Here is a 121,896-nt window from a genome sequence, read left to right on the forward strand (position 1 = left end):
GGGGTGGATGAGTGCACCTTGCAGTTTTACTTCTCAGTGACCCCAGGTCTTACTTAGGTCCTCAAGACATAGGGCAAATGACAGCTTATAAATATGTACCCACATATTTATAGGCTAAGATTTAGCAAAGAGCCCCAAACTATTTTGGTTGATTCTGCAGAGTTTGCATTGTGTCAAAGTTATGAAATTAAAGAAAAGCAAATTTTCATAGCTTTTAGCACATTCTAGCTTAATGTTATGATTAATTAAATATGCTGCATCTTTTCTGATCAGTGAGTTCAAAATATCTAATTGCTATCAGGCGATGCATGCTAACCACAACACTCTTTAGTGTGGATCCTACTAATGAGCGAATCATTGTTATTTTCATTCATTTTCAGTGTGGTGACCCTGAGCTTAGCTAAATCACAGACAATAAAACACTGTGTTTTCTATGTCATGTTGAGGCAGGCCTGCAGTCCATTCAGGTTGCAAAAGAGCGAGAGTGAGCAGCAGATGCTAAGGAGATAAGTGTAGGGCTGAGTGAGAGATTTTTTTGCTCTCCAAAGAAATCTTAAGACTAAGATGAAATATCTCAAATGCTAAAAACAGTAAAAGAAGTCTTCTCTGTAGCCATTTGATTTCTTTTTTTTATATAATCTGATTTTACAGTGACTGCTTTGTCAGATTCAAAATGTCATCTCTACTCCTAATATAAATAAATAAGTGCCCCCATCAGTAAGGCAAAACTTACTGATGACAGAGTACGTCTAATCAAATTTATATGTCTAACATGTATTCAGGCCCTTCAAGCAACTCTTGCAGAAAGGTGACTAGAGATAAATGAAGCTATTTTTTGTGTTTGAGAACTTCTAGAGATTTGTGAAAGCATTCATTCTTTCGCTTTCTTGATGAGCAGTGGGTGATACGAGGGGTTCCTTCACAGGCAACCCAGGCCTCCCTGAACAGCAGATAGAGCAACACGCCATAGTCTGGGAGCTGCCACTGGCTGGGTTGTTGTCTATATCGAACCAAATGATTAAAAGAAAGAGGAAAAACCCATCAACTTTCAACAGATTATTACTGGTCTCAAACCTGGAAGAGTTAATTTTTTCAAATATTTTTCCCCATTTACCAACATGGGAAGTACTTCAAGATCAATGCTTCTGTTAATTTTTTGTGAGCTTGCTCTGTATTCATACTAGATGGCTGCTGAGACAGAGTCAGGTTCTGCTGTAGTTTCCATTCTGCCAAAGGGGAGTTTTTCTCTCAACTGTCGCAACATGCATGCTTGGTATGAAGAACTGTCAGACACAGTGTAACAAATGCCCACAGTCACTCCATGTTTGTCCAGGAGGAGGGAGCGAATGCTTCAAGTCAATGAATTGATGCAATCTATTGGATTTATTTGAATAGGATTTATTTATTTATTTATTTTACCAATTTGAATATTAAACTGAACTGTATTGTTTGATAACTAAGATCAATTGGAACACATGTGTGATTGAATTGGATTGTTTTGTAAATTGGCACTATATAAATAAACTGAAATAAAATTGAATTGAATTACTTTCCTCTTCTACAGTATGCATTAGATGTACCTTACTATTAGTAATAACATTACATGTACACAGGCATTTATGCTAATTACTTAATATAATTCTGTAACTTTTGGGACAGTGACTTACTTCTTTCTTTATTAAAGAGTTAGTAACAGCTGAACTGGCCCAGTGAGAGTTTTTGGAGAACTAACAGTTTTATGTTGCTGTCCTAACAGTAAATGTAGCAAAAATGTTTGTTTTCTATTAAGACATGACTCCCATTAAATTCCAGATCATCTTAGTTTTTTTATGTACTTGCTCCCACTTTGATATTAAAAATACTGCCTGCTACTAATGTCAAGATGGGTACACATTAAACACCCAAACCTTACCTTGATTTACTTCTTATTACAAACTGAACAGTCACAACTTTAGGCCTTTTTCAGACAACATTGTCTGAGAAGTTTATGAAATAAGTTTTTTGAACATTATGGGGTTCAGTACAAAATACTTTTTAATAACTTTTGCACAATACCCTTGCTTTTAAGGTCTAGCCAAGGTTCTCTATTTGACCTACAAACAGCTGCAGCTCTGGTGTGGCATTGCTCTCCAAAGGCATAGAAGGCAGTTACCTCCAGCCCCGCTTACTGTGGGGTCTAATAGGCTGCAGCTGTGTCAGATTGAGATCAGGTGATTGATGCTGTAAATATTTCACCTCTAGATCACGAAAAGCTTTCTGCTTGCTTTAACCATGTGCCTCATAACGTGTCTAGTGGCTTGATTCATTTGGCTGAATATGCTTTTAAACCTTTGCCTCCATGTTGTTGCTTTTGTCAGATGTAAAATCTATATTGTGTCAGTTATCATCTGCACACACCGAGGAAACTGAAGAAATTGCATAATTTCTCACAGATAAGACTGTGTTTTGGGTCATAAGCTGCTTTTACTCGGTAATGCTTTTTTATTTTGTCCTGGGGGGAAATTAAGCTTTTTTTTTTTTTTCAGTTTCCTTCATCCATGGAACTTTGTTATAGTTTCGTTTTGCATGTTGTGTAATGCAACCTGACCTTTATGTCTCTATGGACTCAAGAGATTCCAGTGTTCTTGTAAATGCCCTCACACTTTAGTCACAAACTTCTCCTTTAGCTGCTGACAAAAGACATGAGTTCAGATCTTGGAACCCATTGTAGGAAACTTCTACCAGAAGTGGCAGGTGCAACTGATTGGAAAATAACAGCTAAGGTTTACCAAAAGAAAAAAAAATGTGTTTAGGAAAGCATTAGTTTTGATCAATCTTGTACAACAATGACAGATTTGGCTTATATATATATATAAACCTGCTAAAAATATATCCATAATGTTTTCATATTTGAATAGACCACCTACCTTTAGTTATATGTCTTGGTTCTGTCAAATTTTCAAAAACATTGCCTCCGTTTTTCCTAGGTATGTTTCCTTGACTTCATTTTGAAATGTTGAAGGAAAGATCGCTGGAGTAATGAATTAAGATACAGAAATAAAAGCAACACAATTCTGGAACTGTGCTTGTTAAACAGTAGTTTCATATTCACATCATTGTTTAGTCAACATTTGGCTGAGAAACTGCATCGAGTAAAATCACTACTTTACCACTAAGGTCTTAAAACTATTTGAGAATCATTTTTCATTAAAGTTTCAGTCCCTATCTTTAAAGTTAAATGCGAGCAGCTACTATATTTTTCACTAACAAATAATTCACTTGATTGTCTTTTTTTTGTATATACTATTCCAAAGTCTAGGTGCCAAATTCAAAATATGAACTACATTTTAGAACTGTTATGTCACTATTTTAGTTTAGCAGCAGTGGGAATGGCTGTTACTTTTCTGTTTTATGTTAAAACAATGAGATCATTTGTTGAAAATAATATCTTCAGAATATGTGTGTAGCAGTACATAGCGAACACTTTGTACATTTTAATGTGCAACCTTTAGCCTGTCATCTGATCCAAGATTGTTGTCAGTATCAGGCCTGATACCAATACTGGAACATTTCATCCAAGCTGCATGGAAAATAAAAGAGAATTTTTTATTTATTAGCTCTGACAGTCAAATAAATTGACACATTACCTGAATATATTAACTTACTCAAATTTTAAAATATTTATTTATATATTTGTTAACTTTTTGTTTCTTTAGTTTGTTGGCTTTTTCAGTATTTTTCTGAAATTCCAGAGGGTAATTCACATTAAGAGAAACATACTCTGGGCAAAATAATCACTTGGTCACTTGTACCAACTTTGAAGCATTATGCTGATGTTGCAAAGTCTGGCTGCACCTCTAGTTAGTCCTGCCAAAATATACAGTTAATTATTTAACAGCTGTGTTTTCTGTAAAGTAACCTATGACATTTAAGAAAAAAGTACATATGAGCCTCATTCCACGATTAGTAATGAGTTGAGTCCTGCTAAGGGTGCACAGCTGTCTAGAGCTGTGGGAGTTAACTGCTCCAGGTTGATGTTACTCTAGACTGGGAGAACTTCCTCGTCTCTGTAATAGAGGTTAGATGGTCTTTATTTTAAAAAATTGTGTCGCAAATGTTGTTTTCTTAAACTTAAAGCTGCTTTGTGATGCAAATGACTTTCCTTAAGTGATGGAAGCATGAATTCTAGCTCTTAACCAGAAAGAAAAATATCCGATCATCAGTTTCTCATTTTTGTGTTTAAACACTTTTGGGTTATGCAGAAGGACAGTGATCCAAATCAAACCTACTGGTCCACTTCAAAATGGTAATATAAAGTTTTGGAGACCCTCAGTCAAAGTCTAAACTTAAATCTAGTAGAGATGCCATGGCCCGACCTTAAATCCTCCAATACGACTGAATTGAAAAACAGCCTACGAAGAGTTGACCAACATTCCTCCACAGAAATGGAAAGACTCGTCACCAGTTATTATAAACACTTGATGGCCCTCATTACCATCAAGTGTTTACCTGTTTATTTCAGATCATTTGCACCACATGAGCAAAAGCAAACATGAGCCATCCTCAATAATGTTTAAAAGTAGTGGTTATCAAAATATGGTCATGCTGTTCAAACTGTGATTGCTTTTCAGTTTGTACCCTGCTCTGAATTGTAGCCACAGGCAATAATGACATCACTGCGCGGCTGGTCTAGAAAGTGGCTGGCGAAGACCGGGACTGTGTGGACTGCTTCCAGAAAACACTGTAACCTTCCACTGAAGCAGTGTGGAGGTGTTCGATTTCATCCAAGTTGACAATGCCCCTGCCAGAACGGCAAAACTAATGTGAAGCGGATATGCCACCTTCCTGGTTCTCCCCTGGAGCCCCAAACCACACACTTTGTGACAAACGTTAGTTGGTTATAGGCTGACCTGAAAGTGCTTGCCTCTGCAAGACAGGTTGTGGCGAATGATCTAAAGATCAGATGGGGAAAAAGTGAAGTAATCAGATGTTGTCTTGTTAAATAGGAATATCCGACAGCAGAGACAATTACAGTCTAATGTGCAGCAGGTGCTGGGTGTCTAGACAAGCGCTGCAAAGTTGAGCAATTTGCAGCACAGGTGGATCTTGGAGTATAACTAGGGCATTGGCGTACTGCAGTGTTTTTAGACACTGACATGTCACATTCAGGAGTCTTTACATAAAATGTCTTTGATTAAAGCACTGTGCTGAGAGAAGGACAGATTTGCTTGCAAATAATCTCTCGACTCTAACAGACTTGTTTATTTTTCATTGACAGCTAATAATGCAATTTGAACAGTTCAGTTTTTGGCTTGTCAAAGTAACATAAAATGACTTGGCAAGCATTCTGGAATCAAACCCTCCAGACTTTGTGTACTTAATCATAAAAACCTGGTGGGTTTGGCTTCCTCTGTTGATTCAGAGTGGCCTGATCCAAGAAACATAATCAAATGTTCTTGAAAAAGCCAGTCGTGGTGGGCAACACCGACAGAATAGTGTCACCTGATAGTCAGTGATATTGGGATAATGGTTTAATGTTACTCTTTCATAAATGGTCATGTTAGTGTAACCTTACAACAGGGCTATTTTGGCAGCATATGTCCATTTTGAATTTATAGTCCGATCAGACAATGTTTTAAATATTTACAACCTTTTAAAAATATAAAAGCAATTATTTAAGATTTATATTCCAAGTTTAGTGCCTATTGATGTATGAAGTTACGTGAAATGGAGAAAAGTGCGTGAGCAACCCTTTGTACTGTGCAACAGCTCAACAGATCAACAAGTGAGCAATATCTGATCTGTGTTAAATTTACTGTTGCGGTAACTGCAATGCCAGTTTTATTCCCTGACCTGTGCGACTGCTGCTGGCTCGGAGCCCTCACTGGCTATCATTCTCCAGGGCTAAGAGGATAATGTGTTAGCTGATATCTTAGCTCGGTGTGGTGCTGAAATGGGAAAAGGGGGGGGTGAGGAGGAGGTAATGATGGACCACTCTGGTTTCTCCTTAGAATTAAGAATATCGGCCCAATCTCAGTTGGTCTTGTTTTATTGGCAGGGAAAAATGCACTCGTTTCTTTGAAACACAAAATTGACATTTGTCTGCAGCAATAAATGTGGGATCTGCTTTGCTTTAAAATAGCTAAAAATGTAAATTGTGAGATTCAAATGAGACGTTTGATAAAGAAGATCTGCATTCACTCTCTCAAAACATGACTTCAGCTCACAAACTGAAGGGTGAATGGACTCAGGATGCAGTGCCAAGCGAGGGTCCTCTTTCTCTCCACAAAATGAGCCTCTGCAGTCATGGATCACAGAGCTGGAGAAGCAGCTAATAGCTCTCTCTAGCTGAGCCCGTGCTAAATACTCCCTCCTCTAAAATTATTCCTCAGAGAATCAATGGGCCCATTCTTTTGTGAGCTATAGTTTGCTTGATGGTCCCAACCTCAATGTGAAACATTAGACAGCAATGGGGAAAACATAAAACATAATACTTGTGTGACCAGCTTGTCATTGGCTGCGTTAAGAATTTTGCCCAAGATAGTCAGGGAGAGGCTAACGAGGGTAATAGGCTTTCGGAAGATTGAATCACAGTGCTGGTGCAGAAGGAGGAGCTTTTGATAGCCATCATTATAAATATTTTGATAGCTTTTTAGCAGAAACAGAAACCTGCAACAATTAATTGCTACTTGTGATTTGTTCCCATTAATCCGAGTCAAATTTTCCAAATTTTTAAACTGAAATTCTTCCACAGAGGAACTTGCAATAATTATTTTTTTGTCATGTTACAACCACAAACTTCACTATGTACTTTATTAGTATTTAATGTGTTGGATGTCCAAAGTGCAGTCAGGTCATTTCCTGCCCTTAGAAAAATTTTGTGTGGCACCAACCTCAGTTTATGAATGGTACAAATTTAGCATGCCAATAGTTGAAATGAACACTTTCAGAATTTTTTTAGGGGATGAGTTTCTTTTCTTTTTATGGAAAGTTAAAATATTCTTAAATTGGTAAATTTTGGCTCAAATGAATTGTCTTTTTTCAACCATTTAAACTAAAAAAACACAAACAAAACAAAACATGAATTTCCTTTGATCTAAGTCCTGTAATTTTTAGATACATCCCTGCTCCAACACACCTGACTCAAAAAGCCTGAATTCCCTCACCAGCTGTATCTCAACTCTGCAAAGGCCTGGTAATGAGATGTTCATTTGATCCAGGTATGTTAGAGAAGGGCTGCATTAAAAATTACTGGGTTGCATCTCTTGAGGACTGGACTTGGGCACTCCTGATATAAATGATCCATTGTAGCTCAGAATGTTTATGATGTTAATTATCCATAAATCTCCATACCAGTTTCCAGTCTAATACAGCTGTCCTCATGTCTGACTAGCTTCCCTGTTTCTGCTAAAGTAAGGCATCCCCACAGCATGATGGTGCCACCACTATGTTTCATTGAAGAGAATTTATATTTTGTGATGTGTAGTGTTATTTTTCTGCCACACAACTTTTCATGAAAGCCAAGGAGTTTTATTTTGGTCTCATCTGATGTGAGACCATCAATCTGAGTGTTTTACTCCAAGCATTTTAATTAGACTGAAACCCATCCACTTAATTTGAAATTATGAGTAAATATTCATTCCATGGACTCTAGACTTATAATGATTTTGGTCATTTTTCCTTCTTCAGTACCAAAGCAGGAACAAGTTGTCACTTACCGTGTAAAGTTTCAACATTAGTTGTAATTGATGGTAAGGTCTTAATAGGAAACACACACACACGCACCCCTTTTGGTCTGTTTTAAAGAAGAATCAGATTTCCTTCTCACAGCATGCTTCAAGCAGCACCTTAAGAGCAGGGTCAGAGATGAATCCCAGACTTCTGCTTGGCATTCTAAACTCCACAAAAATGTCTAAAATCCAAAGTGGCGGAGAGCATTTGGTGGAAAAACAAATATCTCTATTTCTTGCTCGTAATAATGATGATCGTGTTTGTTCTCAAAGCATTTTTAATCTTCCTGTAATTGTTCTTTCAGCCAGCCACAGGGATCACTATGCTTCACCGTGAGAGTTTAGCCTATTTCTTGACCACAATATCTCCGCTTGTCTCGCCACAATAACCTGGTCCTGGATACTTCACCACCCATAACTCACATCTGCCAGGATTTTGAGGGTCTTTCCTTCCCAAATCAATTATCACAGATTTGCAGAGATTTTCCCAGCTGATGAGGGAAGTCTTTTTTTATATCCAGAGGTTTAAAACACACCCGACCAAATTCAAATAAACCGTCTTCTGCGGTGAAGTGAAAAACCCCACATTACAACCTTAAATTATTTGTTAAACGAGACAAAATTCATGATGACTTAACTGCGAATTCACACAATGATAATATCTTGGGGGAATTGCAAAGCTTGCGCAGAGTGGCACAGAACAAATTAAGCTGATTTACACTCAAGTGTTCACAGCAGACCAGCAGAGTAAAGTACCAAAATCAGCTTAATGTGGCTAAGCCTGAATATTTATAAAATCAGTAGTAATGGGGTGCTCTCCTGGCAGTACCATCGCCTCCTGTGTCAATGTGAATATAAGTTGAAAAACTTTGACTTTTAATGTTTTTTATTGTTTTGACTTAAGTGCATAAAAATACATGCTTTTTATAAAAAAAAAAACAATTATTGGTGCATCAAAAAAAAAACATTTCCCTTTTTACTGATTTACAGTCTGCATTTGGATTGCGTTCACATTTCCCAGCAGATGTCAGACTGCTCAGCTTGTCTATTTAGTTACTATTTCTGAGCCTTGTTTGTACTTCACTGCAAGCTGATATGAGCTGTAAGAGGAGCCTGTTGCTACAAGAGTCTCTGCAAAGGTCAAACATGGTGGTTTGTTTTCCTAGGATCCCCTTGGGATGCAGAGGGGATAACTTTAAGGCCTTTTACCTGTAGGCAATAAAAAGGAACAGCACCCCTGCCGTTAGTCAGTTAGTGACATACATTTCCTTTTCTACCTCATGGATTGCAAGGTGTAGGCATTAAATTATTGCTGATAATGATGATCATTTCAGAATAGGTGTTAACTTATCATAGGCCTTTACTTCATTAATTAATAAAGGTAATAGAAGTGCTAGAGCAAATGGAACAATAAAGTTTGTATGTTCCTTTAAGGGCATTTAAATTTATTTAAATGCCTTTAAATTGAAAAGAAAAAGACAGAGAGGCCACATAAAGTTAACAGTTGAAAAACCAGCAAATAATGCAAATCTGAGTTCAGTGAATGAGGAAAAAGCTGTCAGTTTGTCCTTTGAAAGTCTGAGCCAATAGCATTGTGATGAGAAAGCAAGCTCAACATAACTATGTCCCTTAGTTGCAGAGGCGGAGGCAGAAGTTGAGTTTGTAGATTTAATGAATAAATAGAAAATACTAAGTCCAAAGTCACAGGTGAGTAATGGCACAAGTCTCAAAAACTGGTAGAACCGGTGAGAAACAATGACATAACATAAGACGAGGATCTGGCAAGTTGTGGGTGAAAATGAGAAGGTTAAATACTGTGAAGTTGAGAGTGGACACAAAGAAGCTGGCTTAATGAGATAACTGATTGCAAGTGGGAGCAGTTGGAGCAGGAGCTAGCTCAGGGGCTGGGAGGAAATGGCACAGGGAAACTATCAGGCTCTACACAAAAGAGTGAGGGAGGTAACATACGGGATCTAGGAATATTATAAATATAATGTAAATAAGGCTGATCTAAAGATAGGAATTCTAGAACACAGAGCTAGAGTAACTAGAAGGACTAAACAAAGAAATAACCTAGCTAGAATCACTAAAGAAAGATGGACAGATTCAGACAACAAAGACTAACATAAACATAAAGTGACAAAGTCAAAAAGCTAGAAACGCTATGGGAGGAGCTTGAAGGACATAAGAAATAACCTTAAGTCACTCAAATGTAGTCTAATTGAGTGACTTACTCAATTAGACATTAGACGTTAGGATTAAAATCTTTTCTCATACATTTACAACATTTTGCTGGTCTGGCTGTAAGTGGATAAACTAACTTGGAATTATGTTATCAGTGACATTACAAAATGCAGAACAAATACAGACCAAGAATGAGGCCTTCTTGCTTTACTCAGCATCTTAATAACAATGCAATGAGTGCGACAACTTATTGGTCAGACATTTCAGGTTTAGGACTAAACAGAAATACATGTGGAATGTTAAGTGCTTTGTATCAGAAACGGACAAAGAAGTCCATGGCCATTAAAATTAATGATCTGGATTGACTTCTATGTAAAACAAAGAACACAGAAAATAGGCCACTGTATGGTAAAGGTCACAGTTCAAGTTTCTGTGTGTTTTATGGTCTGCTGAACCATAACATTTCACCTATTTCAAAGCGGCTAGGATTTTACATCCTGGATGGGGAGATGGATTCATAGAAGAGCCAAGAGAACAGAGATGACTTTGATTTTATATTGGCTTACCAAGTTAATTATTAAAAGACTTGAAATCCATTTTGTCCTGCTATTTTAAATCTCTTCATCTTTTCTGAGGACAGTGGAAATAGTTAGTCTTTTAATGGGTAACTTTTTAATATTCACTGAAGTTTATTTTACAAGTGTCAATGTTATCTTAACAACCTTTACACTGTAAATCCTTGTAGTTATTAAGAATAACTACAAGGAATAAAGTATATATGCAGTTTCACACCATGTTTGAGGTGGGAATGTCTGCTTGACCTTTTTTTATATATATTTTTTTTTACATTTTTTAAATTTTCTATATTGGCTTTTTTTTCTTGCTGTAGTTGATTTTCTTAATTTTAATTATAATGTAAATAATTAAATTAAATTTCTTGCGGCTTACACATAAGAAATATAAAAAATGAACAAAGTCAAAATGCAGTCAAATTTATTTAGAAAGCATTTTAAATGGCTGATGTGTGTTTTATATAGTCATCTATCTTCAGAAAACCAGAAATTTGTGACTTCCATATCCTGTTTTTTTTAAACGCTTTTTAAGACTTCTTTAATAGAAAATCATGTAAATTGAATGATAAATTATTGAGACTCTTTGCAACTTTTTAGTATTACTTTTGTATTGTGCAGTTATCTTTGTCAACAAACATACAATGCATACTTAATCATAAAAACTCAATCAGACTGGATGGAAGGTGTCTGTTAACATTAGCTTTAATTCTAGTGTTGCTCTGCATGACTCCATCTGTCTTCCCAGTCCCGTCTGGAGAAAAGTGTCACAACAGGAATGGTGTGTTCAAGGTAAGGAGTATGAGTATGATCACCGGCCTGCCTGCTGTGTTCCATGCTATTTCTTAATGCTATTTTCTGAAGTCAATAATCAAAGCAGCTGTCTACAACAAAATTTTAGAGCACTTCATGCTTCCTTCAAAGCCATCAAAGAAATGTCAGCTTTTACTACTTCTCTGATCACCTCCTATGCTGCACTGAACATGCAACAGGAGACCTAATCAAGTGATAAGTGCATTGAAATTAACTCTTCAGATCAGTTCATATCTGTGAAACAAAAATGTTAAGAAAAATATTTTTTTCCAAGAAAGAGCTGAACTAAGCAATCTCTAACAGCAAGACTGTTTGTGACACTATCAATTACTAAAACTGCAGGTCGGTGTATCTGTTTGGGTTTCTGGTGCTGTGTTGCTCTCGTCCACAGTAGCACTCTCTTTCCAAAAGGCACGAGGGGGAAAAAAGCCAATCTGCTTTCATAAGGGAGCTGCTGCACCACAGGCGCCTGCATGAGAGTGATACAAATCCCTGCTGCTTTGAAAATAATTAATGGAGGGATCAAGAGTAGCAAGGCAGTCTCCCCAGCCTGGTGCTGACGAGGAGACAGGTGCCACCAGTGGCCTAAGCTACTTGAACTGGACCCATGTTCTACAAATCAGGTCCAAGCTGGGAGAAAAAAATCCCAGTCTTTTTTTTTTTTTCTTTTGCAAAAGTAAATAAATAACTCAAAATTGGAAGCTTCTGAGTTACACATTGGAAGCTTTGGTTCTGCTTGTTGTAGCTTCCCACCCCCCCATTACATGAAATCATAATCTGAAAACAGGAATTTTGTATATACTCCGCTAAGCTTTGTTTGGCAACTTTAAAATTTTCAGAGTGAGGGAAACACAAAAACAGAAGAAAATTGTCTGAGGGTGATTGCTTTTTCATTGCGCTTGTACTTAAATGTTTTCAAATGTTTTGGCTGCTCTTTTGTTTTTTACCACTGATCTAACATGATCACATCTAGCCATCATTGGTTTTGAGTGAAACAATTATGTTTATATCAAGCCTTATGGAAATTCCTTTTTCCCCCTCTAAGTTTCAGGGTATTCTGTGAGGCTGGAAGTTGTTGTCCAGAGAAACTGTAATTTTCCACTTTGAAGAATAGAGGGGAATCCTAACCGTGGTCACCCTGATCACGCAAATGGGAAAAAAAAGAATGAGTGGCAGTTTCCTCAACAAAGAGAAAACCCCTGGGTTCAAGGGTCCGCCTTGCTGGTTTGGCTTTTAGTGTGCAGAGATGGAAAACCAGACAAATGAGATATTTCCATGTCATATTTTTCATTTTCTTTTGTATTTTGATCTTGGATTATCTTTCATCCCGTGTTGGCACTCCTGCTGCCAGAGTTACTGTGGTCAGACGGCTTACACAACAAGTGATGGGATAGCTGTCTTTCAACTGGAAAATCCAGCCTTAAGCTCTGGCACTGGCTCACGATTGAGTTTTAAATTGCTTTTTGTTTAAAGCTATTGTGTATTGGAGTGATTTCATACGATTTAAATGTTTACCTTTAATTGTGCTTTAAAGCTGGTTTTAAACTACAAATAATTACAAAGTTGTTGCCCTTCCGTCCAAGCCATCTACTTACATCTTGCACTTAATCATAAAAATCTTGTTTATCAGGTTTCAGTATTAGTCTAGATTGGAACTACTTTTATATTAAAAGACTAAAATGTAATCTTATTATAGGGTCACAAATATTCTTAAATTGTTTCTCTTCCATATACTGTGTTGCAGATTTCCTCAGGTTTGGTGTTCTGTTTAATTGTCCTATTTCATTGGATGTTTAACCTTAAGTACTGTAGTTTATAACCACACTCTTTGCCCTGTATATTCTAGGGGTTGTATAGTGAAACTCTTGTTCTGGACCATTGTAGCCATTCATCATCAGCAGTGTAAAAGTAACCTGTCCCATCTCCTGTTCCTATTAGCAAGGGAACAATTCATAGTTGTGTGATCTCTGCTTCACAATGAAAGGACATAAGCAAACAACTATGCTTCTGCACCAAGAGTTGTATTTTCATCAACTGCATAATCAAGCACTTTCACTTGCCGTTAGTTATTGTCCCTTTAGCTAGATCTCTGTTTCATAGCTGGTAATCACATTGGTTTCACTCAGGACTGGCCTAGTTCTAAACATTTTTGACTTCATAATTCATTTGGGAGAAGGGCTCAAATTTTACAAGAGGTGCAATGCTTTGCACCTTTTGATGTACTTTGAATACTTGAAGCTGTCCTATGGTGTTTGTCTCACTTTAGGGAGCAGTTGACAGCTTAATCTTTCAGCTCACTTGCACGTGTAACCAGATCCAGGGTGGTTTTATTTAGCCTGCGGAGGTGACATCAGTCAGGGCAAAGTGAAAGGTATTCTAGTCCCCGATTCCAAAAGGGCTTCATATACCTTTGACAGTGTCAGAGCTACATGGGGCTTGACATTATTTATGTGTGTTTTTATTTTTAGTTACAGATGTTTACCTCATGTTCAAATATTAAGTCACCAGCTTTTGAGTGATGACTATCAGGTCAGGTCCTTTTATAACCAAATCTAATAAAAATCAATCATTGCCCTGCAAATATTCAGTTAAAATTATGGTTCCCATGTTTTTCATAGGATATCAGTGCCTAGTGTTTCATTGTTACATGCATGTGCCAAACACACTTTTCTGTCATTAGCTGTTTAAAGATTGTAGTACATTTTGTTTATTAAAATAATGAACTGCGATTTATTGTTTCCTCTAACAAAGGAAATGTCTACACTTATTAAACACCCCATGGTCATAGAGGCACTTGGACCACCAGGGGAAAAAAAAGACGGAAAAGCAATAAAAATGGGAACCCAGAGAAGAACAGGGAAAGCAAGGGCGCTGGGTTTTACGGAAGTTTTATCTGGAGAAAACACCCGCTGAAGGTCAAAGACTTCATACAAGGCCATGGAGCAGAAATGATGAAATGCTCAGGCAATGAAGCAGCAAATCTGTTTTTGATATAAATTTAGTCATAACAAATTTTATCAAAGTTTCAGAGTCCACGTCACAAACATCCCCTCAAATTAATGTACATATTGATTGATTTATTTTCATTAATATGTCCTTCACTTATCTTGTAAACATGTCATTCACCTTTTTTTCACTAAATCTGTTCTGGGTCTAAGTCTAGCCCACAGGAATGGCTGATATTATCAAAAGCAAAACATACCTACCTAAAATGTTAAAATCAAAGCATCAAGACAAAAATAAAGTGATGTAAACCAACCTTTACACAGTCTTATGTGTAATGAATTTGTTCCTTTCATTCTTAAAAAAAAAAAAAAAAAGAACGTGTATTTCTTCTTGTCTTGCTAGTTTTCATCCTTCATTTTTCTTTACCAGCTTTTTGCTTTACTTCCCTGGGATTTTTTTCTTTCATCTTTCTTTATCTTCCACCCATCCTTCCTTATTTTTTTCTGCTTTAGTTTTTCCTCCTGCTTTCATTTTCCTTGGTTCCTTTTCCATTTCCCTTTTTCATATTTCTTCATTGTTATCTTGGTTCCTTCCATTTTTCTTTTCTTCTCCCTTCTTCCAGTCTTTCTTTCCTTTTTTCCTTTCTTCATTATTTTCTTCTTCAACTCAATTCATTTTTCTGCCTTCTCTTTCTCCCTTCTTCAGAATTTTTTTTTTCGGAGAACTAATTTGCGTCTTCAAAAGTGCAAACAGAGATCAGGATTCTATGTGATTTCCACATCTAACAACAAAATGAAACGCAACAACAGCTCATGGCAACCAGTATGATTTGACAACAGTATACCACCACTGTATTTATACATATCAGATAACCACACCACAACAAAAACAAGGTGATTGAGGAAGTTGAATGTTTTCTCACAGGGAGTGAAAAATTAGACTTATTACTAAGAATGATCCAAAATTTAAGATTTGACTAAAAACAACCCTTTCATTGTGTTTTTATTGTGTTTTAAGAATTTGCAATTTCAATGTTGCCCCTGGAATAGTTTTGATCATTTATTGTTTAGACAATTTTTCAGAACTTCCTGTCTTTTCAGCTTAACACCAAATTAAGTTGTGCTAATTTTCAGAAAACAGCAACAAAGGCAAACTGAAGAAATTTGAGCATTTGGAACATCTGGGTAATTGTCATCTGCAAAGAAATGTAATTCAGCTTTTCACAAACTACGACAAATATTATATGGTAAAGGAAGTGAAAAGTATAGGTCCTAATATGGAGCCTTGATGAACTCATTTGGATGCTGGGAAAAAAGAGGAATAGGATTCTAAATGGTGGCACACAGTATGTTTGAATAGACAAGAAATTTAAAAGCCATGTTATAGAAACAGTTTTATTTATAAAGCTGCTTCTTTTGGATTTTATAGCAGATATAAAAAGTTTTTTAAATTATTTTATTTTTCATTATCTTGCAAATAATTAACCTAGGGGTAAACAAAACACTGAATAGTTCTCAAGGAAAAATCTATTTCCAGGTTTGGTAAATACTTTGGTAAAAAATGCTCATGGATAGTTTCCCCCCAATTGGTCAGGGACCACAATTTGTCAGGACAAATCATCAGACTGAGATACTTCCTTTCAAAACAGTGTTTAAGGAACCACGGGCATATAAAAATCAGCCCTTATTTTTAAATGAAAGGGCAGGTCCGTTTACAGTTCACATAACAAAAATTCCTGATCAATTTGTAGCTTTCCATCAATTTTAGATCTTTGCAACCACAAATGTTTGATTTTACATCTGCTTAAACTGCTCCAGGTTTTGCATAATGACCAATTATTATAAAAAATGGAAGTGTTTAGCATTTTTTTTGTTTTGTGGGATATCTGCCGGAGCAGACTTCCATTGGTTTTCCTTGGTGGATTTTAGAGCAGGAAAGAAGATTGAGTTAACTTTGTGCATGCACTGACATCAGCCACTGACCAAGGCTGTCATGCAGACATCAAAACATGCACTTAAGAAAACTGCACACTCCCTTTTCCCACATCCCATCCCAGCGCCCTTTATATTGTCCACACAATGGAAATCCAAACACACAAGAAAGATTTTTCCATGCAAATGTGAAATCCATACAGGAAAAAGAGAAAGCAGCAGTCTGAGATTCACTGTGCTCCCAAGGAAAACAACGTTCTCTAAAGTGCCTGTGCCGCCAGTTTGACAACCTCATGCCTTTCAATTATCCTGCCAGCAATATTTCAACTTGACAAATACTGAAGGATATGACCCCTTGATCTGTGCTGAACCCAGCCTCACCTCATAACCATGGTCGAGCTGGATTGACAAACAATACTGTAATGACTATAAAGAGAGTTTATAAATTAGAGCTAAAGTCATGGGTTTTATAAGACATGCATAGATACTGCTTTACACTTTTTGGTTGTAAAAAGTGATGCAAAACCTTCTTGAGTGAATAAGATGTCAGGAAGGCCACAAGTAATTAAATTCAATCACAGGGTGGGCCAGTGTTTGGATTAGCTCCACTTGTATCAGTTTTAGATATGAACTTTTGAGGGGGATTTGCTGTCTCCTGTGACTTTGGAAAACCCAAAAATACAAATAATATTTTCCAAATAACATGACAATGGTGGCATAGTTGATGGTTTCTGTTTCATGTGGTTAACATCACTTTATTTTCTTCAAGATATTTTGCTTTTAACATGTTAGGTAAACACATTTGGACGTTGATAAGATCAGCTGTCCCTGTGGACTTGGGACAGGCTGTGGGAAAGTATATAAAAGTGGCACTGAAATGATGATCCCTCTTCAGATGGGACTCTTAATTGTTGCTGTCTGAACACCTCCTCCCAGTTTTACAGACGCTGTCGGCTGAAACCTCCTGACGCTAGTAGCAGTCTGCTGATGTGCTGTGTCGACTCCAGATATTAGAAAGCTGACAGACTGCAGAGTATCACCCGTACGTCATAGATGTGATTAGGGTCATGAAGTGCAAAAGGGCCTTTGTTCTGAAAGAGAAATTACTGAGAGCCCTCAAGTACATCAGATCCAGACAGATAAAAGTGAATCAGTTCAGGAGCAGAAAATTAGATGAAATGATTTAAAAAATGGTAAGAAGCCTCTCATTTGTGTTCATTCATTTATCAGTGCACACATTCACACCCTGTTGGCGAGCTACTGGATTGTAGTCAAAGCTGTCCTGGAGCAGAAGCAAGACTGTCACCACCAGGCCCTTTGACCACCACCAGCAGACAAGGTAGATGATGTTTTTTGACTAAGGACTCAATGATAGAGACACGACTTGAATCAGCAACCCACCGATTATGGGACAAACGCCTTCCACTCTTGCTACCATCACCCCATAATAGCTGACATTAACATCCATCTTGTTCGGCTCAGCACTTCTCTCTGTAGTGGAGGATGGTTGTTTAGATCTCACGCAATTTCTGGTAAGCTTCATACGTATTGAACTGACACATTATATACGTCACAGCTAAACACTAGCAACTGGGTAAAATTTTAACCTTCTGCAGAGTCCAACCTATCAGTAAGAAATTGTTTTTCAATAGCTGAGAACCCAAACCTCTGTACAAAGTAAAACGTAAACCAGGGGGCTGGTTTCCCATGAAAATGTAAATCCTTAACTCTCCTATTTCCCAAAACCTGTCAAGTTTTCCAAGACCAGCTGTTCTATAACTTAGAAATGTTGAAAGCTCAAAAGAATAAAACAAAGCAAATTGACTTTACTCGATTTAGCCTTCTTGTTGTCTCCTGAAAGTCTTGCCTTCTCTCTTACTCTTTAACAGCTTAAATGAAGGCTTTGCATGTCAGAGAACAGGTTCCTTTTACAACACATTTTGCAGCATTGTGCCTTTTCTGGCCGTAGTTTTAGAAACCCTCCTTAATATAAGGACAGGTTGAATCTTTGAGTTTCCAAACAGCTGGCGATGGGTCTATTGAAGAATGATCCTGGAAACAGTCTTCAATTCCTGGAAGCATTATTAAAAATATTGCTGAATATTACTTTGTTTGATCTGTACTCAGTGCTAGCCGTTGAGGTTTGCTTGCCCAAGCATGCAAGAATGTATAATTACTAAACAAGAGAGTGAAAATCAAAGCATCTGGCTCTGATCATAAAAAAATAATAAACTTTTAAAAATACAGAGAAGATGAAGCAAAAGACAATTAAGAGTGTCTTAATATATTAAATAAGTCTATTACAATTTATTTAAGGGGATGTAAAAAAAGAAAAAGAGGAAGGCAGATAGGAGGTGTTGCCTCTTTAAAGCATACTGTTCAAACAATAGATCAGTCAACCCTATGAGTGTCTCACTGGAACTTTCTGCCTGCAATATGTTTGATACCTGATTTTGACATTTTTTCACCAATACGTGAACGATCTGCTTTCAATTACAGGACAAATTCATAAATAAAGGAAGACAACAATGTCCACTGACTCTTGTACAAAGTGTACAGCACAATAAATATTCTGTCAAGTGTTTTTACAATGCAGGAAGAAAAAAAAGAAAAAAGTATTGTAGTCACAGGAAAAACATAGAAAGTCCTGGAAAATTCCATATCTCATTCTGTATGTCTTTCTCTGTGTATGTTGTGTGATGAGAAAGCTTAAATGAAAAGATTTTTTCCGGCGAAAACACCAAGCCCATTTGATGTTGTGACACAGCCAAGAGATTGCCATGTCCAACCTACTCAATACCATGAAATAGAACATGAAAGGCACTCCAAAATAAATGCTACTTGTTATTTTAACACATTTCTTGTTGCTTTGTGTCAGATTTTGCTGTGTGACTGACACCTTTGCTCCATATTTTTACAATATACTCAATAAATTCCTGTCTCATTTAATTTAAAAATTGGTCTGTTTTCCAGATGGTTTTGCATATTTCTCACAGAGCTGAGCGATAACTTGGAGCTTACTGGGATGAACCCACTGTTTTGGAGCAAAGGGGGAACAAAGCCTGTCTGGTATTCATCTGTGACATGTCACAGACAAGCTCTGACATCTTGTCATTTCTGGGTTTTAAGATTGAGGAGCAAAAACAATGAAGAAAAAAAATCAACTTGTAACACAGATGAACGAGCACAAAGGCTCCAAAGGATAATTTCAGAGCTTTTATTATGAAGCTTCATGAACATATTGTGCAGATATTAAAAAGAAAATGACAGAAGATAACTGAATACAGTGCATCCACATGTTACATCCCACGACATGAAGTGACTGTGAAGCAGAACAGAAAAGGCCAGGGAAGGAACTCAAGCCACTTTCCCAACCAACAAAGGGAAGAGATTTAGAAACGTGGCCTCAGACTTGGCACAGATATTGAGGATAGTCACGAAGTTGAATGTGGGCAATAAACAGCAAGTCACGCAAATGTACACTTCACATGCAACACAGTTGGTGATTCACTTAAGCGTCTGGCTGAAATCGTATTCCGTTTGGCTTCACTCAGTTATGCCATCATTTCTTATTACAACAGAGAACAGACAAAACACACGAGTGAGGCTGAATGCAGGTTATCAATATAATGCTCACAAATTACAGCATGCAGTGAGAATCTAAGTAAACCATTTTTACTGCCAACTTAATTTGAGACAATGGAAAACCTTTTGGTTTCCCCTCCCTTTAGAGCCATCAGAACAGTGCTCCCTCCTTACGTCAGCTCTGCTCCCCTATTAAAATAATATACGAAAGGCTTGGTGTAAAATGCTATTAAAGTCTAAACTGGAATCATTTCTGAGTCAAGTCCTCATCTCACAGGAACATGTACACTTCCCACAGTATGAGAGTTTGCTGTACAGCCAGCCTTGATGACCACCAGCGTTGTCAGGAAAAATCTCCACATTACGACCTACATGTCTCCTCCTAATTGGATGCCTTTCATCCAACAGTTAGAAGTTGGCTTCTGCCAACCAGCTGGGAGGGGAAGGGCTCCACATAGATAACATGATTACAAACAGTGGGCGAAAGCAAGTAATATCAGAGATGCTGGAGGCCAGCAATAGAGATATGAACAGACAGAGCCAACTGAGTCTCAAATCACCGTTTTCCTAAACACATTACAGTTGGTTGTTAATCACTGGAGTAATTTATGAAAGGAACATTTCAAACTGTGCACTTGTCCAGTGTTTGGACTTACAATGTTTATTTTATGATATTGTTACTTTTGTGATACAAAAAAATAATTGACTTGTAATAAACAGAAAATCAGTTCTTAAGTGCCTGAACATATATTTGTTTATGTTGTCTGACATTTAGTACTAATTATATTAAACAGGCTGAACATTACTCGTAAATTTTATATACTACAACAGTTTGAGATTACTTAACAACATACTATGTCATCACATCTTAAAATAAGGTAACTATACGGTTATTAATCTGACTAAAAACAACAATAGAAACACATTATGTTTTTACTATTATTTTTTTGTAAATCGTAGATTTAGCTTTTTTTGTCTGAAGTTTAATTTCTTTTATAGAAATTAGGTGCTAATAAAAAGCGTTTTTCTGCAATTTACTGGTTTGGAACATTCATCTAAATGTTACAGTATGCAAAATGCATTAATAAAGCATTGACTTAAATAAGAAAGTGGCTACAGTTGGAACAAATGTTTGTTTTGGTTTTTTGTCATACTTCATTTGTTTGTTGTAGAGTGTTCATTGTCTTTGATTGTGTTTTGTTTTTCTTTTTGTTTTGTTTTTTGTCTTGCTTTTTATTCTCTTGTTATCCAAAGCTCTGTTTTAATAATAATTTTGTCAAAATTTTCACTTTATAAAATTGTCTGGTGGTTGATCCAAACTGGCTTGGCTTATCATTTTAGTCTTTTTTGCCTGTCAGCTACATCCTTCCATCCATCCATTGTCTGGCAGCACCCTAAGCAGGGAGAACCAGACTTCCCTTTCAAAAGAAGTTTGGTAACATATGTCTTTAAAATATGTCTATTGGTTTTTTGTTACACCATATTGGTACCACAAATGTGGTGAGATACCACCATATTAAATTTGACATTATTTTCAGTCAAATTTAAGGCTGCACAAACGAGAAATCTGATCCATTGTTTCAACTAGTTCCCACTAGCTTTATTGTGACTTTCAAAAGTCCTCAAATCCATGTTAAAATGCCAATTTTTGTAAAACAAAATAAGGCCAAGATAAGTAATTTCACAACATATTCTTATTTCAGAAAAATGTATTTTCTACATCAGAAAAACAAACCAATTTCTTTTAATTCAGTTCAAGCATTTCATATTTTTTGTACACACCTGCCATCAATTATATAGAACCCTTAGCTAGAGTTAATGTTTGCAAGGAGGTCACAACGGGTCAACATGATCTTGTCAAACAAGCATATCCGCCAGCAGCAGGGTACAAGAACATCCTCTATAGCATTTTATGTTTTAAAATATAAAACCAAAACTAGCCAGGGAGATTGCAAAGATCCTAAAGAGAACATTGAAGAGTTGCAGGAATTTCTTTTTAGTGCTGGTGGTTTTCTACTTAGAACAACAATCTTTTGTATTCTACATTTCTTTGTACTCCAGAGTACTTTTTAAAGACAGTGACCTTTTCCTTTAAAGAAAACACCAAGGTCTAGCAAAAAACTTCCAAAGCCACGTGGAATTATTTATTTGGTCAGATGAAACTAAACTAAACCGTTTAAAACAATTTAACAAGTTAAATTTGGAACAAAAAAATATCCTGTGCCTCAGCAATACAACACCACAAGGATACCAAAAAGTAGTGATGACAGTATTAGTCTTTGCAGTTGCAAGAGGTTTCAGTTTCTGATCGTTAAAGAACTTCTGTAAGGTATATTAGGCAAACATCGCCAAATAAAGATGTAAGATGGTGGCAAACAACTACCAAAAATTCTGAATGCTGAATCAGAATCAGAATCTGAATGTTGTTTAAGTAAAGTAGTTTAAACGTTTGGACACTTTGGCAACCAAGTAGTAGCTCTTTCATTTCTTATGGTTTTCCCTCCAGTAGATGTGTTTGTTTTCCAGTAAAATTGTACACTAAGTACATCACATTAAAGATGAAATAAAAAAATATGAAAGATTTATGACAGGTATGTTTCTTACATCACAAAAAATCTGGCACTTTAACGGGTTTTAAAACTTTTCACATCCTCTGTGATTATTGTGTATAAACAGCTAAAACTGTAGCTATTTTTACATGCTGTATTAACATCTTTGAGCACTATAAATCTCAGAGTGTTAGTTGTGGTCACATACCGGAGAAGGCAGAAAGATTCATGTTGTGTTTATGATGGACTTAGCAGACTTCTGGCCTCAAGGTTCAAAGAAATATCCTGAAACAAACAGGGAAGGAGCCTGACCTGACCTGCCTCTGCAGTGTGAAATTGCTAGCAAGTTGCATGTGTTTTTGTTCATCCCCTTCACCTTGAGGTTTCAGAAGATCGAGCAGATAGCACGCAATGGTTCAGTGGACCTGCTAAGGGCCACCTTGCCAGTCCAGATGTGGTCTTTCATCTGTTTTCAGAAGTCTAGTTGTGGGAATAAGTCTCCACAGAAAGAACCCTGTGTATGATCACAGTTCGCTGTTGCTTCTCAAGCAAAAGAATTAGCCAAATCTGGAGAGGCTTTCATGGAAATATTTACTGGGTGAAAACCTTTCACACAAATACAGATTCTTTATAGCAAGCCAAGTGAGTCCTCAACCTTAAATCTGCATGCTGTTGTCATGGCTGAGCGTGCATGTTGCAAAATAATAATGGCGCAGTTAATCATCCTGGGGAGATGGTGAAATATCCTGGATATATAAAACTGATAAGGTCAGCAGTTGACAGTGGACAGTCCAACAACCAACTGAGATCAAATGAGTGCCTTTACAAACTGAATCTCCTCAAGTTTTTCATGATAAGAGCATCACAGTGAGGCTCTCCAGGCAAGCTCTGCAGTCCTCTCCGCAGATAAATGGTTTCCTCTTTTGAAAGGTCCCACTCCTCACTGGGATAAGAGACGCAATCAGTGAAACTCTTTCAAGCGCTGTGCTTTCATTAATGGCCTCTCAAACATTAAAGCAGTGTATTCTTGTTTGCACCATGGTTAATTTGGACATAGTCCATGCTCCAACTGGACTTTCAAGCAAGAAGCTGATAATACAGAAGAAAATGGGCTTCGATAGATATTTGTGATCTCAACAGTTGTTTTTGAGTGGCCATAATTAACAAAAAGTAAGAAAAAAATAAATTTGTCTAAGCCACATTTTTTTCAGCTTAGTCACAATATGTCATATTTTTTGAATTAAGAAAATAATCTTTTTAAATTGTCATTTTTTTAAGTCCCACAACAGATAATCCAAAGCAACAAGACGTAACGTTGATTGAAAGCAGAGTTTGATGGCTATTAAAAGCAGATGGCAAAGGAATGTCTTAAAACACTGAGCGAGTGACCAAATTTGGAGACCTCAGCTCCTCTTTCACTGATGGGAATCTTTAAATACTGATTTGTTTCCAAGCATTTTAAATTCATGAAGGATTTTGGTTTTGTAACTACATTAATGTCTCTCATTTTTCTTTACTGTCTCATCTCATTAGTTGTGGAAAACATCCAGAAAACTAAATTTAAAGAGATTAACATTTTTATCATTAGAAATCATCAGCTAGTGTAAAATGTATAGCACTTAACATGAGGACCCCGATTGTTTAAGTCAACCAAACTAAAAGTAGAACTTGCTTATCTGTGCACTGAATTAGAAAAACATTTTTCATCTTGCATTTTATAACCCAAATCTAAGATTTTGTCTGACATAAGAAATTCGTAGATCGCTAGAAAATGCACGCTAGATCCAATTTTAGTGTCAAGATCTGTAAAAAATAGTTCATGACTGACATGTCACAAAAAGCTGCAATTTTATTTCCCTCAAATGATGAAAATTTTAAACTCCCTTCATTCAACACAAAAACAACTTTGCAAAAGATTTGTCTTCTGTGAAAATATTGTGAATATTTGCTTTTGCATAACATTATTGAATATTATGCAGAAGCACTGTCCTTTTCTGACAGTGCACTCAGAACAACAAATAAGTGCACAGACCCAAGGTTCTCTAAATGTTGTAAAAGAGAAACTGCTTTCCGCCAAAGTGCAAAGACCATTTACATGTTAAATATCAAGCTAGCAACAGATGAGTATAATAAGCAGATTCAAGCAGACCACTTCTAACCATATAATAATTTGAAAGCTTCTATTTTAAATTCAAGCAAACAAGGATGAACCAACAGAATTTTTTAGTGTCTGTTTTCTTTCGATTGAACATAAACTCTGGCAATGGGATTGTACTCACTGTAAACCAGAAAGAAACAGCAACAGCAGCATCTTAGCCAAAGATTTTTCTCTTACTATAGGGGTCAATTCAAAATCAAATCAAATCAAATTTTATTTGTATATGTTACCCTGCAACCTCGGATGGCTGAGGGTAATGTAGTAGGTGATCTTCCCTCAACGTGTGATGCTGCGATATAGAAAAGACAAGACACACACGTTGAGCTCCTTTTACCTTCTACAGGAAGATTTATTCTTCTTATGATGACCGTACTTCATATACAACACTACATATGCAATACTTCATATCAAATACTTCAGGTATCACTGTATAACTTACACAAATAACCCTTCGATTCATTACATTACAAATGACTGCAATATCCCTTTAAACCGAACGAGAATTATTTTAACATGCTTCATCATGAATTTTATTGAATGGCAAAATATTTTAGATAGCTTTTAATTATCCAAACCAATTAGCTTTGTTTTAACTCAAATACCTTGTCCCTTTTCCTCAGACCTTTTATATTTTTAACTTTCAAAATAAAAACATATGGATTTGCTTTTAACTATTTTAATAGCTTTTACAATTTTTATTCTGCCCAACATATACTCATTGAGTTTGACAACATTGTTTCTGTGTTATTAAAATAACCCATAAAGAAAAGACACCAGAAAAATATATTTTACCGTTTCCAAAAGTGAAAAATACAATAGGTTCAAAATGAATTCAATCTCTAGTCCTTCAACTGTTTCTCAGCTAGCTGAACATGTACAATGTTCGCTCGCATTAGCATTAGTTAGCCTCCAGAAATACGTCCCGTTTTCTACACAATGTCCATCCAAAGCTGTACAAAGTGACCCACCAGTTGACTCTCGAGTCTATAACCTCTTAATTCTTGAAGGACACCACATTTACGCATCAAAATACATTTTTACTGACCTGCGATATAGAAAAGACTAGACACACACGTTGAGCTCCTTTTCTTCTTCTTCTTCTTTAGATTTTAACGGCAGCTTGCATCCAATTATGTTGCACTACTGCCCTCTATTGACTCCTACCACCTACTCCTCAAAGACTCTTAAAAATCCCAGTGTTTTTTAAAAAACGAAAAATCTTCTTTTTCCCCTCAATACTATTCAGCTGATCGATCACCTTCTCAAATTTCAATTCCCTACTAACACCTAGTTCTGTTTTTAATAATCTTCTTTGACTTGCGTATTTCCTACATTTAATCAAAACATGTTCCACTGTTTCTACTTCATCACACAATCTACATAAACCAGTAAGGTGTTTCCCCATCTTAAAAAGAGTTCCGTTTAGGAAACTATGCCCAGTTCGTATTCTATTTATAATTATCTCTTCCCTCCTGTTTAATCCTCTGATCCTTTCTACATCGACTGTTTTTTGTATTCTAAATAAATGTCTTCCTTTTATTTCATTTACCCACCTATCTTCCCATATCTTCTTGCTTTCTTTCCAAATTATACTTTTACCTTCAGATTTAGATAACTTTATTTGCATATCAATATCATCTTTTTTAATTGTCTCCTTAGCCAGCCTGTCCGCTCTTTCATTCCCCATAATACCTACATGAGCAGGAGTCCAGAATAATACAACTTTTTTATTTTGTTCACATATCCTATGATGAACCGCCATAATCTCATATAAAATATTTTGATGATTTTTTGTATGTCCCTTTCCTATACTCATCAACGCAGATAGAGAGTCACTACAAACTATTATTTACTATGTCTACATCTAAGCTCAAATCAGGACACTCAAAAAGACTTTATCAAATATTACTGGTGCTTCTCGACCCGTTGAGTCTTTCCTCAGGAAGATTATTCTTCTGGTGTGCTCACTCTTTCTTGGTCACTTAACGCGTCAGCGCCCCTAGCGGCCATGTGTAGAATTGCACGGACTAACTGAAATAACACTAAAGAACTTATTACGATGAGAAATTAAAGATACAAAATGAAAAATTATGTTGGGGTGCCTATTTTCTTACTTCTTGGTTTTGTTTACTAACTTGTTTTTCACTCCTCTACATATAGCACATTTCAGCAGCAAGGCATTTCAAAGTGCTTTACATCATTACAAACACAGAAACACAATGCAACATAGAATCAACAATCAAAACACCTGCATTAAGTCAAGTTCCATCAATAAATTTGTACTTGATTACATTTCAAATACAATTCTAAACAGGTGGGTTTTTATCAAAAATGGGAGAAATATTCATGAAGTCCAAGCTAGACTTAAACCATCTTCCCATATTAAGGTGTGCCACAAATCTAAAAAGTTATAGTTTCAAAATCATTACCATTTTCAGTCATATCGTAAGGTAGTCATTTTAAAAAGATGTGAAATAAAAGGCCAGTGTTTTCTCTGTCTGGAAATAAGACTTGGGCTGGTCTGTTGCTGCACACTGCTGGACGTCAGGCTGAAAATCCCACAATGATTTCCCTTTTTGCAAGAGAGAAAAGTTCAGGTGTTGGACAGCATTTCCAGTCACTAAAACTGAGGGTAGTGAAATTGTGGAAACTAAAAGAGAGACATTGATCACTGTTATTGAAGTAACACATTTTAAGATTGTTCATGCTGTGAAGCAGCTCACAGCAGGCGAGCTAATGTCATCTTGTTAAAGTTGTGCATCTTTTATTTATTTATTTATTTATTTATTTTTATTTCGAACAGACTTTAAAACAATCAAAAGAAAATAAAATAAAATGGAATGCATCTTTTAAAAGTGCAGAACAGCAAAGGCTATAATTATTTAACTAATTATTGCACACTGTTACAAATACAAAAATATATCATTTTAATGCAGTAAAGGAAAAAGGTTGTTTTCTGATTTAAGCTAAAGTTATTAAATAAACTTAAACCAGTACATGTCAAGTGAGACTGCAGTTTAATTGGCCAGAAAGAGTTAGACTGGGTCCATAAGGTCATAAAGTTCACCCTTCATGCTACACAAGTTGTCTACATTTTAAGAAGGCATTAATAATTATTATGAGAATCCTACAAGCTTTTTCTAATTACCTCTTTGTCTAAAACCCGCAGGTAGAGGCAAAAGCTTGAGAAAAGCTGAAGATGCCGTGCTTCCTATATGGAGAGAAAAAAAAAACTTTTTCTTTTTCTATCATCTAATTTGATTTTAATCTGCTTTGACACTGTTATGCAGAATACAAGTCAGTCATGACACAGTCTGGGAAAAGGGTGTAGACTCAACAGTAACAGATTAGATTCGTGGAAACAATGGTCTTAAACCAAGCCCTCCCCTCACTGTCAGAACTGGATGAGTTGAAGAGAAAAGGCTTGACGAGTTCATTGAGGAGCTCTTTATCAAGGACAGCTTTGTTGGGTCATCAGGTGTGTTTGGATGTACAGATGTCAACCTTTTTAGGCAGAAAGCAGGCATGAGTAGTTTTCTATTATTATGGCATGGAAAAGACATAAAAACAGCTTGGATGTTTGTAAAACACTTGTAAGCAATAAATCACTTACACGTGATTTATTGCTTGTAAGTACAACAAAGTAGTTAAGTAGTCTTTTTTTTTTCTTAAAGATTTTGTTGTTAAATTGTGTGTAAGTGGTGTCTAAGGAAATCTTGAAACAATTCCGAAAGGTTTTAAAGATAAAACTGCTCCATAGACTGTAAGATCAGGACAAAACAGATGAGCACTAGCTGTGGCAAAATTAGACTGACAAAATTGGACTGTTTAAACATGTTGGGGTACTCAATACATTTTTAACATGTTTATTTAACTGTTCTTTGTTTTAAACTTTCTTCTTATTGGAGCTGTCATAAATGAGAGCAGCAGAGTTTTGAAGCATCTGCATGTTTTCTTGATTGTTGACTAAAGTGGTCGAAGAGGCGCTGTCATGTCCCACAGCTGGAGGTTTCTGAATCTTGTGACACAGAAGATAAATGCTTCGGTTGTGGGTAGCGTCTTTATTAATGAAAAGTGACATCATCGCGTGGTCTGCTAAACAGCAATCAGGCCTTTTTCTGCAACACCCAATGCAATCCAGATGCCCTTTTGATTAAAGGCTTAAACAATATTGGAGAGGCAGGGAAAGGGGGCAGGCGCAGCAAAGGTCAACCACTGGATTCTAAATACAATTGTCTAAAAATAAAAACATCTGGATGGAAAATCACCTCCTCCTTAGAATGTCTTCTCTCTGCTTCTTCAAAGATGGTTGTCATTTGGTTTCCAGTAACAGCTCTCAATAACCTCAAGTCATTTTTCGGACTCCTTCGTGCATATTTCCTACAACTGTAGGAAATCAATTGTGGCAATATAGGAATGCTGTTATGCTGAGATCACTTGTTTGCAGATATACTGTTAGTGATAATTTACAATTTTAATCTTACTTACAGTGCAGCGACAATAATAATGTCAAAAGTTTGTTGATTTTTGCATTATGCACTTCTGAGCTTGAGAGAACGACAGTCCCCACAAGTAAATGGATTTCCCCAAATTTTTGTAAACATTTCCAGTACCCAGAGGATTATGTCACCAAATTGTTGATTTCCTTTACTTTACTGCAGTGCTCCGAGAAGCATAGCGCAAAAGCGTTGGGCAAAACAACAAACCATATAGCCCATTACAGCAACAATAATATATAAAGCCTCAAAAAGAAAAACAAAAAACAAATAAACTGCAATTTAGAAAATAGAACAGAAAAATAATACTGCATTCAGTGTTTATGAAGGCATTTATGAAGCAACCATGTGGTATTAATTCCCCAAAATATCAAAGATAAACTGATCTAGCATAATATTATTACAACCTTCCTTATGGTGTGCTAGTCACCCTTTTGCAAGTTAAGCTGTGATCAGATCTCTTCCACATGATTGTCGTTTGAGCTACATCAGAACATGCCCTAAAAAGGTATGAAGTGTGACTTGCCATTTGGTTCATATGTGGACCTGAGTCTAGACTTTGGTCTGGTCTGTGTCATAGGGTAAAAAGGCCTGGAAAGCACCTAAGTGGTGCATGCAGTCATTTGGCAGTGGTACTGCAGGCCTCCTGTCCTGCAAAAGACGGGTTTGTGTAAACTAAACAAATAAAAACAAAAAAACATACCTGCAAGAGACAAGGAGAAGTTTATTGCACCGGGATTTTTCCCTTCTCGCTCTCAACAACGTTTAACCTATAGTGACCATGAGAAGACGCGGGTGGTTCAGACCTACTGCAACCTGAAGTGACACATAAAATGACTCACCTGATGCTGGCTGCTGCCTCCTCAGCTCACATTTTCCCCCAACCAGCTTTTTCACAACCTCAAAGCCAAAGTTGAAACTGAAGAACAAACCCACCCAGTGCTCTCAGGCCCACCTGTTTTCTTTAGCATATATGTTGCTGATGCAAGGTGGATTGAGGGATGAAAAACGAGGATCAGTGACTCATTTTATTTGCTTTATTCTGACGTTGATGATGTTTATCGTGTTACCATGGCGACCTTGCAGTGATCCTATGTTCTGTGAGCTTTCCACCATTTTTTTTTCCATTTGTAAAGCTACTGTGTGTTTCTGGTTTGTTTTCATTGTGCAGGTACCAGACAAACATGCAGCTCTCTAGTGAAAACACCAGGGAAAGTCCCTCTGTCTGTTGGGCTCTCAAGTTCTCTGCTGCTGCAAAGTAATGCGGGATAAATAACATTCTTACGAGGCATCTTTTCAGGGTTAAATGATGCTATCTGCTCGTGTAAACTTGACAGGTGCCACTTTTGTAAACTACAGGTCCCTATGAGGGTGGATAAACACATTTTGAGGCAGTTGTACAAATTGTGCTGCAGGAGGTAAAATATGACTCAAAATAAAACCACAACCCACTGAATAAGGAGTTTATGGGCCCTGTCCATTAGCTGTTGGTTTGTTTTACTAATTTTGGCTTTTATGTGCTGTCTGAACTACAACCAATAATATGAAACTAAACGATGAATTCATCTACAGAGCGGATGCAATTTATTGTTTTCTTTTTGTCTGTAATCTTCTAAACAAATTAATTAATTTTGTATTTAGTATTTGCATTATTTGGTGTAGGGTAATGTTTACTGTGCTCAGTTAGTATCCATAAACTAACAGTGTTGATTTTTTTTTCCCTTTTGTTGGAGGCCAAGGAGTTATCATCTGTCAGTATCTTATCAGGTGGAGAAAGCAGTTTGAGTGACCTCAGATGGAACACTGTTTGTACAAATACTTCTATAAAATGTGCTTATTCTAATCTATTTGTTCAGAATTTAACACCAAAGTTTGGACAAATCAAAACCTTAATAATGTCATTCGCCGGTGTTGGCCTCCTGTATTTTCAGAACTCCACTATGATCAAGTAGAGTTCACTGGATCCCTAATACTACAACTTTCTGCTTTTTTTTCAGGTTAAAAAGATGCCTAACATTTGAAGGAAACATTTGTTGATCTGACTCCAAAATAGTTTCATTTGCAGAGATCTGACCTGAACTGTACCGAACAGAGAACTTTGTGAAAACAAAGCATTCCTGATATCAAAAGAGGAACCTTGGAACAATGTTGGATCATGCTGGGGAAACATGGATTCTCAGGTTTTGTTTGAACTTGTGAAGTACATGTAGCTCTGTGGGTGTCGTCTCAAAAGAAAACCAGAAATTTTTTCATGAATGCAGTCCTGCACTAAAGCTGCTGAATTTTTAGTTAACTAAAGTTGTACTCTGTGAAGCATGAAATGCTTCACTTTCTTGACTTCAAATGGTACTGAAACAATGCGAGTCTATTCATTTTACTTATTTATCAATTTGGTATAAAATAGATTGATAAGTTCGGTATATCAATTCAGAATCTGCTTAATTTTTACGAGAAAAAAATGATTGTATTCTTGTCTCTAACAAATTGCATATGGTTACCAGTTGAAACCACATACTGTATTGCTTTGTGAGAGCAAACATTTATGCATCCCCCTCAATGGCTGCCACAGGAAATTCACTTCAAGAATGTTTTTGATGAAGGAATAACATTATAACATGATATAAAGTACAAAAATGTAGGTTTTATATTACACTCCCCCTTTGAGAATTTACATGTACAGAAATATGGACTTTTCCCTGGGTGCGTTTTCAAACTGTAATCTGTTTTTTTTTTTGTAATCCTTTTCTAACTAATTGCTTTTTCCTCTCTGAGTGTCTACATGAAGATTGTTTTGAATTGTTGTTTCTTTTCTGGACTTTTGTTTATACACTCCTTAAAAAGCATAAAATTCCACATGAAATAGTTTCATAAATTAAAAAAAATACATTATAATTTTTTAGTGGCAACAACATAACTTGGCACACATTCTGAAACTTGAAAAACAACAACAACTAAGTCTTTGTAAGTGTATAAATAAACCTGAAAATGAGTGCAAATGTACCATGGTAAATATTTAAATTGCAACAGTGATTTTCAAAAGATGGAGAACTGTGCATCTTTCACAGTTGCAAAAAACAACAAATATGCTTATCTCTGTTTAGACATCTCACATCTATCTTATCCGGAGGGCCTTCTGATTTCTAAACACAGCCAAATCTCTCTTTCCTCTAGAGTCCAAAGAGACATGCAAAACAGCTCTACTCGGAGGATGTCTGTCCCTGTTTGAAGTTTATCTAACCACCATATGTATTTGTTTTCCCCAGGAGAGTAAATGATGATTCTCTCTGCTCACTTATCATCGTCCTCCCCCACTCAAGCACATGTTATTTATTATGAAATGACACCTCAGTGTCTGGAGAGCATACTGAGGTGGGCATGATTCATGACAACAGACCCTGAGACACAGGAAAACCATTAAAACTGCGAGCATCATCGTATCGCACTTGGTGCACAAACAGACGGAAACTAAAGAGCCACGAAGAAATGTCAGCTCAGCCTGAAGACAGGGAACAGGAAGAACTAGAAACCTAATAAATCTCAGAATCTGCTTAATAAACATCCAATGCTCAATGGAAATATTTTCAGATATAAAACAGCCACACTAATCTGTCAGTGTGGCAGTACCTACACACTGTATCTTTCAGTCATGTATGCCGCAGTGACAGTGCAATGTGGAACTTCAGATGATGTATATGAAACTGAGCATTTTCATATTATTTATAAGCAATTGTTCCATTTGACATGGCACAATGATAACATAAATTAAAATTGTACAATATAACAAAATTAAGCTTTGAGTGGATATTTGTTTTGTGATCTAACTTGGGACTATTTTCAGATTAAAAAAGAATATATTTTACATTCCAACTGTGGATGAGCTGAGTGTATATAGTAAAAAGTGTCACACCAAAATATAGACTATTGTTTAATAACCTGTCTCTCCTTAAAACCTGCTCACATGATTTATTGTGACGATGTTTTATGTGCTTGTCTGGTACTGTGCAGTGCATTGAAAAAGTGGTCACACTCCATTTATTCTGTCCCAAAGCAGTCACAAGCCTTAATGCATTTTCCTGGGATTTCTGTTGGACTTAGAAAAGTAATGCATATTTGTGAAATGGAAGGAAAATTATGTATAAATTTCAAAATATCCAATGTGCAGCTTTTGACATCTCTGTTTTGATATCCTCATTAATGCAGAATTCATCTAATTATAAATAGTCTGTCTGTGTATATTTTAATCTCCATAGAAAGCTAATCTGTGAAGACCTTAGAGATCATAAGTGAAGAAACAGCATCATAAAGACTAAGGAACACATCAAACAGGTCAGAAATCAAGTTGTAGAGGAGTTTAAAGCAGAGTTTGGTTATAAAATAACATATAATGCTCTGAACAAATAGCAAATCCATTTCTTTAGTCTGAAATCTGAACAAATGAACATTCAATATTTATGAAAGATGGATGAACACAATACATTATTTGTAACATAACGATTAAGAACAAAAGCAACTATTCCTTGTACCAGTCTTGTCATTGTTTTGTGGAACTTCTATACAGATTTTTCATGGGAAAACTTCAAAGTCACTGCTCAGTTCTATCATTTTTGACTACAATTATTAAAAGTGAACATGACGGGCCTAAGGAGTCGCAGGTTGCAGACTCCTCACAGGTTGACTGGGAGTTACAGTGTCTAGCACAGTTTGTCTTTCAATATCAACATCACTTTAAGGATGCATAACACCACAGATGTAAATACATTGACGTGGATCAACAGAAAAAATTGCACAGCTGTAATAGTTTTGCAAGTTGTACATGCACACGTGAAAGCTGTCAGCGACTTTTGAAAATCGTACTTTGATGAAAATAGCTTTACAGCTTACTGGGATGTATCTGACATAAAAACATACAAGTGGGACTACGACTGGGAATGGAGGCCGAGTTTAGTCAAGGAATGAATGAATGAGTTCATTCCATGGAGAAAAGTATTTTTTACTGATCATTTAAAAATACCATTGCCAGGACAGTGTATCCAACACATGGGACTAGATCAGAACGTTCCTGGACACTGAAAAGCACATTTAGTTTTGTTTTTTCATTATTATTATAGCTACTTAAATAATTTATGCAATGATGCTACTGAGTTTAAAATAATGAGTCAAAGATTTACTCAACATTTATGTGGCAGAGAAAAAGTGTTAAGAAATTTGATCTCCATGGACAACAGATGTTAAATTTGTATGAGGTCTTTTTTATAGATTAATTTAACAGCAGAAAAAAGAAAATGTGTATCTTTGCCATCGCTGTTAGGTCTTCACACCATGTTGCCGAAGCATGTCAGTTTTCAAGATTTCAGTACTCACTCCCTCTTTAACTCCTCCCCGCTGCTTAAACAGTACTACATCCTCTTTGACTTTTAGACACTTGAGAGGTTATAAGGCGTCGAAATGACAAAAACAACTGAAATCAATAATTTGAAGTGGTGAACAAATACTTTACACAATATAATATATATCTTTCAAACATCCAGTCTTTGCATAAAGTTCACACAAGAATTCTTCAAGGTTTTTCATCATAGATTTTTGATTCTGTTTTACTTTTGGTTTTATCTGCCATGGAATGTTGTTGACTTTTCATCTTGTTGTCGCTTGTTTGTTTGTTTTGTTGTACTGATAGTGTCATCAACAAGTTAGTATTTTAAAACCCTGATTGACAATTTAATGTCTGGACTCTGATTCCTCCACCACATTTGTAAACGGTTAAAGAAAAAATATTTGTTGTTCTTTAAAGAAAGAAAAATATATATTTTTTTCTTTTTCTTTAACCGTAAATATTATTTTTGCCAATTTTATCCTGTATATGTTCCCAGGCTTTTTAGCAGGCTATCACCCATCGAAATGCAAATGATTAAGATAAAAACTATTTCCCAAAATGTCAAAAAATCCCTTTAATGGTTTGGATGTACTCTTGTAGAGAAATAAATGAATGCCTGTGGGTTACAGTCTGCAAATGGGATATCCAGATCATTTTGGTGCACTTAAAGACAGATATGGTAAATACGGCCTGGCTGAAATCAATGCCGACACACATGAATGGTCTTGGCAAATGCACTCAAGATATCCTGTTAGTTCTATAAGTCTGTGCTCAAATGGCATCAGCTTGAACTCTAAAACATTAACAAGCAATGTTTATGAAAGTAAATCCTTAAAACCCCAGAAATTTAAGTTCAATGATAAATTTCCCTTTTGGGTTGCTTTTGTCTTTGAATGCACTTAGATACACATGGAAGCTGCTTTGAAAACTGAAGGTGGACATATGGCTTTCCCTTTCGTCCCTTCAGTTTACTGATCCATGCCAGGTGGTGTTATTTTCAAGTTGCCTTCAGAAGATAATGAGTTCATTCCAGAGAGAAAAGGGAAAAAAAAGCATATTGCTATACTACACAACAGACAACTTTCCTCTTAAAACTGAGCCAGACTATCCTTTGGCAAAAATACATTTTCATTTCTTTGTCTAAGAGGTGAAGAAGTCTGTTGCTTCCCATGAGGTCATCAGATGTTTTTGTTATTATCACAGAAAATTTATTATGATGGAGGTCCAGGACAACAAGAGAGGAAAAAAAGTATCATGAATCGGCCTGATTCATATTCTGTAACATGCTGGACAGGCAGACTGTGCATTAGACAAAATGAGGCAACAAGGCAAAGTATTTTCTGTCTGTACGTATAGTATGGTGAGCAGATAAGATGGAAGGAGTGAAAGGATGTTTTCACTCCCTGTCAGGTAGAACTGATGGTGTCTCTTTTAGAACCACAGAGTTGGGCAGCATCACTTGACAAAAATGCATGGAAAATGTGGGTCATTGTTCTGCTAGTCTGTTTTGAATTTGTCATGGCGGTATATTTAACACTGTCATAGTGATGGGTTTTGATGTTAACTGAAGAACAAATGTGGATTTTCTTTGTAGTTTTAAAATGCTCCAGCATGAGTTGATCAGGATTATGCTCATGTCTGTAGCAACATTTTGTAATCCAGTCAGTTAAGATCTTGCTTTCCTAATTTTTCTTAATTTTGCAAACAGATGCCAGCAAATGTAAAGACAGTAAAAGACACAAGAAGATACCTTGTGCAGAAGAACAAATAGAAAAAAAGAAGAGAAACTGGTGTGCCACAAAGACACTTTGTAAACTATAGATGTACAGTTACTCATAAAGACCAGAGATGGCCGTTATATGTTGAGACGGTCATAATCATTCACCACATCAGCTATTTGAAAACTCAAACTTAAACATTATTATAAGATAGCACATATTAACCAAAGAAAAGTTAATCTAGAAATGTATTTAAATATATTTTAAAAGAAAACAAACATTTAAAAAATAAATGTCATACTGAATCTTTTACCATAATTTTGTCTCTCTCATTTTGTACCAAATGTGCAGCTTTGTATGAGCAACACTTTTGGTTTGTCTTGGCGCAGTGGAGTTTAAATCCTCCCAGAAATGTCTGATAGGAGAGTTTTAGTCAAACAAAATGTCCCGTCTTGTTAAAAGTGACTGTACTAGCAAACCCGGTTTATGTCAGCATTCCTGTGAAGTATGTGTCACTCTTTTTCATAATCACATTTAAAGTTTTAATCTGATTATGCACGTACAATACAAGCATACCCCATGTGTGGTCTCCTGCTGCAAAACCCCGCCTAAATCCTATTATTACCCATTTTAATTACAGGATAATACCTGTGGGATATTGGATCATTATTGTTTCTAATATCATTAATAAGCAAATGATTTACATTAGAATCACATGCTTTTCTTTTGTGATGTGTTTTCCCCATGTTGTGGGATGGAACTGCTATTCCCCCCAATGAAGTTTCTTAAGAAAGTAATGCTAAATTTGAGCAGCTGATCCATTAAAGTTATGTGATGGACTTAAAAAAAATAAAAATCTATCAAACTCACTTGAGATATAATCTCCCCCCTGTAAGACATGTCATGATCACTTTTTCTATTTGTTTTGCTTTTTTGCAAAATAATTTTTTAAACAAGAAAAAAATGTACCATCTGAGAAACAGGCTTCAACATGTCTGCTGACATGACATAGAGCAGCTGATATGAGCTCTCTTAAATACATACATATTGTAATTTTATTTTTATTTAAATCAAATGCCTCAGTCAAAGTTCTTTATTCAGTTCTGTAAAACTCCAGCAAGACCTTCTAGGGATGAAATCTATTTAGTTTTCAGGTAATTTTGGCAATAATAAAACACATGGAAGCAGTTTGTTAAGAGCACAAAGACATACTAATAGCTGCATTTCCTTTTTAAATATCCTCATCCATGACAATTAGCTGAAGTGTTATTAAAACCAAATCATCCTGATGATGCAGTCAATCATTTTCATGTTGTTGCAATGTTTCCTGCAGCTCAGATGCATCACCGGCTACTTACTCTGAAAATTGATAGATTTACAAGCATATTAATTGAATCCTACCAGCAAACTCCACCATGCGTGCTTCTGTACTACCATTCCAAATATGTTGTTATTGCTTTGTTGCCTAGCCCTACACCAATTAACCCAAAACTCATGTGTTTGGGATGTGAGAGGAAGCCAGAATTCCCACAGAGAACCCATACAAGCCCAAGGAGAAAATGGAAACGCCATGCAAAAACACCTCAGGCCAGGATTTGAACCCTGGAACCTCTTGCTACAAAGTTCTTACTGCCACTGTGCAGCCATATGCAATTGTTTATACCACTTAAAATTTTGAAGACAATGAATGTCTATGTCATTGTTGCTTCAGCTTCCCCATCAGTTGGCAGTAAAACTCTGGCTCAAGCATGTAATGGTAAATGCCTTGCAACTTATGCCAAATGCTTGTGATGTTACCAATACCAGCATATACAATGCAGAATGAGCAGTTTCTTTCTTCTGTGTGCTCTTTAAAAATTGTATCTTTTTAAAAAAAATCATGTCTGGAAATTTTACATCTCATTATCCAATCAAGTTTTTTGTGTTGTCAGTGTGAATTTAATACCGGGAAAAAATGAACCACTGTATAGTGACTTTACGGACACTATTCCAAATTCTTCCCTGTTCCACTTCATTTGGCCGGAAATTCGGTCTTCTTTGATCCCATTATTGAATTAAAAGTGTTTCCAGTCAGAAGTCAGTAAGCGCAGGGAGGAGCAGGGAGGTCTGAGGAAACCCCACCACTGAAGGTGTCAAAAGAGGAGGACAGATGTTCTGCTTGTCTGCTAGTGAGGTCACTGTGATGGCTTTGACTTCATTCACACAAGTCAGCAGGGCTTCTGCAGCCAACGGGTCATAAATATGTGCCTGGGATCTGGAGGCAGACATTACCAACATAGCAGTGCATGACCTAATGATCTGGCAGGCTTTACGTGGTGTAGCGTGCTGTCTCGGTGTGCCCATATTACAGTTTCTTCATGCAAAATAGATTTAGTGTTTTAGTGCAATAGAAGAAATGTGATACCAATAAAAAAGGGCATGGTCATTTCCAGCTGAACTGAAAATATTGCTTTTAATGTTTTGTAAAATTTCCACCGAAGGACATTAAAAGAGAGTAGACATATATACTTTGTTTCTTAGAAAATAAATATTTCAAGTCTTTGCACTTAAGCTAAAACAGTCTTGACAGTGATAGCTCTACAAACTGGTGAATTGAATACTTGAGACTCATTAGGAGAAAAGGAGAGTTGTTCTCACCATGACTTTTGAGTTTGATAAACAGTCACATCTCAACCAATGGTAATACACTGCCCACTTTTGGCAGGAATCCCTTGTAACAGTATGGTGACCATTATAGAAACCATCTTACACCAATCACTTTAAGTTTTAGCATTTTACTCTATTAAAAATGAATCATGAATCTGATATTTTGCTCTAAAACTCATATCTTGTTGTTTTCCAAAATGATGGTGTTGATCTTCATGTCGCCTTACAGGTCAAGCAATTCCAGTTGCTAAGCTCCACAGAGGATTTATTAGAACCAGATGGGCTGTGTTGCCTTACAAGCTCAGCAGAGTCAAAAACACTGGGCTGGCTTCTCCCAGGCCTACTTCTGGGGAACAGAGAGCGGCCGGTCCACCCATTTCCTTTCCTTGCCCTTCCCAGGCATGTCAGTGAGGAGCCAAGCCAAAAACATCAAACCTGCAGTGGCTTTTGGACAGGCGAGGGCTCAAACAGTGTGGTAATTACGGATGGCAAGAGGGAAGGTGTGTGGTAGAGAGGAAGGGGTTGCCAGGCGGAATACCTTGGTGCCAAAGGCTTTAAAAGAGCCACAAATGAACTAAAAGAGAATAAACAAACAGATTACTAAAAAGCCTCAGCACTTTCTTTTTTCTCCTTCTGTCAATTTGTTGACTCTGACTGTTATAGTAGAAAGGACCTTCTTTGGTTTTCTTGATATCCTTTGATAAAAAACAGTGACACAACATAAGACCCATTAGGTCACTGAGTTGCGATTGCAGGGAGTGATGAATAATAGTGAGGATTAGTGGTATCTGATCCTTTCTTTTGCACTGTGGTTCAGAAGCTATGATCATGTGCTGAATATGTGGATCTAGGATATTCGTACAACCATTTATTAAATAGTAAATTTACTCAATTTACTAAAATACCTGTCATCATGTATTTCCCACAGCAAATAATACTTGTCTTTACAGATATTTTGCTGCTGTTCAATTACCTTTTGTTTGCCAATTGAATGCAAAATAATCCCAGTTATCAAACAGTTCAAGTACATCAAGCACCGTTAATTATTCAAATTAGTTTAAAAGTTTTCATCCAAGAAAACCCAGCAGATTGCAGCAGTCTTTGACTTGCAGCATTCATTCCTTCTGGATGAGTATGTAACAACAGTAGGCAATCACTTGCATTGTGTTACTGACTTTGCAGCAGTCCCTCAGCATTTTGTAGCAACAGTAGAGAGAAAAATGTCCCAGATAACAAAGCAATCTCCAGCAGAACCTGGCTCAGTACCAGTGACCATCTGCCACGACCGACTGGGGGTTTGAGAAGACAGAGCAGACAATAAAAGGAAACGACTGAACAGATGTAGGAATATCATGAAATGTAAACACTTAATAACAGAAGTCGAAGAACAATTAATTGATACCAGGATTATTTCAGCCAATGCCCAACTCCCAGAAGGTACCATAGCAAAATGGAACACGAGACTAAATGTAGCTTCTATGGAGAGACCAAATAAAAATAAAAATAAAAACATTAATTAATGATTGAAGTAACAACAAATAATGCTTGTAGTTATAACTTCAGCATAACTTCAGAGAGAGTTCAAGATAATCAAACCAGCCTAACTGTAAGCTTTATCAAAAAGGAGCTTTTATAGCCTAGTCTTAAAAGTAGACAAGGTGTTTGCCTCACAGACTAACGCTGGGAGCTGGTTGCATGTGCATACTCAGTCTGAACCTGTTCTAAGGACACATAACGGAACAAAGATGTGAATCAGAGCATGAAAAAAGATAATTCAGAGCTGAACAACAAAAATAAGGAGCTTGAGTGGCAGATCAGTTGAAACACTTGAAGATGAAGATGATTGCAAGTGAATGGCAAGAGTGATTACTGGTGAGCATCAATACAATAGAAGTGGGAGGGAGAGTAATGTGAGAGAAACTGAAGAGAAAGGCTAACAGTAAGCTAAGAAAACTAAATAGAATGCTTAAAGAACAAAATGCAAGAATAAACTTAGCAATTAAATGCAAAGGAGCAGACCAGGATGGGAGCTTTTGAGCAATAATTAATTCAGGCGCAAATAGCATATGACAAGACATAAACTGGAGCTGTGTGTCTGTATCTTGTGCATTTTTGGTAAAATGCATCTTTGTCCTTCAATTGGTGAAGGACAAAGATGTTTGTCCTTCACAAACATCTTTGTGAAGGATGTTTGTGTATCCAAAGCTGCAGCTTATCCAGAGAGTATCCAAATGTTTTAATCAAGCTAGAATGGCGATACTTCATAGTAACATTACTAAAGTAAAAAGTATGTTATAAATCTACTAATAATTTTTTTTTTCAATAAAGTTACTCAAGCTAATGTGAGTGAGTAAAAATAATTAGTTATTATGTGCTCCAAGACACTGAGTTGGACCCATGTGAATTTCACTTAGAACTAGCTTTGTTCTTTGTCATTTTTTGTGCAAAAACCTCCACTAATCTATTGATTGATAGATATTTATAAAAACATTACGTGTGTTTCTGTTCTATTTTATGACGGTAAGGGGAGTACATGTAATCATTATTTTTCCACTTAAAGCACTGCTGATAACTATAGACTATAGGAACTAAACTATAGGAATCACCATTAAAACTGCATTCTGAGTGAAGTGCTCTTTTAGGAATATATGGAACAATCAGATCTTGATGTATGTTGGAGTTTGATGATTAAGGGCTTCATATGTTAGAAGGAGAATCTTAAATTCTATTTAAGTTACATTCAGTGCTGAATGTAAATATAGAATTTCTTTGTCAATGTTTGGTAACCCTTTATTAAACCATTCCATATCAAGCATTTATTCCACTTGTTGTTGCGCAACACCCCCCCCCTCCTTTCTGTCTCTACTGTCTCACTCTCTACTTCCTCTTCTGAGAGGGGAGATGTGCTACCAGCTCTCCTTCTAACGGGTTAATTGAGTTTCCTAAATCTGCCGGGATTTACCCTGTCCAGAACTGAAGTAAACTCTGTTTAAGCTGGTTTCGAGAAACGATTCGCCTGGTTTTCTGACGGCCTACATCCAGGTGTCCCACCCTTCTTCCCCCTGTGAATTAGCCAGACTGAGCAGCCTACAGCCAACTAGTTTCACAGAGCACACCTGTTAACGGTCGCTCGTTCTCTATTTTACAACTTGCATTTGTTATTGAACCAGGTAGGTTTTAGTGACTCGGGCGAGTCCCAAGGATGACGTTTTAAATTTGGGCTACCAGCAACCTAAAAACATTTTAAACTTTTTCCTCTCCAGAATCAAACATCACAGCTATTTTACAACCATCAAAGAACTTTAAGGTGACTCATTAACTGAATGTCCACAACATCTTTTAGATTTTCTTTATGCTAAATATTTTTATTAGTAAGGCAGTTTTGCAAGGGTCAGTACAGCTTAATTCAGTAGCAGAAATAATCAAATAAGTAAAATCAATCATCTAGTCTATCTTTCCCTACTGCTGATACTGAGAACTAAAAAAAGGGAACCTTTGAGAGAGACGGACGGAGTTTGGCGTTTCGAACCCCAGACCTGGCCTGATGATGAAGAAGGTGTTGCAGCAGGAGGAAGATGTTGATCGGCGAAGGCAGGAATCTCTGTAGGTCTGATGATCTTCTTCTCCGCATGGATGGTGAGGTCACACAGGACTTGGTGCTGGCAGGAAAAAAGGCACCAGTTCTTCTTCTTTGTCTTTGCCTTTGTCTTTGTCTTCATCTTTGTCTTTGGGGTCTGAACCCAGCCGATGAGAGAAGTGCGATTTGAAGCCACAGGTTGTGGGCCTGACGGGTTGGTCTCCATGAGAAGGACAGTCTTCGGCTCTGTGGCCCCGGCTCTTCTTCAGCTGCAGAGTTCTTTGTCCATCTCTTGGCTCGAAGCTGCCCGGAGGATCCAACGAACGGTTCCTCTTTTGCACTCACCTTTTATAGGGTTTCTTTGGCTAGCACTGTTGCTGGGCTTGTTTCATTGGCTGTCTGCTTAGACAGATGATCTCATATCCATCACTGTCTTACAGACATTATGTCCTGATGTCTGTGCTAATGTCTCAGGGTTGCTCAACCTCCTATGTCCATTGCCTGCACAACCTTTTACCTAAATAAGGCGTTGATCATCTCTGCTCTCCTGTTAGTTCCTTGCCTTTCACCTTTCACCTACTCTCTACCTCCAACATATCAGTGATGTTTAATTGCAGTTACACCTTTTTACACCATTTCAAGTTCAATGTAAAAATCACATTTATATCACATTTATTTTCTTTAGCTTCTCTGATTTAGCATTCATTTATAATTTTATAACCATAACTTATATCACATTTATTTTCTTCAGCTTCTCTGATTTATCATTCATTTATGATTTTATAACCATAACTTATTAATTATCCTTATTATAATCCTAATGTGAGTTATTACAGATGTTTTTCTGAAAAGAAACCAAAAGAATAATACATGATTCTAATTATTTACTACTAAAGTTACAGTTACTTGTTTTCCTTGTAAGTGTTCCCACAAATATAAGTGTAAGTATTATTACAAGTAAACCAATATTAATATAAGTATTTTACTTTGAATCTTATCAAATTACCAAAATGTTTAGATTTAATTCTTTAAACTTTCATGCTTTAAAATAAGAAATAGTCTCATCTATTTTTATGAATCTGCAGGCTGGAAACTTCCTCTTTTTCCAGGAAACCTGCTTTTCCTGTTTCATGACTCTCTCTGTCTGACTATGATTTCTTATGATTAGATAGAAAAAAGTAGAATTAAAGCAAAGTTTGCATGAGACAAAAACAACACACACAACCAGATTTATTTTATTGACACTCAAGTCTACTGTTGGGCCTTGATGTCACTTGAGTGATTCATTTTAAAGATAACTTTATTTATTATTACTGTTAAACTAAAATCTCCAGCATGGGGAAGTGGGATGAGCTCGGATTTTCTTGACACCCCCTCCACGAGGTCAGACCTTTCACATGCTGGGAGTCCATCACCCTCCTGCAGTTCGCCGTCCTCATCCCCTGGAAAGAGAAGATGTTCGTCTGGGATGTGAAGATGCAGATTCTTCATCCTCAGTTGTCACAGAGGGCTCAGTGTAGTCATCAAAACTCCACTTCTCTTGACACCCCCTCCTTGGAGTTTTGATTTCCCCCATGAGGTGATGAATGTCGAAGAAAACTTGGATCGCTCTGAGTCTTCTACAGGAACCTTCGCTGGATGAACTGTCGGTTCTTCAGGATGTGGGATGGTTCTTTAGGGAAGGGAAGATGGGCTGAGACAGAAGGCCTCAAAAGAAAAAAAAATTCTGGCTGTTCAGCAGAGCAAAGCAAAAAGCATAAGCATCATGACGCTTTATCTGTAATCATGATCCTTTTCCATTTTAATCCATCAGGTTGTGACAGGAGTTCTTCTTTAGCATAATCCAATTTCTTCACGGCCCTCCCAGTCCAAAGCCTTGAAGTTGTTCTTTGAACGGCAACCTTCCTGTAATAGTGGCCAGTCTACTGTAGGATGGCATGGTGCTTGATTCTCTGGCCATCTTCTTGTAATGTTCTGGTTTGCTGTAGCTAAGAACTGGCTTGAGCACTGCTTCCTCATGGACCCCTTTCTTCATCAGTAGTACTGTGTTGAAGTTCAGTACTTGCTTTACAAAATCTCGGGCGTTGAATCTCAGCTTGATCACCGTAGTTGCAGGCCGATCTTGAGCTTTAATCCAAACTCTCTGCCCTGTTTTCAGTGACACTTCGAGCTGCAACTTCCCTTTTTCTTCTCTGAGCAAAAAGGAGAAGTGTCTTCGCCTCCCTGCTTTCTGTGACGTGAACGGAGTTCCTCTGCAGGGGAAGACCTGCTCTTCTAGCAGTTGTCACTGTGTCCATCAGCACCAAGAGGTACTTCTCACCTCTCTTTCCTGTTGTCCCCATTGGCTCTGCTACATCCATGCAGACTGAACCCCATGGGACTGTGCTCTTGATGAACAAACCTTCCATCCGCTGCCCTCGGCGACCTGCGTTGTATTGACCACACACTTCACAGTCCCTCAGCATGCGTTGGACTTGTTTCACTGGGATCCAAAGATCTTGCTCCTTCAGCTCCTTACGGGTAGGTCGCACGCCTGCATGTCCAAGGGCCTCATGCACGCTCCGCACGACCTCGACCACGTACTCTTCTGGGACCTCCCGTCCTCTGGGAGTACTGTCCCACTTCTCGGTATCGACAAAGACGATCTTCCTTTGTTGGACATAACAGTCCACTTCATCATTTCCACGCCAATGAGCTCCCTCATGCGTGTGTGCTCTTTGATGCTCAACTTCTAGCCCCACGTTGGGCGCCACTTGTTGTTGCGCAACACCCCCCCCCTCCTTTCTGTCTCTACTGTCTCACTCTCTACTTCCTCTTCTGAGAGGGGAGATGTGCTACCAGCTCTCCTTCTAACGGGTTAATTGAGTTTCCTAAATCTGCCGGGATTTACCCTGTCCAGAACTGAAGTAAACTCTGTTTAAGCTGGTTTCGAGAAACGATTCGCCTGGTTTTCTGACGGCCTACATCCAGGTGTCCCACCCTTCTTCCCCCTGTGAATTAGCCAGACTGAGCAGCCTACAGCCAACTAGTTTCACAGAGCACACCTGTTAACGGTCGCTCGTTCTCTATTTTACAACTTGCATTTGTTATTGAACCAGGTAGGTTTTAGTGACTCGGGCGAGTCCCAAGGATGACGTTTTAAATTTGGGCTACCAGCAACCTAAAAACATTTTAAACTTTTTCCTCTCCAGAATCAAACATCACAGCTATTTTACAACCATCAAAGAACTTTAAGGTGACTCATTAACTGAATGTCCACAACATCTTTTAGATTTTCTTTATGCTAAATATTTTTATTAGTAAGGCAGTTTTGCAAGGGTCAGTACAGCTTAATTCAGTAGCAGAAATAATCAAATAAGTAAAATCAATCATCTAGTCTATCTTTCCCTACTGCTGATACTGAGAACTAAAAAAAGGGAACCTTTGAGAGAGACGGACGGAGTTTGGCGTTTCGAACCCCAGACCTGGCCTGATGATGAAGAAGGTGTTGCAGCAGGAGGAAGATGTTGATCGGCGAAGGCAGGAATCTCTGTAGGTCTGATGATCTTCTTCTCCGCATGGATGGTGAGGTCACACAGGACTTGGTGCTGGCAGGAAAAAAGGCACCAGTTCTTCTTCTTTGTCTTTGCCTTTGTCTTTGTCTTCATCTTTGTCTTTGGGGTCTGAACCCAGCCGATGAGAGAAGTGCGATTTGAAGCCACAGGTTGTGGGCCTGACGGGTTGGTCTCCATGAGAAGGACAGTCTTCGGCTCTGTGGCCCCGGCTCTTCTTCAGCTGCAGAGTTCTTTGTCCATCTCTTGGCTCGAAGCTGCCCGGAGGATCCAACGAACGGTTCCTCTTTTGCACTCACCTTTTATAGGGTTTCTTTGGCTAGCACTGTTGCTGGGCTTGTTTCATTGGCTGTCTGCTTAGACAGATGATCTCATATCCATCACTGTCTTACAGACATTATGTCCTGATGTCTGTGCTAATGTCTCAGGGTTGCTCAACCTCCTATGTCCATTGCCTGCACAACCTTTTACCTAAATAAGGCGTTGATCATCTCTGCTCTCCTGTTAGTTCCTTGCCTTTCACCTTTCACCTACTCTCTACCTCCAACATATCAGTGATGTTTAATTGCAGTTACACCTTTTTACACCATTTCAAGTTCAATGTAAAAATCACATTTATATCACATTTATTTTCTTTAGCTTCTCTGATTTAGCATTCATTTATAATTTTATAACCATAACTTATATCACATTTATTTTCTTCAGCTTCTCTGATTTATCATTCATTTATGATTTTATAACCATAACTTATTAATTATCCTTATTATAATCCTAATGTGAGTTATTACAGATGTTTTTCTGAAAAGAAACCAAAAGAATAATACATGATTCTAATTATTTACTACTAAAGTTACAGTTACTTGTTTTCCTTGTAAGTGTTCCCACAAATATAAGTGTAAGTATTATTACAAGTAAACCAATATTAATATAAGTATTTTACTTTGAATCTTATCAAATTACCAAAATGTTTAGATTTAATTCTTTAAACTTTCATGCTTTAAAATAAGAAATAGTCTCATCTATTTTTATGAATCTGCAGGCTGGAAACTTCCTCTTTTTCCAGGAAACCTGCTTTTCCTGTTTCATGACTCTCTCTGTCTGACTATGATTTCTTATGATTAGATAGAAAAAAGTAGAATTAAAGCAAAGTTTGCATGAGACAAAAACAACACACACAACCAGATTTATTTTATTGACACTCAAGTCTACTGTTGGGCCTTGATGTCACTTGAGTGATTCATTTTAAAGATAACTTTATTTATTATTACTGTTAAACTAAAATCTCCAGCATGGGGAAGTGGGATGAGCTCGGATTTTCTTGACACACTTAAACTTTCAGAGACAGATCCCAAACCCAGTAAAAAAACAGTCCACCTTTTCATTGTTGAGAATCATAATCTCAGACTTAGAGGAGGTGACTCTCTTACTGACCACCATTACACTCTTCTCCAATGTATTCACAAGTAGCACATCATCTGAAATGCCAGTTGTTTTTCCCATGACAACTTGAGAGGCTTTACATGAACACCACCGACAAGATCAGTAAAAAGTAGCAGCTATGGTAAAGTCCAGCCGCCTCAATAAACAAGCCTGACTTTGTCAGAGGAATGCAGACAATGCACTTGCTTTGGGCAAACAAAGACAAAATAGGCATCCAAAGCATCCCTGGCTCCCCATAATCCAGCAACACCTGCCAAAAGATTAGTTGAGGGATAGTCATTAGGATTTCCCCAGATTCACAAACCATATATGCATTGAACAACCAAACCTCACATGGTCTTTGAGCAACTCTGCAAGGGTAAAGATCTTGTCCACTGTTGTACACCCACAATTAAGGCCCCACTATGAGAACCTCTTCTCAAACACCCTAGAATAAGCTTTTTCTGTCATGAGGTGCGGTGAGTGGTGGTGAGGCAGACGCTGTAGACCCAGGTAGTAGTGAGGTGAATGATGTTTAATAAAGACAAAAACAGTCCAAAATTCAAGACAGCACTGCTGAGCGGAGACCAGGGCTCATCACAGGTAGCAACAAGGTAAAAGACTGGACTGACTGAACACACATAAGACAGCAAAGACGCCAAATGAGACGAGGACCCGACAAAGACACAGAAACACAGGTGACACTAAATACACAGGAGGTAATCAGGGAACGAGACACACCTGGGAAACAATCAAGGGGAGACAGGACAACACGGAGACTCAGAAACAGAGGAAACTCACAATTAATACACAGAAAAACTCAAACCATGACATTTTCAAAAGAAGCTCAAAATTAAAAATCACTTTACCTGGAATGGGGAGTTTTTTTTAGATGACTTCATGGTTACCTTAATAAACATGATGCTTGCTGCTCTGTCTTCTTGCATAACTAGAAACAGTCAGATTTTTGCTTTTGTAAAAGTGAAGCAGATTTTTTGGGCCAACTGACCTGCGATGCCCAACAACAGCAAAGGGAGGGAAATACTATGTTAGCTTATGCTCCTGGACTTTTTCTGGCATCTCGTAAAATTGCTTTAAACTGTAAAAACAATATAATGGAAAATTTTAATGACTTTGGCACCATAACTTTTTAAAACCTTGGTATACTTTGACACTGGTAACAGGCCCATGCCTAGTGTTAACCATAACTTTAATTTATCTTGAGAGGAGGTATGTTTTAACAAGTCTAGTTTTACATATTTCATTCACTCATTGCCCTAAATTTTCTATTCAAACCTCTAACGTGCAAAAACTTGACTGTCACAACTACCAGATAAACAGTTTATCCCACTTTAAAGCAAGACTTATTGTCTGTTGAAAATAATAACTCTATGTTTGGAATTGTGTGTGTAACTGAAGATAACTTCTGTGAAATAGGTCCATTAATTCTAGACAGGTTTCCTCTGAATATTGCCAATATTAACAGTATTATCAGCACCAAGAACATTCCCTAGCTGTCAACAGCATGTAACTGCACATTTCAATATAAAAAGCTCAATTAGGTTTAATAAAGCTGGATCCAGCTCTGGGACATTTAGTTTAAGTTTCCAATTCTCCCACAGGTTCTTTTCTGACATGTCTACATGAATCACAAACAATATTAGGTGTTGCTGAGGATGAATCTGCAGGATGATTCACTCTCTCCAGTTTTGGGTGCGAGGCATTGCCAGACTTTATTTGCTCATTAAAGGCATTGCTTATGATCTGTTACAGTGACCAGAAACGATTCAAAAGATGTTTCCAAACAGGTGGGGAAACTTATGTATATGGGTGTATTTCCTGTGGAGGAGCAGAAAACACAGAAGAAAGCTGGAAAAATGGCACAGCCCGGTTACGGGGATCTGGTGTTTTCTCATGTAGTAACATGACACAATTTTATTTTGGGTGGCCTTGCGTATCCCCCCTATGAAAATATAAGCAGCAGCTGTTCAGGGAATTCCTAAACATAATTCATTGCTTTAAGAGAGGATTTTCCTTGCAGCCGTCATGTTTTGCCATCACAAGTACATGTCTCAGAAGGATCATATTAATGAAGCTTTGGCTAAAGGCAGAGTTGATTTACTCAGTGCACTCTTCAAAATGAGAGGCCTTTTTGTTAGGAAGCATAGATCGAGGAAACAGGTAAGAGTTAAAGCCAAACCCCAAACCAACCTGTTTCTTGACTACTGTTTTCTAGTGCCAGGGAAAGAAAATATATCTTCTGAGCACTAATTTATGATGACGGATACTGGAACACTAAAAAAATTAAAAGGTATTTGTTTGGGACTTATTTCAAATTTTCACCAAGGCCTATTGCGATATAAAGTTCAGATGAGATCATATGGCTAATTTACATGTTATATAAACACACTTTGCTGTGTTATACTGCAGTGCTCAGCAACAACCAGCAGCCTAGCAGAGTGTAAAATGTATCTCCATTAATCACAAATGCATTTAAGAGAGTACTTGTCTGTAATATGTCACTGAATGAGATGATGTCCATCAGTCAGCTACTTTGGAGACGTGGTTAATAGGTGTTTTTGAAAGTAAGGTTGAATTAGCAGTTTAATATGTTTGACTGAACAGTGCCCTTTTACTGGTTTGGCAAGAAGGTAAGGCAAAAAAATTCTTCAAAAATAATTTTCAAAACTCACCTAATCTTGCTAAGAGTTTCAAGGGGCATGAACCCTTTGCATTCAACAGGTGAGAAGCTCACTATGTGCATGTTGCCAATCCATCAACGCCTATCGACACTCCCTCTCACCTAAGGGTCATTTATTGTCACCAATTAATCTGTCATGCATGTTTGTCTTTGGAAATCGGAGGAACCAGAAACAAAACACTGAGGAGAACATTCAAAATCCACATTGAAAGGCTCCAGCCAAGATGTGAACCCTCTGTCTTCTTTCTGTGATACATCACTGCTTATTGCAAAACACCAGAAATTGAGAATTAAAGTTGACTGGAAACTCCTATCAAGTTTTTACTTCTGTTTTTAATTGCTTATAACAGTCACTGTTTGGTTAACCTTATGCTTGCTAGTTAGGTCAATAGAAAAAGCTTATGGTTTGTGATAAATGAGTTTTCTTTAGGTGTTATGGTTAGCATTAAGTATCTGTTCAAGAAATCCCTCTAATTTGTAATTGGACGGCCTTTCACTTTTCTTTATTACCACAACAATGACTATCCTACTTTTGATGAATCTTTTTAAAATTGCTCATTAAAACTATATTGGAGTAAGTGAATGGTTTATTTAATAAAGGTTACTTACTGTATATGTGTTTGGTGAAAACAGCAGGAAAACTGTAATTTAGTAACAAAACACGTCAGCAAAGGTTGTATTGTACCTAATCTCTTTGATTTGCAAAAGGTATCATTTTGCATATTTTGTTAAAAATATTACTTGTGGTTACCACAAAAACTGTTGGACAGAAAGTGCAAAGAACACAAATAGGAACCTAAGTGAACTAAATGTTGATTTGAATTTATAACATGGAGCATTTATGCAGGAAGATTAAGTGACAGTCTAATAATGAGAGAATGCTATTTTCATTTATTACAGAGTCAAGAATTGACTTGGAGTCATATCACTTTGACAAGGAGGGCAAAAAACTTGAGACTTGGCAAGGAATTGAGAACTACAAGCTTGAGATTTTTCTTGGACTTTTCCCTTAAAATATGAGTTGAAACTGTTCCTGTCAGACTTGAGACTTAGCTCAGGCTTACTCTTCAAATGCTTGAGACATGAGTTCAGATCTTGCCAAATACCAATATAAGAAAAGAATTTGTATTGCCGTAATAGCATTTTCTACTGAATTTCTTACAGTATTGTGTCTTTCACAGTTTATGAAAAAAAAAAACTACAATGTATATTTTTTTGGAGCTGCAATAAGAGATTTTATTCCACAAGAAAAAAACAAACCATCTCCCTCCTGTCCTGAAGGCCAGTACTAGACGTCATGCCAGAGCAGCAGCAAGCCTCTTGATGTGGTCTGTCATTTCCCCTGAGTTGGTCTTGCTTCAGCTCAACGGTGTGCCACAGTGTGGGAAAAACCAGTGTGAAAGGGACGGGAGGAAGTGTGCATTTATCTCTATTGGTGGGGCATGATTTCTACTTTGATCTGTCTGCAGGACAGCCCCTAGACTGCCTTGAAGGCAGTTCAACCACAGGGTCATTCTGTCAGCCGCAAAGTTTCGGACAGCACTTGTTTGGATAAAGACACATTCTCCATACAGTGAAATAATAGCAGGTGGAGAGTAGTCTTGCTGCACAGGTTATCCCAAAACATGTTACAGTAACATAGTTCCTCTGATGTTCAATGTCGTGACAACCTCTCTTTTCATTCAAACCAATTCGTGGTTCTCACTCAACAGCAATCAAAGGATTTAAATGGTCTTAATGACAAGACAGACCCTGTTCAGCACAAATGAATCGTGAACTAAGGTTCAGGGAGAAGATTTACATTCAGGGGCATGATATCATGGGGTTTGGTCTCCTTTGTAAGTATCCATCTCTGCTTGTCCAGATCTTTAGTCACTGAGCAAACAATCCTTTATTTGCCCTTCTCATTCAGCAAGGAGTGGCTGATTAAATGATCCATTATACATTGTCTGGAAAATAGTAGATTTAATTAAAGCATATGCTGCATGTCAACACCTCCCCCAGTTTAAGAATGAGCTAATACAGTTCTGTTCACATGTCATTGTCTCTTGAATCTGTGAACAGCCCACATATGTCTGCTTTCAGAGTGCCTCCTCTGAGGGGGAGTTGCTCGCTGGGATATGTGTTTCCCAGAATTTTGTTGTGTCTCATGTTTGGTAAATGTCTCCTCATGCATGTCTATCTACGCTCAGGATTTCCACCTGTGGGTACACCCAGACTCTCTTCTTCATTCAGAATGCACACGGAGGAAGTCAGTCAGCAAAAGCGCAAGTGGCACATGCAAGTAAGAGCTGGCCTGGGAGCAGATTAGCTGCTTCTGTGTCCATCTGGTGCTGACAGTTCACACAGGCCATTTTTTCCACTACCACAGGGCGTATCAACATGCTGCTTCCCTTCTCAGGGGGCTCTATCTTCTGGCCTTAGGGATAAAATTGTGAATTCACTTGTTGAACAAGTTTTTAAACATAAATATCTCAAAATTTAATGCACAATTTCTTTAGCTAGAGATCTCCTAATATTTTTTTGTACCTATGCCAATCTGAGTCTGAGAATTTACAGATACTGAGTGTCAACACAGAACCTATAAGTTGTGTCAGATCATAAAGTAATGAACTCTATTTATTTTTAGGCAAACCTAATGTCAGTCAGATCAAATACTATACAATATAATGCACAAAAGGTGGCAAATATATTTTATTAGTATCGACATGTGAGCATGCACAAGGGTTTCAGGTGATGCAAAAGCCAACACAAACCTGTATTATCCAACAGACCAATGGCTTTTATAGTGTTGCAGTTTTTGTACGTGTCGCCTCAAAAATGTACATATTCTTTGTAGTTTCCGTTATATGGCATGTTGCTTAACTTTACCTAGGAGTGAACTTTTATTCGGGCATATTGCACTTTCACTACAGCCTGTAATTTGTCTGTAGTGGCTAAAATGTGTTTAGTTTATGTTTCAAAATACTTCCAAACCACACATTCATGAGTAACAATATTTGGCAGATTCCATCACAGCATTTTACAGTAACTAATTACTTTTGCAAATAGTGGGGTGACAATCAGAAGCTCAGTGCACTCACTGCATCATTGACCAATGAAAAATACATGGTATTGGAGCGGAGCATATCTTACTGTATTGACCCGAATCACAGCAATTAAGAGCCCAACAGCAATACATCAGCTGTTAGCTTTTATAAGTTTTTCATCAACACAATGTTAGAAGAATAGTACTTTACACTGTTTAAAAAAATAAGGTGTCAGGGGGTGAGAATGTTAGATCAAACCTTCTATGGGAAGTGGTAAAGTGATGTTGCAGAACACTGCCATTTTTGCTTAAAGCATGAAAACCGAACAAAGATAAAGTCTTACACAGAACCATCTGGTAAATCATGTGTGGAAACTCTGAAAAGGACTGGCACATTCAAAAACACTTGGAAGTATAAACTGTCTATTACTGTCTATCATAAACAGACTTCACTCAAATACATCAGCTAAGTATGAACAGCGACGCCAGTTCAGTTTGTATTGAAGCCAGTTGGGATGAGAGCCCAAAGGCAGTAAGGTTTGTCCTCATAGTCTCTCAGAGGCCATGCTTTTGATCTTGTCATGTGAGAATGTATCACTTCTTGCACACAGAGAACATAATTTTAAACAGGATTGGTCTCCAAAAAGGTTTTTTCTGGGTAGAAATGTGTTTCTGAAGGACATTTGTTCAGCTTTTTCTCCCTTTAAACTATCCAGCATTTTATTATCATGAATATTGTTCGGCTCTATTAAGTATTTTTGATGAGATAGAGTGCTTGCAAAAATGTTTGCAACCAATTAAGGGTTTTCACATTTGTAAATTTGTTAATTATAGCCAAATATTTTCTGCAATAGCCTAACACAAAGTAGTTCATAAAATTGTCAAATGGAAGAAAAATGGTACAAATAAAAATCCAAAAAGCTTTTTTAGAAGCGCAGAAACCTGATGAAACTGAAATATTTACTCATGCACAGTCAGATTAAATGAGGAGCATCCTGCAGTCATCTTGGAGCTAGTTCTGGACTCTGACCGGGCCATTGTAACAAATGAATAATTATCAGAACAGTTTGAGTCTGGGCCTGGCTGCATGTCGGGGCTTCCTTTCCTGCTGGAAATTGAACCTCCACTCCAGCCTCAAATCATTTGCAGCTCAATCCACCTTCCTGTCATCTCTAGTGTTTTCACACAAGATTGTCTGGTAGACTTGATTCAATTAGAGACCAAAATTGCAACATTTGTTAAATCTTCAGCCGTGGTTCACTTTCACACTGCACAGTCAAACAATCCAAACCAATTGAAAAACCTTTTCCCACCTCCCACCAAATACACCTCTCCCCTCTGGCTTTCAAATTTTGTCGGTTGTAGGATTTCTCTTTTGTCTTTGGTAATTTTACTTGTGCTAGACTCTGATATGCAGTCGAACCGCGCCAGAGTTCACTTTAACAAACTGAGACCTAGGTTTTTAAGCGGGCCAGAGTTTGCTTTTTTGGTCTACATGAGAGGTTGATTACACATTAACCCCTTCCCATATGAAGTGGAGTTTTTAGACAAACGGACTAGAGCTTGATTAAAGTGGATTTAACAGGGCTGATGTGAATGCACCCTAAATGCTTACCTGACTTGGTAAGCTGGAAAGTATTCACTCAGAGTATAGAGGAAGCTGGAATCAAACCTATGATTGCAAGGCAGTGAAACAAACTCAAAAAGATCAACTAAAAACTAAAAAGGTTTTAATAGCATTGAATGGAAAGCATATCAAAACAATAAAGAAAACACTGAACAAATCTTGTGGTATGTATAACTTGTGACTTCAAATTTAAGCTTTCTTTCAAAGGTCTAAGTGTATATATAGCTTGGGAAAAGACACGGTAGATTTCTTTTTTCTGATTGCGATCACAAGACACATCAGCAGAGACGACTAAACAGAATCAAATTCCTCTGCGAACCTCGTAGGTGGAAGGTGTTGACAAGGAGAGGAATGTGTGTAAAAACAAAGACAACGTCTCTGTTTCTCCTGCTTCAGTTTCAGTTGTCAGTCCAAGCACTGGTGGAGGAATGCGGAGTTAAGTAATGTTGTTCTCTCTTAATTTATTTTCACTGCTTGTCATGTTGCAGGTGGGAAACTCTTTTTGTGGCCTCAAATTGTGATAAAACTCGTATTCACTTGCTGATCTCTGAGAAAGCTGGACTGGCATGTTTATTTTGCTCATTCAGTGTCATAAACACCATAGCATCCGGTTTCTACATCCGAGCCTCTCCCGATAAGGGAACCCAATGCCGTAACCTCTGACTGACTCTGCAGTGTGTACTCCAGCCACCCATTAGAGCACCCATCTGCCTCATTATGTTTATTAATGATGCTCCTTCCTTCTCTGTCACATCAGAGGTTTTCAGTTATGATTCTGGCAGTACCACTGGTTGTTAGGACAGCTCAAAGTGTAGGATCCCATCTGGAGAGTCTCACAGAAAAACACTGCCTGTCAAGCCTGGGAGGCTCTTGTGGCCCAAGCTAACTTTCAGCAGTTGTCTAAATCAAGTCCCCTTGTTGTGGAGAAGGGGTTTAGAGAGACAGAAAGTCTGTAAGTTGTTATTCCTCACACGAATGGCTCATTAAGTGCAGGAAAATGTGGTTAACTTTGAGAAAAAACAAGTCTTGAAGGGGAAAATTAATGAATATTAAGCATAGACAAAGGACTAAAGCAGGCGTTGAGAATTTGTTTCAATAGAATGAGCTTTTCTCTCAACAAAGAGAGAATTCCTAAGGACTCAAAAATCCATTGGTCTTTCCAGCTTTTTCATCCCTTGGCCATATCAATATAGCAAATCATCTAAAAACGAGAAACAGTCCCTGTTTTATTGATTAGAATAAATAAATAATTATTAACTGCTAGCATTTGGACTCCTATAACTGGTCTAAGGTAAAATTGTTTTCCATTTGTGGTTTTACATTTCAATATCGTCACTTCAGAGAATGTACATCTCTGTTGATAAGCTACAACTTCTGTAGAGCAGGTTCTAGCACCTGACGTCACAAGCTGGAGTGGTACTGGGGTCTTTTATATACTGCAGAGTGGCAAGGGTTTGGTGAGTCGAGCTCAGAGACCATTAAACTGTCACCACTCTATTTCTGTATGAGGAGTTGAAAAATGTTTTCTCTCATCCTGTGTAGTTCCAGTAACTGGGAGATTTGAGTCTTGTTGGCCACAATGCTACAGATAGAATCCTAACTAACAATTGTGTTGCAAGGTCTTGTTAATCTTAAACAAATTGCCAAAAGAGTTGTTTTACCTTTTTTATTTTTGTGGGTGTTCTTGTAGGTTTTGTTTGTAGTACAAAGAGCACACCTTAAGATACCTTAAGTTGAACAGTATATTTCAGTGTGATTTGCTTTTTGTTTTCTTAGATCATTACTGTGCATTCAAATCTGCTAATTTTGACATTTAAAATAAATAAAAGGTCCCATGAGTTCTATGGTATGAAAGGCCAAATTCTGCATTTTTTAAAATTATTCATGGAAAAAAAAAAATTCCTTTACAAATGTTTAAACTCGAGCAGTTTTGAAGGGATTCCACAAGTTGAAAGTCCACATCTTAGTCCACTTCTCTTTAATTTTTATTTGTCTAAGCCTTCATCGAAATAATTAAAACAATATATATATATATGTGTGTGTGTGTATGTATCATATTTCATGTGCACATAACCACACATTTCTCTTTGCTATGACAACCTGACTTCTGGATAAAAATTGGTCAACTCTATATCTGGAATAAATTGCTATAGACCATTAAACTGTCACCACTCTTATTTCTGTATGAGGAGACTCAGAATGTTTTCTCTCCCTAGTAGTTACCACTTCAGAAACTTTGAAAGACACATGGAGATAATACTAATACTTTTAGTTGTCTCAGATAGAAAATCAGTAAGATGTCACAGCTATCTCTATAACATAAAAAAGCAAGTTGTACCATTGGGATAAGTCATAGTAGTTATACAAGTTTTTATATTTCACCAAATTAAATATAAAAAATAAATAAATCTCCTTTTTCACTCTGATTCAGAAAAAGTGGTTGATGCCTTTGTATCTTTTAAACATTTATCAAAGCAGTTAGCAGGACACCAACTTTTTAAACCAGAAGAAATGTAAACATATTACTTCTTCAGTAAAGATAAATCTGCATTTCCCACAGCACAGTAGAAAAACCTTTGAAAACCTAATATATAAAACACAAAGAAATTATTGGATCAGCTCCCCAGTACATTTGAACATCGTTCACTGTCTATGGGCTAATCGGGTCTCAGGTTATCAGATGTCTTTCGGCTGTTACAAGAAGCAATTGCAAGTGTGATGGGTGTGCAACTTTAGAAAACTGTGGTTTTACTTTCTGGAACAAGCTGTCTGCTGACCTGAGGTCGATTACAGCTATCTACCATCAAAAACTTTCCAATTCTCAGAGGTTCATGATTTATAACTGTGAATGCAGGGGTGTACACACATGCACATGCACACATGGTACCTCTTTTTCTTTGCAAGGACTTTGCATTAACTTCCATTCATTTTCCAGTCATTTCTATAGCCTAACCATTACACGACTCACTCTAAAGCCAACCTGAAACTCAATCTGTACCTTAGTCCTAAAGCTAATACATAACCCAAAAACAGCACTTCTTCTTAAGGAGCCTGGACTTTAGGCCCTCCAAAGAAGCAGCAATGATGCAGCACAACAAAGTACCTTTTTGACAATGATTTTAATTTTTTTTTTTAAATTATTTTTATGCTAACAGAATAAACACAGCTCAAATCTATGTAATTATCTCTCAGTATAAATGCATTTCTGGAAAGTGAGTATCAGTAAACGAGCAGTATTATGTACACCAAGAGCAACATTTTAAAACACTATAAAGCACAGTTTGGGTTAAAATCATTTAACATTTCACAAAGCATAGCTCTGTCCATAATCTAAAATTGGAAATCATAAGGCACAGCTGCAAGCATAAAAAAATTTGGCCGTCCACCCCTAAACTGATGAAATGCAGTACAAATCAGAGAAGCATTGACTTGTACTTCCTGTAAAAGTCTGGAAAAATGTAACATTCTAGAAACGCAAAACTAGTGAAAACATACCCCAAAAGACTTGCACTTGTAATTGCAGAAGAGGAAAGTGTTTCTAGAAAGTTTTAACATTAGACATTCTTTGTAAAAAAAAATCAAAAACAAACACAATTGCTTATGATCAGCAAAAAGGACCAAAAAATGTCAGATTTTAATTTAATTTAGGTGTCTTTCCCCATAATAAGCTGAATCCACAGGTGCACCATTCTGTAACAAACACACAATTAACTGGTTTCAAATTCCACAGGACATCCCACGATGTCCAGTTTTTAATTCAACTTGGTTAGCAATTTACCAATTATCTGCTCAGATCTAAGTAGTTAGTTTTATAGCTGTGACTCATTGCAATGAAACAAAAAACAGAGTAAAGCAATGCAGACTTAAATATCAGGTATGCCATCTTAAAAAGGCATGTTACTATAGGAACCAATGTTTTTGTGTTGATCTCTGTTAACTTGGTGTTTACAGTTTACGCAAATAAAGGGTTTCAATGCAACGTGCTGTTTTACCCTTGTTACCTTCTTATTTTAAGCCTGGGATGCTGTTGATAAGCCTATCATTTTGTCACATGGAAGGAAATAGCTATTTAATTATGAGAGCAAAATAAGCAAAATCATACAGCTCTGTAATGTGAGAGTTGCTCTGTTTCCCCTTACATGACACATTGGCTCAAGCCTCACGTGGAGAACATGAAAATGAATATAAAAATTACAAAACAGTCAAGGCCTTAAACATATGTCTCTTACCTTGTTAGCAAACACCCAGCTACCTAACAACAGAGCAGAAAGATACAGTAGCACCACCTTGTGTTATGGCACAGCCAGAAATTAAACAGTCAGGAAGAGGCTGGAGTCGAAAAGATAACATTGTCGAGGAAATACAATGTCACTTTGAGTATAACCAAGAGAGAAGCAGCAAATCCTATTTAGTATCTTTCAAACCCACAAATTAAAACCTACTTTTTTCTCATTTTATGTAACAGACCAACACTATGTAGTTAAAAACTCATATAGGCCTATAGAAGGAAACAGAATGTTTTAAATACCTATGTAAATGTATGTACTTATGTACATTTACCTACTTATAGCTCTAATTCTGACCAGATTTCCCAATTGTTTGTAAAATAAGTCAAGCTCTATCAGACTGATGGAGCACCTCTGAAAACAGATCATTCTGACACATGAATATAATTTCATTTGAATTATTCCATTGTCGCTGTATGTTTGGGGTTGTTGTCCCATTGAACTTCCATTTCAGTCCAGGGATTTTCCCCCAGAATTTCACTGTATTCTGGGGGAAATACAGAATATGTCCATGTTCCCATTATCCCTGACAAGCTTTCTTTTCTCAGCTGCAGAAAAGCATCCTTATGATGCAACCGTTGTTTTTAACAGTGGTTTCACGGTCTATTCAAGATGATGTATTAGTTTTCTGCTACACATAGTGTTTTGCGAGTAGACTAAAAATTTAATTTCATCATCTGACCACAGCACCTTCTTCTTGATTTTTGAACTGTCTCCTACATAGCTTGTGGCAAACTAATAGTTGTTCTGTCAACATATGTTCCCACCCGAGCTTCCTCAGAGCTACCATTGGCCTCTAGCAATCTTTGTATGTATCCATTAATTTCTATTTTACAACTGTGAACATTGGAGTTTTGGGTTAAAATGTGAGTTTTGTAAGGCTTAAAAGGCAAAAAAAAAAAAACAACAACTGTGAGATAGCTGTTTCATCTTTCAAAATACAAAGACAGTAACAAAATTACACAACAGCCTCCATGTATAAACCAAGTAGAGAGAGGGCATCCTCTTGGCCTGCATGTCATATACCCAAAGAGTATGAGGGCTTGTGCTGGCTGTTCATCTTGCCAAAAAAGCAGCCAGACACCAAGCGGTTCTGGCATAATTAGAACCTCCTGCAGATGTCTGAAGTATTACCTCACTTGCAGACGGGAGAACATGGCTTCCCCAGCTAATTGCCCCAGCTGGCTGGATCTGGAATCTGTTGTACTACTGATCAATGAGGGGCTCCCTGAGCTTAGAGTCACTCTAGACTTACATGTTCATGGGTTTTGAGGGTAAGACTGGCACTGGGACTAAGTTTCTTGTTGGGTGGAAACAGTAAGGTGTGAAACTGCACTGTTTATCATTAAGAGTCTCATACTGTCCATTTGTTGATGTTCACATGTATTTAAGAGGGAAGCCATACAAAATGCATAAAGTTAATATTGCAACACTTCTGTAATTCGCAACCTTGTGTTATCCTGGTGCTTAATGTGGTCTTCTCCAGTGGCAGACTTTACATGCACAAACTCGTGCAGAACCATGTGAGGGAAAGCCTGGGGATACAGGCAGTCTCCAAGGTCTCCTAACTGCCTGAATCTAAACTTAAGGTCATTCCTCTGCTGCTCGACCAATTATCTACACACAGCTCTGTTGAATCTCAGCCAGGCGCTTTGGCTGAATTGTTCCAGCACATCCTCCTGCGGGCCCTCCACAGTGGAATAAATGTTCTGCCATTAACAAACATTTTTTCGTCAACCAGACAATCATGCCTGGTGTTTGACATTGCCATTTCCAGATAAATGTCGAACATCGTCTCATATAAGTAGCAATTTACTTTTAAGTACATTGTACATTTTGTAACCTTTTGGGGGGGACGAAACACCTTCAAAAAACAAAAGAGGCCCAGTTGCCTTTTATTTAAGCGCTGTACATCAATTTGACATTATTCTTGTTAAGACAGCATATTAGACGGTTAGATCCAGATGACATTTCATTATCCATATATGGTGCTTCTTTCCTCTTTTAAGAATGACATGGCAACAAACACTTTTGTTGTCAAAAGTACTTTGAAATAACCTATTTAGTGGTGAGGATATTTTTCATACTTTGAATTTGTATAGCTTTCATAGATACAAAAAGTGATCAGGTTTGCTATTTATCATTTTAAAATCTCTCAGTAACTGCTGGTATATCTCAAAATACATTTTCAGAATTTCCATATCTCAGAGGAAATGCTTAATCAGTGCCTGATATTTTCTCACGGATGTCTGCACTTTTAATGTTCGAGACATGGTGTCATTAACATTAGGCACATATTTGTTGATGCTGTTTGGTGGGGTGAGTCATGTCATGACTCGTCTGTAAGTGCGTTCTGTAACTCCCCTGGTCCCTGCAGAGAATCTCATTACAAGACAAATATTATTTAAAACTGTTGTTTGTTTTTTTTTCTTTCAGTGTGATGAAGAATGTAGATATGTCAAAGCAGACACACACCAAGTAAGAATGTTTGCACAGTGGAAGCTATGTTGATAGTCATCCACAACCGGGAGTCTTGGTGTGTTAATGGTGATGTCACTTCAGCTCAGCCATCCAAGGTGTTTTTCTGATTTTTCATACTTATGATAAAGTTTCTTGTAATGTCTAAAGGAAAAAGAACCACACAAGTTGAATGAGAATTTAGGAGTAAAAGAAGAGCAAAAATAAGAATTAGTTAAGTTTGGGAGAGACTGTTTAACCCCTTAACTGTCAACCCAGATAAGGGTTGACACTTACATGTCAGATAATGGGGTACTTTAAGACACCAGTGTCCTCATGACAACTGAGGAAACATGGTCCACATGAAGCATGTGTACTGTAAGGCCTTATCCATTGTTTCACAAAAATAATGGTTAATTTCAAACACTTCACTTTTTAAAATAGTCTGTTCCTTTTGAAAGTTTCTGGATAGACCATGTCTATTTTAGTTGGTGGAGAGGAAACACTTGTACTTACTTTACCGGTGGGCCTAGAACACCCACCTGAAAAGGTACTTCCAAACTCTGCCATGTCAGCTTTGCATAAACAGCAAAAATAAAAGCCCTAGCAAAAAGACCCAAGTTTCAAGTGTAATTTGCAAGTCATGCCTTGATAACTGTGGAGAAATGACCCCAGATGTAACTACAGTTTAATGAAAAGGGACTTCATCATTCAAACTGTTCAAAAGAAGCAGTCTTCTGTGCTTCTTTAAAAGCACATGGTGGAGTGGAATCCATGGATCATCAAGAGGGAAAAAAGAAGCTGGGTTGCATCCAAGTAGGAAAATCTACTCAAAGCATAAAATCTGATGGTCACAGTTACTTACAAAAATGTGCAAGAGAAAAAAAAGGGCTCTGGGTCTCAAATGGTTCTAAAAAGGCAAACTGACACATGAAGAAAATAACACAAATTGTCATGGTGACATTGTTATAAGATCATTTACTGCGTCAGAAGGGTAACAGGCTCTCAGAACCTTTTCAGTGGACCATAAAAATGCAGGATGTGTCCGAAGAATTCATTAAATCGATGGTGGTTATTACCTCCCCACAGACCTGAAGGAGAACATATCAACTGCAGGTGTGCGTGTATAAAAACCATAACAATTTCACAGCAAATGACTTTTTATTTGAAATCACTTCAAATAACACCTGGAAAAAATGTAATAATATTGCACAGTGGACCTATAAAACTAAAAGAATCATACAAGGAGGCTAATGTGGCCTATAGACATGAAGAAAAATGGTTTTTGGAGTCCAAAATGGTTTAACTGTCATTTGACTCCTTTTCTAATGGAATGTCTTATTTGCAGGTCACACAAAGTGGATGGAGAAGGAGATGAGTAGATGGATTTGGGCCTCACCTGGAATACCACGGGCATTCTGGTCACTTATAGGGAAGAAAGAACAAAACCGAAATAAAGAGTCTTGATCTACTGCCCTGTTTATGTACAAAGCCTCATCTACAATCCAGAAATATGGATAGTAATCAAAACTGAAATCCTTGTCTGAAATTAACTTATTTCAAAGGAAACAAATCTTACAATTTTACATTTAAATTCAAAATTCCAATAGATGTCAGTGGGATAATCCAGGTGTGTCTCTCATCTGGACATTAAAGGACATTTTGAATAGAGTGCAGGGATTTGAAAGTTTGTGTTTTACACCAAACTACCATCAAATGGAGTGAGTTATTTGCTGTAGAAACCATAAATCCAGTCCCTGGGCACAGTTGTACAGACACAACAGATGTCCACAAATAAAACAAATTTATAAGCCTAGGAAGTATGACTGTGATCTCTTACTTCATGTTTGAAAATAAAAGGTTAGTATCAGCCTGAGACTGTGGTTGCATGCTAAAATCTGTGTTCCTTTTTTGAATTTATGCAACCCTCACTCTGGCCAGAGAAAGAAACATCTGAACACATACCTGCAATTCTAATTCAGCTGTTAGATGCTTTACATCTCATCTCCAGGCACCACAAATCAGATTTTGTTTTTCTGACAGTTATCATCATCTGCCTTCTCTGTTAACAATTCTAGTAAAAATAAGTAACTCAACATATTTGCAAGCACATTATTGACTACTGTTTTGCAGTTTCCTGCTTCCTTAAACATGTTTTTCTCTGGATCCTCTGCTTTCAGGCATTTTATACCAATAATCTCATTTTTGAACTCTAAGTTTTATGACCAGTGGCAAACGATGCAAAGTTCACATCCTTAAAGACACTGTTGCGTGGTATAGTTACAACATGATCAATCCTCGTAATCAAGTATTAAAGTATTAAAAGATGAGCATGCAAGAGAAGCGGTTCTACAAATTACAGCTCAGTGTACCGTCAAGTAATTCTGAAGTTGTTTAAGAAGAAATCTGTGTTATGCTCCTTTATAGTAGGGACTTGAAGAGAAAATTTGACATGGTAATAAATTTACAAGTATATAAGAAATGAATGAGTAGATTATAATTGCTTGTTGAAGATATTTCTTCTACCAGTTATTGCTGAAAACCAGGTAATTCTAGGTTATGTGTGCATTCTTTTGTCACGACACAGGCAACTTTTTTTAATAAAAGGGAATCTGTCATTATATGTCTTCCTGTTTTCATACGCAAGCAATATTCAATCACGTACTCTCTAATCTCAACATCAAAGCTTACCACTAATGAAAGAAGACTACACATAATGCAGATCCCCTTCAAATCCTGAAAACCACAACGTAGGGTGGAGAAAACTCAATTTTTTGGTGTTTATATATAGACATGGTGATTCCATTTCTCGATCACCAGAATGGATGGAATGTAAAAGATCTGTCCGACATACATGGATACGCACAAAGAAACAACACGGACATATTGAGATAGGCAGTTTTCAGTTGCTATTCCTGTTCTAATTATAGTCACAAGTCACAAGTTTTTTTAAGTTAACATTAGTTATTCTTAAATTTATGAAGAAGAAAAAAACAATTATACAATTCAAAGTAGCAATTTTAAAGTGCCAACAGATTAAGCTTGACTTTATAGTTCTTGTTTTCTGTAGCCTGAAATGATTATATTCAAACAAGAATGTGTTTAAAACACAAAGATGTTGTGTTATTCCGTCAAAAAATAAAAGTCATTAGTTTTAGCTAATGACCAGGAGCAGCTGCACTTATTCTATATGATAGTGAACAATGTGGGAAAAAAACAATCTTGCTTAATTGTATTTGACATATTTTGAACCTCTCCATAGGTTTTACTTTGGATCTATGATTTTGAAAAGATCTGTAAAGTTGGACTGCTGTGTGGTCATTGTGAAACTCAATTTTTAAAGTCTGATGTTTGACATGAATTTAATGTTTCACATCAGGAAAAAAAAAAATTCTGATTCTATGCATGGTTACTATTTTTACCAAAGAATCTGCTGCTTTGTTATTGACGAGGCTAGTCAATAACGATGATTGATGACATAAATTATACACAGCAAGTCAAAGCTTACAATCTTACAAATACTGTGCAGACTTTTATTCCAGACAATCCCACAGGTCAGGCCCAGTCTGGAATTGTTCCTTGGATAAAGCCAGGCTCCCTCTCAGAAGAAAAGTATGCAAACAGTCAGTGTTTCTGACACTCAAAACATTGCTATACCACAGGTGCAAGTTTTCCATATCTATTAGCATGTGCTCCACCCACAAATTTCCAATCAAAATAAACCAGGAACCCATAAAAATTGCTCTTAAAAATGGGAGTGATTGTCTTTGATATTTAATATCCTTTAATTGAAACCAGACAGCTGAATTATGGCGCGCTTTTTTGGACGGCTCCATGGTTTCCATCAGTCGAAGGGGATTCCTGAGTAATATCCTGAGGAATACTAGATTTCCTTTTAGAGGAAAACCAAACAAGGTAACACGTCATTGTTTTGCACTGGTTTCAAACTCAAGCTGCATCGTAGCTTCTCTTACCAGTGGTAGTCTCTCATTCAGTCTGCCTCTTGCAGTCGGCGGGTAAGTTCATCTTTCCCTTCACATATGGAAGGGCAGGGTAAACATCTGGTAATCTTTGTTTCAGTTTCTCAAGAGCTCACCAGGCTATGGTTTTGCTGTGTGTACTCAATCTTCTCCAATTACATAGTTGCTGGCTGCTCAACTAGGGTTACAAGAACAAACCATTTGGGATTGCAGAAGGGCTTTACAAAATAGGTGTTGTTCAAAAAATCTGTGCAGTTATGGAAGCAAAGTAAGTAAAAGAGAAAATATAAAAAGAGCTGTAAGGATGAAAAAACTGAAATAAACTCCAGAACATGACACCTCGTATATATAGAAATATGTTTTTCTTTTGTTGCTAATTTCCTTTTTAAAAAATATGAAGACAACCTGAAAAAATATGTTTTTAGTTGCTCTGAAACTCGAGGACAGATTTCTGATCCAAGATCACACCAGAACTTTTACTTTGTTTTTCCTTTAAACCCACTCCCAAACCAAAAATGATTACAATTATTCTCTTGATTTGTGGTTTCACTGACTTCAAAAGTTCCAGCCCATGACATTAAGCTGCCGGCTTCACTTTGGAAGTTATTAAAAGAAAATGATTTCAGCCTGAAGCTGATGGTCCACACCCTCATTAGAGATGCAGTCTATTGTCCCAGCATAACTTTTGAACCACTTTTTGGAGAGATCATTCAAAACATGTAAAGAGCCTTTCAAAAGTACTCTTTGAACTTTTTCAAATGTTGTCGTGCTACAGCCACAAACCTAAATGGTTTAAATTTCTTTTTTTTTGATAGCCCAACTCAAAGTAGTACATACCTGTGAGTAGGAAAGAAAATAATGGATTGATTTTGATCCTTTATACAAATACGGACATGTGTTTGTATTCAGCTAAAACAAGTGAATAGTTTCTTACAACAACCTTTCACTCAAATTACAGTTGTGTTTTGGGAAATAGCTTTTCTGGCTTTGCCAACTTGGAGGTGTATCTCTACCAGTTTAAACCACATCTGGAAACTGAAAAGTTTCATAATTATTCTTTGCAAAGTAGGTAAGTCTCAGTCAAATTGTAAGGGAAGTATCTGAATGCATGCAGAGATTTTCAATTGGATTTAAGTCTGGTCTTTGATTGGACCATTCCACATATATGCTTTAATGAAAAGCATTCTGTAGCAATAAGGTCATTGTCCTATCTAAAGTGAACTTTCATGTGTCTTCTAGCAGGTGTATGTAGCTGGCTTCTTCCAGGATTGTTCTGCATTTAGCTCCATCCAGTTAATCTGCCCCATGTAAAATAGTGACTACCCACAATGTGATGATGCCACCACTATAATGTTTCAGCAAGGAGTGTGTGTGTATTCTGGTCAGTCTCCAGAGTTAGTTTTCCATATCTATAGAATTTTGGTTTTGCATCTTAGCTGACCAAAGCACCTTTCTTATAATTCACAAAAATGTTTTTCTTTGGTTTTGTTTTACACTTTGGAAGGCCCTGGTTAAATTTCTTCAGGAATTTTCTAGTATTTTTTTTTTCTTTTGCCATTCTTTGCCACAAAAAAATGGACACAAAATGGACACAAAAGTTTCACAAACTTGTGTATTCAGAAATTGGTGGATGTTTACATTAATCTCCAAGATCATAGTGACAAGTTTTTACCATAAAGGCAAAGAGCCAATGCATGCTGTCCATGGCTACTATCCTTTGTCCCACCCAGACTCTGCATGTGCCGCCATCCTGCTGAAACGCAAACCCCAAATTCAGCTGTGTTTGTTATTCTTGCGGCAGCTCTTGGTGAACAAACAACGCCGTCACATCGTACCTATAACAGCAGGGCAATATTTCAACAACAATCTGTTTGGTCAGCTGTGATTACATCACTCAGTGGTCAAATACATATGTTTGCTGGAATGATAATTAGGATTTTTTAACAGGCTCCCAGCTAGCAAGGAACCTAGATGAGGTCCTTATTTCCTAACAAGCGTCGACATCCAATACAGCGATTTAAGCGATTTAAGACAAGCTATGCTTTTCTGCATGTTTAAGTGGTGTCCAGACCTTGACCCCAAGGAGTTGTTATTACTGTTTTTGTTATGGATCCACTATTAAACAGCACAGGCAGTATGACTGTCCCTTTTAATTACCCTGCTACAGCATAAACAGTAGTTTAGACTTAATGCCGGTGTTGTCCTTGAGATCAATGGCCTGCCATACTAATGACTGTTTACTTACTACAGAAAATAAGTAACCAAGAAAGTGTATTTTTATCCTAAAATGACCCCAGTGTCAGCCAACAATGAGGTGACTGGGGAACACATCCTTAGCTTTAATCAGACATCCACCCCTGCTGGCCGGTGCAACAACCTTTACTTGACTCATTTATTTCTAGCCCTTTTATCAGTTAATTTCAACCAAAGTCATTACAACATAGCAGATTTAAATACACTCTAATGAAATATAAATCCATAGCTCCAAACGCTGGGGTTCTGCAGTGTGGCAACAGTCTGGTGGGTAATTTATTGTGGGAGTTAAGTGTTTCCATTTGCAGTAAGAGCCACTAAAAACACACTCGCTAAGGGTTTCTGGGGGGCCGACTTGTAAAAGTACCAATGCTATGTAAACTGGCCGATGCCCTGACAACCTGCTTGGGGGAGGTGTACATAGATGGGTTTTAGATGAGTGCACAATCTTGTCATCAAAAAGGGAACCAAATTCGATAAAGCCCAATTATGTTCAGAACTAGAACTAAACAAAACAGAAGGATTCAACATGTTTTTTAGAGGAAAAAAGCAAAACACCCATTACTTTTCACTTTAAGAAGCCACATTTGCTGTTTTGATTCATGTGAAATGGATAAAGTGAAGACATAATAGTTTACCTGCTGAAAACACTTATTTCAAGCACAATAGTGTTGCTACCTGAAAAAGCTTGGAATGTGTTCTAGGCATTACCATCAATGTTTGTTATGAAAAAAGAAGACTTGTTGCAGCATTGTTGCTGAATAATAAAAACTATAAATCTCTCCAGATTTTGGTGGCCAGGTTAGTGTATTTTCTATGTATCTGAAAATTGAATTAGTAATCATAAATTAAACTGAAATAAGAGATAAACTAAAACAATAAAGAGTAAATATATTTATATTTTAGAGCCATTAATTTTTTTCTGAAAATTAATTTTAAAATGTAATTTTTTCTTTATATTTCTCTTAAAAAGTGTCATGTCATCTGGAACAAGAGTTTCTAATGGACTGCTGTTTTAGATAAGTTTTCCCACCTCGTTAATTGATGCAGATAAAGGTGAAAAGGAACGGCTATCACTCAGGATTGTTCAATTTAAATCTTTGATTTAAGGTAACCAAGAACTCAAGTTTTGAGGGAAGAGTGCACAACATACTTATACTGTAGCTTTGACTAGCTTGATTAAAGAGTTAACACCCAGACCACCTGGGTATCTGTAGCTGTTGTTTGTCCATTTTATACTTTTTTTTACTTCTGAGTACAAAATGTCTGCTTATGTCCACAGATTGCAGTAAATCTAGCACAGCTCTTTCCATATGTTCCTTCTACGTGTTTAGCCACAAAAATCAGCTTCAGCTGTGTCTGTTTTTTTTCTCATCTGAGCCAAATTAAGAGAATCTGAATACAGCTGCAGTGTGATTGTATTTCAGTATTTTAATTTGCATCCATCCACCACACATAGCATCAAACTGAATTGACTTTTTGTGGATGAACTACCTACAGATGGACTTACAGAGTTTGGGTGGAGTGACAGACACTGTCCTCTAAATAACATTTTGATAGCTGTGTGATTGCTGTTAGTGCACATTTACCATCACAGGTAAGACACAAACTGAGTATTTAGAGAAAATGAAGACTTGCCTAAGCACTGCATAGAAGTACTGCAAAGAAGGCTAAGATATGCCTGTGCACATGAGTGTGGACCTTGATCAAATTTGAAGAAAACGTCCGTTTTGTTTTCAGAAGGTCCTCTAAATAACATTTTGATTGCTGTGTTGCAATAATGCAATTTTACCTTCACAAGTAAGGCAGAATCTGAGTATGTAGAGAAAAATACAATTTGTAAATTCATCACTATTGTCAGTTATTGTCATGTTCCGTGTTTTTCCTGTGTATTTTTTTCGAGTTTCTGTGTCCTTGAGTCTCTTCGTTGTCCTGTCTCCCCCCGATTACTCCCAGGTGTTTCTCATTCCCTGATTACCTCCTGTGTATTTAGTGTCACCTGTGTGTCTGTATCTTTGTCGGGTCCTCATCTCATTTGGCGTCTTTGCTGTCTTATGTGTGTTCAGTCCGTCATCAGTCCAGTCTTTTACCTAGTTGCTACCTGTGCTGCCTTGGATTTTGGACTGTTTTTGTCTTTATTAAACATCATTCACCTCACTACAACCTGGGTCTCAAGCGTCTGCCTCACCACCTACACCGCATTTCGTGACAGTTATGGGAAAAGGAAGCTCCTTTAAAAAGCCTTCATGGGTGCCAGTTTGGTAGGTCTCCAAGCTACTGTTCTAGTACAATATTTCTTCTAAATTTTTCCTCCAAGAGTTGTGGAATACAACACTATATGAGTACCAATACCTGTGGTGGAGGCATAACACCCTAAGCAACAGTAATAAAATCAGCAAACAGTACATTGTTCACATTTAAGTCAATAAACGGACATCGGGTTAGCTGTAATGTCAGATTTCACCTGGAGTGAATTTGAGACTGACACTGCTGTACAAAACAGCGGCCAAGTTTGGTTTGGCCCTGTCGATGTTATCCATGTTGCACAGAAATGGGAAAAGCCAGAAAACCAAGAATCAAGCCACTGAAAGATCAACAAAAACATTACAATGAGCAACAGCACATGATTTCAGCATGCAGCTCAGCATCTGGGAAAGTACCATAACAGCCATGCTGAGCAAATTCATGAGTAGATAGAAACCATAGATAGAATCAAATCCAAACAACATATTTGCTCGGATGAACATTAAATAAAATCAAGGTTAAATATAAATCCACATGCTAACCTCTATATGATGTATAACTTTGCCTAAAAAAAGAAGAAAAAATCATCTCATAGTAAGAGGAATACAGAAAGTGTCGATGTAAAGAGTCATACCACTTTTTATTTGAGAGAGCACATTGACCCCCTGGTATTGCTCAGGCACCTTCTTTCCAGGAATGTATTCTCCCAGTTCTAATGTTAAGCACAGGACCTTGTTTCCTGAAACCAGAAACTCCCACAGCAAAAGAAAACGTAGCAACACCTGCAATAGTGAGGGTCTGTCCAGGATATGAGTCAAGAATCAGGATGTTATACTCAGATAAAGCCAAACAGACTAAAACCAAGATTTTCTGTAGTAATTCACTCATGTGTCTGGGTCTGGCTTCATTAACACATAATTCATACTTTCAGATGTGTAATATTAACTTTCATAATTTATGTATTAAAACTGAATTGACTCTACAATGCTAAATGGAAATTGAGCAAAAGAGCAGATTTTTTTTTATAAACACTGAAAACCCCATTGAAGAGAAATATGACTTCATCATTTGGAGTGCAGTGCAACCCTCATGCCCTCGTTGCCCACAGTCTCGAGCTGTTTTTTTTTTTTTTTCCTTGTAAGCACTGAGTGATGTGCCTTCAGTAGAGACATGCCTCTTTGAATGAAAGCTCTTACCACAGGACTATCATGTAAACAGGCTTGGAAGTCAAGGCCAACAAAATCCCTTGTGTCTCCATACCATCCGTTCAGAAGGCAAAGCCGGATCTCATGTATCTGTGGTCAGACGAGACCGCCGCCACTTCCTCGTATTGCGAGTGCTGCTTCAAAACCACGCCAGCGTGTAGTCTGTTTCCCTCAGCTTTTTTTTTTTTTTTAAAGGGTTGGAATTCAAGAAACCATGTGCCGTGCTTCTGAAGTTCTGACCTTTCAAACATTTCACTGTTTATCAGTGGAATCAACAAAATAAATGGCCCACAATTAAATCACTCTCATCTGGGCAAGAATATTTATAGTGTCATACAAGAGTAAGAGCTCTGTGTTGTGCTAAGTGTTTTTCATGATCCAATTTTTCATGGCAGTGATAAGTTTACGCTCACTGGGACCAGACTGGAATGAGGCTGTCTGCCTTCTTTTGAATACCTCTCTTTTAATACCAAGTTCTACGGCACAAAATGTGGATCGTGTTTAGGTCAAAATGTCATTACAAAAATTTAACTGCTTTAATAGATTTTCATCACTTAAAAACTAAACAACAGCCACATAATGGAAGATGCCCAAGATCGCGATTTACACAAATCAAATCATACCTTTTATATGATGTCAACTCCCACTAAATGTTTTGTAATTAGCATGTTAACTTGTTGACAAAATCTGTTCACAGAGTAATGTAAACATCTTCCAAAGAAGTTAAAACCATGTTTATGGTAATTTCTCTGTGTAAATAGGACTTTTTGCTAACAAGTTTGAAACTTTATCATTAGTATTCCTGCAGCTGGTAGCAATAGCAAGCACAGACCATCTGGGTTAGTTTTCAGACCTCACTGCTCACGGAAAATACATGTTTACATACAAAATATGCATAGTTCATACTGTGATTTATAAATGTAAAATACTGTGACACAAATGTAAACTTTTAGAACACTTGGGCATTAGGGTATTGGCTACACTAATTTGGTGGGAATATATCAATTTGATGACTTTTTCTTTTTAATTGTGTTCCGATTTGTGACTCACAATAGTTATTTTTATTTTTTCAGATAAAAATAAAAATAACTATTTTTATTGACCAGGCAGTGGAAACTTGCAGAAGGAATGGCAATGACATAAAATGTTTCTTTTGGGCATCAGCGCTGAAGAAAATGGTGGCCCAAGGCATTGAAGTTTGAATGTGAGTTCATAAAGTGAAAACTTACATGGCAATTTACCCATGTAAACAAAGAGTACTCTAGTAACCTTATAAACCAGCAACTAGCCTCATATTTTTAAGCACTTTTTGGAGATCCATCTGCCAGTTATTCAACACAGCGGTGAATGCCAACTTATGACAAAAAAAAAAAAAAGTTCCCTCTCATCCCAGTCCTTTTCTTTGTTGCTAATCAGCAGGCTCACAGTCATTAATCATACCAGAAAAATTTGTTTTCTTAATATTTCTGATTCAAAATCAGAAATATTTGTGGTTTTTGCTGATCTCAACATATGTCTACTCCAAGCAATGAATCATGGGGTTTGAATTCAAAATCAATTTCAGTATAAAATATATTTGAGCAATATGTGCATGAAAAAACATGTATTGACTTTATCAAGACAAGATTGATCTGGAATAAATGTTTTTCTTATGGCTTGACAATATATTTTTTGTTGTTTAAATTGCTCTTTTAATGCGGTTGCTAAAAATTTAAAGCAATTAAGACCAGCTTACAGTAAGACATGTTAGTGGTATTACATAATAAAGTAATTAAAATGACATTAAGCAGTTTTATGTCAAAAGAAGTTCCATCCATCCAGTTTTACTGTCAAAAGAAGTTATTGACTCATATTGAGTTCCTACTTCTCTCAATGGAAGAAAGCAAAAGGAGTGAAGAAAAACAATGAGTAGTAGAAAAAAAAATAAAAGAGGAAAGTTCTGCAGACGGCAACTGCAATGAGTCATAACATAACTGACAGTTATTTTAACAAACCATTCAATATGCTAATTAGAGGTTCCACAAAAACTTAAAAGTTCAAAATATGCATATTTGCTGAGCTTATTTAAATTTTATTGCAAGTTATGCTACACAGACTCATTCAGTGCATACAATAGAAGGAAAAATTAGGTGAATCTTACCGATATTCGAAGCTAATTACTTACTTACATCCAATGACAAATTAAGTTTACAGTAGAAATAGATGTAGATCATTTCAGAAGTTGGTATAGATGCATCAAATGTACAGTAATACACCTAGTTACTTTGACATGCTCCAGTTTAGTCGCAAATCATCTGTAGGTCAAATCCTTACCTCATGACATACATAACCTGTACCTCTCTGGCATTTTCTTTCACAAAAACAAACAAACAAACAAACAAAAAAAAAACACTCAGAGTAAATAAAAGTTTAAAAGGTTAAAACTTAACAGTTCAGAGTTTAAAAAATGAACAAAGGATATATATATAATGTTAACATATGAGCTTGTAATGCACACTAGATAAATTAATCTTAAAGATAAATGTGTATTTCTCTCTTTTCATGGAATGTCCACAAAGTTTTATTAGTGTTCAACTATATATTGATTTTTTTTTCAAATAACATTTTCCCTTATTTCTGTAAAATAAGTCATACTGACACATGCATAAGAAAGAGACAGAGACGCTTTTCAAAAAGTGAAACATATAACCTGAGAAACATAAAATTGAATTGTTGCAATGCATTATCTAGAACAAAATGCATCACTGGGAAGAGAGAAATGAACTGTATCCTTTCAAATCATGAAAAAAAAAGAGATGACAAGGCTCGAGGTGATGTTTTTAAAATGCTAAACACTGATTTGGCAAACTGAAGCTCATACTTTAAAAGAAAATACATTTTAAACAGCTAAATAAATAAAGTTTAAAAACAGTATTTTCTGTTAAAGAAGTATTGCAAACTTTGGAAGGTATGTGTTGCCTAATTGCATTGAAGAACCAAAGTTCTATTTTCACAGCAAGTAATATTTAAACTAGACTTGTGGGAACACCTCAGAACTGCCCTACAAATTAGGAGATCCATCCAGTTACATCTTTAAGTAGCACTAAATCTTAAGAACTATCTAAAACATGTGTCAGTTTTTAATTTCTTTCTTTCTTCGAGCAGAAGGCCATCTAAGGCACATCATGAAGCGACATGCTTTTTTTTCTTCAACAGTCTTTCCTCTACATCAGTCTTTTCATGCGACATGTGTGCTTCCCAATGTGCATGGTGGCTCGGTCTGTTGAGCTCGTCAGGACGTCCAGGACCTCGTCCTGGCGTTCCAGCTCCGTCTCTGCCTCCAGTGCAAGGTTCTTTAGCTGCATCAGCATCTGCTTACAAACATAACACCACACAGGAGGATATATTCAGTTGGGTCAATATTTTCACAACATGTCAGCCTCCTGAGAGAGCATGGGTAACCACGTAACAACATAATGGGGATGACTATTTCAAAATCACTAACCAATAGAGCAGTCTTAAGGTGTTTTAGAGTCAGGGGCGCCAGATAGGGGGGAAATCCTGGTCCTCGAGGGCCAGTGTCCTGCAACTCTTAGATGTCTCCCTGGTCCAACACACTTGAATCCAACAGCTGAATCACCTCCTAAGTGCAGTCAAGTTCTCCAGAGTCCTGCTAATGACCTCATTATTTGACTCAGGTGTGTTGAAGTAGAGATACATCTAAAAGTTGCAGGAGACCGGCCACCGAGGCCTGGAGTTGCCCACCCCTGACCTAGACTGACTATTATTTAATAAAAAAAACCCCAGAAGGCCCAGGGCAAGGGCAAGCAGCAGATATGCACTCAAGTGCAAGAATCTCTGACTTCACATTAAGCCAGAGATAGAGTTGATTTGAATCACAGCATATTCTTTGGTCAATCTGACTGCGTTTTGGCTATTTTTTAAAAAGGAATGGGCAAAAACTGCAGTCCATAGACCCCATAAGAATTTCTTTCTGTTTCAGATTGTACACGTGTTTTGTGTTGGTCTATGAAATTCCAATAAAATCATTTGAAATTTGTGGTCATTATGGGAAACATATTTGAAAAACTTGTATGGGTATGAATACTTTTTTATAGGCATAACATTTTCATCTGGGTGTTAAAATGTCTGCAAATACATTGGGCATCAGTCTTAATTTAAAGCACTATCATGTTTTTTCTTTTGCTCTCAAGGAATATGTTTTGATGTTTAATGTCTGTGAATCTGTGATGCAATAAGTTAATGCTGAAGATATAAAGGGTATTCAGCTACCACAACTTGCCAATACAGCAAGAAAGAAGTGCTATCTTCTCTGAAGGGAGCGTTGCTAAACAATGTTGTTTATGTACTACTTTCTGTGAGTTTAGAGAATATTGTGACTACATGTCCATGGTCTAAAAATCATGTTTGTGATGATTAATGGGAGGACAGTTTAAATATACTGCACTCTGCCATGCAAAACCCAATAAACACTCACTTCAAACTCTACCAAACTCGTGTCTAAACTTGTATTACTTTATACACACTCACACAAACCATGCTCGTGTAGCAGCTGACATGTCAGGTTTCACCAGCTGCTTTCTGTGGACATTTCACATGGGCATGAAAACAGTCACAGGCAGCGGATTAGAAAGCAGATATTGTCAATACACTCCAAGAAACACGTGCATTCACTCACTCAGGTCTGTGACTTCACACTCTAAACTAAGATGACATGACGGCATCATACCTTGCAGTATTTTCAGTCATTGCTTACACAATAGCGAGAATATAAATCATGAAAAAACCTCCGAAATTAAACATTTAGGCTACAGCTCATAGAATATGAGCAAAAATTACAAAAACAGTACAGTGCTTTGTAGAGGTCATTTAGACATGAAAAGCAGAAAAATGAGTAAGAACTTCAACACATCACAGGTCTGCATGGCACAAAAGATTTTTGTCCCAAATAGTAAACAGTTTTTATGGTTCATCACATTTATTTCTTAGTAAATGTATTGATGATTATACTGATCTACGACAGGATTGCTAGTTTACTGACTTTTTGCAGATGAAGTGCAGAAGCAGGAAGGAAAAGGTGAAGAGAGTGGTGTTGTCCTTCTTGCAAAAGCAACAATTAAACAAATCCAACCTATTCCGATTTAAGTTTTACCATATCAGAGTGGCAACAATATTTATCTTCTTCCAGTCTAGTGTTAAAAAAATAGATATTCTTTATTCTTAATTCTACTTTTACTAATGTATTGTGATTCCACCTTTATGTATTTTCTTGTTCGCATTGTGTTTTCCTTTCAGCCTGGTAAAGAGGGTTTAATGATCTAAGTCATTGTATTAACTCTGGCTATAAACTCAGGGTCATTATTCTAGTCATGGCAGTGGACGGCGATGCAGTATAGGTATCTGCACTTAAATCAGGCCTTGGAACAGCGAATCTAAATACACTGTCCAAGGCAGTGTATCTAAGACTAGATTGTCATCTTGAATTATGTTAGGAGCGTGGTGTGTGCACTAGTACTGCATGGAGTCCTAGAACTGGCAGCCTGTGAACCCTTATCAGCAGAGGACAATAAAACATTTGAAAGCACAATGGCCACGCTGAGCTTTACGACCGGCCCAGTGCTGGTAAATGCTTTCAAACGTTTATTTAAGACATAGCTTTTACGCCAAAGCAGCAGTGAAAAGCGCTGTGTAATATTTAACTAAATTTATAGTGAAGGGTCATAACAGTGAATCACAGGGATAGGTGAATAGTCATGAAGTGTGTTCAAAGAATACTGTAGCACCATCAGGAACTCTTGCAGACTTGTCAAACCTAAGGCTTTGAGAAATGGGTGGCCCAGGGAGCTTTCTGGCTGCTCTGGAATCACACAAGCTATCATATGACTTTGGACTGAGTAGTAGAGTCTTTAACTGATCTGCCTTTTTATTAGGTACACTTTGCTAGTACATTGTTGATTCCCCTTTAGCATTCAGGACTGCCTTACTTTTTCATGGCATAGAATCAACAAGGTGTCAGAAACATTTCTCAGAGATTGTGATTTATATTGACATGATAGCACCCTCCAGTCGCTGCGGATTTATTGATTGCAAATCCATGATGCTAGAATGCCATTCCACAACATCCCAAAGTTGTTCTATATTACAGAATTGAGATCTGGTAACCAAGGAGACCATTAGAGTAGAGTAAAACTCACTGACTCTTTTGAGATAATCTGATACTTGTTATGCTGCTATTAGTAGCCATTAGAAGATACACTGTGGATCATAATGGGACGGAAATGGTTCGCAACAACACTATAAGTAGACTGTGGAGTTTAAAAAAAAAGAAGTTCAGTTGGTACTAATGGCAGAAATCTTGACAATTGAAATTTCCTACTCCAGCACATCACCAAGATCAGCCTAAACTACACTGCCTGGCCAAAAGAAAAGTCGCCACCTGGATATAACTAAGCAAATAGGTACAAGCCTCCTATTGGATAAGCACTGCATAGGCGATTATCTTTCAGCTGGCAACAAGTCATTTAACCCCAGCTGATGCAACGAGTAACTCCTCATTTCTTAAACAACCATGGCAAAAGACACATCCTGTGGTCGTGGAAAAGACGTTAGTCTGTTTAAGAAGGGTCAAATCATTGGCATGCATCAAGCAGAGAAAACATCTAAGGAGATTGCAGAAACTACTAGAATTGGGTTAAGAACTGTCCAGCGCATCATTAAAAACTGGAAGGATGGTGGGGAACCATCGTCTTCCAGGAAAAAATGTGGTCGGAAAAAAATCCTGAATGATCGTGATCGGCGATTACTTAAACGTTTGGTCAAATCAAATCGAAGAAAAACAACAGCAGAACTCAGGAGTATGTTTAATTTTGAACGCAAAAGCATTTCCACACGCACCATGCGAAGGGAACTCAAGGGGTTGGGATTGAACAGCTGTGTAGCCGTAAGAAAACCTCTAATCAGTAAGGCTAACCAGAAAAAAAGGCTTCAGTTTGCTAGGGAGCATAAAGATTGGACTCTGGAGGAATGGAAGAGGGTCATGTGGTCTGATGAGTCCAGATTTACCCTGTTCCAGAGTGATGGGCGCATCAGGGTAAGAAGAGAGGCAGGTGAAGTGATGCACCCATCATGCCTAGTGCCTACTGTACAAGCCTGTGGGGGCAGTGCTATGATCTGGGGTTGCTGCAGTTGGTCAGGTCTAGGTTCAGCAACATTGTGTGCCCATAGAATGAGGTCAGCTGACTACCTGAATATACTGAATGACCAGGTTATTCCATCAATGGATTTTGTCTTCCCAAATGGAACGGGCATATTCCAAGATGACAATGCCAGGATTCATCGGGCTCACATTGTGAAAGAGTGGTTCAGGGAGCATAAGACATCTTTTTCACACATGGATTGGCCACCACAGAGTCCAGACCTTAACCCCATTGAGAATCTTTGGGATGTGCTGGAGAAGGCTTTGCGCAGTGGTCAGACTCTCCCATCATCAATACAAGATCTTGGTGAAAGATTAATGCAACACTGGATGGAAATAAATCTTGTGACACTGCAGAAGCTTATTGAAACAATGCCACAGCGAATGCGGGCTGTAATGAAAGCTAAAGGCGGTCCAACAAAATATTAGAGTGTGACCATTTTTTGGTGGCGACTTTTTTTTTGGCCAGGCAGTGTATAAATAAAAGACAGGATTCAGTTTCATGCTTAAACTGAATCCTGTCTCTACTATGTCAAGGTCACAGCTGACATTAAAACTCATTAGATCAGGCAATATTATTGTCCAAGTTTGGTATGAGCCGTAGTCCATGTCTGCAATTTTTGGATAACAGGAGTGGCACATAATCCGTTCTCCTGCCAATATACCCCATCAGCTTCAAGGCTGGACACGTTGTGTTCAGAGACGGTGTTCTAAACAACTTTGTCCAAACAATTCTTACATTTGAACTGCTGTTGTCTTTCTATTATTTCAAACTAATCTGCCCATTCTTCTCGGCTACTATCAAGGCCTTTTTTGCTAACACACCTGGTCCTCCTTGAATACTTTGGGTTTTTTTTAGACAGTTTTCTATAAATCTCAGAGATGAATGCAGATCAACTGTTTCTGAAATACTCAGTACAATTCATCTGGCTCCAACATCAGTGCCATGTTAAAAGTGTCTTTGACCTCCTTTCTTCCACATTCTATTGCTTCCTTTAAACTTCCCTGTATGTAGATGCCTAGATGCACTAGATGGTTGCCACATACAGTAATTGACTGACTTCAAGCAACTGAACAAGTGTACCTAAAACAGCGGCCAGTGAGTGTATGCAGTAGGTAAATCTTACAGTCATTCATTTATTTTAGTCTTACATGGTTCAAACTTATGGAACAAAGCAAAAATGGGTTACTGTAAGTTTCACATGTAATTTCAAGATCTCAGCAACCTCAAGCAGTGAGTCACAAACATAAGAAAAAAATGTCAGCGTAATGCGCCTGAATTTGCGTCACTGTTTAGTTCTTGCCACCACAGACCATGTCTGTAACAGCTCTCAGCGCTGTGAGGTACTGAATGGAAAAGGCACTGACCAAATAACTGACCGTACTTCTTTTCCTCTCTTAAACCCAGGATGGACTTTTGGTTTGTGGGCTCACCAAATAACATTTAAATACATAGGATAAAAAATAAAAATCATAGCAGAAAATTGTGGCTTGGAATGGAAACATGAAAATACATGTTGCTGTAACTGTAAGACTATTTACAATAACAGCAAACGTCATTTTGAGACAGTATGCAGACTACATGTGGGCTTTTTCAGCTCAGTCACCTGTCTTGTTTATAAAAATATGAAACTGTTTAAGACCTCCATAGTGCAGCTATATTTTTTTTATAAAGGGAATGGAAATCCAGCTTTCTCACCTGCTTGAGTTCCTGGGCCTCAGCCTGACTGACAGACGGCTGGAGGGCTTGCACCTGCAGCTGGGACAGCTCTCCTGCCGGGACCTCCACTGGGAGCTCTGTGTCTTGGCACTTCTGCATCAAACCTGCTTCCATTGGGTGGAGGTGGTGAAAAAGTGCAGAGTGAATACAATATGTTGTTTATAAGAAAACCAGACAGCAAACTCTGAGTGCAGCAACTGAGGCAATCAGGGTGAATTGACTCATCCGAATATATTTTTGTCACAAAGAAACACCAATAACTGTGGTGAAATGTTTTTGAATGTGGATGCACTTCTGAATGCTTCAAGCTGAGAACATAGATCATTACTGCCACTCAGTGGTCAAATATATATCCAGCATGGCAAAAGAACAAAAAACATTTGCTTTACCGTCGTTCCAGATTGTCCCTTCTTTGTCGGGAGATGAAAGCGGAGTTGCTTTGAAGGCTACGTATTCACTTGTAAACTCTATCTTCTTTTTGTACTGCATCTCTAACACAGACATGGCCTCTGGCATCTTGGCTGAAAGGAACCTGTAACATATATCTGGTTTCCCTATGAACCGCTGCCTGATTGTGATCTCGTAGGGGCTGTGCACCCTAATTTCGTCGATTTCGTTGCGTTCAAATCGGTGGAGGAGGTGGCAGTTGGTGTCTCGCACCTCCAGCGAGGACACTAGCACCAGCAAACAACCAGGTTTCAAGTCCGAGTCTCCGCCTTTGGACACCACTGCCGGGATACTCGCGATCACTTTGCTTCTGCTGGACACTTTGCCCGTGGAGATGGCAGCTGCAGCCTTGGCGGCGTCCTCAGCCTTGGCCTCCTGCTGAGTCTTCCAGGGGAGTTTGCCGAAAGGCCACCAGGATGGAGACTCAAGTTCTGAAAGAAGTCTGAAGAGATACAAATAACATAAAGTGCCATGTAAAAGTACCTGTAACCTTTGTACTTTTTCATGCTCTATTATGTTACAGTCACAAACTTAGATATGTTTTATTGAGATCTGATACAACTACCAGTGATCAACTCAAAACAATGTATAACTGTGAAGTTATAGGGAGAAAATGTGTTTTCTATTAATAAACATTTTTACAAATACAAATCTTACAAGAAGTTGATTTCTTTTCAGACCCCTTTACTCTGACACCCTAAATGAAATCCAGCCTGACCAATTGCCTTCAGAAGTCCCCAAGTTTGAAAACAAGAACCAGACATTAGAGAGCAAACAACATTATGAAGACCAAACAACTCGCCAGATAGATAAGTCTAAGTGGTTACACGGTTCACTCCATCATTCAAAAACTCAAAGAGAAAGGGCAACTGCAAACTAAGAATAAACTGATATGAAAATGTGGGCTGATATTGATATCCATTATTAATACTGCTGATATGGGCAATAATCAATATTATATATTACATTTCCCTACAATTTCGACACCATGTAAAACCGTCCATATCACCCATATTGTTTCTCTGCTTAAGTTCAACAAACCACAATAATAATGGATGCAAAATATTAGGCATAACTATCACCTGTTAAGTGACCATACAAATATCACATGGCCAAACCCAGCCCTCTCCTGAAACACAAGCGGCAACCAGATTACTAGTCTTCCTCAACAGAAGAGCAGCAAGATTAAAGCCACTGTTAGAAAAAAAGTCATAAGAAATCATGCATGCAGCAGGACATCAAACCTAAACTGTTAGTGCAAGATAAAACTGCTTTGGAGCAAGCCAACTGGTCCAGGAACGGAGTGAATACATGTGCATCCAACACTTCTAAGATTATATTTGGGAGAAAAAAAAAAGATCTGCAAACCGTGTATTATTTTCCTTCCACATCATAGAGATGCGCTTATTTGTGCTAATTTTTTAGTGATCTGTATGTGACTATTACATTTTACATGTGACTATTACATTGTTACTGTTTTCAGCTTTGATAGAAAAAATGTAGTAAAAGTAGCTCAATTAAGAAAATCGATAATTACTTATCAGCAACACCCAGATCAGAGTCAATCTTCTCCAATCCTTGCATCATGTTGTCAAACTGCTCTCCCTGGTGGCTGAGGACTCTGCCAGTGTCCTCCAGTCTTCTCTGAGCTCCAGCCACAAGGCTGATCAGCTCCCTCCCCTTTGAAGGATGGCCCTCGGCCCCCCGAGCCTCTGAGGTGGGTGAAAGAAGCCGCTCTCTCCAGAAATGCTCAAGCACGTTAAAAACCACCACCCGATTGGGCTTAAGAGAACCAAACCAGTGCTTGATGTTTCCCTCCTCCAGCACTGTGAGGGTGCTGAAGATGAAACTAGATGACTCCATCTTCATCTCCATGACACTGGACAGGCGGAAGCTGGCGAGACACTCCTTGCTCTGGCTTGAGGTGAAGCGCACCATGGTCCTGGTGAGGGACAGGGTTCCGCTCTCCCACCTCTTCTCACTGTTGATGTAATAAGAGCCAGGCCAACTGTGGATGGGAGCATCCCGGCTCATCTTGAAGGCAGAGAAGGAAGTTCACCTAGGTGAAAGGCAGATAAGTTTCAGTGCCAACATACATACGTTGCTGCTAGGTTAATCTACACAGTTATATTATGAGTCTGCTTTGCTGGGTGATCTACGTGTGTCCTGGTTAGGAACATACTTTCCTCAAAGTAAAGCAGGCAAACCAATGAACTCGGATTAAGCGCCCGATCAGACAAATTCCGTTTTGTCATCCGCACCACAAAATGCCATTGTAATTAAATTACCCTGCTTCCTCTTGTATAAATGTCTTTTCAACGTAACATAAACAGCGAAAACACCAGCCTGGGCATGACGTTACCTCGTATTCTTCCCAGTAACGTTGTTTATCACGGAAGTGATGTCACATCGGGGTACGGACGCATTAACTTTCCGACTAGAAAGCACTTCTAGATTTTTGTCACCTATTAAACACGCGTGAGCGTGTCCGCCGTATTTCGAGTGGCAAGCTAAACTTGCAAAGCAGCACAAGTATAGGTGGGAACTTTTTCTAAGTGAAACTCTAAACTTTAAAAGTTTGCTCCAAATTCCTCAGATGGAAACAAAACTAATGACGACGCAACGTTCGGTACCAGAGAGACCTTCAGTCTGTGTGCAAAGGAGCATTAGAACGGATCATGTTAATGATCATCACATCAATTCAATAAGAATTTTCCATACAGCAACAATATCCTGGTTTGATTATAAAACTTATTCTTTGTTTTCCTCAAAGTCAATTTATGGTCATCTAATTTTGAATTATTCAGTTTAAGTTTAAACGACTAAAATAGTTATCAGGTACGTACAAAACAAACAAATAAACATTACAAAGGACAAATACCATTAAACAAAACAAAATTTAAACCACCAACCATGTTAATCAAAACAGACAAACATCTATAAACAATCTGCAACATTCATAATTTAGAAAATTCACTTTCAATAACTCATAAATTCACCTTGAATAGTTTACAATTTTAAATCATTTACACAATTTATTTTGAATAGTTTACTAACTGTTACAAAACGTCTAAGTAACTTAATGATTAAACAATTTTCCTTTGTCATATAATATTAAATGGCATTTATAAAATTCTTACTCGTATTCAAGTGGTAATCAATAACAAAAATGATCATTTAATGTTATTGCTATTGCAACTGCTTGTTAGGAATAACATTCCACAAGTAGGGTAAGCAATAAAAAAGCAAATTCCGTGTAACTGGTGAAGAGAAGTCAGCAATATTATTTTCAGTTTAAATATTTTAATATTCTTTGTCCTCCCCCCCCCCCCCCCCACACACACGCCCACACACACAAACAGACAGAGAGATAACCATAAGGGAATTGGCAGTTTGCATGACGTTATTTGTTTACATTAAATACAACATTTCCATAAAATATTAAATAAAATAGAGTGCAAATGTTAGAGTGACGCTGATTTCCCTACATGCCACCCACAACATGGCGGTACCGTTAACGTGAGGTCATGCACTCACATGCGGCGTTTGTTCTTCTATGCCTAGGTCCGCACTACACAGTGTTCTTGTGGTAGGGGGTTCAATAACGGGTAATGACTACGACGGTCATTTTAATGGATGCATTCGAGTTACGACAGCCTTAGCGATAAAGAAACTAAATGTCAATGTTACTGACATAAGCAGAAAAGGTGTCGGTGTTATGTTTGCGTCGTTAAGAAATATTAAGTCATATGGCGACCTTTGTAGTCAAAAAAAGAGATACAGAACCCGTTAAAATGGATTTAAATTTCCAATAAAACAGATGGCGGACGTATTCTAATTTATTCACTCGCTTTTCGGTGTAGCAGCTGGCTAATCTTGGTAGCCTGTTAGCCGGGATCTTGTTTACCACCATGGACAGAGACGCGTACCACAACTGCAGCAGCCTTGTCAAAATGCCACGACAGTCATATGAGCAGTTTTGGTCTTCGCATTTTGTTGACTACATTGACAAAGAGCTGAGCTACTCTAAGTTTTTCAGGAAGTACTTGCTGCCTAATCACCCGTGCATGTTCTCAAGAAGATTCACAGAAGACTGGAAATGTAGAAAACAATGGGTGACAGAAGAGGGCAAACCTAATTTTCAGAAACTGCTGCAAGAGTTTGGTAAATAACAAGACTATTTATTCGTCCACAGCTGTAACGAATATAGTCATATTAACTGACTATTATTATTGTATTTTCTTGCCCTTTTGTTATAGATGAGACTCCTGTCCCAGTTGCAAACTGCAATGCGAAGGAATACAATGCCAACCCCAAACAAGTAATGCCATTGAAGGAATTTATACATTATTGGAAGGAGTACATCCAGAATGGGCACTCATCACCCAAAGGATGCCTCTATCTTAAAGACTGGCATATGTCAAGGTACAAGGATTATTCAGAATACAATTTGTCTTGTATATGCATGTATGAGGTAGGAAACAAGATTGCATCTGATTAAAACTTCCACAATAAATTATAGCCATTTTGAAAAACTTAAGAAAGTGATCAGATAGAAATTGGGTTTTTTTTTGTCTGAAATTCTTTAAACTGCAACATTATAGCTACTGCTAAGCTATCAAGTAGCTACATTAAGTTACTGCTTAATTTAAGTCAAGTGCATCAAAATGAAAATAATAAAAAATAGTATTACAGTAGCATTGGTTTTTGTTTCTCTACTTGAAATAATAGCAATGTTTTGTTATATTTTTGAGTAAATATAACATGAAGCCTGTGCTGTTTTATGTTTAACTTAATTTGAGAATCTCATACTGTCCCACACCTATTCCAAGTTAGCTTGCTAATTTTGTTCACTAACAACTTTCATATGTATGCTATTCTACAGGGATTTTCCAGACCATAATGTTTACACTACACCAGTCTTCTTTTCTTCTGATTGGCTTAATGAATACTGGGATACACTTGAAGTGGATGACTACCGGTTTGTCTACATGGGACCCAAAGGCTCATGGTATAAAAATCTTAATGTATGATTCAACTATATTGACATCATAGCACAGGGGTTACCTTTTTAATCTTTTGGAGAAAACTCCATTGTACTTGTTGTCTCCAGGACCCCGTTCCATGCTGATGTGTTCCGCTCGTATAGCTGGTCTGCAAATATCTGTGGCAGGAAGAAATGGCTGCTGTATCCTCCGGGTCAGGAGGACTTTCTACGAGACACCCATGGAAACCTCCCTTATGATGTGACTTCAGCTGAACTGCAAGACAGAGGCCTTTTCCCACAGTTTGAAGAGGCTTGCCAACCTCTTGAAATTATTCAAGAAGCTGGTGAAATTATTTTTGTGCCAAGTGGCTGGCACCACCAAGTTTATAATCTGGTGAGAAGTGAAAAAAATATATACATTATTTGTATAAAGATGCATCTGAGTTAATTAGAATATAGTTAGAATATATTCAAAGAGTAATTTCATTCAAAAGTGAAACTGATCAGCTCATGACAGTCATGCATTTCTGCCCCTTTTGAGTAATTGCATCAATGCAGCTCTGCATGGAGATCAGCATGCGACTCTACTGAGGTGTTAAAAGAAGCACGGGTTGCTTTAATAGTTTCCTTCAACTCAACTGAGTTGCTTGGTCTGCTGCCTTTCATCATTTTCCTCCTCTTGACAATACTGATTAGATTCTTTGTGGGGTTGTGGTCTGGCCAGTGTTTAATAACCAGGTATTGATTCTTTTGGCCAGGCGCCTAGCTAAGCTTGACTGTAAAAATTTGCATCTACTGTATGTAAAGCTTGTCAGGAGAGGGAAACTTTTAGTTCTCCAAAATATCCTGGTATATTCCCCTGCTGGCATTTGAATTGATAGAAGCCAGTAGACTGACACCAGCAGACAACGTGGCTCCCCAAATCATCAGTGGCTGTAGAAGTGTGACACTGGATCTGAACCACCTTGAATTCTGCGATTCTTCACTCTGCCTCCAGACTCTGGGTCACCAGACAATGAATATAATTATTATCTGAACACCATATAAAATGCAATGCTCTTCTTTACCAAAATTATTTGTACTCCTTGAAGATTTTGGTATAAATTCATATTTTAACTTTATGAGCATGTTTCCTCAAAAAGTCAATAATGTTTTGGTGTGGGTTAACAAGTAATTTAATTTACTGCAAAACTTAACGTGAAGTCTTTCTTTAGCCTGTAACTTATAATCCTCAAAATTATCAGAAATGAACAGAAACCAACATTGGTAATATTTCACTAAGAACCTTAGTTTCACATCTTGAACCAAATTATGAAAATAAATGTACTTTTTTTATAATATCAAACATGAAACAAAGTATACAATTTATTTTTTGTTTATATGTGTTTGTTTTTTTTTTGAATAGGAGGACACCATCTCTATTAATCATAATTGGCTTAATGGCTGCAATATTGACATCATGTGGCAGTTCCTACAGAATGAGCTGTCTTCTGTTCAGAAAGAGATAGAGGAGTGGAAAAACACAATGGATTCATGGCATCAGCATTGCCAGGTAATGTGCATGAGATTATTCAATCATTCAGAAACATGCAAGAAATACTTAAAATGTGGTAGTGATTATTGGTTGATGTTTCCCTCAGGTCATTATGAAAGCCTGCTCTGGCATTGACTACAATGAATTTGCTTCCTTTCTGAAAATCATTGCTGAAAATCGGATGGCCTTTTTGAATGCCTGCTCCTCTGGCGATTCCTCTGATTACTCCCGTCCTCTCTCAGAGATCCTCACCGCTCTTGGACCTTACCACGCTGCCTTCGACCTACAGAGAGTGGCCCATATTATTGAATGCCTACTGTGCAATGAGGACTTTAAGCGGCTTGATCATTCAACCTCGACTTTGCAACCTGAAACCTTGTTACAGCAGATCAGAGACACTATACAGTCCACTAGAGGGCAGCATCTCCTTTATCAGGAATAATGTGCCCAACATCTAAACAAGTGCCACATTAAGTATGAAAAATGTTGTCATAAAGCAATGACGTTCATTGCTGTCTAAAGTTCTGCTTTTATCTGTCTGAATTTTGTTTTTGCACTGAAATATAAAAAGCAGAAATAATAGTGTTTGTGTTGCTTTTATTTTCATTTTTTTAATAGGCACCAATACAGCATCATCTTTTAGCTATAAAATTTTCTATAAATGATAAAGAATACATTTGAGATAAATAAGCAGGTTTTGGTTCAGACAAAACATGTTTAAAGCAATGGCAGTGTAACAAACTCTACTTGAGGGTTTTGTCGGTCATAAATCTGTCAAATGTGATCCATGTCACATTTCAAGGAGCAACAAAACGACCTCCTCTTCAGTTAATTTTCATGTCTTTAGGCCACCAGTCTGGCACGGAGACTTCAAGTGTCACTAAGGTGTCGTCGGAAGACTTCAGCGTCAACACTTCTTTGGCGTGAGCTGTGCGGATTAGGCTTAGACCCAGCTCCCCAACGCCCGATCGGTGTTTACCAGCTGGCTTGCCCGACTGCGTCTGGAGTGTGGTTCCTTCCTCAAGTTGTTGGGCCGGAGATGAGAAGCGCACTGGCATGAGGCGTTTCCGAATCACCCCAGTGTGATGAGTCCTGGCCGTGAGCTCCTGACCGATGTAGCAACCCTTGCTGAAGCTGATACCCTGCATGTATACGAGGTTAGACTCCAGTGGTAGTGCGACTCCAGGGGGAAGATCGTCTACTCCCTCAGGAAGTCCTGCATGGAAGCAGAGAAAAATAAAAGTTGTCACAGAATATCAAGGGCATACACTAAGACTACTCAAACTGTTTATTATCTGACAAAAACTATCTTCTTAGTCGTTGATCATACCTATTGAGTAGCGATGTTTGTGGTAGTCCACTATGTCTCCTTTTTGACAAGATGCAATGATTTCCAAGGGGTTAAACTGATTTTGCAACACCAGTCTCCATCCCATCTGCACAGCTCGAGGATCAGCCTCCCATATCACAGCTTTTTCAGGGGCAGACAGCTCAGGTTTCCTGGCCTCTTGATCTGGGTTGCTTTGCTGTGAAAGTACTGCCCACACAGACAGCTCCGGACAGTGGCTGATGCTCACCTTCCTCCGGATCTTGTACACCTTTAAGTGTTTCAGGATTGAGTTCTCCACTGTGCTGTCACACTCCAAGAAAACACCATGTCCTCCTTCTGCTTCTTTCAAACTGGAGGGAAATACAGCAAGTATGTGCAGGCTTTATATTGCAACAATCATAAATTATATGCCAACTGGCCTAGATGAGGATCTAAAAATTGTGACAGTTATGAGATTGCCTTTAAAAATATATATTTCTTTCTATGCTAATTGGACCTTGGGTCTCCCTCATTTCCTGCAACACTTATCTCCATTCACCAGTTGTGGCTTTGCAAGCATATCTACATACACCTATTTGAAGGTCCCACCATTTTAACCAGGTTAAGATCTGGAATTGATTCTTTTCTTGTTCAGCCATTATGATGAAGATTTGATGCTGCGTTTGGACCATTGTTTGGTTGATATGAACTATAAAATATTCTATGATGGAGAACTTAACATCACATGTTGATTATTTTTAGATCGCTGAATGATAACCTGGCTGTATAAGCTGTGTGTATGATAGGGATTAGTGGAAAAAGTCAACCAGGCCAAACAGATTGAAAGGTGTTTGCATAGTCTAGCTATGCTTGTGTGAAATATCACTTTGGTATGCAAGTTCTTTTTTTTTTTCTCTCGTGTTTCTGTGTGCAATTGATAAGCTTGTGCAGGGTGCACCCTGTGCCTTATCTAATGTCAGCTATAGCTCAGCCTGTATGTCTGTGACTGAAGACAATAGAGAATAGTGAGAAAAGATGCAAAATAACTTATAGGTTAAAATTGGAAAATTCTCAATGATTCTGATTTTTAAATTTAGATTTTATGTGTTGTATTTTGTTGTACCAAAGTATTTATCTATATCCTGTTAAGCCATAGATCAACAGAAAGTGAAGCATTTGTTAATAGAAGGGCTAACAATTGTTGGGTTATGGTTAAATGTTCACATAAATACAGGCAAAGCTGCAGTGGAATAGTTTAAATGAAAGCATATGAAGTGTTAAAATGGACCAGTCTGACCTATATTCAGTTAAGAACGAGATGTTAAGACGCTCTTCGTCCAGTGTGACTGAGCTTGAGCATCTTTAGAAAGAAGAATGGTGAAACATTTCAGAATCTACCCGGAGTGTTTACTTTTGCAGGACCCAGTTTACATGTTTTTGACTTTCTATACATGGCTGTTTCTCTCACTTACGACAAGCTTCAGAACTGTCAGCAAAGATGTGTCACTTTATAGTTAGTTAAAGGTGAACAAATAAGAAATATTGAGCACGGGCGCTGCGGCTTGGAGCGGTGGAGAACCGCTGGCCGAGAGTAGCGTTCATAAATCGGATCAACCTTGAGCTAAACGCCGCTTACTCCGCGGAGCTCGAATATCGAATATCCAACTTGAAACTAACTTCACTGCGGTCAAATAAGTGCAAAGCTTTCTCACCTGTACAACAGGATGTCATACAGGGTTCGTCCCTGCACATTCAGCATGTGTGAATACATGGCAGTGCACCCCGGCTCTTCTAGTAGCCTCATGTCATTGGTTATAATCCCCTGGAGAAACGGGCTTGTGTCCGGTCCTTGAATCTTCAGCAGGGTCCTATGCGGAAGCTGGTAACAAACAAACTGGCCGTGGTCATCTTTACCGGACTCTTGAGTGTACCTTCGGACCCGAATCCTTACTGGAGTTGCAGCTCCCCAGAGAAGCGTCTCGGACAAACCGTTGTGTTTTCCGATTTTAACACCGAGACTAGTGAACGCTCCCCGGATAAAATTAAAACCTACCATATTAAACGGTGACATAGCAGAGCAATAGTTATTAAACTCTTTTAATTATAACGGAATCAATCTGCATCATTGAGAACACAACACCCTACGTCAACACAGAGGACGCCATCTTGGTGTCCCAAAATGCATTGCTCCAAAATAGCGTAGCACGAGATCAGTGGGGTTTTTTTGTTTTTGTTTTTTGGGGGCGGGGGGGTCAGTTAGGTCTTACTAACGGGAATTCTGGTTGTCTTTTGGGATCCAGCTTATTTGGCTCAGATAATCAAAAACAACATTTTTTTTGTTTCTTAAACAGTTCTTTACTTAATTATAGTTTTTAAATGACAAGATATATGATATTTAGTCAGTGTGTGTGAAAACGTGCAGAGAATGCCACATTTTTGTAATACAAAAATGACGCCATGATAAATTATTTAATAACTTTTTCACCTTTATTGTATGTATGCTGTACAGTTCAACTTAAAAAACAAACAACTCTATTAATGGGTGAAATATAAAAAAGGCTCCAAAAACATGTTTGTGTCCCACAAGTACTTTTCTTGCCCTCCCCTTTTTTTTTAGCAAAAGCCATAATTTGCATGGAGATTATAACCTATACATTTAGACAGTGGGTAAAATAGATATTGAATATATTTGTGTGAATATTTTTCTGAAATTTCTATTGATGTGAAATTCACACCAGATGTCAGCAATAACCCCAAACAATCCACACATGTAAATAAATCAAAGCAGACTTGTCCACAAATAATGTTACCATAAAAATGTTGGAATGACACAGAGCATAATGAACACACCAATAGAGATTATTTGTTTGTGTCTTTGGAAATATTTTCCTACTTGATAATTCACTCTATTCTTTACATCTTCAGAGTCTTACCAAAAATATCCTGGTCCTTTTTTCTATTCATTATTGATTCAGTTATATAAAGCCTGCCAGTACCATATTCTCTAATATAGCACACATCATGATGTTCCTACCTGAAAACATCACTTTTCAGAAATCTTAAAAGGGGCGTGACTGTGGCTCTTTTATGGTGAAATGATGTCTTTCACACTTCCAGGTTATGGTTCCTTCCTTCCCACTTCCAGATTACATCTTGTTCCTTTCCACGTCCAGATTGTTGCTCCAACGATGATCACTAGAACATTCAGAAGTTTAGAAATGCATAGAATCAATGCAATAATAATGATTTAAAACAGAGTTTTGTGTGAAGTCTTCCTTGGTTTTATCAATCCTATCAATACTGTGGCAATGAATACCTTTTCATAGGCCAAACACATAACATTCATTTATGGACTAAATTGTTTAAAAAAATGTCTGTATGTGTGGCTTATTTGAGTGTTCATAGGTGTGAATCTCATATCAATGGAAAAAATAGAAATATTTGTACTGATAATAGATTGAATTGTTTAATACTTTCTTTTACCTGCTGTACTTTATTGAACCTGTTTTTGATACTGTTCTGATCTCAAGTCTTCTTGGATTTAGTCTGCAAGCAATCCACATTTTCACTTGGCAATATTTATCTCTGCCCCTTATAAGCTTTTTGTCAAAACTCTGATATTTATAATAACGTATTCACGATTTCCTCCACCTTGAGAAAAATTTGGTCCCATCTGAATAAAAGTAACCCCAGATTATGATGTGTAGCTACCACATTTCACTGTGTATGTAGCGTCCTTTCAGATGTGTGTTGTTTCTGTCATAAAACCTTACTTCTTATATAGAGATACAGATTGTTGTCACTCATAGACCACAAACAGTTGCAAACAGAAGCTAATGGCATCTGTTTCATTCTTGTCTTTTTTTTTTTTAAATAAAGAGAAATGTACACCTTTGGTTATATCACAGTTGATTCATGTTTTCTCCTAGTATTTATGACTGTTTTATTCTGTCTGCAAACTATAGATTAATTTACAGTAATCTGATTTGTTTTACGTATGTGTACACCCATGCAGACAGAAGACTAGAACTGAGTTAAAAGTTGTTTCAAAGGGGTTTTAGCTTAAGGATGTCCAGACTGTCAAACCAGGTTGTTGAAGATACTTTATTTGCTACTTTTTTTTTAGACAAAGAAGCCTGAAAACTGAGCTAATTCTTTCCTTAGCAATACAAGGCATAGCCTATCCATTGTTTTGTTGTGAAGAACTTTGCACTTTGGCTGTGGCTCTTAAGTTTTCTCTTTATTCTAAATTAAGTGTAATTTGAAAATTGTCAGGATACCTGTTGTTTGAACAAGAGTAGAATTATGTTCACAGCAGCCTTTTGAAGTTCCTGCTAACTTTGCACAGTTTTTGTTTTCTAGATTGTTCATTTAATGTAAACAAATGAAGACTGCATGCAGAAATACTAATAACAGTTAAATTTACCAAAGTAATAGCTTCTCAGAAACAATTTTGGCAAACCCATTTTATGTTGTATTTCCATTCTACTCCTTTAACATTAACTACATTTTGATTAAAGTGTGTTTTGTCTTCTGTTACATTTGACAGCATTTCATATACAGTGCCTTAACACATTTTTCACACCCATTCAAACGTTTCACACTTCATCACATTAATCACAAACCATCAATATCTTTCATTTATTTGATGTTATGTTAAAGGCATTTAAAAAAGCCTGTAACTGTCAAGTGTAGCAAAAATAATATCTAATTCTGAACATTTCTTCAAAATAATAATAAAAATAATGTGGTGTACATTTGGATTCAGCCAACTTTAATCCAACAGCACTAAATAAAATCAAGTACAACTCTTTGCCTTCAAAAATTGCCTAATTAGTAAATAGAGTTCAACTTGTTGTAATATGATTTTAGTTCAGATTTGAACATCTCAGAAGGCAAAACTCAATCTATTTCTGAAAATGAAAGCAATATGGGATAACTGCAGTTCTTAAAGACACAGTCTTCCAACTAAACTGACAGGTCAGGCAGTAAATAGAGACTTTAATCATGATTTCCTCCACCGTGAATAAAGTGGAGGAAATCCACTTTATTCACGGTGGACCATCCATAAGAGGTGGACCTTATGGATGGTCCTTTATTCACCTTTATTCCTTTATTCACGGTGGACCATCCATAAGGTCCACCTCTTATGGATAGACCTTCCATAAGAGGTCCATCATAATTATGGAAGAGTTGCACTGGCTACCACTCAGGTGAAAATATGTCATATTTACTATTATTTAATCATTCCACAAAACTGGAAGAGTGGCTTAAAGAAAGCTGTTGCAGGAAACACAACATAAGAATTCTCACTTGCAGTTTAAAGTCTACAGACTCTCAATCTAAGATTGAACTGAGCTTGAGCAATCTTAGCATATCCATGTGTTCAAATAAAATAAATCTTGATCATGTAGATTGAGGTTTGTGGTTGAATAATGTGACAAAACCTGAAACTCTTCAAATGGTATGAATACTTTTACACAGCACTAGAACAAGCTTTTAAAACTCAGATCATGCTTTAGAAATAAGAAATATTGCTGTGTTTTATTTTACAAGTGTACTGTTTCCTATAGCCCTACTAATATAAATTGCAGCAAAGTTATGGCTATAAGGCCTAATTGCTTTCCTTTGAAGTTATTTTATTTATTTGTAAAGGGACGCATATTTTTTAGTCTCGGTACTTCTAACATAGTTGTTGATGTGCAACATCCTTAAGGTTTGTACATGTGTGAGCAAATGGGATACCAAGACGCATCATTCGTAGATCACAGATGCTTAAAGCCAAAGGAAAAAGAAATAATTCTGCACACCCAATATTTCAATCCCTTTATTTATCTTGTATAAAAAGGGAAATCATCATAATTTTACACTACTTAATTCTCTGAAGAATGGACAAAAACCTCCTGTTTTTGAAGTCCCACTGACCACACACAGAAAGAGGTCTTTTGGACTGCAGACATTGTTAACCTTATGTGAGTAAATCAAAGTAATTTTATGGGAAATAAGGTGTCATAATTTGAAGTTATCAGTATGAAGTGTCATTCTTGCCAGATTTATTGCTTGCAATGAAAAGCTTTGAAGTTATTTGTGTTACTATGTTGTATTAATATGGATTCAAGTCTTTGCCAGTTATGGAAAACTGTTTTTTAAATGCAATTAGTGAAATGTGACATAATTATTCTCAGCTAAATTATTTTTATTAAAGTATTCTAAAGTGTCTAAGCTTGATTTTTTTTTTTTTACTTTAACAGCATTGTCACTGCATAGCTGTTATCAAAGTACAGAAAACTTGTGTTCCAAGGAATACGCCATAATTTGGGCAATAAGTCACTGAATCAAAGATCTGCTGCACAACAAGAAGATTTGAAATTTCAAATTATTTAATTTAACCATGAAAAGAATGCTAAAACAGTCTTTAAGAGTTTGAGGCACTTTGAGATTTGAACATAGTGAAGGAAGTATTCCCTGTTTTGAATTCATTTTAATAACAGAGGAAAAAAATACCGTTTGAATCAATCTGAATTTAGGACGAGTTTTCTAAATGGCTAAATGGCAACAGGATTCCTACTACAGTCTGTACTCATTCAAGTTTCCAGCTGTAAATAATGGATAGTCTACTCAAAAGATATTACTCTTTAGTAGAGAGAATTGTTACAGTTTGTATTTATTCACTACTTTTTATGACAAAACAAAGCTCTTTTTTAAAATTATGACACACAGATTAGGGCTTTGCACACTGTTGAGTCTGAAGATCACCAAACTGTGCAAATGTTTCCCAGAAACATCCTTATTTCTTCTCTACTATTATTAAAATAGTTCTATTTAAATTGCTTCTCATCCAAAAATATTTATCTAAATGTGAAACATGCACTTTTCTATCAATAGTCTATGTAAAAAAAACAAAAAGATTCATAGTGCAATTCAAGTGCTTCACTTCCATTTTCCACCACAATTGCTAATTGCAAATCTCAGTTGCTCCAAGTGAATCCCTTTCAATTTCCTGTGATGATATGTTAGAGAAAAAGTTTGCAATGAAATGTAGCTGGAATTAAAGATGCTAAACTAAGCAGGTACATATTATCCATAACCAACATCTACTACTACAGTAAAGATTTATGATATTGACTTTGAAGTCTATGTGTTCTTACTTCTTTATTTATATTCAAAACTAGATTATTAATGTCCCTATGTCTTTTCTTAGCATGATTCAAATCTAGTTTGTTGCTGTCCATAGTTAACTCTCTTCATCCTTTACAGCTCTCGAACTCTGGATACTTTCATTTTAACGTCAGTTTCCTAGAATAGATGAATCTCTATATCCATACAGAGGTCTTTACATTTTTCACGATGGTTGCTGCCTTGTCTGTGGCTGATCTTGACCTCGCTCCTTGCTTCTCTTGGACTGTATTGCATCGATTTTGTTCTGCCACGGTGCCCCCAGAAACAGGGCTGCTTGTTCTGGAGGTCTGCTGGGTGTTTTTGGTCTGGTAGGTTTGAAAGGCCATATCCAATTGCTCCTGAGCAACCCTCAGGTGTCGATGCAGGCTTGCAAGGTCGGAGGGGATGTTCTCGTCTGGGCTTGTACACTGCTGCTCCTGGGCTACGTTGGCCATGTTCTGCTCATGGGGGATGAGGCTGTTGGGAATCCTACTGGGTTTGTCTGTTTTCATCACAAGGTTGTACCCAGGAGGGGAGGATGTGATGTTGCGTGAAAATGGGTAGCCATAGGATGCGGAACGTCGGTCGCGGTTCCTCTTCATGTGAAGAGTGTCCCGAAATGTGCCAATTCCCAAGTGAAGCATTTCACACACATTTAGCACAAGACAGAGGCAACTCACCACATACATAATAAGGAGAAAGATTGTTTTCTCTGTAGGTCTGGAGATAAAACAGTCCACTCTGTGTGGACAAGGTACCCTGTTGCACACATAAGAGGGACTAACTCGAAATCCATACAGTAGATATTGTCCAGCTAGGAAAGCAATTTCAAAAATAGCTCGTGACATGAGCTGGAGAACATAGATTCTCATCAGGCCTTGTTGCATGATTTTTCTGCGGCCATCATGTTTTGGTGGGTCTTTGCCAGTGCTGCTCACAGGATCTACCTTGCCCTCCTGGACATCCAGTGCATCCTCGTAGATCATTGGTTCAGCGTCATCATCTTCCTCCTCCAGGACCCCCTCAACAGGCTGACTTTCTCTCCATCTTGTGTGAGGGGGCGGCCTCTTGCGAAGTCTTTGGTGCTTCCTGCGATCATCCTCCGAAGATCGGGCTATCTTGTGAATGGCATAACCCATGTACATGATGGAGGGAGTGGAAATCATGATTATCTGAAAGACCCAGAAACGAACATGCGAGAGGGGGGCAAAGGCATCATAGCATACATTGTCACAGCCCGGCTGCTTGGTGTTGCAGGTGAATTTGGCTTGTTCATCGGAGTAGATGGATTCACCTCCAACAGCTGTCAGTACGATGCGAAAGATGATGAGCACAGTGAGCCACACTTTCCCCACAAATGTGGAGTGATTGTGAATCTCTTCCAGAAGGCGGGTGAGAAAACTCCAGCTCATGTTGCTCCTACAAGCTTTTAACTACAATCTGTAAAACAAAAGACAAAATTAGAAATTGTACCGACATATTGATAGACATTGAACTCATAATTTCTGGTGCCAAACCACAGTTTTTTTCCTGGAGCAGAAACTTATGTTTATTGTGACTCTTGGTGATTGTTTCTTCAACTAAAACCCTATGAACATTTTTTTAAAACAAACAACAAAATCATACAGTCTCATAATACAACAAATCAAAGATTTGGCTGATTTTATTTATGTCTTTTCAGGACGTTTTAATTATATTCTAAGGTGGAATAACGACCTGACGCGATCATTCAAACCACTTTGTACAAAACATGCATTAATATATACCCATCGGGGGAACATTTCATCCCCGCTTTGAATTTATTTAAATAAATTTTCAAAATTATCCTGATAGTTTCCTGTAAAGAGATGTTGTTAAATGAATCCAATAAATTCAATGTCTATTGGAGTTATTTAGTTTGTGTCAAACTTTTCTGATTTTAAAAGATTTAAAAAAAGGCCAAAAAGACATTATAACCAAAATAAATGGTTTAAAAATATATTACAAAAATATATTATAGTTTACTATCGAACCAAAATAACACTGAGATTTGAGCAGTCATGTGAACATTTCTCACCTTAATTTATAAAATTACTTAACTAGACTGAAAAATAAAATTATATTCAACGGTTTACGTAAAGATATGAAAAGGTTTATCTGTAGGTACAAAAGAGAAGTAAGAATGGTATAAATGGCAATTTTAGGTGTGAAATAATGAGTGTGAATTGACAAGGGGGTAAACGAATCTAGAGCCCTTAATTTAGGATTACAGTCAAACATTTGTTGACACCTAAATGATTAAATATACATGGTAATCTCATAAAATGAAAAGGAAAGTTATGTATTTATTCATTTTGTATTCCAGACCCTTCATAGGAAGGAAAACATGAAACCTGACACAAATTTACCCCTTTCCCTTTAAAGATTTTTGGGGTCAATCAGTTTTTATTAGTGACTCGTCTCCGCTCAAACAACACCAGTAAAAGAAAAAAACAAAAAAAAAACAAACAACCAGTGAATACATTGCAAACAATTTCTGTAGTTTCGTATTCTTATTTTGATCACAATCCAACAGAATGTCAAACATATGGGATACAAAGATTTTCACCACAGTGGGATTCTGTTCTAGATAGGACTGCTTTCAAGTGAATGCCTGTTAAAACTGAAGAAAATTGCACAAAAAAGAGGAGAATAGATTAAAAGACAAAGTCCTTCATCAGGCACTACAATTAGCAGTCATTGTCATAAATGAATCCATTTGAATCAGACCCATGATCACCACACCCTTACAGCTGGACCAAAGGCTGGAAATAAAATGGCAACCATGTGAATTGATGGAAGACTTTTTAGTTCAAAGTTTGATCGTGTCAAAGTGCTTTAGCACAACATGCTGCTAGTTAAGCACCAGAGCAAAAAGCAAAAAAAGAGGATGACATAAGATTGCACAGGGTCATACGCTCCTCACGGCCAACATCACTGCAGATACTGTGAGGCAATAAGAGCTGTGAAGAGGAGACAGCTTAGCACTTTCATTCACTCAGTCTGTATGTTGATCTCACGACTATGATACTGTACTGCCTTGTGTGATATGCCATCCACCCAACCATCTGAGAGAACAGTAGAGGCTTGTTGCCCCAACCAGAAAGTCTTCCCTCTTCTACCAGTACTCCCGGTGCAGGAGAGAGTTGAAAATATGACGAGTTGAAAATGTCTGCTCCAGAATGGCACTACAACAGCCCTGTTCAGTTCAGTTACTTATATTTAAATATACCTTATTGTTTATTTGTAACCTTTATTTAATGTCTCATTGAGATTAAAAATCTCTTTTTCAAGCGAGACCATGGGCAAGAACAGTTATGGTGTTTATCACGGCATTATCTAGCCTGAATAAAATAGTTTAACAAGTGACAACAACAGGGACGTCTTGTTGCTAGCCAGCTTTCCACTGCTTTCTCAGTGTCTATTTGTTCTTTCAATAAACATATATCTTTTGTTTCATTTACTACATTTACATACCTACTTGCTTTGATAGCCTGTCACTTTGCTGCTATTGCACCAAAGCTGTTCCCCACTGTGGGACAATAAAAAAAATTTCATTTCGATATAGGCAAAATATAAATAAAAATTTGCCTGCAAGTATAATTTGTTGCAAATTTAAACTGTACTAATTTAGAAAAAAAAAAACTCTGGTATTGTTTCAAAGGGAAACATTTTTTCCTATCATTTTACTCTTTTATTTTTTTGTATTGTTATGATCCTACATTATGTTGATTTTGATTTTGATTTTAAGCAACTAATCATTAAACACAGATATAAAAATGAATTTTGACCAACTGCAGTAGATTTATATAGGACGGATTTTTGTTGCACACTATTTCTTTCTACTCCTAGATCAAACCCAAAAACAAAAGTTCAGTCAACATAGTTTGCATGGTTGAGTAAAAATGTATGGTTTTGAAACTAACAAGAAGAAAATCCATGGAAAATGACACACAGAAAATTCATACAAAAATGTTATTCACTATATATAAATTTCAGCTTTTCGTAAAATTCAAACTGAGATCAGTTTGTTTTATTTATTTCTTATAGATTTGTTCATATATCACCAAAATAGTTTCTTTTTCTTTTATCTTTTTATTCTAAGCATTACGTTACATTATATCAAAAACTGTATTAATATATAAAGTGTATAATAAAAAAATATAATAAAAAAGTAAAGAAAAAGATCAGCATTATTATTAGTTTTGAATCGAATGATGACATTTAAATAAACAACAAGTATTTAAATTTAGATTTTTAAATCTGGACCTTCAAGAAATACATACATACCAGTAAAAAAACATATATTCATATCAGTAAAAAGCATGAGCAAAGAGTTACCAGTAGAATTTCACAGAATGCATTTTGGGAAACAAAATTTAACAGAATTAACTCACCTGAAAAAGTTGCACATGAATTTCCCATTCTGGAGTCCTCACTTGTCCTCCCTAGTTATTTCTGCACAGCCTGACTCATTATGGGACAACTCCATCCCTAAGCACTTGTTTTTTCCCGTCATATTAACATCCAGATTAACTAAAAACTAAAGCGGAGGCTTAATTTCCTGGTCGAGAATTTCCTTCTTATCCTGGTAGCCTAGTCTGCAAAGAAGTGAGGTCTCGCTATAGTGGATGGATGCCTCACATGCTGGCTTGTGTCTGGTTTCTATTACACCAGTCTTCTGCCCAAGAAGGAAGTACAAAAAAAACTGAGAGCCGCAAAAAAAAAAAAAAAGAAAAAAAAAATCCTCCTCTGGCAAATGACCCTGATCCAAGGGTCCAGACTTGAGAATATTGTACTGCAGATTGAAACGAACACTCAGTTGAGGGAATGTGTTATTCGCAACACAGTCTAACTCCCCTTCCCCCCACCACCCCTTCGCCCCATTTGAAACAGATGATGAGTCTCCTTCTCTCGCTTTTTCTCTTACTTTATCTTGCTCTCTGTGCTTCTGTTTTTCCATCTATATCTTGGTTTTATGTTATCATGCCTCCAAAGATTTATACACAGGAATAGCTTTACTGAGTAAATGGATATGCAATTTTAAGACTTCACAATTGGGTCCTGTTATATGTTTACATCAATTTCTTTCCAATTCAGTCCCATAGGTTTCACAGTCGGCTATAACAGTTGCAGATTTGCAACCTCTTTATTATTTGTCGATTACATAAGAGTTGACACAGGGTGACAGTAATGAAGAAACAACTTTAGGGAGACAAAGAAAGGGACTTTTAGGACAATAGTGTCACCAAGACATAAGCCACCTTGCCTTGGTGCAGATCAGCTAAAATGTAACCAGCAGGTACGCTCAGTCATGTCAAGTGTCATAATATTTAGATCTTTCATCCCGGCAGATAGCCAGATAACAGAAAACCGAACAGATCACTCTCTGCATTCCTGCAACATGTCTTTTCCAACTTTGGGTTTAAACTTTTAGCTGTCACCTTGCTCAATTGCAACCCAATGGCTAACATTATTAAATATATTTGAGTTTTTCTCACATAAGTGAAGGAGTTTCTTTATCAAATGCTCTCACACACATAGTCAGTTGTTTCTTTTAGTCAGTAACGACACAACAAAGAACAGAAGGGGGGAGGAGACTGGGGTGTGATTCATGGAAAATTAAAACTGGAAAGTTAATTCCTCCCTGACTTTATTCTGTTTGCCAGAACTTGCTGTCAGAATTTGGAACAAGAAATTATTTTTGAACAGAGGACAGATAAATGGCTTGGCGTCTGGTTTACATTAATGATAGAAGCCTGGTCATTGTCACAGTGATTGTTTTACAGTGTTTCTTTTACATGGTCATTGGTAATCTTTTGCTGTGATATTTATATGGTTATAAAGCAAAGAGTAATGCTCAACAATTCTACTTTGCTTACATTAATAAGCAAAGGCTGTAGCTTCAACAGTAACAAAATTTGTTACAGTGCCTTATAAAAGTAGTCATGGATCTTGGAGTTTGTGGCTGGATTTTGTCCCATCCAGCCACAAATGCCAATGTAAAGGAGAACATAATGGTGATAACAAAGTTAAAAGTCAAATGAGTTCATTTCTGTTGAGTATGGGGCGCTTCTGTTCTATCTTCATGTGCTGTGCAACATTTGACATTTTCATGCAAATATGTCAAATCCTTGCAATATTTTATCAAACCGTCTCAGTGCTGGCCTCTTAGGTTGAATGGTCGCTACTGCAGATCCTTTTTCCTATTGGTTACAACTTGACAAATTGGTTAATGTCCAAATCACACAGCCATTTACTATTTATCACAAAAACAGAAAGGAAGCAGCACTTGCAAGCATTATCAGAAATATTTGCCTCAAAATCACTTGTTTGAGTGAATTTTGGTCTAAATAGAACCCCGAAGAGCTAGCCATTTGAGCCTGCAGAACCCTTTGACCTGGGGCCTCACCTCAGAGGCAAGACTCTTCATCTAAGAGAACTGATGCAGCAAGAAAATGAGAAAGGGAAAGGCTGTTGGATTGACCGCACCATTTGGAGTTTTGACATGTGATAAGCCCTAGGGACCAACAGGCACATGTTTTTTAGTTGCAACACATTTGGCATCTTTCAGAAATAACCCGCAAAATGCAGATGATTTAGTTGGTAAGGAAATGGAAATTTAACTTTTCTTTTTAATGTTTTTCAAGTTGACGTGGTAACACCCAGTTACCACATCAACATGTCAAGTTAAATCGTGTTTTGTTATAATTTCTGCACCATTTCACAGCATCTGAAATGTGATGGACAAACATTGCATCTGACCGCAGCCATGTGCTAATCATTTTTGCTTTGGAGTTGCCACATAATTAAAATACCAAAATAAAATTTTAGTGCATCAGATTTTAATGTGAGCCTTAAAATGATCAGACCTATTGTATGTTTGTGCACACTGACATAGAGGCTAAAGCTGTTTTTAAACAGCTGAATGACCCAACGTATGCCTGTCTTTAAATCAAATTCCATGACTCGACACAGAAAGGTTGGTGCTTCCTTCTGTCTAAATAACACGAAATGTGCTTACAATGTGAAAAGAAAATATCCAGGCTTGTCTAAAATCTTCTAAGGAATATGTCATAGTTGCAGCCACATTTTCAAAACATTAGTAAAGCTCAAACAATGCTGCATATCACCAAGAGACAAGCATACCCTCAGTTAAATAGGGTGGTGGCAGCATCATGTCTCCGATTTAGTTTTGTTCACGTGTAACTGAGATTTAAGGTGGACGAAATAAAAAAAGAGTTCCAAATACGAGTCGTTTTTGTCAGAAAGCAGAAAATAAAGAAAGATTTTAACTTTTTTATCATCATAGTTAGATCAGTCATGCATCAAAATCAGCAAGTCACTTCACAGTATGAAAAATAAGGTTTTGGAAAGATCTTGCCAGAATTCAGAATCTGGCAGAAAGTCTCTGAGTTATTCAAAGTGGATTTGTAAAAGATAAAGAATTTGAGAGCATTTTGCAAGTAGAACAGCCAAATATAGTCAAATCCTATAAGATAAATTCAAATTTTTCTACTCCAGATTGCCTTGAAGTAAACAGAGTAGGGATTTAAATACTGTATGCTAGTTATGAAAAATATAATATTAATTTTCAAACAAACTGTCCATATACACATGGCATATTCTTTAGCATTAGTTTGTGAATTTTGTAAGGTCAAAACTAGTTATATTTTGAGAGCCTGTAAAATCTCCTATGTAGCTTTAGCTACATGTTGTGATAATGTGATAATTAGGTAATTAGGAAACAGCAGCAGTTTGTTTTCCTGGAAGTGTCTTATAATATTTGAAACACATGTCAAAGTACAACACCAGCCCAGCAACTGTTTAACTTAAAAAAAAGAAAGATCTGTCCCTTTGTCCTCGAACGAGTCAGGCTGTTTTAGCTTTGGGAAACAGTTGTTGGTGCTGATAAATATTGATTGGACAGCCCACAGCCAGGAAAATATAACAGAGTTCCCCTGCAAGACATTATTTGACATTGCTCCTGTTACAAGGACTCTTATTACGTGATAGCCCAAAAATGTTGTAAATATTCATAAGGTTAGAGTTGCTTTTAATAATTTAATAACAACATATATTTTTAAAATATTAAATAGATGTTTTATTGTTTTAAGAGATAGTGATGAAAATAATTTAAGAAAAAAAGTAATGATTCTATTTACAAACAGCCTTGCCTTGAGAGGTTTCTGTGAGCTGTGAGGTGAAGTGATGCAGCACTGGGGAGTGAACATCTCGACAACTCTCCTTGGCCACCACCAATGTCATACCAAGAGTTTCGTCCACATATATTTACAGAACAAATTTGATGTGAGCAGACTGGGGGCTGTGAAGGTCCATGTTTATGTAACAAATCAAGCTCTAGTCTGTGATTTGGATGCCCCTCCTTTATCCTCCTCTTCCTCTACCCCTCACAGAAAAGAGTGACACAAGACACCAAAGCAAAAAAAAAAAAGAAAAGAAATATTCAGTTTAGTGCTTGGACTCCTCCTCTCTCATCCTCTCCCAACGCTATCATTAAAGCACCCTCACCAGGCTGTGAGGGACTATCCCACAGGCAGCCTGTGAGTGGTGGCAGTCCCATCGCATTTGTTCACTTTTTTTTTTCTCCCAGTTTCTCAGCCGAGCATCTCCTACCCTGGGGTCGAGTGCGTCCCGTGCCAGTTTTGCTAAGGCTGGACAACGCTGAAACAACTAAGATGAAAAGCCTTGAGGAGGATGTCAACAACTTTCCTCAGCCTGAGCCTCCCACGTTTCAATGAAGCAGCTCACTATGAGTGGAAATTAAAGAACATTCAGAAAGCAGAAATATATATTTTTTCATTATTTAAAGACATCTGAGAAGAAATAAAATTGCAAAATAATGACTAAATCATGTCATTTAGAAAATACTATATGATTCAGCATTTTTAGCAGGATTTAATGTTTTTAGAAAAAATATATATATATTATTTTAACATTTTCAGGTAATCTGTACACATGCTGCAGAGATTTTCCTTTAAGGAATCAGAATCCAACTTATGAAATATAATCGTAATGATCAAAACATCAAAGCCTTGTTTGCAGAATTGCAGAGCTTTAATCTTTAGCATCATCTTGTCTTAACTGACCATGTCAGTGATGAAGTTGAGGCAAGACTAAAGGCACAGTAGACCTAGTCAGGGTCATTCCAACTATCAGTGATGCATTATTGCGGCTCCTCCTCAGTGCTGTTGCCTTCCTCTATAACTCAGTGAACTCCAGACACTGATAACACTGCTAGCAATGCTACAGGATTTCCTCAGATTGCTTGCAGTGTAGCCATTGTGTTTGATGCACTCTGATGCAAAAAGCTTGGACCACAACTTTGTGTACACTAAGTGATGTGTTGTGCATTTGTTTTTTTATTAATGAGGACATAACAGAAGGCAATCAGCTTGAAATATTAACCTTCAAGGTCAAGGCTTTGTGATTGCAATAAAGAAAAAAAAAACATTAGATAATGTGGTCAGGAAATGTGTAGCAAATTAAAGAATTTGTGTGATTCTATAACAATCCCACAAAACCTTTAAGCTTGAAATATTTTTATCTGTCCAAATGTACTCTCTCATTCTGATTAATGAAAACCACCATCTAACTTCAGAGATCAGTGTTTGATACAGAAGGTAAAAAAGTCATGGATTTCCCACCTATTACATGACAAACAGACATGCGCACACACACTCATACCTTAGGACAGTTTCAAACCAGTAATTATCTCAATAGGCATGTTTTTAGACTGTAGTAGCAAAATAGAGTACCTGGAGAAAATCCAGTCATTCATAGAAGAGAACTCCACACAGACAGGCGCCACACTCCCCAACCCCAAGAATATAACCTGGGACCTTTTTTGCTGTAACGCAACAATAACTGAACTATGTAGGTGAGTTGCACAGCTACTAAACATGTCTAGCCACCAGATGGCGATGTTGTACGCAGCAAACTCTTGTAAACTTTTGCAAACTTTTTGGAAATGTGTGGCTAAGAACTTTAAATAATCATTAACATCTTCCAGCTGGACAATATGAACTGCAACACTGTAGCCCTGTAGCTAGAGCAAGTCAAATAAGGCAAAGAATTTTCTGGTTTAAAACTATGTTTTCATCATGCAAGACACTTTGAATTGTGTTGTTGCTGAAATGTGCCATGTAATTATATTTGCCTTGCCCTGCCCATCTCATCATGGAACACTCAAGAGGCAATTATTAATCTGTGGCAACAATTATTAATCTGTGGCAACAATTGAAAGTTAGTGTTCATAAATGCTCTCTCCATCTAGTCTGACTGAACTTAATGTTTATTGCAAATAAGAAGGGAAAATATTCTGCATGTGCAAGTTTTTTTTTTCAAGATATTTACTCAAACTGCATGGCAGCAAAAATCAACACCGATCCGAATAAACAAAATAAGATATCTTAGGTCACAAAACTACAAAACGTTAAACTTTAACTTCACCCTCTAAACTCTTAACTGTTCAGTCATTGTAAAATCTAGCAGCTGAAGGAACAACAGACCTGGTTAGAATCATTGGTAGAGTCAGAGATGCAACACAGAAGCTCTTGCTTATTCACCAATACCGTAACTATAACAACAAAAACAAAATTCACATCTATAGTGAAGTGCATTTATTAGCTTGATACTAAAAAATGTCCACTAGATGGCAGTCATGGCTTTTTTCAATTCTAGACTCCTTTTGCATCCATGTTGAAACGATTGATTATCTCAGACACTATCACAAACAGGTGAATGACCTATCCAAACTTTGTTACTGACAAGGTGAAACGATAACAGCATTGTTGCTGTGGCCTTCGAAATAAATATCAGCAAACAAGAAGAGTTCAAGGTTGAGGTATTTCTAAGCATTTGCTAATATGGTCAGTAAAATAAGGCACTGCAGATTTAGATGATACATCCCAGTTTGTCATAATTTGGGTCAATCCAATCATTAGTGCAGCATCAATTCCCAGTCAAAGTCATCTCGAGAAACTATGCAAAAAACAAAGTACTCATATTTATACTCAAAACAAACTCTTTTTTCCTCTCCACTGCACTCACAGAAGTCGGGATCGCACAATTAATCTGTTCTAGACGGAAATTTTTCACAATGTTTAAATTACTTCAAATTGCTTTCAAACCACTATAAAACAATCTCAAAATAATGTTGCATAAATCATGTTGCTGTTTGTGGTTTCTTTACAGATGTTGTTGCTGCCTTGATTTTCTGTTATTTAAACTTATTTCATCAACTTGTGTATGCAGTGAAACACAAGTGCTGGTTCAAATTCAACCTATTATTTTAGATTATTAGATCAAGTGAAATAACCTACATCTTAATAAGAGAAGAAAAGGGGCAGGAGGAACAGAAGGTGTATGAGTGTGGGAGTTAAGAGGGAGTAAGAGGTTACTTACCTGTCCACATATGGAAAAAATAACCTCTTTCTAGACTTAATGGAGGAATATCCTTGCTGACATCCAAAGGAATTGTTTCAGTGTACTGGCTCAGTTGCAGGATGACAACGACAATGGCTTACTTTTCATCAAAACCCTTCTCCACCAAGTACAGGCAGACCTCTCAGAAGACCAGCATGCCACCAAAAGACCCATTGTTCTGCAGCTCATCCGGCTACATGACCGTGACTGACAAACTGTTTATTTATTGATGGCAGCATCACAACCACTACAACCGCATTCATTCATCCAGAAATAAGGTGTCATAGATTTAAGCTATAAGCAACTGATATAAAATGCATTCTCTTCACTGTGGCAAAAAACAGCATAGAACTTACTGTATGGAAAAACTACTGTGGAATCAACCATTTAAATAAAATTATAATATTACATATTTCACATGATATATAGATATTTTAACCAGTTTGTTTAATGCTAACTGCTTAACCACAAACATAGATCAAGGTAGGCAAAACACTTTTACCTTTTCTACCAGGTAGTAGCAAAACATTTGAATTATAATTCAAACATTAATATTAAACTGTAAAATCTTAATAAAAAATTGCATTTTTTTAAATTTACTCTGCAGTCATATTTTCGAATGTAAATTTTCTAAAATATTTAAAATTAAGTTTTCGAAAATGTGATTTACCCTCTGTAATTTAACTTGTATTGATAGTTTTTTTTTGTTGGCCTTTCCTGTACTGTCTTTAGTTGGCAAGTTTGTTACTGGAAATACTTGGAAATACCCAGCTGAGAGCTTTACCCAGATCTCAGCTGGGCAAAGTCCATTAACCTGGCTAGGTTTAAAAGACAAATACAAATGAGATTATTTTCAAGTCAAATCCAAACATACTATTGGAAGGGAGAAAATTTAAATGACTGACTTGGTTCATAAGGCTCACAATTTTTGAAGATTTACTTAAATTTTACATGTTAAATTAGAGAGACCCCAGAGTGTACCTCATCTTACTCTAAATACACCGGTTCCACAAGTTTGCATAAGAAAAAAAACAGAGAAAATCATTGTAACCACATTATGAGAAAGTATTTGAATAAAAAATAAATTGCCAGACCATACTGGAAGAGAGAATAAATTTCAGGTTCATAACTGACCTGAGCTTTGTCAAGCCGACAGCTTAACAGGTCGGCTCCTGTCCCTATTTAGTAATCTTTATGTAAGCAAAACCCTAGACCTGTACAAAGTGTCATGGCTGGGGGTTAAGGAGGACCAAACTGTAGAGAGCTTAATGAAAAAATGAACAAAAAGAAACTTAAAATGAAGAACAAACCAGTTGTTCCGCTAGGAACAACTGAGAACTATGAAAGCTAGACAAAGAAACCAGGAGAACAATGCAAACTAGAAATCTTAAATACACAAAGGGAAAGAAGAGACTGCTACACAGGGACTAATCAGAGGTAAATAAAGGCAGCTGGAAAAGATCTGGAAAGGAAGGTATTCTGGCAAGCTGAGAAAAGGAGAAAGAACAAAGCTGACACACAAAAACCTTTGATGAAAGGAAAAATTGAAGCTAGCATAAACAGTAAGTGTTTGTGCTTAGGGAACAAGTCCAAAACACAAACAATAAAAATAAGTGCACTAACACAAGGAATAAACTAAAAAGGCAATATCTATAAGCAAATAAATTATGAAAAAATCTGAAAAAGGCAGAAAAATGATAAGTATGGATTAAACAACACCACAAAACACTATGGTGGAAAAATTATGATTTTAGTGTGTTTCTTGGCAGATTGCAACACATTGGGGGGATGATGAACAGAGAACCTGTTAACCTTAGCCAGAACACTGCATGTGGTTTGTGAATGGGTCTTCTTACATAACAATAACAAGAGACTTGTAATCAAGGCAACAAAGGAGGAGCAAAAAAATATCAACTGATATATCCTTTGTAGTGAAAAATGCTTTTTCTTTTCACAATGCTTTCAAACAAGCAATGCTTAATTTTTTTGTGGTTGCTTGACAAGCTAAGGCTTACAAAATAAGTGTGTCATGTGATGATACAGCCTTTGATGTAATCTCTTTTGCTGTGTCGTTCATTCCGAAGCAGATGTCTGTCATATTTTCCAGATCTTTTCACAGATAAATGAAGGACTTACTGTTTTTATTTTTTATCTCATCAGGAAGATCACAGCTGATGTCTTTCCTGTTTTGTGCTATAACAAAGACGGTTAAGCTTAAGTTAGGGTTAAGAATGCACTTGTAAGAGCTAAAGTTAGGGTAATTGTCATATTTGGCACAAACGGACTAATTAAAATAAATGGAAGTAAACACAAAGTCTTAATTTGGTTAGAAGTGTGATCTTTTATGTGTATTGGAAATTTATTAGATACTTCCTGTAATAGAACATTTGTTTTATAACTTATAATAAAAAGGCATTTTTTATGTATTTGTCTAAACTCTTTTTGAAAGGAAAGTCTTAGTTAATTATCTGAGGTTGTAAAACGATGATGAGACAATGAAAACTTTTAACAAACTTTTACATTTGACTTTGAGGCCAAATAAATTAACATTTAAATTTTTGAACTGATCCAAAAGAAACCAGAGTGATACACTAAGAAACTAATTTATCAGCAGATGTGAGTAAGTGATTGTAAGCTTTAAATTACAAAATGCAAAATGACAATTGTTTATATTTTGTGATGTTAAAAATGCCAGAAAAGCTTGAGTGTTCATAAGCTTTCCTTGTATAAACAAAAAACTGACTCATGGTTTTGGTAAACTGAAAGGAAGAGAAAGGGGTACTATTCAGGTCACAGAACCATTTATTAATAATGTCACCCATCTTCCAAAACTCTTCTCAATAAATCCTCTTCTTAATAAACAAAAACACATGAGATTTATCAACCACCACACAGTTATGACACAGAGAAGGGTGGGGTTAAAGTTGTGTGTTAAAAGAAACAATGAAGCAAAAAAAACAAACAGAAAAAGAGCGTACAATAGAAACACAAAATAAAAGTTCATTTGGATTTAATAGGGAAACTAATGAAGGAGGAACTTGTTTACAGACCATACACCCAGGAAGCCAAGGAGCACATTCATCTCTTATTCGATAGATTGTTCACAGTTTTAGGGCTTACAATAAAACAACATAAAACCATATGAAAACTGTTTAGAAAAAAAAAAAAACAGTTTACCAGAGTGGGATAATTACATCTTAGACCAGTAAATGATACTTAAAAAAATAATTTAGAAGAAAAACATTCTTAAAGCAAGATTTCTTTTGTTAATGTGTTAATGGAAACCAACTACAACATTGTTGAATGCTGCCTAACTTGTTTAATTATTTAATTCTGACATTTTATGCTGAATAGAAAACAGGTCTTCAAGATGTGTTAATTGAATAAATTTCTATTTTCTGGCGTTTCTGGTGAAAAAAGAAAATGGTATGTAAAAAGATATTGAAACATACAGAAAAAAGTTTTCTTTAATCACATTTACAGAATTGGTATTTCAGCAATTTACAATATATTTTTATTATTCTTGTTTAGCTTTTACAAGATGCCCATACGATTAGTGTAAGGCTATTTAATCAATGAATAGTCACCGAATAGTACTCACAGAATAACTATAACATGTTTTGAAAGAGGTCTTTAAAATCTGAGTCTGTATCTAAACTGTACATCTCTGATGGGCTGCATCGATCCGAAGCCCCAACGTCTGAAGTCAATTTCAGGAATTTCCTCCTCAGGGTTCTTCAGCTCAAACTCAAAATACACCAGCATGAGGAACACAAACTGTTTTAGCTCATTGGTGGCAAAGAATCGCCCAGGACACATGGAGACTCCCGCCCCCCAGGGCATGTTGTAGTACTTCACTTTCTTTCCATCTTTGAAAAAGTCAGTTTTCTTGCTGCCGTCTGGGTTCAGAAAGCGATCGTATTTGAATGCATGCGGGTCAGGATGGATCTCTGGGTCAAGGTGGACCGCACTGTAAGGAAAGATTGACATCCTGTCACCTTTGCGGATGAAGTATTCACGCCCGTCGGCCATCTTGAGAGTCATGTCCTGGAGCACAGCCCTGGTAAGGAGGGGTGCAGCAGTGAGCCGGAGGGTCTCTTCCACGGCGCTGTCTAGCACTGGGGTTTTCATGAGCATTTCACGGGTCAGGTCTACCAAGGGGCCACCACGTCTGACTTCCTGCCCTGTCTCCTTCAAAACTTTATCAACCTCTTCCCTCACTGCTTTCATGGCCTCAGGGTGTTTCAGAAGGAAGAGGAGAAGCCAGAACGAAGAGGGTCCAGTGTTGCCCTGAGAGGCCCAAAGAAGCACAAACATGTACCTGTTGATCATTGACTCGTTCATGCCCACCTCTTCTTTGGACTGCTGCATGTCCCACACCCAACGACTGATGTTGTCCTTGGCCTTCATGTTCTGCACAGAGACAGCATCCCAGAAGTAGGACTGCAGCCTGTCAGCTTCCCACTTCTGCTTTGGTGGAAGGACTCCATATGCCAAGTTGGGGAAGAGCTGGTCGTATTTACGAAATTCATAAAACAGAGCTTCTGAATGAGTTCTGTCCTTCTCTTTGGCTTTCTCCTCACCTCCCTCAGACTTGTGTGGCACATTTCCAAATAAAGCCAAATAACCGGCTCGGAAAACAATGTTGTAGCTGTAGATGAACAGTCCATCTTCCTTCCAAGGGCTCTGACCTGTGCCTGAGCCCACGCTGTGCAACATAAGGTTTTGCAAGTTACTCATCATGGCTTGTGTCATTATTTCCAGCCCTTCCCCCTTCAAGTGCTTATTGCTGGCATTCTGCAGGACATGGTGATCATTCTGGACAGCTTTGTAGCCAAAAACCCTGTTAACAAGCTGCTCGGCGAAACTATTAAAGTCCAGCTTCTCTCGACTCTCCTTAACAAAAGCCCCAAAGGAGAGGGGGTCCTGCAGAAATGTAAAGTAATATCCTCCAAGCTGCACCGTAAAAACATCACCATGCTTTTTCTTCATTCTCTCCAGAAACTTAAAACTGTCTCTGCGAAACTCCAAGACATGGCCCAGCCAAGGAATGAGACCTTTGTCAAGAGGGGGTTCTCCTGGACGTCTCTTTCGGAAAACTCCTAGAAGGTACAGTCCTCCAAGCAGCGCAAACAAGCAGCTGAAGAGTACAGGCAGCAGCAGCCCCATGACTGTTTCTGTTGGCAGCCACAGAGGGTTGTTGAGATGAAGTCCAGGCTCAGAACAATAAGCAGCAAGTTGCTCCTCCCATTTATAATGGGTTGCAGATTTCCAGGAAAGGAGATAAAATTCTTCAGCAGACAAAGAGCGAGGAAAATATTCACTTCAAGTTTGATCTAGATTAAAGTTTATTTTTATTCTTTTCTGAAAATAAGGAAATGGTATTTGGAACTCAGTGTCACAGAAAAAATTAAGGGGCTTTCACCCCAGTATTTAACAATTTGAATAGTCTCAGGCTTGTAACCCTCCTTTCTTTTGCTCCAAATGTTCAGTGGTCTTCATTGCCAAACACTGTTAAAGTTGCATCAGGGCAAGTGAAACAGTTCTTTGGTTTTTTTCCAAAAACCAAAAAACTGCAGAGAAGCATATTTGCAAGCTGAAATCTGTGTTTTATGCGGAAAAATGACTTCCTCTCTGGTGACCTGTCAGCCAATGTCAATGAGTCATTTCACTCAAGATAAGAACATGCTTTGCCTATGGCTGCTATGTAGGCTGTTAAAGAGATTAACTGGGATGTTAAAAAGTGAAAGTTAACTGCTATCTCAAAATGACAGAGAATTAGTTATGATCTAGTCATAGATCAAAAAGTACTACAAATGCTAAAAGACTATGCAGAAAGTGACTCAAATCATTTTTTAAAAAAGCATGTAACAAGTGTTCTTATTTTGTTGTTAGAATCTGCAATGGACATATTCACTTTTTGGGTGGAATGTCAGTGTTAAACTTCAAAGAAATTAAACAAACTCCATATGACAAAAAGTTAAAAAGAAGCATATGGAAAACAAATTTAGCAGAGTAATAAAGTGGTGGTTAACTTAACAGACATCTTACAAAACAAAATCTCATATGGAGCCTTTCTGTGTGGAATTTGCATGTTTTCCCATTGTATGCTTGGATTTTATCCAGGTATGCCAGGATTCTCCCACAGAACAAGAACATGCAAATGGGGGGGAGGGTTGGGAGGAGCAATAAAGTGGAATAATTTTACAAAAGCACAAATTTTTGAGTTGAACATTAAGGAGTGATGCAAATAATTACAGTTGTTTTTTTGTTTTTTTTTACTGTTTGAGTAATAGTGTGAGGAATGCTTCTCAACGGGTTTTATGCTTCTGCAACAGATTACCTTCATGTCTTAATGTGGATAAGAAGAACATCTAAGAGAAACTGCCTGATGGAGTATGACACCAATCAGCTGGAGCTTTGCAGCTGATTGGTTACACTGAAATTGATAGGAAACAGAATGTGAAATCAATCGTAAAACCAACATAAAATTTCAAAATATATTGAGACTGGAGTCGTGTAACGTTGTCTGAACTTTTAAGATTGTCTACTACATCTTTACCCTGCACAGAAAATATTCAAAAAATTTACGGAAGCCTGGACAAAAAAGTGATGAAATTGTGCAACTTTTTCTAGGGCGTTGACTGGAAAAAGCTTTAATCACACTTAAAAGGAATAAATGAAGTAACAGTATAAACAAAAAAATGTAAGCCAAAAAAAGTTAGAATTTCCAAACCAAACCTAAAGAGCATTTTTTATTATATTTGGATTTTATTTTATTTTATTTTATTTTTCAGCATGTATTGAGCGCATACATTAAAAACAGCCAATCAAGTGACCTCATTGTTATATTAGTACTCTGTTATAATTACACTATACTGTATGTTCTGGTTACAAAGTAAGCTCAACAGAAAAAAGAAAACCTTGAAAAAATTCAGACCTTGAACTACTGATGAAACAGTCCACTGACCTTCATTTTGCTCACAAACCTATCATCTGATTAAGATTAATCTTTATGCAGTTGAACGTGCAAACGGTAATACTGGTCTTGCTTAAAAATGGGTCCACGAGGGAAATGTATTTCATGCTATCATGATGGCCATGAACTAAATTGCAACAATGATGCAAGCTTTATTGCATGAGAGAGCAATGTGTACTTTAGACTGCAGCAGAAGCATGTCTAATTCTGTATTTTGTTTGTCTGTTAGCAGACAAACAAATGACAGGCAGAATGTTGTGAAATGTGGTAGAGAGAGGTTACAAATGGTAGGATTGTTTTTCATCAAGAACATTTACACTCTCGGGTTAATGCCTGGACAGGAAACTGGTGAAAATGCAATATGTTCTAAAAAGGCCATCATTTTATCTTGATCTTTTAAAAATAAGAAAATGCTGTGATATTAAAAGCCAATGGTGCCTGCGAAGTCTACACTAAGAACCCAGCTGCCCTTGTGTTTGATCAGCAGACATATAGTGCCACCTACTGGTTTATGTCAGAAAGCATTGTTAAGATTTTTGTTGATGTGATATACAGTATATACTGTATATATATTTGTTGTTTTTTAAATATATAAATATTTATAATTAAATAACAGAACAACTTTATTTATACAGATGTCAATTTCACTATCAGTAAATAAAGTAGGTGTTCTGAATGCAGTTGTTTGGATATCATTTTAAAAGGATCCTTAATACCTGTCCTCAAACATTTATATTAGCTGAAAATGTTAAAAACTGTGTAATATCTATCCATCCATCCATCCATTTTCTGTACACCCTTGTCCCTAGTGGGGTCAGGCGGGGTGCTAGTGCCTAACTACAGCTTACGTTTCAGGCAACAGTCGTGTTTTTGGACTGTGGGAGGAAGTACCCGGAGAGAACCCATGCACGCACAGGAAAACTCCATGCAGAAAGATCCCGGGCCTGGAATCGAACACAGGACCTTCTTGCTGCAAGGCAAGTGCTACCAACTGTGCCACAGTGCAGCCCAACAGTGCATTATTCCCCTTTTATTTCATATTTATTCACTACTGTTGTTCTGGTCTACTACATGAAATCCCAATAAAATACATGGTCGTTTGAGGTTGTAACGACAACACAACCAACTTGCAAAGGACTGTATTTCATATAAATTTGAACTCGCACTGCATTCAATTTAGTGCACTTTCAGTAATAGACCACTAAGTAGAGCTCTGCTCCTTTTTGAATATTGTCACCTCAATGTTTTACTACAGTTTGGATGTTATTTTAAACAAGGTTAGGCTCTGAGATATTTGTCTCTTTTAAGAAGGTCATGTGAAAATCTAAGTGTGATAGGACAGCTTTTTGTGCTTGATATTTATAATTGCAGGTGATAAAAAAATATGAATGTAATGTTAATGATGTGAGATAAATGCATAAATGAGAGAAAAGCATTTTACAAAAAAAAGTTGAAACAAAGGAAAATATCTATTTAACTGATCTTTGTGAAGGTTAGGAAGATTTGGCAACTTCTCTTTCACCTCTCAGCTTTAATTTACATTCTACAGTGTACATCTGGTTCTTGATCACTCAGATCTGAGCTTGTAATTACATAAAGGAAATACCACAGGCTCATTAGGGTTCAGATCTGTTTTTTTGATGTCTTCTCTCAACAAAGATGAACACAATGCAGAACATATCATAAAATAATTATAAACCTCTAGAAAAAAAACATAAACTGCTTAGTTGCTTTAAGTGTATTTTTTATACAAGAAAAAAAATTATAAATTAAAATATATATTGATCCCAAAGGGAAATTAAATGTTGTTGAATTATGAAAGAGCATTATTATTTGCTGCTTCTGAAGAGTTGGGTCTTTGTTTTTTATTATTTGAAAGAGTGTGTTAATGTGCTCTGAAATATGACTGTTGTGAATTGTTTTTATATTGTTTTAATTCCTTAATTTTCATATTTTTTTGCTTTGAATGATTTATTCAAACATATATATATACATATTGTTTAACATAATTCTGTTTGATTATGTTATACAATTATGTTTGCAATTATCTGCAAAAAATGATTGGGGTAAGTGGTTCGATGGGTTGATGACATGTAGCCAAACACATTCTGTTTGCCCTTATTCAAAGCTATGTATTATTTTGAATGCTGGTTAGCCCTACTCTTTGAAATAGAATGCTTGACCAACAGTTCTTCTATCAACAGATCATTTTACCAATACCTGTGGACATTGGCAGCCCCTCCAGAGTGGCCGTAGGTCTTTACTGTACATGGGCACTCAAATTTGAGTAAGTTTGCGGTCCTGTTTTGTTCTCTCCATTTTCAGAATGCTATCATCTCAGTAAGGACCAGAGTCTAGGACACCTTGTTTAATATGCCATAAAGAACTAAACCAGTTCTATAAGAAAAAGGTATTTAAGCCATGTACTACAAAGTATAAAGTGATCCAAGAAATGCATAAAAGGTATTCAATCAACTTAGATGTTTAAGACTCAAAATTAAAAGTTTAGGATTATAGACAAGACTCTAGTCTCTTTTAAAATGCAGACAATAAGACTAGGAAGAAAATAAAGTATTTTGGTCAAATTTCTTTCGTTTAGCATATAAAAAATTCATTGTTGCTGAAGTAAAATATGCATTTCTTGCAACCATTTGCAATTGATTATTTTGAAATAACACATGTCACATCATATTTTTACAATGTCAGCTAATTTAGGTCATGAGGAAAAAAAGAAAAGAAAGAAAAGATAATTTGTCTTCACTATTTCACATTATGTCCTGGAAGGCAGGCCACATCTACAGGGCTGGGAAGCACTATGACTCTACTAAAATTCTGTCTGTGGGTGGAGCCATTCGCTGTCCTAGCACGCAAGCTAGTGTTGCTTTAAAGACATCACGGAATTAGCTGTACTCTTGGCGAATTTTCACTCTGTATTATGTCTATGTCCATAACTGTCTGCTGCAATCGAGTAAGTGTGATTTTTGTCACATTCGGAAAAATATTAATGCATACTACTATTTTAATTTACATTACATATTACATTACAAATCAAAATAAGGTACGATTAAATTAGCAAGACTTTCAAATGTTTTTATGAAACGGTAGCGCTATTAGTTTTTATTTTTAATTTTCTATTTACATTTAGTATGAAACTGAACTTGCTACATCATAAAATTGCTATCAACTCGAAATGCGATAGTTGTATCTCCGATTTTTTCTTTCTAACATTGAACTATCCACGTGGGAGCGTGACGTCAGCCCGGCGTCAGGGACAGTTACATCAGAGCTTTTGCCGGTGCGGTGTTACAAATATTACTTCCGTGTAAGCTGCGCTCACGAAGCTCATCTGATAGTCTCTTTGCAAAGCTTCTCCAAAGCAACGCAGGTAAAATCTTTTCACCTCTGTACATTAAAACTGTGACGTCAGTTGGTAAACAGCCGATAATGAACTTTAGTTTTTATTGTCTCGTGTTTCCGTGACTGTTTGGGCCCTGAATTGACGTTCAGGCCGTTTCGAAAGATTAAACCAACGTTCGTTTTTAATCAGAAATACAAATCAAAAAAATCCTGTCTGCTATAACGGTCTATACATGGGTAAATTGTTCCCTACTTTAAAAATGTATCTTCTTTGTCCTTCATGTCACCTTCTAACAGGTCATGATGAGCCAAGCTAAATTAAAACCAGTAAGGCTGCAACTTTAGAATGTGTTTAGATAAGATTCAGTAAACCAACTTTATAATAAGCTTTTTTTTCTGGACTGGCTGAACTGTCAAAGTTCTGAAAATTACTGTGAAAATGTTTTAAAATTCTGCTATTTTGTGTGCTCCATAGTCAAGATGTCATCTTACGAAGAAGGAAATGATTCAAAGTTAATGCGGAAAGTGAAGGAGAATCCCTTTGTTCCATTGGGTGAGTATGTTTTATTCCATGGTAATAGAGTAAAAAACTCCATGTTGAATTGTGAAGTTTCATGTTTGTAGTTGCAGTATGCAGTTTTGAAATTGAGCTGTATATAATCCCTAGTTGTTTTGCAGGATTGGCTGGATTTATTGGCATCGTTGGACACCAGCTGTACAAAATGAAAAATCGAGGGGACACAAAAATGTCCGTGCACTTGATTCACATGCGTGTAGCTGCGCAAGGCTTTGTGGTTGGAGCCATGACAGTAGGTATGTATATTTAGTATCTTGTTTCCTATCTTGGTTGCTTTTATATTAGCAATATCTTTCATCTCATTTACATTAGAATGTATGTCTATATGAGATAAAAACATCAATGGTTGTGAGAAGGACGATATCTACATTCTACATTGGTGTAGACAATATCTACATTTTACATATCTACATTGGTCTCCCTGGGTGATGTTACACTGGTGACAGTTAGGATGAAAGTAGGGTATGATTCTTCAAACCTCATCTTCGACATAGATGTAAAGTTGAAATTTGCTCGCAGCAGATCTTCAGTAGAGCTTATGTCTATTTTAAGGCTTTTCCCAGACTTAGAAATTTGCCACAATTTTCCTAGCCTGGTTAAAAAAATAAATAAATAAAAAATAGTCCTTTGTTCTACACTTTGCTTCGTACAGAGGGTCTGGACACTTGGCTATTGAGAAATGATTGCTTGCTAGAGGGGTTTACTCCTGAAATTTTACATTTTAGTCAATTGCTAACGATTGGCTGTGGTGTGTGTAATGTGCCAGTTTGATGCTATGAAACTTGGGGGAAATTGCATTTTTTTACATTAAGGGTTCCCATCACTTTTCCTGTGCTTTTACAGGAAAAGTGATCTAAAGCCTAGATCAGTTGTTGTACAAAGGCTAGTGAAAGTCTGTTAATCTGTTGGAATATTACCATATAATATAATATTAGCATAGAATTATATTACTCTCTAAATATAATTTCTAAATATTCCATCTGAGTGTTCCACTATAGCTCAGTACTGCACAATTTCCTATTGTGGTAAGGATTAGGCTTGATTTATTGTGGAACTCCTTTGTTCTCTTTAGTTATCTATAGATGAGAACTACTTAATGTTTGCCTTATTGTGTTTCTTGCTTTATCAAGCAGTGATTACTTTGAATTTCATTTATCACAACTCTGAGCTGCAACTTTTTTGATTTGTTTCCTTCTTCAAGTTTCCATCCTCTAACTCGCCTTTTTCTTCTTTTTTTTTCCTCTCTTTTAGGAGTCCTGTATTCAATGTACAACGAGTACATTAGGCACCCCAAAGAAGAGCAGAACACTGGAAAACACAATTGAACAGAGACTCTTACAATGAGTTTTTTGTGTCTTTAATACTCTCACATTTATAGATGTACATTCAGAGGCTGACTGATGACTAAAAACCAACTGATGGTGTACCCTTTTACAGAAAATGTTTGAAATTGCAAATGTAAATGGGGTGGATGCTTGTGAGAATTATGGCAACACTGATGTATTTTTTTCTAATGTTTCAGTGTAGCATATAAAACAATATTAGTTGCAGATAAATTTGACAATATTTATGACCAGGATAAATCTGACTCTAGTAATGACCACAAACAAAAGGTTCTGGCTTTCATATTTATTTATCATTGTCCTATTGAAAGTCAGCTACACTTTTATGTTGTAATTTGGGTTTTGGACAAATTAAAAACATTTCCATATTAAATGCTTTTAATTTGGTTTTGGGTTTTTTTTTCTGTAAAATATTCACCTCTCCTGACAAAAGCTTTAACAGATGTTTGCACACTGTCACAAGAAAAAAAAAATTCATGTTTTTTGTTATAAGTATTTCTACTAAAATGCTGATTTTTATTCATTGAGATTCTCTGCATTGTACTGCTAATTATTTTTAATTTATTAGTATTTTCTTCATATATTTTTGCAATGAGATATGAATGATACAAAAAAATCAAGTGAGTTTTATATAAATAAACTGTGGTGTAGTTTGTTAAACACAATGTAGCCTGTTTTAGTGGCAAACATTAATTAGTTCCTAAGGTATTTCCCGGGCTGATTTTTATTGTATGTGTAGGGCATAAGAGTCTAATGAACAGCGAGGTTTTCATCTCACACGGACAGGGTTACATATGCAAGTATGTACCAGGCTATTTGTGAAAGTCACCTTCATTTCCTGAAATAGTTTTGAATCTCTGCTGTGTGTACACTTATATTACGTGCTTTACCTGGAACGGTTCTTAGTTTCATATTTTATATGATAATATCCACAGCAAGTTGTTCAACTCACTTTTGGTAGCTACCGAATTGAGCTACCACTGTTTTCAAAATGGTTTCCTTTCTTCATTAAATAATCTACTTCCTGTACAAATGTTTTGTATTCTATGAGACACACATAGCATTTAGTGAATTACTTTACTGACATTGCAGTATGTCTCTGATGAAGGCAGTGTGTTAAGGGCTGCTGTAAAGATGAGTTTTTATTTGGCAACAAGAACTGTCTGCCTGACATTCATGAAGGGTTGTGCAAGTACTGCCTGCATCACAAGACCATGGATGGCATTCCAACGTGAAATTACCTCTGGGGTGGATTTGTCAGCATGACTCTGCAAATTCTCCAGCTTTCTAAAGACTATGTAGAATAAACAAGCAGTAGCTCTAAAATCAGTTCCAATATGAGCTTATGTTCAAACCAACTGATATGATGAAGAATCCAGTGAAATGTTTGTGGCTCTCTTAAATTTGAGCATTTTAACTTTTTTTTTCCAAATTAAAGTAAATTGCTGGTCCTCTTAATACAACACATTATGTTTGTACTAGTGTAATAAATCGCTCAATCAAATGTAGGCAATTTTTTCATTGTGGACAACAGAAGGCAAATTAGACATGCTAAAGATTTTATAGAGGCTAGTGAATCAGTATTTCATCCCATTTATTTTTGTGACATACTGTACAGTGGTGTATGTGTAGATTGCACTTTTTAATTTTTCCACTCAACTTTCCATGCAGAACTATGTGAAAAGCCCTCTTTAATTACATTTTTCTGGATGGTATCAACTACTGCCTGCTGGACAACAGACAAGTCATCAGTCTAGCAGTGTGGGCAATAATGTTTTTGTAATAAATTATTTTCTTCATGTAATATTCTTCAAGCTAGAATTTGTTTATTAACTTAAGGCTATTACAACTTAAATGTACCAAAATGAATTCTTGAACTACTGTGTGAGCTATCAGTGATGATACTTTTTAAACAGAATTCCTACACTTTTGAACACACAGTGTGATGTCAATGTAGTATTTCATTAACAAATATTATTTGTATTTGTATTGTCATCTTCAGAAACAACTGAACTTGTCACTTTGACTGCAAACATTAACTTTAAACAAATATTTCATAAAACTATGTTTACTGGATTTTCTTTGTTCTTATGTATTTTATGTGTGTTTAACCGTAACAATAATAGCTCAAACACAGCTTGATAAAGGCTGCTTTCAGTAGTGCATCCCTTCTCACCATAAACAACACTGTAAAATAATATGTTGTTTTTACTCCACTTCAAAACATGGGAAACACTCCCATCAATGCAATAAAAATGTGTGACTAATCTGCTGAGAAGTCTCTAATGTCCCGTCACGTGCATTCATTCAGAATTTGATAGTCATTGTGACGCTCGCTCACTTGTTGCAACTTGTTGATGAAACCTCTGTTTTATTTTCCATTCAATCATCATAGCCCATATATTTGAAAAAGGTTTAAAAATATTAAAGTTTTTTTAATTATTGTTTTTTTATTCAACTTTGTATATGCATAACTGAACGTTCTATTTAAAGAAAACAAACAGCTATTGCAACATTATTTTATTGGATACTGCATTTATTTACTGCTGTTGTTTTGGTGCTTTAGTCATCTTTCTGTTAATCATTTGTGGTCCAAACCGCCCCCCCCGCCAAAGTCTTACCTTTACCTTTCCAATCCAGTCTCTGCTCTATTCTATGGCTGGCTACTCTTTGACAGGTACTGGGTGCTTTTAGATTATAGCACCGTAATCCTTACGTTGTGCCACTGTATCTTTGACAGCACACTGTGAAGGTTACTTTTCTTTTAGTAAAGAAAATGGATCAACGTGTACAGCTGCTGCATATCAAGTTTCACCTTCTC

General features: G+C 37.1%; 6 protein-coding genes across 11 annotated transcripts; 2 read left to right on the plus strand and 4 right to left on the minus strand.

Annotated features, from left to right (window-relative positions):
- Positions 1-73,047: 73,047 nt before the first annotated feature.
- On the minus strand, positions 73,048-82,830 carry snap47 (synaptosome associated protein 47). 4 transcript variants are annotated; one of them, XM_032565631.1, is made up of 5 exons: positions 82,728-82,830; positions 81,903-82,424; positions 80,308-80,807; positions 79,898-80,022; positions 73,048-74,356 (listed from the first exon to the last, which is right to left on the minus strand). In XM_032565631.1, exons 2-5 carry the CDS (start codon positions 82,397-82,399, stop codon positions 74,207-74,209), a joined length of 1,272 nt encoding a protein of 423 aa, XP_032421522.1. In that variant the 5' UTR covers positions 82,400-82,424; positions 82,728-82,830; the 3' UTR covers positions 73,048-74,206. The 4 variants fall into 4 exon arrangements, with proteins under 4 accessions (XP_032421522.1, XP_032421520.1, XP_032421523.1 ...); XM_032565629.1 differs by having other exon boundaries at positions 82,654-82,773; XM_032565632.1 differs by having other exon boundaries at positions 73,048-74,353; positions 82,654-82,772.
- A 1,048-nt stretch (positions 82,831-83,878) lies between these two features.
- Positions 83,879-87,468, plus strand: jmjd4 (jumonji domain containing 4). The gene is made up of 6 exons (XM_032565628.1): positions 83,879-84,529; positions 84,625-84,790; positions 85,251-85,376; positions 85,479-85,746; positions 86,758-86,904; positions 86,993-87,468. The coding sequence occupies exons 1-6, from the start codon at positions 84,277-84,279 to the stop codon at positions 87,326-87,328; spliced, it is 1,296 nt and encodes a 431-aa protein (XP_032421519.1). The 5' UTR covers positions 83,879-84,276; the 3' UTR covers positions 87,329-87,468.
- On the minus strand, positions 87,467-90,384 carry iba57 (iron-sulfur cluster assembly factor IBA57). Its single transcript, XM_032565633.1, has 3 exons — positions 89,908-90,384; positions 88,217-88,566; positions 87,467-88,102 (listed from the first exon to the last, which is right to left on the minus strand). Exons 1-3 carry the CDS (start codon positions 90,264-90,266, stop codon positions 87,711-87,713), a joined length of 1,101 nt encoding a protein of 366 aa, XP_032421524.1. The 5' UTR covers positions 90,267-90,384; the 3' UTR covers positions 87,467-87,710.
- Positions 90,385-90,663: 279 nt separating this feature from the next.
- On the minus strand, positions 90,664-106,972 carry gjc2 (gap junction protein gamma 2). 3 transcript variants are annotated; one of them, XM_032564341.1, is made up of 3 exons: positions 106,799-106,972; positions 95,533-96,793; positions 90,664-91,390 (listed from the first exon to the last, which is right to left on the minus strand). In XM_032564341.1, the coding sequence occupies exons 2-3, from the start codon at positions 96,763-96,765 to the stop codon at positions 91,388-91,390; spliced, it is 1,236 nt and encodes a 411-aa protein (XP_032420232.1). In that variant the 5' UTR covers positions 96,766-96,793; positions 106,799-106,972; the 3' UTR covers positions 90,664-91,387. The 3 variants fall into 3 exon arrangements, with proteins under 3 accessions (XP_032420232.1, XP_032420229.1, XP_032420231.1); XM_032564338.1 differs by lacking the exon at positions 90,664-91,390 and having other exon boundaries at positions 92,055-96,793; XM_032564340.1 differs by lacking the exons at positions 90,664-91,390; positions 106,799-106,972 and adding an exon at positions 99,769-100,216 and having other exon boundaries at positions 92,055-96,793.
- A 2,631-nt stretch (positions 106,973-109,603) lies between these two features.
- LOC116722321 (7-alpha-hydroxycholest-4-en-3-one 12-alpha-hydroxylase) lies at positions 109,604-112,033 on the minus strand. Its single transcript, XM_032566554.1, has one exon. It carries the CDS (start codon positions 111,986-111,988, stop codon positions 110,453-110,455), a length of 1,536 nt encoding a protein of 511 aa, XP_032422445.1. The 5' UTR covers positions 111,989-112,033; the 3' UTR covers positions 109,604-110,452.
- Positions 112,034-117,056: 5,023 nt separating this feature from the next.
- On the plus strand, positions 117,057-120,612 carry higd1a (HIG1 hypoxia inducible domain family, member 1A). The gene is made up of 4 exons (XM_032566417.1): positions 117,057-117,183; positions 117,631-117,708; positions 117,834-117,968; positions 118,984-120,612. The coding sequence occupies exons 2-4, from the start codon at positions 117,636-117,638 to the stop codon at positions 119,055-119,057; spliced, it is 282 nt and encodes a 93-aa protein (XP_032422308.1). The 5' UTR covers positions 117,057-117,183; positions 117,631-117,635; the 3' UTR covers positions 119,058-120,612.
- The last annotated feature ends 1,284 nt before the right edge of the window (positions 120,613-121,896 follow it).

Source organism: Xiphophorus hellerii, chromosome 6 (assembly GCF_003331165.1).
Source record: "Xiphophorus hellerii strain 12219 chromosome 6, Xiphophorus_hellerii-4.1, whole genome shotgun sequence".
In the NCBI taxonomy this organism is placed as follows: Eukaryota; Metazoa; Chordata; class Actinopteri; order Cyprinodontiformes; family Poeciliidae; genus Xiphophorus; species Xiphophorus hellerii.

What these genes read in the sequence shown, in the direction of transcription:
- higd1a (XM_032566417.1), top strand. Translation starts at nt 117,636, where the DNA reads ATGTCATCTTACGAAGAAGGAAATGATTCAAAGTTAATGCGGAAAGTG. An exon ending in GAATCCCTTTGTTCCATTGG is followed by an intron (nt 117,709 to 117,833) that starts GTGAGTATGTTT and finishes GTTGTTTTGCAG; the next exon opens with GATTGGCTGGATTTATTGGC. An exon ending in GGTTGGAGCCATGACAGTAG is followed by an intron (nt 117,969 to 118,983) that starts GTATGTATATTT and finishes CCTCTCTTTTAG; the next exon opens with GAGTCCTGTATTCAATGTAC.
- snap47 (XM_032565631.1), bottom strand. Translation starts at nt 82,399, where the DNA reads ATGAGCCGGGATGCTCCCATCCACAGTTGGCCTGGCTCTTATTACATC. An exon ending in GATCTGGGTGTTGCTGATAA is followed by an intron (nt 80,808 to 81,902) that starts GTAATTATCGAT and finishes GTATCTCTTCAG; the next exon opens with ACTTCTTTCAGAACTTGAGT. An exon ending in AGGGACAATCTGGAACGACG is followed by an intron (nt 80,023 to 80,307) that starts GTAAAGCAAATG and finishes CAATGGAAGCAG; the next exon opens with GTTTGATGCAGAAGTGCCAA.
- jmjd4 (XM_032565628.1), top strand. Translation starts at nt 84,277, where the DNA reads ATGGACAGAGACGCGTACCACAACTGCAGCAGCCTTGTCAAAATGCCA. An exon ending in GAAACTGCTGCAAGAGTTTG is followed by an intron (nt 84,530 to 84,624) that starts GTAAATAACAAG and finishes CTTTTGTTATAG; the next exon opens with ATGAGACTCCTGTCCCAGTT. An exon ending in ATGGGACCCAAAGGCTCATG is followed by an intron (nt 85,377 to 85,478) that starts GTATAAAAATCT and finishes TGTTGTCTCCAG; the next exon opens with GACCCCGTTCCATGCTGATG.
- LOC116722321 (XM_032566554.1), bottom strand. Translation starts at nt 111,988, where the DNA reads ATGGGGCTGCTGCTGCCTGTACTCTTCAGCTGCTTGTTTGCGCTGCTT.
- iba57 (XM_032565633.1), bottom strand. Translation starts at nt 90,266, where the DNA reads ATGTCACCGTTTAATATGGTAGGTTTTAATTTTATCCGGGGAGCGTTC. An exon ending in TATGACATCCTGTTGTACAG is followed by an intron (nt 88,567 to 89,907) that starts GTGAGAAAGCTT and finishes ATTTCCCTCCAG; the next exon opens with TTTGAAAGAAGCAGAAGGAG. An exon ending in CAAACATCGCTACTCAATAG is followed by an intron (nt 88,103 to 88,216) that starts GTATGATCAACG and finishes GCTTCCATGCAG; the next exon opens with GACTTCCTGAGGGAGTAGAC.
- gjc2 (XM_032564338.1), bottom strand. Translation starts at nt 96,765, where the DNA reads ATGAGCTGGAGTTTTCTCACCCGCCTTCTGGAAGAGATTCACAATCAC.